Source organism: Seriola aureovittata, chromosome 21, assembly GCF_021018895.1.
Source record: "Seriola aureovittata isolate HTS-2021-v1 ecotype China chromosome 21, ASM2101889v1, whole genome shotgun sequence".
NCBI classification, from domain to species: domain Eukaryota; kingdom Metazoa; phylum Chordata; class Actinopteri; order Carangiformes; family Carangidae; genus Seriola; species Seriola aureovittata.
Genome location: NC_079384.1, coordinates 4386341 through 4522910, shown reverse-complemented (window position 1 = coordinate 4522910; position 136570 = coordinate 4386341). Strand labels below are relative to the sequence as shown.

At 41.4% G+C, this 136570-nt stretch overlaps 9 protein-coding genes across 15 annotated transcripts in view; 6 read left to right on the top strand and 3 right to left on the bottom strand.

Moving 5' to 3' along the window:
* Positions 1 to 23837: 23837 nt before the first annotated feature.
* shisa8b (shisa family member 8b) lies at positions 23838 to 54988 on the top strand. The gene is made up of 4 exons (XM_056366299.1): positions 23838 to 26048; positions 38018 to 38142; positions 47344 to 47457; positions 51457 to 54988. Exons 1-4 carry the CDS (start codon positions 25231 to 25233, stop codon positions 52080 to 52082), a joined length of 1683 nt encoding a protein of 560 aa, XP_056222274.1. The 5' UTR covers positions 23838 to 25230; the 3' UTR covers positions 52083 to 54988.
* A 3447-nt stretch (positions 54989 to 58435) lies between these two features.
* Positions 58436 to 62894, bottom strand: desi1b (desumoylating isopeptidase 1b). The gene is made up of 6 exons (XM_056366298.1): positions 62503 to 62894; positions 62286 to 62307; positions 62100 to 62169; positions 61904 to 62013; positions 61249 to 61371; positions 58436 to 60686 (listed from the first exon to the last, which is right to left on the bottom strand). Exons 1-6 carry the CDS (start codon positions 62588 to 62590, stop codon positions 60605 to 60607), a joined length of 495 nt encoding a protein of 164 aa, XP_056222273.1. The 5' UTR covers positions 62591 to 62894; the 3' UTR covers positions 58436 to 60604.
* Positions 62895 to 63043: 149 nt separating this feature from the next.
* On the top strand, positions 63044 to 69137 carry xrcc6 (X-ray repair complementing defective repair in Chinese hamster cells 6). Its single transcript, XM_056365199.1, has 13 exons — positions 63044 to 63119; positions 63849 to 63938; positions 64243 to 64355; positions 64789 to 64930; positions 65098 to 65349; positions 65509 to 65695; positions 65906 to 66092; positions 66201 to 66369; positions 67424 to 67585; positions 67736 to 67865; positions 68085 to 68185; positions 68300 to 68416; positions 68507 to 69137. Exons 2-13 carry the CDS (start codon positions 63866 to 63868, stop codon positions 68704 to 68706), a joined length of 1833 nt encoding a protein of 610 aa, XP_056221174.1. The 5' UTR covers positions 63044 to 63119; positions 63849 to 63865; the 3' UTR covers positions 68707 to 69137.
* Positions 69138 to 69334: 197 nt separating this feature from the next.
* On the top strand, positions 69335 to 73551 carry LOC130162685 (GTPase IMAP family member 4-like). 3 transcript variants are annotated; one of them, XM_056366465.1, is made up of 8 exons: positions 69335 to 69484; positions 69791 to 69901; positions 70547 to 70624; positions 71245 to 71295; positions 71447 to 71497; positions 71599 to 71649; positions 71870 to 71899; positions 72338 to 73551. In XM_056366465.1, exons 2-8 carry the CDS (start codon positions 69856 to 69858, stop codon positions 73108 to 73110), a joined length of 1080 nt encoding a protein of 359 aa, XP_056222440.1. In that variant the 5' UTR covers positions 69335 to 69484; positions 69791 to 69855; the 3' UTR covers positions 73111 to 73551. The 3 variants fall into 3 exon arrangements, with proteins under 3 accessions (XP_056222440.1, XP_056222442.1, XP_056222441.1); XM_056366467.1 differs by having other exon boundaries at positions 69340 to 69484; positions 70547 to 70593; positions 71447 to 71649; XM_056366466.1 differs by having other exon boundaries at positions 69340 to 69484; positions 70547 to 70736; positions 71447 to 71649.
* Positions 73552 to 74796: 1245 nt separating this feature from the next.
* On the top strand, positions 74797 to 83423 carry josd1 (Josephin domain containing 1). Its single transcript, XM_056366468.1, has 5 exons — positions 74797 to 75192; positions 75744 to 76714; positions 76800 to 76928; positions 78599 to 78793; positions 80532 to 83423. Exons 2-5 carry the CDS (start codon positions 76329 to 76331, stop codon positions 80629 to 80631), a joined length of 810 nt encoding a protein of 269 aa, XP_056222443.1. The 5' UTR covers positions 74797 to 75192; positions 75744 to 76328; the 3' UTR covers positions 80632 to 83423.
* Positions 83424 to 84247: 824 nt separating this feature from the next.
* cbx7b (chromobox homolog 7b) lies at positions 84248 to 93843 on the top strand. Its single transcript, XM_056366725.1, has 6 exons — positions 84248 to 84625; positions 86756 to 86799; positions 87000 to 87065; positions 88176 to 88242; positions 88440 to 88899; positions 89511 to 93843. The coding sequence occupies exons 1-6, from the start codon at positions 84557 to 84559 to the stop codon at positions 89711 to 89713; spliced, it is 909 nt and encodes a 302-aa protein (XP_056222700.1). The 5' UTR covers positions 84248 to 84556; the 3' UTR covers positions 89714 to 93843.
* A 673-nt stretch (positions 93844 to 94516) lies between these two features.
* Positions 94517 to 119626, bottom strand: ep300a (E1A binding protein p300 a). Of its 2 annotated transcripts, none has more exons than XM_056365802.1 (31): positions 119071 to 119626; positions 115919 to 116613; positions 114582 to 114761; positions 113968 to 114298; positions 113215 to 113334; positions 112560 to 112799; positions 112091 to 112196; positions 111822 to 111947; positions 111075 to 111192; positions 110432 to 110573; positions 109657 to 109731; positions 109342 to 109427; positions 109081 to 109233; positions 108042 to 108533; positions 107305 to 107713; positions 106981 to 107099; positions 106799 to 106862; positions 106281 to 106456; positions 105075 to 105163; positions 103940 to 104020; positions 103295 to 103351; positions 103094 to 103171; positions 102924 to 102991; positions 102360 to 102510; positions 101865 to 102011; positions 101657 to 101770; positions 101357 to 101522; positions 101045 to 101212; positions 100771 to 100932; positions 100303 to 100584; positions 94517 to 100152 (listed from the first exon to the last, which is right to left on the bottom strand). In XM_056365802.1, exons 1-31 carry the CDS (start codon positions 119162 to 119164, stop codon positions 96916 to 96918), a joined length of 8526 nt encoding a protein of 2841 aa, XP_056221777.1. In that variant the 5' UTR covers positions 119165 to 119626; the 3' UTR covers positions 94517 to 96915. The 2 variants fall into 2 exon arrangements, with proteins under 2 accessions (XP_056221777.1, XP_056221778.1); XM_056365803.1 differs by having other exon boundaries at positions 113221 to 113334.
* A 3956-nt stretch (positions 119627 to 123582) lies between these two features.
* l3mbtl2 (L3MBTL histone methyl-lysine binding protein 2) lies at positions 123583 to 132273 on the top strand. Of its 4 annotated transcripts, none has more exons than XM_056366136.1 (18): positions 123583 to 123752; positions 124293 to 124738; positions 124862 to 124976; positions 125184 to 125317; positions 127357 to 127432; positions 127596 to 127663; positions 127944 to 128061; positions 128193 to 128327; positions 128432 to 128520; positions 128652 to 128898; positions 129125 to 129189; positions 129534 to 129638; positions 129734 to 129881; positions 129992 to 130074; positions 130211 to 130445; positions 130704 to 130766; positions 130886 to 131050; positions 131146 to 132273. In XM_056366136.1, the coding sequence occupies exons 2-18, from the start codon at positions 124388 to 124390 to the stop codon at positions 131568 to 131570; spliced, it is 2622 nt and encodes an 873-aa protein (XP_056222111.1). In that variant the 5' UTR covers positions 123583 to 123752; positions 124293 to 124387; the 3' UTR covers positions 131571 to 132273. The 4 variants fall into 4 exon arrangements, with proteins under 4 accessions (XP_056222111.1, XP_056222110.1, XP_056222112.1 ...); XM_056366135.1 differs by having other exon boundaries at positions 130701 to 130766; XM_056366137.1 differs by lacking the exon at positions 130704 to 130766.
* A 136-nt stretch (positions 132274 to 132409) lies between these two features.
* chadlb (chondroadherin-like b) overlaps positions 132410 to 136570 on the bottom strand; it is a 7172-nt gene continuing 3011 nt past the window's right edge. Inside the window, exons 4-11 of the mRNA XM_056366139.1 lie at positions 136338 to 136493; positions 136092 to 136237; positions 135102 to 135383; positions 134804 to 135023; positions 134321 to 134594; positions 133821 to 134233; positions 133559 to 133725; positions 132410 to 133140 (exon numbers count right to left, since the gene is read on the bottom strand). Coding sequence (XP_056222114.1) covers positions 132843 to 133140; positions 133559 to 133725; positions 133821 to 134233; positions 134321 to 134594; positions 134804 to 135023; positions 135102 to 135383; positions 136092 to 136237; positions 136338 to 136493 — 1956 coding nt within the window. The 3' untranslated portion in view covers positions 132410 to 132842. The remainder of the gene's footprint in view (positions 133141 to 133558; positions 133726 to 133820; positions 134234 to 134320; positions 134595 to 134803; positions 135024 to 135101; positions 135384 to 136091; positions 136238 to 136337; positions 136494 to 136570) is intronic.

The following is a 136570-nucleotide window of genomic DNA, read 5'->3' as shown; positions in this document are numbered from 1 at the left end:
ATGCCTTACTATACTATGACGTTTTTATGACTTTTTATGACTTACTATAATATGACGTTTTTTATGCCTTACTATACTATGATGTTTTTATGTATTACGATACTATGATGTTTTTATCGTTTTTTATGCCTTACTATACTATGATGTTTTTATGAATTTGTATGCCTTACTATACTATGACGTTTTTATGTATTACTATACAATGATGTTTTAATGCCTAACTATACTATGACGTTTTTTATGACTTTTTATGCCTCACTATACTATGATGTTTTTGTGACTTTTTATGCCTTACTATACTATTACATTGTATGACTTTTCATGCCTTACTATACTATGATGTTTTTATGCCTTACTATACTATGATGTTTTTATCACTTTTTATGCCTTACTATACTATGATGTTTTTATGACTTTTTATGCCTTACTATACTATGACGTTTTTATGCCTCACTATACTATGATGTTTTTATGCCTTATTATACTGTGACGTTTTTGTCTCTTTATGCCTTACGATACTATGAAGTTTTTATGATTCTTTATGCCTTACTATACAATGATGTTTTTATGCCTCACTATACTATGATGTTTTTATCACTTTTTATGCCTTACTATACTATGATGTTTTTAGCACTTTTTATGCCTTACTATACTATGGTGTTTTATGACTTTTTATGCCTTACTATACTATGACATTTTTATGACTTTTCATGCCTTACTATACTATGATGTTTTTATGTATTACTATACTATGACGTTTTTATGTATTACTATACTATGACGTTTTTATGTATTACTATACTATGTTTTTATGCCTTACTATACTATGACGTTTTTATGACTTTTTATGACTTACTATAATATGACGTTTTTATGCCTTACTATACTATGATGTTTTTATGTATTACGATACTATGATGTTTTTATCGTTTTTTATGCCTTACTATACTATGATGTTTTTATGTATTACGATACTATGATGTTTTTATGTATTACTATACAATGATGTTTTAATGCCTAACTATACTATGACGTTTTTTATGACTTTTTATGCCTCACTATACTATGATGTTTTTGTGACTTTTTATGCCTTACTATACTATTACATTGTATGACTTTTCATGCCTTACTATACTATGACGTTTTTATGTATTACTATACTATGATGTTTTTATGCCTTATTATACTGTGACGTTTTTGTCTCTTTATGCCTTACGATACTATGAAGTTTTTATGATTTTTTATGCCTTACTATACAATGATGTTTTAATGCCTCACTATACTATGACGTTTTTTATGACTTTTTATGCCTTACTATACTATGATGTTTTTAGCACTTTTTATGCCTCACTATGCTATGATGTTTTTATCACTTTTTATGCCTTACTATACTATGATGTTTTTAGCACTTTTTATGCCTTACTATACTATGATGTTTTTATGTATTACGATACTATGATGTTTTTATCGTTTTTTATGCCTTACTATACTATGATGTTTTTATGTATTACGATACTATGATGTTTTTATGTATTACTATACAATGATGTTTTAATGCCTAACTATACTATGACGTTTTTTATGACTTTTTATGCCTCACTATACTATGATGTTTTTGTGACTTTTTATGCCTTACTATACTATTACATTGTATGACTTTTCATGCCTTACTATACTATGACGTTTTTATGTATTACTATACTATGATGTTTTTATGCCTTATTATACTGTGACGTTTTTGTCTCTTTATGCCTTACGATACTATGAAGTTTTTATGATTTTTTATGCCTTACTATACAATGATGTTTTAATGCCTCACTATACTATGACGTTTTTATGACTTTTTATGCCTTACTATACTATGATGTTTTTAGCACTTTTTATGCCTCACTATGCTATGATGTTTTTATCACTTTTTATGCCTTACTATACTATGATGTTTTTAGCACTTTTTATGCCTTACTATACTATGATGTTTTTATGTATTACGATACTATGATGTTTTTATCGTTTTTTATGCCTTACTATACTATGATGTTTTTATGTATTACGATACTATGATGTTTTTATGTATTACTATACAATGATGTTTTAATGCCTAACTATACTATGACGTTTTTTATGACTTTTTATGCCTCACTATACTATGATGTTTTTGTGACTTTTTATGCCTTACTATACTATTACATTGTATGACTTTTCATGCCTTTCTATACTATGACGTTTTTATGTATTACTATACTATGATGTTTTTATGCCTTATTATACTGTGACGTTTTTGTCTCTTTATGCCTTACGATACTATGAAGTTTTTATGATTTTTTATGCCTTACTATACAATGATGTTTTAATGTATTACGATACTATGATGTTTTTATCGTTTTTTATGCCTTACTATACTATGATGTTTTTAGCACTTTTTATGCCTCACTATACTATGATGTTTTTATCACTTTTTATGCCTTACTATACTATGATGTTTTTAGCACTTTTTATGCCTTACTATACTATGGTGTTTTATGACTTTTTATCCCTCACTATACTATGACGTTTTTATCGTTTTTTATGCCTTACTATACTATGACATTTTTATGACTTTTCATGCCTTACTATACTATGATGTTTTTATGTATTACTATACTATGACGTTTTTATGTATTACTATACTATGTTTTTATGCCTTACTATACTATGACGTTTTTATGACTTTTTATGACTTACTATAATATGACGTTTTTATGCCTTACTATACTATGATGTTTTTATGTATTACGATACTATGATGTTTTTATCGTTTTTTATGCCTTACTATACTATGATGTTTTTATGAATTTGTATGCCTTACTATACTATGACGTTTTTATGTATTACTATACAATGATGTTTTAATGCCTAACTATACTATGACGTTTTTATGACTTTTTATGCCTCACTATACTATGATGTTTTTGTGACTTTTTATGCCTTACTATACTATTACATTGTATGACTTTTCATGCCTTACTATACTATGATGTTTTTATGCCTTACTATACTATGATGTTTTTATCACTTTTTATGCCTTACTATACTATGATGTTTTTATGACTTTTTATGCCTTACTATACTATGACGTTTTTATGTATTACTATACTATGATGTTTTTATGCCTTATTATACTGTGACGTTTTTGTCTCTTTATGCCTTACGATACTATGAAGTTTTTATGATTTTTTATGCCTTACTATACAATGATGTTTTTATGCCTCACTATACTATGATGTTTTTATCACTTTTTATGCCTTACTATACTATGATGTTTTTAGCACTTTTTATGCCTTACTATACTATGGTGTTTTATGACTTTTTATGCCTTACTATACTATGACATTTTTATGACTTTTCATGCCTTACTATACTATGATGTTTTTATGTATTACTATACTATGACGTTTTTATGTATTACTATACTATGTTTTTATGCCTTACTATACTATGACGTTTTTATGACTTTTTATGACTTACTATAATATGACGTTTTTATGCCTTACTATACTATGATGTTTTTATGTATTACGATACTATGATGTTTTTATCTTTTCTTATGCCTTACTATACTATGATGTTTTTTCTTAGTTTTAATGCCTTACTATACTATGATGTTTTTAGCACTTTTTATGCCTTACAATACTATGACGTTTTTATGCCTAAATATATTATGATGCTTTAATGCCTTACTATAATATGGCTTTTTATCACTGTTTATGTTTTACTATACTATGTCATTCTTATGCCTTAGTATGATGTTCTTGTGGTTTAAATTCAATAAAGTTGGTTGAGACCAAGTTGTCTTCCGTGGGTTTTATTAAAAGCCATTGCAAAGGGGTCAATCACCCAGCAGATTTCTAAGCGGTAAGACACTGAGCAGGACAGAAAGACAAGATCCAAACAGTCACATGAGGTTTATAAGGAGTTGGCTACCCCCCCTGTGAGAAAGAGGGAGGGCACCTCTTCAACCAGACAGCAACAGTTCAGCTATGCAAGGTCTTCTCTGTGCAGAATCTTCTCATCGTCTATACAAGGTTGACCCTTTGCGGAATCTTCTTGTTCAGCATTGCAAGGTTGTCTCTGCTCCCACGGCGTTGTACAAGGAAGACATTAACATCCTGAAGAATGTGCCACACAATAAATCACAAAATCAAAAGTACACGTTCAAGTTAACATTTTTACTATGACATTTTTTACAATTTTTTATGCCTTACTATAGTATGACATTTTAAAAAGTTTTTATGCCTCACTATGATGTTTTTATGATGTTCTATGCCTTACTATACTATGATGTTTTTATGACTTTTGATGACTAAATGTACTGACATTTTTATTAGTTTTTATGCCTTACTATACTATGACGTTTTTATGACTTTTTATGCCTTACTGTACTATGATGTTTTTATGCCTTACTATACTATGACATTTTTATCGTTTTTTATGCCTTACTATACTATGACGTTTTTATGCCTTACTATACTATGACATTTTTATGACTTTTTATGCCTTACTATACTATGACGTTTTTATCGTTTTTTATGCCTTACTATACTATGACATTTTTATGACTTTTTATGCCTTACTATACTATGACGTTTTTATGTATTTCTATACTATGATGTTTTTATGACTTTTTATGCCTTACTATACTATGACATTTTTATCGTTTTTTATGCCTTACTATACTATGACATTTTTATGACTTTTTATGCCTTACTATACTATGATGTTTTTATGTATTTCTATACTATGATGTTTTTATGACTGTTTATGCCTTACTATACTATGACGTTTTTATCGTTTTTTATGCCTTACTATACTATGACGTTTTTATGACTTTTTATGACTTACTATAATATGACGTTTTTATGCCTTACTATACTATGATGTTTTTATGTATTACGATACTATGATGTTTTTATCGTTTTTTATGCCTTACTATACTATGACGTTTTTATGACTTTTTATGCCTTACTATACTATGACGTTTTTATCGTTTTTTATGCCTTACTATGCTATGACATTTTTATGACTTTTTATGCCTTACTATACTATGACGTTTTTATGTATTTCTATACTATGATGTTTTTATGACTTTTTATGCCTTACTATACTATGACATTTTTATCGTTTTTTATGCCTTACTATACTATGACATTTTTATGACTTTTTATGCCTTACTATACTATGATGTTTTTATGTATTTCTATACTATGATGTTTTTATGACTGTTTATGCCTTACTATACTATGACGTTTTTATCGTTTTTTATGCCTTACTATACTATGACGTTTTTATGACTTTTTATGACTTACTATAATATGACGTTTTTATGCCTTACTATACTATGATGTTTTTATGTATTACGATACTATGATGTTTTTATCGTTTTTTATGCCTTACTATACTATGACGTTTTTATGACTTTTTATGCCTTACTATACTATGACGTTTTTATCGTTTTTTATGCCTTACTATACTATGACATTTTTATGACTTTTTATGCCTTACTTTACTATGACGTTTTTATGTATTTCTATACTATGATGTTTTTATGACTTTTTATGCCTTACTATACTATGACGTTTTTATGACTTTTTATGCCTCACTATACTATGACGTTTTTATGCCTTACTATAATATGACGTTTTTATGACTTTTTATGCCTCACTATACTATGACGTTTTTATGCCTTACTATAATATGACGTTTTTATGTATTACGATACTATGTTTTTATGCTTCACTATACTATGACGTTTTTATGACCTTTTATGCCTCACTATACTATGACGTTTTTATGCCTTACTATACTATGATGTTTTTATGTATTACGATAATATGATGTTTTTATCTTTTCTTATGCCTTACTATACTATGATGTTTTTATGTCTTTTTATGCCTTACTATACTATGATGTTTTTTCTTAGTTTTAATGCCTTACTATACTATGATGTTTTTAGCACTTTTTATGCCTTACAATACTATGACGTTTTTATGCCTAAATATATTATGATGCTTTAATGCCTTACTATAATATGGCTTTTTATCACTGTTTATGTTTTACTATACTATGTCATTTTTATGCCTTAGTATGATGTTCTTGTGGTTTAAATTCAATAAAGTTGGTTGAGACCAAGTTGTCTTCCGTGGGTTTTATTAAAAGCCATTGCAAAGGGGTCAATCACCCAGCAGATTTCTAAGCGGTAAGACACTGAGCAGGACAGAAAGACAAGCTCCAAACAGTCACATGAGGTTTATAAGGAGTTGGCTACCCCCCTTGTGAGAAACAGGGAGGGCACCTCTTCAACCAGACAGCAACAGTTCAGCTATGCAAGGTCTTCTCTGTGCAGAATCTTCTCATCGTCTATACAAGGTTGACCCTTTGCGGAATCTTCTTGTTTAGCATTGCAAGGTTGTCTCTGCTCCCACGGCGTTGTACAAGGAAGACATTAACATCCTGAAGAATGTGCCACACAATAAATCACAAAATCAAAAGTACACGTTCAAGTTAACACTTTTACTATGACATTTTTTACAATTTTTTATGCCTTACTATAGTATGACATTTTTAAAAGTTTTTATACCTCACTATGATGTTTTTATGATGTTCTATGCCTTACTATACTATGATGTTTTTATGACTTTTGATGACTAAATGTACTGACATTTTTATTAGTTTTTATGCCTTACTATACTATGACGTTTTTATGACTTTTTATGCCTTACTGTACTATGATGTTTTTATGCCTTACTATACTATGACATTTTTATCGTTTTTTATGCCTTACTATACTATGACATTTTTATGACTTTTTATGCCTTACTATACTATGACGTTTTTATCGTTTTTTATGCCTTACTATACTATGACATTTTTATGACTTTTTATGCCTTACTATACTATGACGTTTTTATCGTTTTTTATGCCTTACTATACTATGACATTTTTATGACTTTTTATGCCTTACTATACTATGACGTTTTTATCGTTTTTTATGCCTTACTATACTATGACGTTTTTATGCCTTACTATACTATGATGTTTTTATGTATTACGATACTATGATGTTTTTATCGTTTTTTATGCCTTACTATACTATGACGTTTTTATGACTTTTTATGCCTTACTATACTATGACGTTTTTATCGTTTTTTATGCCTTACTATACTATGACGTTTTTATGTATTTCTATACTATGATGTTTTTATGACTTTTTATGCCTTACTATACTATGACATTTTTATCGTTTTTTATGCCTTACTATACTATGACGTTTTTATGACTTTTTATGACTTACTATAATATGACGTTTTTATGCCTTACTATACTATGATGTTTTTATGTATTACGATACTATGACATTTTTATGACTTTTTATGCCTTACTATACTATGACGTTTTTATGTATTTCTATACTATGATGTTTTTATGACTTTTTATGCCTTACTATACTATGACATTTTTATCGTTTTTTATGCCTTACTATACTATGACATTTTTATGACTTTTTATGCCTTACTATACTATGACGTTTTTATCGTTTTTTATGCCTTACTATACTATGATGTTTTTATGTATTACTAAACTATGACGTTTTTATGACTTTTTATGACTTACTATAATATGACGTTTTTATGCCTTACTATACTATGATGTTTTTATGTGTTACGATACTATGATGTTTTTATCGTTTTTTATGCCTTACTATACTATGACGTTTTTATGACTTTTTATGCCTTACTATACTATGACGTTTTTATCGTTTTTTATGCCTTACTATACTATGACGTTTTTATGTATTTCTATACTATGATGTTTTTATGACTTTTTATGCCTTACTATACTATGACGTTTTTATCGTTTTTTATGCCTTACTATACTATGACGTTTTTATGACTTTTTATGACTTACTATAATATGACGTTTTTATGCCTTACTATACTATGATGTTTTTATGTATTACGATACTATGACATTTTTATGACTTTTTATGCCTTACTATACTATGACGTTTTTATGTATTTCTATACTATGATGTTTTTATGACTTTTTATGCCTTACTATACTATGACATTTTTATCGTTTTTTATGCCTTACTATACTATGACATTTTTATGACTTTTTATGCCTTACTATACTATGACGTTTTTATCGTTTTTTATGCCTTACTATACTATGATGTTTTTATGTATTACTAAACTATGACGTTTTTATGACTTTTTATGACTTACTATAATATGACGTTTTTATGCCTTACTATACTATGATGTTTTTATGTGTTACGATACTATGATGTTTTTATCGTTTTTTATGCCTTACTATACTATGACGTTTTTATGACTTTTTATGCCTTACTATACTATGACGTTTTTATCGTTTTTTATGCCTTACTATACTATGACGTTTTTATGACTTTTTATGACTTACTATAATATGACGTTTTTATGCCTTACTATACTATGATGTTTTTATGTATTACGATACTATGATGTTTTTATCGTTTTTTATGCCTTACTATACTATGACGTTTTTATGACTTTTTATGCCTTACTATACTATGACGTTTTTATCGTTTTTTATGCCTTACTATACTATGACATTTTTATGACTTTTTATGCCTTACTATACTATGACGTTTTTATGTATTTCTATACTATGATGTTTTTTGACTTTTTATGCCTTACTATACTATGACATTTTTATCATTTTTTATGCCTTACTATACTGTGACATTTTTCTGACTTTTTATGCCTTACTATACTATGACGTTTTTATGTATTTCTATACTATGACGTTTTTATGACTTTTTATGCCTTACTATACTATGACATTTTTATCGTTTTTTATGCCTTACTATACTATGACATTTTTATGACTTTTTATGCTTTACTATACTATGACGTTTTTATCGTTTTTTATGCCTTACTATACTATGACGTTTTTATGACTTTTTATGACTTACTATAATATGACGTTTTTATGCCTTACTATACTATGATGTTTTTATGTATTACTAAACTATGACGTTTTTATGACTTTTTATGACTTACTATAATGTGACGTTTTTATGCCTTACTATACTATGATGTTTTTATGTGTTACGATACTATGATGCTTTTATCGTTTTTTATGCCTTACTATACTATGACATTTTTATGACTTTTTATGCCTTACTATACTATGACGTTTTTATGCCTTACTATACTATGATGTTTTTATGTATTACGATACTATGATGTTTTTATCGTTTTTTATGCCTTACTATACTATGATGTTTTTATTTATTACTAAACTATGACGTTTTTATGACTTTTTATGACTTACTATAATATGACGTTTTTATGCCTTACTATACTATGATGTTTTTATGTGTTACGATACTATGATGTTTTTATCGTTTTTTATGCCTTACTATACTATGACATTTTTATGACTTTTTATGCCTTACTATACTATGACGTTTTTATCGTTTTTTATGCCTTACTATACTATGACATTTTTAGGACTTTTTATGCCTTACTACACTATGATGTTTTTATGTATTTCTATACTATGATGTTTTTATGACTTTTTATGCCTTACTATACTATGACGTTTTTATCGTTTTTTATGCCTTACTATACTATGACGTTTTTATGACTTTTTATGACTTACTATAATATGACGTTTTTATGCCTTACTATACTATGATGTTTTTATGTATTACGATACTATGATGTTTTTATCGTTTTTTATGCCTTACTATACTATGATGTTTTTATGTCTTTTTATGCCTTACTATACTATGACGTTTTTATGACTTTTTATGCCTTACTATACAATGACGTTTTTATGACTTTTTATGCCTCACTATACTATGACGTTTTTATGCCTTACTATACTATGATGTTTTTATGTATTACGATACTATGATGTTTTTATCTTTTCTTATGCCTTACTATACTATGATGTATTTATGTCTTTTTATGCCTTAATATACTATGATGTTTTTTCTTAGTTTTTATGCCTTACTATATTACGATGGTTTTAGCACTTTTTATGCCTTACAATACTATGACGTTTTTATGCCTAAATATATTATGATGTTTTAATGCCTTACTATTATATGGCTTTTTCATCACTGTTTATGTTTTACTATACTATGTAATTTTAATGCCTTAGTATGATGTTCTTGTGGTTTAAATTCAATAAAGTTGGTTGAGACCAAGTTGTCTTCCGTGGGTTCTATTAAAAGCCATTGCAAAGGGGTCAATCACCCAGCAGATCTCTGAGCGGTAAGACACTGAGCAGGACAGAAAGACAAGATCCAAACAGTCACATGAGGTTTATAAGGAGTTGGCTACCCCCCTTACTATGATGTTTTTATGACTTTTTATGCCATACTATACTATGACGTTTTTATCGTTTTTTATGCCTTACTATACTATGACATTTTTATGACTTTTTATGTATTTCTATACTATGACGTTTTTATGTATTTCTATACTATGACGTTTTTATGCCTTTTTATGCCTTACTATACTATGATGTTTTTATGACTTTTTATGCCTTACTATACTATGATGTTTTTATGACTTTTTATGCCATACTATACTATGATGGTTTTATGCCATACTATACTATGACATTTTTATGACTTTTTATGCCATACTATACTATGACGTTTTTATGTATTTCTATACTATGACGTTTTTATGCCTTTTTATTCCATACTATACTATGACGTTTTTATTACTTTTTATGTATTTCTATACTATGACGTTTTTATGTATTTCTGTACTATGAAGTTTTTATGACTTTTTATGCCTTACTATACTATGATGTTTTTATGACATTTTATGCCATACTATACTATGACGTTTTTATGTATTTCTATATTATGACGTTTGTATGACTTTTTATGCCTTACTATACTATGACGTTTTTATCACTTTTTATGCCTTACTATACTATGACGTTTTTATGCCTTACTATACTATGACGTTTTTATGTCTTTTTATGCCTTACTATACTATGATGTTTTTATGACTTTTTATGCCATACTATACTATGATGGTTTTATGTATTTCTATACTATGACGTTTTTATGCCTTTTTATGCCATACTATACTATGATGTCTTTATTACTTTTTATGCCATACTATACTATGACTTTTTTATGTATTTCTATACTATGACGTTTTTATGCCTTTTTATGCCATACTATACTATGATGTTTTTATGACTTTTTATGCCATACTATACTATGACGTTTTTATGTATTTCTATACTATGATGTTTTTATGCCTTTTTATGCCATACTATACTATGACGTTTTTATGACTTTTTATGTATTTCTATACTATGACGTTTTTATGTATTTCTATACTATGAAGTTTTTATGACTTTTTATGCCTTACTATACTATGATGTTTTTATGACTTTTTATGCCATACTATACTATAAGGTTTTTATGTATTTCTATATTATGATGTTTTTATGACTTTTTATGCCATACTATACTATGACGTTTTTTGTATTTCTATATTATGATGTTTGTATGACTTTTTATGCCATACTATATTATGACGTTTTTCTGTATTTCTATACTATGACGATTTTATGACTTTTCATGCCCTACTATACTATGATGTTTTTATCACTTTTTATGCCTTACTATACCATGACATTTTTATGACTTTTTATGCCTCACTGTACTACGATGTTTTTATGATTTTTTATGCCTTACTATACTATGATGGTTTTGTGACGTTTTAATGCCTCACTATACTATGATGTTTTTATGCCTTACTATACTATGACATTTTTATGATTTTTATGCCTTATTATATGATGACATTTTTTATGTGTTTTTAAGCTTTATTATACTATGATATTTTTTATGGTTTTTATGCCTTACTATACTATGATGTTTTTATGACTTTTTATGCCTCACTATACATATGTTTTTTGACATTTTATGGCATTTTATGGCTGTGACGTTGTTATGACTCTTTATGGCTTATTATACTATGATGTTTTCATGATGTTTTTAAGCCTTATTATACTATGAAGTTTTTGTGCCTTTTTTTTTTTTTTACATCATTTTTCATTCTTCGTCACACTGTGCTCTGTCACAGGTATCAAAGCTTTGCACTCATCTATTGAGACATCCCTCATTCCTCTGCTCTGTTTTATTCCCTTTCACTGATTCTCTCACCTTCCTCCCATAAATCTCTCTAAGTCTCTCCTGTGTGTTTGCCCTCCATTTACTTCTATTCTTGTGACAACTTCATTTAAGACCGTCCAGAGCAGTGTGGTTTGGATGAGGCAGGTAGTGATGAACATTAACCACTGATATGTCTCTTCAATTTCCCCCATTCAATCACCTTTCCACTCTGAACAGCAGTTTCATACACAACCTGTTTAAGTTCGAATCACATCAGGTGGAAAACTGCAACATCTCTGACAGATTAACACACACTGCCCTGTTTGTCTTGTCTGGGTGCAAAACAACATTTTTCTGCTCTGACAAAAAGCAACTCTGTGATTGGCTGACGTAATACGAAACGTTGACACCTTGACCTTTTACAGCTACAGGTTAGAAAAGACTCTGGCTGAGTATAAATCAATGGCTTGACTTCCTCAATGGATTTTATGTCTCGTGTTGTAAGGTTGAGTTGTTCAACTTTTTCCCCCTGACATTCAAAATTAAACTTTTGTTGATCCACGTGGGGAAACTCTGCTGTTTATACAGCCTCTAACAGAGGGGGAAAAAAATAAGAAAGATGGAAAACAAACATAAAAAACAGAACAGGAAACAAGGAATACCTATATAAAGTAATAGATATTGAGAAGAAATAACCTGGGGCACATCTTCATAGAACTGTGAGTATTGTCATATGAAAATACTGTAACCAAATTTACATTTGGTGATTTTTAGCTTGAGCAAATGAATTATGGTTCCTGTGTAAGCTGAGAAAAAGTAGAAGAAAACAAATGCAAACTCTGTTATGTAAGTCAGTCACTTTGCTCATATGTCCATCCATCAATCAATAATGTGGTGGTGTACAGCTCTGTTCATCTATATATCCATTTATCTATCTGGCCCATCACCATCACCCATCTTCTATGAGATCAGCACAGCCCAACATTGATCTAGTAACTGTTTGTGTCTCACACACTCACACACACACACACACACACACACACACACACACACACACACACACACATACACACACATACAAACCAAACCAATGCACTCCCAGTTTAAAAAAGCAGCAGGGAGCATCGACACAGAAGCTGAGTGATCTGCTGCTGTGGGCGGAGCCATGAGAGGGGTAATGAAAATGAAAATAGTCAAAATGAAGCGTGAACTTTTTTATGAAGGCATTTTTTTTTTTTTTTTAAAGTGGTTAAAAAACATTTTTGTGGAGGGCCCCATTCACAGCAGCACAGGGCTCAACAATAACCCGAACTATCGCTTTAAGCTCAGACACTTTCAACTTGGACACCGTGTTGTGTTTATGCAAACCCACAATGACATAAGGTGGTAATATTCAAATTTATGGTGATCTGGTGAGTTGTTATGAAAATGTATGGTGATGTAGTTTTATACATGAAGTGCTCTGCACAGGTCATTGTGATGGCATCCTTGTAGGTCACTTACCAAACTCATTATACTTCATTATATTTTCCACCAAAATTAATTTTTACCTCTACTTGTTAGGTTGGTTCGAATCCTGGTTATAATGTATTATCAGACTAAGTCAGCAAAATAAAAAATGGCTAATATATTAAAAATATAAAAAAAAAATATAATTAAAAATCATAACAAAAAACAGGATAAGGGTGAGAGAGCAGTGTGAAAGGAGCTGGGTGAGGAGACACTAAGACTGTGGGGAAATGAGATTCATTACAATTCTCCCAAGAAATGATGCCAGTAATGGACGAGGCAGCGTCAGAGCTGATTTGTATCTGTTGAGGAGAGTCGGGGGCCGAGGGCCGAGGCCCTTCAAATTGCTAATCAAAGCCGGCCGAGAAGACTGACAGCTATTCTCTCTGGGTGTCTGCACAGAGCTCATTCACTTCTATAAGTCGCTGTGTGTGGAGTTGTAATAAGCCCAAATGAAGCTGGATATTTGCATCTCCTTTGATTTGGTAAAGGTCACTGCTGACAGGGAGGTCCGGGGGGACTGTGTGCACAAAGACACACACACACACACACATGCACACACATACACATGCACACACATGCACACGCACACACACGGCAACCTGATTGGAGACGATACTGTTACACTCTTTGCCTTGTGTCTAAATCATCCAAACTGAGACACTTAACTTCTTTCTTTTGTCCCCTTTGTACTTTCCAGTTTTGAAATAGCATACAGTCTCTTTGGATGGCCTACATTTATTCATGTATTATTCCTTATCTAGTCTTTATTTACCCTTGAGTCTCATGTGTTTTTTTTTTTTTCTTTTGTGAATCTTCTGCTCCATTGTGGCAATTCTTCTCAGTTTGACGACTGCTCGTCTTAAAAAGTCCTTCACATGTCACTTTCTTTACATATTCCTCAAAACACAACCGAGCAAACAACCAAATCTGTTCTTAATTTAGAAAAAGTCGCGAAACTTTAAACTTAAAACTTTATAATACTGCTGCTGAAGTTCTGTTATTTAAAACATATAGTTACTCTGACTTGAGGAGGCACAGAGAAGATTTACAATGCCTGAGTGAAATAAATAGTATTCGTGTGTGTGTGTGTGTTTGTGGGTGTGTGTGTGTTTGTGGGTGGGCTCATTTTACTATCCTCATGGGGTCCAGAAACTGAGAGCCCACTACAGTTGTCAATGACTGGTCCGTCTGAATATAGTAAATCAAGGAAGTGTGTATGTGTGTGTGTGTGTGTGTGTGTGTGTCGGGGGATGTTGTGGGCGGTAGTCCTGTGCTCTGATTCAGGCCCTCTGGGCTCTGCTGCCCTCTTTGTCTTTTTTTTTCTAATTGGCAACTGAGTGCAACCAAACAGTCAGAGGGACATCACTAATCATTCACCTAACCCACTCTAATAACTCTGCTGTCCATCTCTGTCTCTGTCCCTCATCCAGCAGCTTTTCCTGCCTCTCCTGGTCCGTCTTTCAGGTCATGCAGGGGACACAGTGATGGACAGGTAGGAAAACCAGACTTGCAGCTCATCTAGTTTTTTTTAGTTTTAGTTTGATTTATTTTTGCACAACTTAAAAATACACAGAAAATGACAAAGACAACAAATAGCATAGAGTGCAGGGAGAGCAGCGTCTACACGGCCTTGAAGCCCATGTAGAGTTTGTAGAAATATATAGAATCTAGACTAAATATTGAGCTTGAGTTTGTCTGAGGTGGAACAGACAAGAGATCTGATCTATGTGGGATTAACTCATGGGCAGTAAAGATTTAACTTCCTCTCAGCAGAACTGCACAGAAACTTTCAAAATAAATGTCACCACAGTTTTTAATCTGCAGGGAACTGTTGCCATACACACACCCAGTAATATTATTTAATTAGCATTTTTATATGATGTGCTAACGGTTTCATATATTAATACTATTATATATTATATAATACTGGATTGGAGACAGCCCATTATGATGTGTATGTATCTCTACATTATTAATTGATTTCAGACGTTTTTTTTTAATGAAACATGTATTTTAACATCAAAACACTAAATTAACCATGTTTACCTTTATTTGTGTTTTATTATATTTTCATTTAGCCGCTTCAGTTTCAGGTTCCTGGTGTTGTTCATGCTGTTCCACGCTGTCGTGGCTCACTGGGACACTAAAATATAAAATGTTTAGTTGTTTGGTGTTTCATGAATTTCCCCTAGGGGACAAATAAAGTATTTATCTATCTATCTAGTGTTTAATTTATTGTTAACATGAGGAAAACCATAATTGACATTTATATTGGGTGTTAACAAAGCATCCACTCCTCCCCGCTCTCCTATACATGTTTCTAAAAATACAGATGTAAGCTTACACCCCAGTCATTGTAAACAGGATGCAGTTTAAATGCATCAAGCTTTATTTCAATACCAGGGTAAATGCACTCAGCAAAAACCATCAATGTCACAGTTGTTTTATGGATGGGGTGCAGTCATTCTGCTCGTTCTGCCCGGTATTAACCAACAGCTGGTCAGCTGGGTAAGTGACAGACATAAAGGCAGTCACAGATCGATATGGAGCTGGGTGATCCTCAACGTAAAGGTCATTCTGGACCAAGTAATGATTCAAGTCTGATAATCGTTAAAGTAAAACTCTGCACATAATATATTTATACTGATGATGAAGCCAAATATTGTGTAAGTGACGACTGAATTACTGCCGCAGTTTGGGTCCAGGTTTGAACATGAACACTTTGTGACATCACAGCTTTAATATGCGACTTACAGCAGCGTGATGTGGGAAAGTTGAAACCTCCGGCGCACATACGCTGCCAGCTGACATTGAGATGCAAAGTCTGTGTGTAAATAAAAAAAGGTCAAGCTCCAGAGGAATCCCTTTTGCTTGTCCTTTTTGCGGATAATCCCAACTTCAACAGGCAGAAATCACACGGCGTGACGTCAGTAAACTGTACACTGGATGCTCATGTTTGCCGAGCACACTGGTCTGTGATGTTTCATTACAAAGAAGATGGTATTTTATATTTTTCTAAACCTTTAAACAAGCACATGTAGGCAAAGCTGACGAATTCTTAATGAGTATGAATGTCTTTTATTTTTTGTTGCTCTTTTTTATTTAGACTAGTGTGATTTTACATTATAAAATCTGAATACACAGAATTTCCCTCAGCTCCAAAAAATGATGATAGACGCACAGTGAAGACAAGAACAGGGACTCCGCGATGCCCACCTTTCGTCTTTCGGTGCATAACGACCAAAACGTGCAGCGATGTTTCACCTAAAGTTCCCTTATTAAAGCAGCGGCCGACATATGACCTTATATGTTCTCCGCTGCATTAATGCATGAGGGAACAGACAGCGACAGAGGGAGAGATTTCAATTATTCTCCAGGCAAACAAAATGGAGTCGGAGCAAACATTTTCCAACGTCACATCTCATATCAACAAATCAAAGCTCACCACCCCAAGGAGAGCTGGGAAGTCAGTAACATTTACCGTGGTCAAAACATGCGGAGCGCTAAATGTCTTTGACTGGAGACACTGTGTCTGCCTGACAGACCCCGCGCCGTGTTGTTGTGTGCATGTGGCGCCGAACGGGTTCAGTCCTGCAGCGTCGGAAACATCAGACTCACTCATTAGCTTTGTGCTGTGAACTCCCGGCGTGGGCTGTCGGGGTGAAAACACACACATACTTAAAACCTACACACACACACACACACACACACACACACACACACACACACACACACACACACACACACACACACAGACTGTGTGTGAGTGGATAAGAAAGGAAGGACTGACGGGTGACTCAAACAGGCTCATTTATTCCAGGGCAAGAGAGATAAGAAGATAAACCTCACACACACAAACAACGCAGCATCACCACAACACTGGAAGTCATATACTCAAATTTCATCACCCAATAAGATTGTTCATGTATGTATGTGAGCATACGAATTCAGGAACACACACACGCACACACACGCACACACACACCCACCCTGTTATTACCCTTTCCAGCTCCCTGGAGGATAAACTCTTTATATCAGAATGTGGACCTGAACAAATGAGAGAAAACTCATGCACACACACACACACACACACACACACACACACACACACACACACACACACACACACACACACACACACACACACACACACACACACACAGCACCCTACGAAAACATGGACTCCCGTGTGCGCTCGTGACCACATAAATGCAGATAAAGCATTGGCTGAATTAACATAAGTAATTGGTATTCATTAAAAGGCCTTTGCGTGAGCGAAAGCTTCATCAAACAGGAGTCGGTCAGAATACTAACACCGGGACTGTAGTTTTACTCAGCAGTGAACTCGGCCCTCGTTCGTCTGGCTGCAGCTCTTTTTGATTGTTACACAAAGTACTGACTGAAATATTACAAAAAATTCATGAGTACAATGTTCATTTTTTTAAAGCATCAATGTGAGACCGATGGTTTAACATTTGAACACTTGAGTTGGTGGCAGATGGAGGGAAATAAACATCCGGCAGGGTTCATGGGAAATGCGGTTCTAATGAACGCCAGCGATGTAGAAAGCTACATATCACCTCCAATGTGGTCTCATTTGTTTACAGTCATTTGCATCAGTTTGATATGTTGTACAAACACACAGTGTAAACGTGTTCACACGGGTCCTGGTGCCAGCTGCTGACTGCATTAGTCCACACACACGTACAGTCATGTGTGTAGAGCTCCTCTCATGATGTGGTTGCATGACATTACGCTCTATAGGCAGAGATCAATGGGCTTATGTTTGTGATCAATCAGCTTCCTGTTTGTAGTGTGCAGTCTGTCCGTTTGTCCCGGAGGAGCTGACCTTATAATCGCCTGATCCACAGCCCTGCACCCTGTCAGACGAGCGGAGACACATCTGTGAGGAGACACTAATACAACCATGTGTTATTGTTAGTGTGTGTGTGTGTGTGTGTGTGTGTGTTTTACCTACAGTGTGTTTCTTTTCGCCAGATTAGTCAGTTCAGTTTGAGGTTGCTAAATATTTTCTGTACATTAAATAGATCTAGCGTTAATAGCTGCTCATTTCCCTGTTTTATGGAATTAAGTTCAATGTTTCTTCCTGAACTTTTTTCATTTCTATTTTGAATAAATGTAAAAAATTTTCATAAAAAAACAAAACAAAGGTAGTACAGATGCAGCTAAAGGTCTTTTACGATAACTGCATTTATAATGGCGCATAAAGCTGAATTTACTGGCCCTAACACATCAGCTAATGGCGCTCGATGCTCGCTAACTCTCAGAATAACCTCTGATCTTTATGCTGTGCACACACAATGAAACAAGGTCGTGTTAGTCACCTGAAAACTGTTGAGATGCACAATTATCACTCATGCGGTGAAAAAGAAATGCCAGGAACAACAGCTGCCTGCGATGGTCACACACTTTGACTTCAGGCTGATCTGTAACTTGTAAAATAAATATGAAAGGTTTGTGCTTGTGTTCAGCAGCAACATTCACACATTTAACCAGTTTTTTTTTAATCCAGTGATATCATTTTGATTAGCCTTTTTATATGATGCGCTAACTGTTTCATATATTAATGCTATAATATATTAAATAATCCTGGATCGGAAACATCAAAGTTATTCAAATTCATCTTGAGGGGGACGAGAGTGTCTGCACCTGCACATATTTCAGTCTGGACCAAAATGCTAAACCTCGAGCCACGCTGCATAAAGGGAGAGATTGAATTCAAACTAAAATCTTTAAACATATAAACATTAAAAAAAAAAAATCATCACATAAATACAATAGCTCCATCATTTTTCAAGAAGCTCCACAAACGAATTTTGCAGCACAATGTGGTCACTTTCTGAAATCCTGCATGATGAATTGTCTTGACTCTTTGTAATGCAGAGTTTATCTCCCGACTGTAAAAGTTTAAAGGTCATTTTGGAATCCCAGCTCCCGCTTTTTTTATTTTATTTCCCAGGATCCCCTGGGCAGATCAGCATCAAAGCTTCGCCTGGATCAACTCATTAAGGGGCTTCCCTCTGATCACAGCCCTGCACGGCTCTTCAACTTCAAGTGGTGTACTCGCCCTCTTTCATGCACGCACACACACACACACACACACACACACACACACACACACACACACAACACACACACACACACACACACACACACACACACACACACACACACACGCACACACACAGATCACAGGGAAAAACTAGCATTCAACAGCGCCAGTTCAGAACTGACAGATTTTATCAAAAGTAAGACACATCATCTCAAAATGCTTTTTCATAGACGTAAGAAGTCGTCCTCTCTCCGTCTCCCACACCTCAGTTTTCAAGCTGCACCTGCTCACCTCTCTGCTGAGGAGTTATCTGCATCGTCTCTCCTGGATGAGCAAAACTTCTCCAGACTGACGAGACAAATGTTTTGGAGTAGTTCTGCTCCCGACAGATCGACCTGTGTCTGAGGAAGGGTGTGAGAGAGTCGTGTGGAAGAAGACCTCATGTATCTCAGTTGATACCTGATTTATTTTCTTACCTTGGAAACAGTATCAATATTGAGTTCTTTCCTTTTTTTCTACAGTATTTCATTTCCTTGTGCTTTTCTCTCTGCAAAGGCCTCGTCTAATTCTGCTTCACTTACTCTACTTCACTGTTTAGCTGCGGCTCCCATGACGCCCACGGCAATCGACACTCTTGATGGCAGTGAGATCGGTGCTAATAGGAGAGATGAGATAGTGATGAACACGATAAAAGCAAAAGAAAAGAAGAAGCTTTTCTATGAGCAACAAGATGCTCAAGTCGATTGTGATTCCTCACTGTAACGTACTGTTTTGGCTGCATTGCATCCAGGTCTGTTCTCTGCAGGTGTATAAATTGTTCTTCGTGTGTTTTCTGCAGTGGATTTCTTCTCTGTGTGAATCCTGCAGGATGGCAGCTGTAGAAAGAAACCCCTTTGATTTTCAGACAGCGACACCAAAAACCTGACATTTTACCGCTGATGGTTCGGATCACCTAAACTTTCTCTGCTGTCAAACGTCTTTGTGTCTGTTGTGGAAAATCAAGACTTGTCTCTTGTTTTTGTTTGTTCATGAATTAAAGAAGTTGACCAGAATGGATCCCCGAAACTGCAAAGTACGCCACTAGTAGCCGATGTGAGCTTGTGTTTTGGGATGAAGACTTTTCCATCTAGCTTTATCAGAGGAAGCACACAAAGACAAAATATGAATATTCATAGATGCTGTGAAGTCATCAAAATGAAATATTCAACACATTCGGGATACTCAAAGTGTCTCCTAATGAAGGGGGCAACAGTGCTTGAGTAAATCAGAGACCTGCAGGCACTTTATGAATCTAGTTCAAGATGAGCATTAATTCAGCAGGATTATTTAGAATTCATGTGGCGACAACAGCCCCTGTGCGCTTTAAACCGTACCCGTACACCCACACACACAAACATCATCTTCATTTTCCTGTTTCCATTAAATGCTAGAGACAAACAAACCTAGCTTATTTTACTTAAGACACCTTGACCCCTATTTTCCTGAAGGTGCCAAGCCAGCGAAAAAACAGAAATGCAAAAGAGACAGTTTCACCGGAAGCGAGTTACGTTCAGGGTGAGGAGGCAATTTGTGCACGTTAACTGTGAAAATTTTCCAGAGCCATTGTGCACACGCCACGAATCGAGAAGGTGAAAAGTGTTAGAGTAAATTAAAAGAGGTCAAAGCATCCGCACACTCATCCCTGTCGCAGGCACCTGAATTATTTTGGGTCCCTCAGACTTTCGTCAGAGCGCGAGAAATGCCAAACACACACATGAAGGGAGGAGAAGTCATCAATTATCTATCGGCACACCTCACAAAAGACAACACACACACACACACACACACTTCTTAATGTGCAACAATCAAGAATACCACAGAGCATTAAATAAAAAATACGCTCACTTTCAAATGTCTCTATGACAAAGCAACAATCCAAACATCTGGAGAGGCAGAACACGGAGGGGTAAAACTGGCAGCTCGCCTGGTAGAGCGCCATGTGCCAAGGTCGAGTCCTTACCGCAGCGGCAATGGGACCCTTCGCTGCATGTCACTCCCTCTCTCGCCCCTGACCTTCCTGTCCGTCTCTACTGTTGTTATAAAATAAAGCAGAAACGCCATAAAAACAATCTTCTCTAAAGCTGCGTTTCCGCCGCAGGAACCAGGGTCTAAATTTAGATCCGGGGTAATTGATCAACCCCCCAAAAAAGTACCTAGTCTGGACCTAGCCTGTTTCCACACCGCGAAACAGGTCCGGGAGAAGGTAAAGAATCTGAAACAGGACTTCAAAAACTCAAGGACCACAACAACCGGAGTGGCTGAGGTCGCCACCCGTCACGTATAACATGGGATTGACCTGTGTGAGAACCATCAAGTAGTTGTTGAGATATTTTCAGCCTGGAAGGAGAAGGAGAAGGAGAAGGAGGAGGAATCTTGGTGCAAGGAATGAGTGAGTTTTTTTTCTTCGGTCGGCTGCTGGTCACCAAAACACACAAGACGACTTTCATATCTCACATGTGACAACCTCAGTGACTGTGACGACGGCTTTATTTCTTAAGTCACCAGTTAAGATTCAAGAAAGTGACAGCTTCTACATCTGTTCGTAATTATTCACACATACGCTTCATACTGTGCGATTCCTCTTTTCACACAATTATATTTATTCTATAGACGATGGAAATTCTCGAATACACAAAGGACCTGAATAACTTCATGGGAGCTTCCCTCAGCTGCAGTTATCATTAATAATTAATCATTCAATAAAAAAAAACCCTATTTATAAGGCGTGAAATCCCGCTCGCCTCGTCCTCATGTGGTTTGCCGTTGGCTTGGTGGTGACCCTCTCTGCACATCACGTTCCAATCAATACTCAAGTCTTACATAACAAACATCTGTGTGCCTCTGCCGCATGTGCACACACATCACGTAAAGAGTCTGAATCCATCACTCCCACCCACACATCACCCCCCCCACCCTCCCCTTCTGATCTTCAACCCTCCATCCCGTATACCTGTCGCCTCTCTGCGCTCCCTCCATCCTCATCCCCCAACTCTCTCTCTCCCTCCTACTTCTGCCTCTAAACCCATCCCTCTCTCTCTTTCTCTCTTTCTTTCTTTCTTTCTCTCCCCCTCTCATCTTTGGTCCTCAGCCAATCATCTCCACCCCCCCCCCCTTCCTCTCTCTCTTTCTTCCTTTCTTTTCTGTCGGCCTCCTCCCCACTGCCCTACATTCACTCTGTTCTTTTCACTCTCTCTGTTACTCACTCTCTCTCTTTCTCTCTCTCTTTGATATCCAGCAAGCAATAGAGTGAAAATCAGAGGGAAGAGGAGGAAGCGTTGAGTTTGCTCCGGAATGACAAGACATAAAGGAGGGGATTTTGGGAGAGGCGATTAGCGGAAAAGCAAAACAAAAAGTCCCTTGTCAATCTGGCTTATAATTCCATTAAAAATTGTACATGTGGTCGTTTACTTTGAGAAAAGCTCCTATAATTGGCCTCAATGGTGGCATCTGTGTGTGTGTGTGTGTGTGTGTGTGTGTGTGTGTATGTGTATGTGTGTGTTTATCAACACTTTTTCCATGTGCATGTGTATTTGTCTGAGTGGGTCTGATTGTGTGGCATGCATAAGTGTGCACAAGTGCGTGAGAGTGTGTGTGTGTGTGTGTGTGTGTGTGTGTGTGTATCCATGTGGCTGGCTGCCAGGCTCAGCTCCTGGTTTTGGCATCTCCAGCGCAGGTTGGGATTTAAACAAATGAAGAGGCGAAGCTGGAGTTGGACCCCTCTGACTCGAGAATCTTTCTGATGCAAGCAGACGCTCACAACAGACAAACACATGGCAACACACACACACACACACACACACACACACATATATATACACTCATACAAGCACATACCCGACACAGAAATTTGCAAACAAGTGTGTTATCTATGCCCAAGGCGCGAGGGGAGGGCGGGGAAGAGATGCTAAGAGACGGGAGAAGAAAGGATGGCGAAGGGGGAGATGAGGGGCTCGGGGGTTGGGGGAGGAGGGGGGGTAATACTCGTGCATGTGTTTGTGCGCGTGTTGAGGGGGGAATGCAGAAAAAGCGGGCAGGGAGGGGGGGGGGTGGGGGGGATAAGTAGATGATGAGCAGGAGTGACCGCAGCAGATGTTGACTGTCCTCCGTCAGCCAAGCAAACATGTTTGACATACAGCAACACACACACACACACACACACAGATGGAAACAGAGAAAGAGAAAAGAAAAGAAAAAAATTATAAAAATGATAAAAAAAAAAGAAAAGTGATTGAAGTCAGTTACAGTCCCTCCTCTTTTCACTTTTCATTTTTTCCCGTCTCTCGTCTCCTTCCAGGCTTTTTTCCTCTGGGGATGATGGGAGATGCAGCTGGATAACCCCCCCCCCCCCCACACACACACACACACACACTCTCTCTCTCTCTCTCACTCACTCACACTCTCTCTCTCTCCCCCTCTCTCTGTCTATCTGGCACTGACGAGAGGTAAACAAAGGAGATCTCATTTGGTTCCTGAACTGTTGCAGCGCTGAGTGCAGCCACACACACACACACACACACACACACACACTCTCTCACTTCATTTCTCTCATACACACACACACACACACACGTACACGCACACAGCTCACAGTGGTATTGGCAGGCGAAGATCCTAGCAGTCCTGGACCGGTCTGCACTCACACCTGCCAGCACTGACAGGGCAGTGCTCACAGAAGAAGAGAAGAGGAAAAAGAAGAGGAAGAAGAAGAAGAAGAAGTCGAGGTGATACGAGAGGAGGAGGGAAAAAGAGGGTGAAAGAGGAGCGTGTCGTTCTGTGTTTTTGTTGAATCCCCTGGATCGAGCCCACGGCTGATGATGGAGAACACATGAGGAGGAGAGGAAGCTGCGGGGACACGCGGGGGAAAAGATGCTGCTGAGTAAAGTTTGTGGATATTTCTAGAGGGGATTTTTAGCCCTTGAACTTTTGGGGAAGAATCGGTGCGGAGGGTCGACTGTGTGCAGACTGCAGAGAGAGAAAAGGTGAGTTCAGTGATTTTTTTCAGCAGAAAAGTCTCAATGAGTTTCTGTTTTATTGGTGCTCCCTCAAAACTAAAAGGAATATATATATAAGCTCTTATTTTGAAGGTAAGAGCATTTTCATGAATCTCACTTCGAAGGCAAAAAAATCAACTACCAGTAATTTCTCTGTAGCTGATACTAAACATTTAATTTGCCTGAAGCTTCTGGTTTCAACAGTGATGCTCACGGTCTCCAATAGCGATTCTGAGTGACCTGTTTAAAACGTCCTCTGCCCTCTTTCCATCATTGATTCTATAAGTACGTAAAGATCAATAGAAACATCATCTGTTTAACATTCAGGATAAAATCTATTTTTTTTTCCTGAGTCTTTATAGGAACCTGCTGCGAATCGCTTTGTCTGCGAGTTATTGTTGTCGCTGGTTTCGCTGTCTCTGCAAAAAGGCAACTTCATGAACACTGAGAGCCCGATGACGGATTCCCCGTTTGTTCTGGTGTTGATAAGTTTGTGGTGCGTAACGGGATCTAACGCGCTCGTCTCCTTCCTGTTCAAAGCCTGCAGGTGGGACATTGGACAGAAGGGCTTTCCCAGCAGCATGGCAGCCACCAACCCTTCCTCCTGCCGCCTTTTCCTCTTCGTCTGCTTCTCCTTCCTCGTCAGTCAGCCCGCCCTCACCCAGGACCCATCTGTCACCACGATGACAGTAACCAAAGGCGACCAGTTCATCGTCCCCACCACGCTGGGCAACCAGACGACCCCCAACTACGTGGAGACGACCCAAAACACCCCCCTAGAGACGGGATTGTCCACTCCCACAAGTGGTGGAGACGCAGACGACGAGGATGTCCCTCCATCTGGCGGGACCCGTTGCCAGGGTTACTATGACGTGATGGGTCAGTGGGACCCGCCGTTCAACTGCAACGCCGGCGTCTTTCTGTACTGCTGCGGCACCTGCTTCTACCGCTTCTGCTGCCAGTTCCGCCAGCAGCGGCTGGACCAGAGCATCTGCTCCAACTACGACACGCCCATCTGGGCCAACACCGGCAAGCCCGTGGCCACCATCACAGAGGGGCAGGAGGACCAGGAGCGGGACCGCACGCACCTCATCGTCTACATCATCTGTGGAGTGGTGGCCATCATGGTGCTGGTCGGCATCTTCACCAAACTGGGCCTGGAGAAGAGCCGCGGAGGAAGCGGAGGAGGGGGAGGAGGAGGAGGAGGAGGAGGAGGAGGAGCAGCAGGGTCGGCGCACTCTGACCTCAACTCTAGGTGAGAAGCATGAGGACATGTGTGTGTGTGTGTGTGTGTGTGTGTGTGTGTGTGTGTGTGTGTGTGTGAGGAGGCAGTCTGTTTGTTGACGACACTGTAGATTTAAGCAAAGCGGTGGATAAAAGTTTGTGTGAGTGTGTGTGTCGTGTGTGTATTCATGTCTGTGTGTGTTTGTGAATGCACGTATGTGTGTGTTTGTGTGTGTGTGTGTGCGTGTGTTTTTGCATGCACGTGGTTTTCTGATGCATTGCAGGGATGTTGGAAAGTTGAAAATTCTGACTTCACCCTGGAAGAAAAGAGAAAAAAAAGAAAAAAGGAAAAGAGAGAAAGAATTATTTCAAGATGCAGTTTAGTTTTTCATCAGCATGTTAACACACAACCTTCCAGCCTCAAATTTACAACTTCCAACTACGAATGTGTATTTGTGCACCTACTAACACGTGTGTGCATGAATATGTATATATGTGTGTGTGTGTGTGTGTGTGTTTGCTTGCACGTGTACAATTAGTCTCTAATCCTGCTCCAGCAGCACCAGGTGAATGCAACCTGTTCAGGTGTGTTTTTAGGAAAGAGGCTGATCACTTCATCACATGTGTCCACAACTACACACACACACACACACATGAATCATGCCCTTATTTTGTTTTTGCTGTTTTTTTCTCATTAGTTTCTAATTTTTTTCTCTTTGTGCTTGTTTCTTTGTTTCTGCTTTTTCTTCTTCCATTTTCTTTTCTTCTTCTTCTTCTATTATTTTGTATTCCACCCTCCTTCTGTACCATTTGCTTTGCTTGTAAGCATGACTTATATTTGAAATAAACAAAACGATTTGAAACATTTTTTTTTTTTTTGCTGCAGTAGGAGTTAAGTGTCGAGTAGGTGTTCAAAGAACTTTTGAAGAAGGAGAGTCTTTGTGCTTCTGTGCAAGAATTCCCTCTTTCATGTTTGTCTCACGTGTGCGAGGTTTCACACCGAGCGCAAGTCAAATCACTCCTCACACTTTTGGACCGAACAACAGATGATTAACGAGCTGGGCAGCTTGTCTCCATTAGCTGAGAAACTTTAATAATGATATTAAGCATTTACAGTTCAGTACTTCGTCTCTCTCTCTCTCTCTCTCTCTCTCCCGACACACATTCAAGCATGCACACACACACACACACACGTAAACACACAGTCCTGCTGCAGCGAGGTCAAATACGTGGTCCGGGGTTCAATCTGTTTCGCCTCAGGAAATCATTACAGCAAACAGCGCACAGCATGGGCTCAAATCTCCCCCGCTTTCATCCCCAAACTGTCCGACTCCTCGCTGGCTGCCTCTCCTCACTCCTCCTCTCTATCCGGAGCTCATTCTTCTCATCTCGCTCCTTATCTTCTCGTTTTTCATCTCGTCTCCTTCCACGAATCACAGTTTCATCACGTGCCGTTCGTTCATCTCTCATCCTGAGTTTTCTTGTCGCAAACCCCTCACGGTTGATGTTACTCAAAGTCTTCTTCTTCCTCAGCCTTCCTCCACATCTCCTCCTTCAGCCTTTTCTTTCCCCTCTAGGGCCCAAAGAGCAGAGAGGCCGATTTCAACCAGACATCTTTATTCAATCCTTTTTCTTCTCCATCTCTGTCTCCATTTCACCTCACCTCGCTCACACCATCTCATCCTTTCTGTCAGTGTCGCACCTCACTCGCCTCGTCCTCTCCTCCCTTTGCCTTCACTCATTTATTTATTTATTTATTGTTTTTTTTTTGTGGTTTCTCTTTGCATTTTAATTGAGAGAGTGGACACATGGGGCAGCAGCACTCTCCATCAACCGGCTGCTCTGCTTGTGCGTCTCCCCATTAACCTGAGCTGCAAAACTCATTCGGCGGATATAACACACAGCCAGGATTAATATTTCCTGCAGGGTAGCACCTCACTGAAATAGAAACACTCCCCGCTGCATAAACACCCCCCCACCCCTCCTTCTCTGTGAGCCCATCTCGACAAGATTACCGCTCCTCCTTGAGATTAAAGAAATTTCACCAAGATTACAGCTTTACCGTTTCTGGACTGCTCTGCCTGCACGCTCGTTTAGTTATTAGCCTGCTGACATAAATCCCTGGTCCAAAAGTGTACGTGCAACTAAGACCTCATGTACTGCGCACACTTCACGAGGTGAAATACATAAATATGTGCATACACCCACCCACTTTAGAGCTGGATCTTAAAGTGGCACAGCACAAGAGGCAACTTCTGCACTCTGCTCTCAAACTCTTGCATGCACCTGTTCTTTTCTTTCTTTTTTTTTTATTATTATTTCTCAGTCTTTCTTTCTCAACGTCTTTTTCTCCATCTCAACATCCTGCAAGCAGAGGGTGATTAACACTCTGAAAATCCCACCAGTTCTCCCAAATCAGCTTTGAAACCTAAAATCTAAGGTGATCCTCCTCTTAGATTACCCCCCTCCCACACACACACACACACACACACACACACACATATCTTCTAATACTTCCAGCCACGCCAGGTTCGGTGTGTTTGCAGGCTGCGCTAATCCTCAGCCAACAAAAGGGGAACGGAGAGCGCCGCCTCAGGTCATACATGTCACGTCTAATGAGAGGCCTCAGCTGGAGAGGAGCTGGCTTTACACCGAGAGAGTAAACAAACACTGATGACCTTCACGATTCTACACACACACACACACGCGCACACACATGTAGACACACATGCACACATGTAGACACACATGCACATACTCTGAGTGATTTATAGTTCAATTAACAACAAGAATGATAGTGGTGGCATTTAGGCTCCGGTCAGGATAGCCAGGAGGCGAGATGCACCGCGGTGCAGCGTCCTCCTCACACAAGTGTGAGAGGCCAAGGACCAACATGGTGGCAGCAGAGGTCCCATGGTTCACACACAGAGAGAGAGAGTGTGTGTGTGTGTGTGTGTGTTGTGTGTGTGTGCAAATGTGGGCAAGTGCAAGTGAGTGCATTCATGCGTGAGTGAGCGTGTGTGTGTTTGTGTGTCTGGCCATTTGTGTAGCCCAGCAGTCCAGCTGCTGCTGTCAACGTGGGAAAACTTGCATCTCCAATTATAAGAAAACTACAGACAAAAATAGTCGGATGTCAGATAAAAAATTTACATTAAACTTTTATATATAACGATCAGAATTATTCTTCTTTAAAGATAACAAGAACCGCGTTTTTTGACTTTGTGGAGATACAAGGTTTTCACATGGCATCAACATGCTGATGGTTCTATATGTTCGACTGTGTTTGTATGCTGCCTATAGATATATATATGCCTGTGTGTGTGTGTGTGTGTGTGTGTGTGTGTGTGTGTGTGTGTGTGCTACAGTGGGCTGTTGAGCTATCATGTTATGTAATGAAGGGCACTGTCATTTAAAGGCTTTGACTGCTCTGCCCTGATTGAAGGCGGACAGATAAGCAATACTCGATACCGTGTGGATACATATGGAGCATCACTGCACGCAACAAAAGGGTCTCACTTCTCCGTTTCACTCCCTCTCTCTCTTTGTTTTTCACACACACGTCCTAGTGACACCTGGTTCTGGACAGTTTGAACCTTTTTGAGCAACTGGTGCAATTTCATTGAGCCGTGAAATCGCACACTGCTCTGGATGTAGCATCACTTAAACAGAGTTAGGTGATATAAAAGATCTTTAGGCTGTATAACTTTAGGTAGACAAGTTGTGAGAAATCACTTCGGCTTTTTAAACTATCCTCATGACTTCTTAGAAAGTGAGAAACTCATGACCCTTTATAATGCCCAGTGACTAAAACCCTTCATCAGGTTAAAATATAGTTAAAAACAACAAAGATGTGAAACATGTACCATAAAAAATGTGGCTTGAAACTGGACAAACTGGACTTTGATAGATGCTTCCTCCATTACAACGATCTGCAGTTCTGTGTGATAAATAACAATTAAAACAGTAATTTGAATAAAACAATGACAGTCTGTGTTAATAAGTTGTTAATACATGGAGTTTGTGGATGTTCAGCTGGATAATGAATTAAAGAAACAAATGAAATGACAAAGCAACTTATGCTTGGAGAGGATGTATGCTACCGTAGGAGAGTTCACACAACCTGCTAAAATCTGCCTCATGAACAACTTACTGATGTATATGAAGTATCAACAAACCCACACTACTTCCAACTTAACGCAGCGCTCTCCCACTAATAACACACGACGCTGAAAACAGTCAAATCGACATGCAAACGTTCCCCAGTGAAGTGAAATCCATAAAAGAGTTTTATTTTACTAAATTCAACAGCACTGTGGCTGAAACAGCTTGACATACCGTATGTGTACATCAACATACATGATAATGGAAACACACACTATCCTGTGTTTCTCTGACGAGCTCCCCCTCCCTGTTGTCGCTATAGTTTCTCTGTGACTTCCTCTGGTCTTCAGAGAGGAAGACAGACACAGCGGGCATGAAGCAAGTCACACCGGTGTTAACCCCCTTTAGTAAACGTGATGAAGTGTGCAGGCGTACTGTACGTTCCTGCGTCACCGCTTGCCGCAGTTATTCTCAAAGAGAGAGGACATATAAGTCGACAGCTTCCTGGCTGTATCAGATGTGACAATTTTCAGCCTCCAGCTTCCATACCTTCCTCTCTCCGCCTCAGTCCTGCCACGCAGGCGTCACTGGGCCCCACACACACTTAAATGTGGGTCAGCACCCACTGACTCAAGGGTTGACATCTAAAAAGTTGAAAGATTGACAGCTTTTTTTATTAGTCACACACCTTGAAGGTGGCATTTCATATTTAAAGGCTGTTGAAAATCGCTTGTTGCAAGATGAAAATTTCGTCCGTCAAACTCATATCAGTCAAAAGTGAAGTTCTTAAGACCAGCAGACTCACAGTGAGTTTAGCCCCTGTGGCTCCTTTTCATCCTTCTCCCAAACGTCTAATGGGCCATCTGTCTCCAGCTTCAAACAGGCCGGAGCAGCAGCTACAATCAGCTGAGATAAAACTGCATTTCTTCCATTTTCAAGGCGGCTGAATAAAGAAAATAGTTGCAAGCCCGTGTGCCAGAGGGAGTTAGCTTGTTAGCACAGAAACAAAAAAAAAACACTCAGATGCTCGCTATACCTGCACCTATTAGCGGAATGATAACCCAGAAAACCACAGTGTGTGGGCTTCTTCATGGCTAATACACTTATTTTCAATATGGCTGGGGAAAAAAAACAAAACGAAAAGGAAAAAGGACACGTGGCAACCGCTGTGCTCGAGGGAACGGCTACGTGTTTAGCATAAAACCACCAACACTCCTGTTACCAGCTGAACAACATCCCACTTATAGCTGCGCGGGCCACATGAAATCTGAAAAATCACCACATGCGTCATCATTAATCCTTTTCGTCACGCTCACGATAATCACAGCTTCTCCACCAGGAAATGAGCAGTCAGATGTAAATGTGGGTGTGAATTCCCCACCTCCATATTTTATATGACAAAAAAAGGCACATAAGCAGGTTTAATTTCATTAATCTGGCGTACAAGTTTCCATCAACACGACTGTCTAACCCAGACTGATTTGATGCAGCAGCAGCTCATTTAACAGCTCTTCTGGAGCTTTCACCTGAACCGCATTGTCTTCATCAGCGGATTGAGGTTGTAAACTGTAAACGTTTTAAACTTTCCACTTTTTCAGCCCCCCGTGGGAAGTCGACTTAAAAGTAGAGCTCATTCAAGAGAGATCATTCAAATGCCTGAAATGATAATAATAATAATAAAAATGCACATGAAATTTTCAGAGAGAAGAATCAACCGCAGAAACACGAAACTGCTTCGTGGTTTGTTCATGTGCCTCGCCATCTTCTCCGTCTTTATCAGTAATTGTCAGAGACAGTAAAGCTGGTTTTAACTGTAGCGTTGAAGAAAGGAGGGAGCGATGAGTGACGACAGAGGGGTGATACAGAGATTGTGACGGGGGAGATATCCGCAGCAGATGCTTTTCTTTTTCAGTGGATTATCTGAAAGTTTTTCTTTTTTTAAGAGATGAATCGCATGAAGAGGGGATGTTTAGAAACCGGAAAGTGTTTTTTTGGTGAGAAGACAGATGGTGACAGTGTGTGTTTATGAGTGCATTTGTGTGTGTGTGTGTGTGTGTGTGTGTGTGTGTGTGTGTGTGGGACAGATAGAGGTGAACCGCCATCCTCAGGAGAAGGTCAGACACATGAAACACACTTTCAACACAGCTCATCAGCAGCTAATCTGGCTGCTGTACTGACTCTCATCTGTTTGTACGTGTTTATTATTCAAGCTCCACGAGCCTCTTTGGCACACAATGGCTGTGTGAGACACAACAATGGTGCAACACTGCTGCAAATCGTGAAAGCTGTGGATCAAATTACCAGAATAATAATATCAGATCTGATAATATCAGAAAATTAAAAAAGAAAGCAACATACGAATTTTTGAATTCACTTGAAGCCCAGAGATAAAACAACACCATGTTGTGCAGCCACATGTGCAGTTACAGGGTCAATAACATGTGCATTAACGCGTTAACAGAACATGAAGCATGTACTGTACTCTATGTCCTGAATGTATATGCATGCTTCACCGTATCCAGGACATTTCACATCGGAGGGACAGAGGAAGGATTTCTGTGTTTGGACACTTGCTGTAATATTAGTTGTAGCTAATCACCGAGTGTGTGCCGAGGTCTGGGTGATTGTTACAGGACATTAGCGAAGTCTCATCTCACTGTGGCTGTAACGTGATGGGAAAGAGTTACGCAACATGCTACGGAGTAATAAAGAGCCATAAGAGAAGTAAACCTGTAGGTAACTCATGGAATTTATATATATATATGTATGTATATATGAATCAGACTGTGTATATCCCATATGGGTTTTTGCAACCATATTTTGTCTGTCGCATAAAAATAGCTATGATTTCCTATTCCTGCTGCAGCTCAATTATCCAAACCTTTCCACATTAGTCAGTCTCAGAGTGGACGCTGCCTGAGGAGCTCAGATCAGTGCAACAAGGTCCAGTGGAAGTGGAAGTCTGTCTGCTGAGCTTCGACTTGACCTGGGTTCCTGGCATTATTAGATAGATAATGTTAAGAAGGGGAACATTTCCATCCCGTCCGGCAGAGTGGGAACCTGCGTTAATTCTTGCAATTACAAGTCCATAAAGTCCTGCAGGACCAAACACACATTCATGCAAATCTAAGGGCTCCATATCAAAGACATCCCTCGTTTGTTGTGTCTAAATTTGGCAACAGCTGCACATTGATGGGATAATAATTTCTTTTTGGGCGCGGGGGTAAGATGTGACGTCAGGAACAAGATTATTTTTTTTCTGATGTGCTATAATCGTCTCCTTTGTTGTATTTGGGGGAGACATGCCAGAACCTTTCGCAGCATTTTCAACTGCTGCTGTTGGATTGTGCTCACTGAAGTGAGCAAGTGTGGTGACCCGTATGGAGCAGAGGTTTTAACCTAAGATAAGATGACGAAGCATGTTTTTTAAATCATTTTGGTGACGTAACTGTGCCAATAAAGTGTACTGACATTTTAATTGGTTCAGTTTTACACCTGATTGAGTTCTTCGAATCAACTAATGGTTTAAACTAAGTCTCAGCTCCACACTCACCTCCCCTCTTTGACGATTTGTGGATTGTGGATTAGCCGGGAGTTAGGGGCGGAGTCAGGCACTGCCAAGGTATCGACGGCGGAGCAGGTTCAAAACCGCTCTTCAGAAACCTGTGGGTAACGTCACCGAGGCTTCGTTCATCTTTATTTACAGTCTGTGGTTTAAACCTGGACTCAGTGATGCCAGTTTCGCAGAACTGGAAGAGCGGGGACCGACTCGTGTGGGTGTTTTTGCCTGTTAGTGAAACTTGATGAAATGTGGAACTAAAAATGCAGCAAAACAAGAACAGGAAGACAAAGATTAGGCACTAGCAGTATATGAACTGATTCAGGCAGCATTTTTATGAACAAATCTGCACCTGTTCATTCCTAATACCACTGATTTGGATTTAATTATTTCCACCCAACACAGTCTATTTCTGTCAATCTACCCCACCCTGCAAGTCTTAATCTTTTAACCAGCCGCACGGCCATCTTCACTCTTTCAAAAGGCATCCGCAGAAACTCTCACGGAGCTCAGCCAACGCTCCATAAACACTACATAGCCCGGAGACAGGTGCAGTTTTTGTTGCAGATTAAAAGTCCAAATCAGCAAGTTGTTTGAGCGGCGAGCCAAGAGAAGAGTGCGTGGAGGCCCGAGGCGCTGCACGGCAATGAGTCAGAGAGGGGATGAGGAGAGAGAGAGAGAGAGAGAGACTGTAGGAGAGGAAGACAAACGGTATGGTTTAAAGAGGAGGGCGAAGAGAAAGAGACAGATTTAGGGCTGCGTTTAGGTGAGGAGGGGGCAGAGAGAGAAAGAATGAGAAGACTGAACAGAAAGAGAATTGACAACTGAGGGAAGAGGAAAGGAGAAAGTGATTTAAGTCTTTACAGAAGAAGAAGAAGAAGAAGAAAGATCAGGACGCGTTGAAAGTCTTTTTGTTGTGTGATGCAAATGTTTAGATGGGGGACAAATTTCACGTCATAATCTAATACACAATTTCACAAAGACACACACCATGCACAGTGTACATAAAAGGATTCTCAATAAGATGATTAAGATCTGAATTGATTTGAATGAATGAATATTATTTTCTGTTACAAAATCAGATCCTATAAATAGAGAGAAACTCAAGCAGTTTCAAGGTTTCAAGGGGGAAATTCAGCACTGCAGGAAAAACTCATTAACGTACGAATTTTTCTTAGGTTTTATCTTTGTTTTAATTCATCTTTGTGTTGTTGACCTTCCTTTGACATACATTCCTACATTTCCCAGGATGCTTTTTTTTTTTTTTTTAGCATCCCCAAAATAGGATCCGGGATGCACAGTCTGCAGCTCGCAGACTCATAATGTTATAAGGGAGGATTGTTCTTTCCAGGTAATACGTCTTAGGAGTCGAAAACACAAAAGGTCATGCATGTAAAAACGTGCACAAACTGTACACGCGTGTACCATCTGTCTACATGCGACACGTGTGGATGATAAAACAAACAGGTTAATCACATCCGGCACCAAAACAGCATCAACGCCATCAACAAAGTCCCTGCAGGAGCCACTTCTTGGCATCTGTGACCCTGTTATTCACACACATTATCACACCTACGGATAGTTTATAGATCATCAGAGAAGTAGCCAAAGGGACTCGCTTTTCTATTTGGCAGGTTGAGTGTGAACAAGTTGCCCCCGGCTGTTGCTGTCAGGTCGGTCATATCCTCGTGTGTGTTTTGTGCACCTGTGCATATGTGTGTGTGTGTGTGTGTGTGTGTGTGTGTGTGTGTGAGGCAACGGGGGCTAAACACATGAGCTTCGTTAGCGGGAACACAGGCACCAGTGTTTGAATTATTGATCAAGGGAGTGAATACCATCGACACTGTAAATTCAGCAGATGCAAAGGGAGAGGGAAAAGTGTTTATTCAAAGTGATGAGTATGCCTGTGTGTGTGTGTGTGTGTGTGTGTGTGAGAGAGAGAGAGACAGGGAAGCCACATAGGGGTGGTCGTTTAGTGTTTATCTTCAGTTGGTAGTAAAGCTCCTAGTAGAAGGAGGGGACAGGAATGTGTGAGCGTGTGCAGTATCTTGACATTCCTTTGCATTTCTTTGCAACCACAACACAACAAGCCCGGAGTCCAAACACGAGCATATTGCAGGAAATCTTGCCCATACATCGTTCAGCCAAAAAGGCCCCCGGTCACATACAGCTGACTTGAATTCATCCTGAAACACACACTGTCACACAAAACCAGTGTGAACACACAAGCTGTGTCCCAATTCAGCGGCCGCCGCATCCTTCGGAGGATGAAGGGCACGTCTTTGTAGCCGCCACCAAGGCTGAACCGAAATGAGACAGTCTGTCCGCCTTTTAGCAATTGCCGTTTTTACAAAAACCTGAGGTTTTGAATCAAATTCGAAGGAGCCGTCTGAATGGAACAGCCCATAGTTTTTCTTCATGCAGCCTCTACGGTGGCCCTGAGAGCTCAACGCACGGCAGCTTAAGAAAACACATGCAAATACACAAACACGCTGCAAATTCAGTCCCGTAACACAACGGAAGTGTTTCCAGGGGACACTGAGAGGTGATGAACCTGGCTGGCACTCGTTGTTCAATTCTGACTTTTGAGGTTAAAAGCATTGAATAACAAGTGCGTCCCAGCCCGGTTCTTCACTTCTTTCGTTTTAAGTATTTTTTTGCCTTTATTCTGATAGAGAGAGACAGGAAAGTCGGAGAGAGAGAGAAAGAGAGAGAGAGGATGACTTGGCACAAAGGGCCACGGGTTGGACTCAAACCTGCTGCTGTTAGGATTACGCCTTCACGGTAACACCCCCCAGACCTGAGTTGCACATTCTTCTTCTTCTTCTAGGTTTTCAGTCAGATGATCTTTTATCATGGACAGAAAAAATCAGTAGCGCTGCGTGAATGATTCAACATTTAGTCAGTCGTTTGCATATGGAAGAGTTAACCCGAGCCTTAATTGGCAGTCAGGTCGGCTCCTGCTCAGCCGTTCGGGGCGATGCGGCGATCAGTGAGACAGGACGGCTCCAAAAGGCACGGAATAAGGCAACTAGTTTATAACATGCGTCATCAGAATTGTATATCGGGTGGGTTTTCTTTTTAGATGCAGGATTTTTATTGTTGTGCTTGATGTAATTTTTCTGCTGCACAATGCTCGGGGTTAAGTTTTTAGCGTTCGTGTACATTCAGTGTTCGTTTCTGTTTGCATCAATCGATGTGATGTTTTTCTGTTTGAGGTCTCTCAGAAGAACAGTCCACTGGTCTAATCCTGGAATCTACATTACCCACAATGCAACAGGACCGCTGACAGTTCAGGCTTTGGGAGTGTTATACTAGTAGCTAATAGAGACTCATGGTTCCTGCCCTAAGCAAAGATAAAGACTAAACTCCACGTTTGGTCCGACCCATGAGTACTGAGCAGTCATGTAATAACATAGTAATAACTACTGGATAGGCAGGGGGTCTGAAGATCAATATGTTGACAGGCGTTGTGGCTGGTGTAACCCAAGACAAAAATATAATATCACACATCAATATAAAACAAATAAATATTAAATTATATATATATATACACTGTATAACTCATAATGTATAGCCCATAACAGTTTCCGCACATCTGCACAATAATGTCCAGCGAATGGCCAGATGTAGAATTATACAACACACACACACAGAAAAATGTAAATAGATTCACAAACAACTTCAACACATTGAACAGTCCCTCCTGCGTGTGTGTGTGTGTGTGTGTGTGTGTGTGTGTGTTTGCGAGCAGGGCTTCCAGCTGTTGGGGAAAGCCCTCTCAGGGGAGAATCAAACCACATCTGTGAGGATAACAGATGGTGTTTGTCTCGTTCACTGACCGACTGTAAGAATCTGGCTGTGCAGCTACTCTAATGAGAACAGTTTATCTCATCACTTTTTATTCTTTTCCAAGTTGCAGGATGGGAAACATTATGTTTTTCTTTGGTGGCTTCCTGTTCGTCTTTTCAGAAATTGTCAGGCCTAATTTTTCTTACTTTTTTTTTGTTTTCTGTTAATCATCATTTTAAACATTAAGCTCTTATTTGGCTTGAGTTTCCGTTTGAACTTCAGTTTTGTCATTATCACGTCAGATCTCAGCTCTCTGATTGGTTGAATGAGGACAGACAATATGAAACTGTATAAACAAAATGTTTTTTTATCCCTTTACATTTCGCTTCAAGTCGAGCACCTGTCGTTAACAGTGTTGCTTTCCCCTCTTTCTCTCTTTTTTTTTTAAAGAAAATAAATATATAAATGTGTAACTTTAACCTGTTTATCGCTGGAGATCTAATTACAAGCTGAGAACTTATTTACAGCCAGTGTGTGTTCGTCCCCAGGACACTGACGGACCTGCTGAAGCAGCAGGGTGGTGAGGTGAGCTCGGTGGAGAACACCACGGCCAGTTCACCCAGCAGAGGGAGAGCCAACGGCATCTCCGCCAGGATGCTGCGCAGCAGGAGTGGTGAGTACTGAGAGAGACGTGCTGAGACATGCATGCACACACACACACACACACACACACACACACACACACACACACACACACACACACACGATACACAGATACAGATAAATTCAGAACAGCATGCAGTATACTGACAGTGCTACTACCTGCTGCAGAAAATCTTCTTTATGTGCTGATGTAAGAGAGAAAAATACAGTGAAACTCTGTGTGTGTGTGTGTGTGTGTGTGTGTGTGTGTGTGTGTGTGGGTAGTTTGTATTCTGCCCAGTTTACATCTGTTTTTATTCAAACAGAAGAGGAGTCGTACATTAACACTTATTTATCTTTAGTCCAAACCTGCTTATCTGCTGCAGAGTCATGGGGCTGTAGAACAAGTAGCTAATAGTCTAATACAGGACTCGCACATAAAGTCAAAGTATGTTTGAAACATTCACAAATTAAATCTCTAACATTTTTGGGTGGCTGGCTACCTAATGCTGTAATTCCCAGAGATTCCCAATAAATTAGAGACGAGTGAATTGGCGCCATGTTTCCTTACGTCGTCACATGAAGCCAAACAGGCACAAACAATCCATAGCTTTGATTCTCTCCTCAGTACAGGTGCACCACACCTGTACAGGTGCACCACACCTGAATCACACACACTTTAAACACGGAGCAAAAGGCAGATGGCAGAAGAGACAAAAACCTCCTCCCTTTCCTTTTCTTTCCTTCCCTTTGGAAAACAAGAAACAGCCAGAGCTCTTCCAGTCTCGTCACTCACAGACCTCCCTCCTGCTTCACCTCTAACCCACACACACTCACTTACACTTCATCTCAGATGATGATCTCTCGTTTGAGGTTCCTCTTATGTGTCTGTTTTTTGTTTTTCTTGTTTCTCTGCTTAGATATTTCAGCTCTCAGTCACAGTCGATCGGTTTGGTTCAAGTCGTCTTTTTTATTAACCTGAACACCGTCGGCAGATGTTGGTGCTTGTACTGCAGTGTGTTATTTTTAAAATTAAATGATCACATGACACCCTAACGGAGAGAGGAAGACACACACAAAAAAAAAAGTGTCAAGTCAGAGTTTTTAATCTGCTTCCGCGGACACAAACTTTTATTTAGTGTCACTAATCTCATGAAATCAGACGCTCTGCAGTGAGATTAAAATCAGGAAAACACCCACTGAAAATCAGCTGGTGACAAATGCAGTGAAAAGAGTCGGACTCAATGCAGAACGAAGTGCTGTGTAAATGTTATGTCTGTTACATGTAAGAGAGTGAACACTAGATAATCTTCATCTGTAAATGGAACACACGCTTGTTGCATGTGCACAACGCTGGCGTGTAATTAGTATGTTAATGTAGGCAGGCTGCAACCCAACACGCGGCATGTGCCGTTTTCCATACGTTTCCTATACATCCAGATACGGCAGCCTGGATGACGCAGTTTTAGACCAAGTACGTGACAGTAGCACAAAAGAGCAACTGACTGTACATACATGTCTACGTGTGCATGGATTAGTATGCGTCGGTGTGTGCCTGCATGCAAGTGTGTGTGTGTGTGTGTGTGTGGGAGAGAGAGAGAGAGAGATGCGTGGAGTGTTTGATATTTGAGGCCGCCTGCAGCGTCCATCTCTCATACCTCTCTATGTAGAATTTCACACCCTGCTAATGACTTGATAGGACGTACTGTACGTGGTGGACGCTTTAATCTGGAGCGCTGCATTGATCATATACAATCGACAACAGATTTATCAGCTGGAACTAACATTAAAACAGATGTTCGGTAGCAGCCAGTTTATTTTGTCTTGAGCTCGTGGCCAAAGAGCCTGAAGTACAGGGAGAAAAAGTGCACAAGAAATCCATCTAGCTACGATGGAGAGATGAAAAGACGGGAGTTAAAGCAAGTCACTTCACAGGGTAACACAAGTAGTTGGTGGGTAATGTACAGATACGACAGAACCTCAAATCATACATATTAATGGACAGGTTTCAGTCGATCCCAGTAGCTAACATGATCTCTGCTGGATGATTGTGTGTTTAAATTAACTGCTTGTTATGCCTGGAGAAAAAAAGAAAAATGGGTTACCACTCCTACTTTTCAGTAGTTCAGTCAAGTTACTTAGGAAATTATTTACAAGTTACTAAACAGCAAAAAAATTTAGTTAAATTAGTGAATAATTTATTTTTGTTCATTTCAGTGTCTCCAAAAAGCCTCGACACCTACATGTCATATGTTCTGAGTAGAAACAGAGAAAGAAACAAGCAAGCAGCCATTATTTTAACGTTAGCTTAGCCCTGTCGAGGCTTACCAGTGATTAACATGAACAAGCCAGCTAATAAACTTTTGAGTAAAAAACCATAAGAACACACAACATGTAATTACAACAACTTTGTAGTCACAGGGAAGAGGTCACGTTCAGCTGAGGTGTCGCCTAGCAGAGAGCTAACGGCTAGACACCGAGCAGCTAGGTGACTGTGACGCCGCCCACCTGTCACTCAAAGAGACCACGCCCTCAATTATGCATAACTCTAAGAAATCTGTTGATCGAATAAAAAAAAAAACTATAAGTAAATGTTGGGGTGGGACGTGAGAGTCCGCTTCTTAATGTGAAGTGACAGCAGTGAAAATCAGGGGATTTGGCAGAGTTGATGATGATGATACCTATTGATGGTAATGTGTTTCATATTTATGCACATTACATCTGCTTCTTCCCAGAGTTGGAAAGTGTCCACTGGCTTTTTGTTGGCAATAAACAGAGACAGCAAAATAAATAAATGAACATTGTCCGGCGGGCAGCTTTGAGCCGATGAAACAAAACAAAAATCTTCATCATTTCACATCAGTACAATATGACAGGTGTTATTTAAGAAGGAAAAAGTAAAGTTTCAAATGAGAACTTTGCCCGAAGGCTCTCTGGTGACACGTCAGCTAAAGGCTGTCTGCAAATGCATCCTCTTTGGTCATAACATGGTTTTAAGCAAACTCAGAGGTTGACATTTGAGGGTCGACACATCAGTGCTTCAAAATCATGAGTCACCTCCGTCTGTCCTAGATCCTCATCCTCTGTTCACCCTACGAAACTCCCCTGAGATCTCACAAGGAGTTGCAGGAATCTGTTTGCTCTATTTGTATTTTCTAGGCCTTTTTTCTTTTTTAAAGGACTGTGAATTTAACACTAGGCAAATACAAAATGCAATGTTCCCTCACTGAGTCACAGGACAAAGTGGAACAATAAATAGATTGCCTAGTGAGGAAAACAGATGAACAGTATTGGTTTTTCCATTATAGACAAGATGGCAGACAGTGGCCTCTGGAAAAAAGTAATACCTACAGAGTAACTGAACACATCTGAACTGAGGGCCTGTTGCCGTTTTCTCTACGGCTCACATCCAGTTTAAAGCGAGATAATGTAACCTTTGAAAGAAGAGAACAACAAAGATCTTCCTCTTACAAAGGCAAAGTTGAATTCATTACAACAAAAACACAAGAGTTGATTTATTGAATACAGTCAGTTTTGCTGCAATAGCCTTGGTTGATTTGATATGACCCATCGCTCATGGTGAGCTAATGTCAGCTAATGTGAGCTAATGTTAGCATCCTGTTGTTACAGTGGAACAAAGTGGTGTAAACTTTCCTTAAAGACACATTTCCACGTTCTAATCCTGTGGTCAAGTGTTGAATATTTATTCATCTCTTGTTACGTGCTGAATATGTGTTAGAGACAAAATCCTTCTCTTTGCTTTTTCTGTAAAACTTTTTATTATTATTTATATTTTTGGCTCATGTTGAAGCCGGTAGCGGAAACATGAATGTATCCAATCAAATGTGATTTGGGTTGACGACCCTGCCCATCATGTGAAATCGCTCCGGACAGTCAGGTAGTGAGTAAACTGCAGCGCCGTATCACAGTAAAACGTTTCATGAGAGCGGAGATGATCTAACTTCTGTTTCACTGCGACTTTAAAAGCTACAAATGTCAAAAAAAAGTCACAAATCATTAAAGTCAAAGACCTTTTTTTTTTTTTTAGGATTTACACGAGCCATCAGCAGCTGATGTCAGATGAGGGCAGGAGGCAAATATTTGGTCTAAAAGTCTCCAACACACATGACTCATTGCAGAGCGAGAGCTTGAAGCAAAAAGTCTGACCTATTTATCGACTGCAGAAGTAGCACGACCCAGTAACAAATCACTCTTCCTAACACACATTTTACCTTTTCTTCTTCCACATCTCTCCCTGTCTGTTTTAACCGAGAGTTTCCTTTTGAGCGCTCGTCTCCTCCAAAATGTCTTCCTGCACTCTCGGCTCTTGAGACGCAAACGACTTATTCTTGTAAATTAATGATCTCGGTGTGAATGTGCGCCGCCCTGCTCGTGTCATCTTGATCACTCTGACAAAAGGCCTGTGTGTGACCAATTCAGCAGATCGCAAAAACAGCGTGAGGATTATGATTTTGTGTTTGCGTCTGCTCCGACTCCAAACGGTGATGCACAGAGACTTTTAACATATGATCTCACTGATGACTGACGTGGTGCGTGCTCTGCTCGCTCGCTTTATTCTCAGCTCTTACAGTCCTGGTTAAAATTTATTGGCAGCCCTGAATTTCAAGTACACGATTCAGAATATCTTAAGAAGTAAATGCAAATGAACCAATTTTGTGTAAAGAGAATATATTAATAAAATATCCAAGGTCCAATAAACAAAACTTGCATAATAGTCCGATAATACAAATAAGAAAATGTGCCACGGACACTGTTATTGGCATCCTTCATTAATATCTGGTTGCAGAACCTTTAGCAACAATAACAGCCTCTGAACTGAACATCTAGAAGCTTCTTGCACCCGTTTGCTGGTGGTTCCTCTTCCACCGCTACACGTCCTCCAAAGGTTTTTAAATGGGATTTAGGTCAGGACTCATTGCTGGCCGGTTTAAAACAGTCATTGTTTCGTGCTTCTGGATGTGAGCTTCCTGCCGTTGTCCCGCTGAAAGACCGAAGACCTTGTTTTCTGACACATTTTGCTCCAAAATGCCTCGTTAATCTTCAGATTTCATCATTCCTTTGAAACATTCAGTGCCTCCGGTCCCAGACGGAGCAAAGCACACAGCACGATAGAACCGCCACCGTGTTTTACTGTCGCTCGGTTGTTCTTTTTTCTTATGGGCTTCATTTGGCCGCTTTAAACGAACCGATGCGCTGCCAGGACTGTGGCTTATCTATGGAAGTTGTCTTTTGTGGCGTCCTCCTTGGCCTTCGCCCATGGAGCCCTGCTCGGGTTTGGATGTGGCGTAAGGTGCGGGCTGAAAGCTCCATATTGCTTGAGGTCGGCCTGAAGCTCTTCAGATGTCTTGCATGGTGTTTTTTCTCCACAAGCCGCACCAACGTTTTTTCATTTGAGTTTCTTCTTAATAGTTTCATAACTGTGAAACGTCTCGATAACATTACGAACTGCTGAAATGGGGCTTTCAAGATCTTTCATAGCCTTGAGATTCATCAAAACGGCCGCCAATGATTGTGTCCATCGTACATTTTGTGTATTATTTCACTATTATTACATTTTTGTTTTTTTCTTTTGTTCAGTAAACATTTTTTGAAAATACTCTGGTAATATGAAATTGGTTCATTTGCATTTATTTCTGAAGTTATTCTGAATTCAGCAGAACTAATAAGTTTGACCAGTTTGTATCATCGCTCTCTCTCTCTCTCTCACATGGACACACAGTGACCTTCATCTTTCATCTTGGCGATGACCGACGTCATGCAATGCACTCCCGCTTCTTTACCGCTTTCCCGGAGGCACTTAAGGCTCCTTTTATCTATCATCTCACACACACACACATACACACACACACACACTCGGAGGTGCACATTTATACACAAAACATACACCATATATAGAAACATGCGCCGCTCCTGCTTTTCTAAGTGTTTCACGGTCATGAGCACTCACAATAGCACGCCGGTGGAAACAGGAGGAAGACGGTATAGGCGACAGAGAGAGAGAGAGAGGGAGGGAGGGAGGAATCCCATCACATCAAAAACTCCTTTAATTCCTCCTAAAAACTCCTCTTAAGTTGCTGACCTGAAAATGAATCTTTAGTCTAAATGTCTTGCCTCCTTCCTCTGCGTCATTAGCGCTTCTGCTAAAACTCAACTGCTTCTAGACAAACTGGGAAGTCAAAAATATCTGGCACACACACTGTGAGCCTGTGCTTGTTATTTAATTGCTAACTCAGTATTTCACATGATGAGAGAGAGAAAAAATATATATATCCTGCTTCTTTTCATCTCGAAATCTGCTAATCAGAGAATGTTTCATGTCTGCATGGCATTGCTTTGTTATTAATAATTTATGTCTTAATTCTTAATAGCAGACCAGACACCATCTGGGCTTTTTTTTTTTTTTTTATAAAGCAATATTTAAAATTGTGGCCAGTCTTCAGTGCCACTTCTTTTAGCCTCCTAATTAATGTGTAATTGTCCTCAGGTGGCTTCTAACCTGGAAACAGTTCACTGAAGCTGGCAAAATAAACCCGAAACCTCGTTAGCATTAGCACAGCCGCTAACACTGTGTCAGTCACTGCCAGTTACAAGCTAACAAACAACATCAACAAATAGAAGATGCTAACTACGCTAACAGTTCTGTTCCGTCTGCTAGTTGCCAATTTTAGTCACAACAGACTCTTCATCTGAGTCTGAGTCTGACTGAAGCTCAGACAGTCTCTCTGTTGTTTCCTGCGCTAACCACATGAGGAAAAAAGACGATGATGATGATGAGAAGAAGGTAGTAGACGACGATGATGATGATAATGACAGTATGAAAAGGATTTTTTCCTCATAATCTTCTAATCTGGCACATGCTGAGAGGTGAACACCACTGGATTACACTGGATGATTTTCCTGTGCACGTGTAGCCACACACACACACACACACACACACACACACAATTATCAATGTGCTGTGCGTTGTAGTTTAAGCTGATTAGGTGGTGAGATGTTTCACATGTTGTAATATGCATCGTGTGTGTGTGTGTGTGTGTGAACAGTGATTAAGGTAGAGGCTCAGAGCTGTAAGTGTAAATGTTGTTACTGTAAAGACTAACTCACGACATTTCTCCACCCCTCTGGCTTCATCATAATTTTCTAATTTATTCCACCAGAACATCCTGCCATCCTCCATTCCTCTCTCTCTCTCTATCCCTTTCTGTGTGTTCGTCATCTAAACCACACGACTCTCACTCTGTGTGTGCGTGTGTGTGTGTGTGTGTGTGTGTGTGTGTGTGTGTGTGGTGATTAGCATTCAGAAGTTGCGCTGCGTACACCTCTTTGTTCGCACTGGTAGTCACAGATGTGATGAAATCCTCTGTCTTTCACGCTGTGTGTGCTTCACACACACACACACACACACACACACACACACATTTACGCACAGATGGACTTGACTTGGTCCATGGCAAATCACATTGGCGAGCGTATCAATATGCTTTACTGTTCCATTCAGTTACAGGAAGTGCCGATTTAACACACAAACAAATAAACACAGTTGATTTTATTTCTCTTTTCCAATTGACCTTATAAAGCATGTTGTTGTTCGAGTGTGTGTCCGTTTGCACATTCGTGAGCACTGCATGTGTGTCCTTCCATCCCCGGGGCTGACATCAAGCGCCCTGGCTGCATCACTGGACTTCATTAAGGCTAATAGCCAGGGCTTCACTCTCTCGGCTAGTTTGTTCCATTGTTCATTAACCATCAGTTCATTTGGCGTGAGACTGGCTGGCTGTCAGCGTTGGGGCCGCTGTCTCACCCAAAGTCACCATCCGCGGGGTGAAAGAGAGACGCTTCTTTAACCCCGACTGTTAATCCAGCGTTTATGCGAACACTTCCACGGCACACACTCCCACCTGAGGGATTCTCGGTGCAGCCACACGAAGCAGACCTGCTAAAGCTTAGCTGACCTCTAACACGCATGTGCATGTGTGTGGCAGAAATAACTAGTGAGTGTTTTGTATTATAATCCAAAAATTCATCCTGGAAAATACAAACAAAACAAATGAACATAATCTGTTTTAATTGTTTCTTGAGGTGAAACCGGCTCTGTAAAGTTTAGCTTGTGCTTCGTGTTGAAAGTAAGCAGAGGAAACAAACTCACAGCCAGATGTGAGGAGGTGAGAAAGCACTTTTTGTTTTTAATTGCAGTGCGACATCGTGAGTGACTTTGTGGAGAGATTGTGTGAGGTTGTGAGTTTCCTGATTTATTTGTTGATTCGTCTCAAGCCGCGTTTCCATTCCAGTTTTTTTTTTTTTGTTTGTTTGTTTGTTTGTTTTTAGAAAAGTGAACGGTCTGTGTTTCCGTTCAGCGATGTTATGTGAATAAAGCTTTTCTCCTCCAGCATCTGCCAACTATTATTATTAGCATGTGCTAATTGTTGGGAGGATTGCATTCACCACTGGATAGCTTGTTGTAGTATTCAATCGAAGGCGACGAGGGGCAACTGGTGCTCGTAACGACTTAATGATCTTTGGGAGATAACAGTCCAGCTTTTGGATGTCATGTGACTTAAACACAGAAAAACAGTTTCCATTTCACTTTTGCAAAATACTGCCTCGTTGAATAGTCTGAAAAACCACCTCATGCGAGCGTATACATTTCGCTAGTTTCCATCACTGGTTTTTTGGTTTGCAATTTTGAATAGTGCATGACGGCAGGTTTTTCTCACTCACTTCTACTCTGACCTTTAACGTCTTGTGGAGGGGCCCTTGTGTTTTTACTTTATACATAATATAATCAATTTACCACGTATCAAATGGCACACAGCAAACTTTGAGAGTGTAGCACTCCAACATACACTCTGAGTACCTGCGGGATCTGGGGCTGGAAGGAAATTATAACGAAGCCGCCACATGCGCTCTGCTGACACACTGAACGCGGTGCGTACTTGAAGGTGTCAGGGTGTTTTACAGACTGCACAGAGCGAAGGGAAATGCTGCAGCTCATTTCTGCCCCAGGGCACGCCAAGAGGTTAATCCAGCCATGGTTTACTACATTTACTACAGTGCGGTTATGTCATCTTTAAAACACTGAGGAAGGTCGTGTTTGAAAAAGGGTTTTATATGAAAACAAGTTGTGCACTCTGGACTGGATTGTTTTTGGATGATGATGTATTGCCACTGACTGACTGTGTCTCTCTCTCTCTCTCTCTCCGTCTCCCACCAGAAAATTATCATCTGAATAACTCCGCTTACGGGCCGTTTGGACAAGGGCTTCCACACCCGCACAGCAACCACAGCACAGTGGGACTGAACAAGTACACCTCCCTGAAAGCTGTGGGTAAGTCGGACACACACACACACACACACACACACGCACAAAATGACACTGACTCCAACTGACACAGTGACCTTTAAAGTACAGTAGGTTGGCAGTACAGGAGCTGTCAACGGATGAGGGTTTCTGTGCCTCTTAGCGAACAGGAAGTTGATCCTAAAGAGGAGCCCGCGCTGCTCCTGTCTGACACTAACTGCCACGAGATGAGCCCGTTTTTTTCAGCAAAGTAATTAGTCAAGTTAGTTTGTTGTTTTATTCATCAACCAGACTGCGATTTCGTTAGAGCCGTCTAACTGTCTAACCAGACAGCACAGGTCATTGCCAAGGACGGCGCTCTGTAATACATGTATTTCATGTAACACGGCCTCAGGCAGCTCTCGGGCAGGACGTTATGAAAGCTAAACCTACCATCCTCCTATGTCTTCATTTTAAGTTTAATTACACCAAACTAAAAACTTCAAGGACAAACATTTTTAACCAACCTTGGTTTTATTTGTATATTGTTTTTGTCATTATTTCTAACATAAGAACTCGCAAACTACCCATAAGCCACCATGGGTAGATACATCCTGATCTTAATGAGTGTTCAGGATTGGAAAACTGAAATCACCCCCTATTTGCCACACATATGTAAATTAATTTGTTTACTTTCCAACATTTTATATCTAAAAGTGTAAAATATTCACATTATAGTTCCCTTAAAAAAATAATGAGAGCTGGAGTCTCCATTACATTTACACAGCTTTTTTGCTAAAGAATTTCACAGTGCTAAGCTTCGCATTTAATAAATGTGTGAATTACCATTATGTGGCATCAAACCAGTGATGTCACAGTCAGTAATTGCACACAGTGACAATTATTCATAACTGTCTGGTATCCCAGTTTATTCCTCACTTTTGAGGAAGTGTCTGAGTGTGAACTGGACACAAATCTATCCTATCATATCATTTTCTTTATCATCAATCTTCCTGAATGTAATAACTCTCACCTTCGTTGACTCCAGACAGTAGTTTTGTAAGAGGTTTGTGATGCAACAGCAAAGTAACTTCCGCCTGGAGAAGAGGCTGCCGGGCGTTTTTTAACCAGGTGACTGTACAGACTACAGTCTCGTGTCAGCAAAGGTCACACACACGTGGTTGTCCTTGCATAGTAGCGAGTGTAATAGTGCACACAACTGCATCCAAACCCCTGGCGTCCCATTAGAACAAAGTAATCCTCTACCAGTGTGCCGAAGGCAAATCACTGCTTGTCAAGGTGGATTTATTTAACCTTTATTATCCATGGAACGTCGATGGAGCACGAGCGCCCTTTTGCAGGAGCAACTCTTTTCACACACTGGTTATACTCCGGACTTGGGATCTGCCCAAAGGCCTCTACAGATCGATGCTATTTAGCTTCAGGGTTGAGTTGACCTGCTGAAGGGCACTAAAACAGTAACTGACCATTAGGTCCCTTTAGTTACTGTTGCTACACGTGTCAAGCTTTCCAATGTTGCATGGCACAACACTTACAATAACATTGGCAGTTTTATCACTCGAAAACTCATGGGAATTTTTTCGGGCAATGGCTTGATTTTCTACATATATGTTTAAAAAAACCTGAGGCTGACTCTACATGTCGCAGACAAATGTCAATATCCTCACCAGTTAATAATCCATGCAGCAGACATGGGAAAAAATACATTTTTATTTTTATTTTAAAAAGAAAATAAAATATAAAATAATGTAGTTTTATAATGATACGCTCCTTAGCCTCTGAAGTAACGATCAGCAGCAGCTACTGCAGTTTACCTGACACGCTAACATTTGACGTTTAAGTTAGAGCAGAGAGGCGAATGAAACTTCTGGCCCAACATATGCCCGGGTTCTCGGCCCGAGTCCGGCCCATATACGTACCTCCACATCTGGGCAGAGTCCGGAAGATTTTCTGTGTTGTACATGGGCCGGATTCGGGCCGCGGAACCGGGGCGTATGTTGGGCCAGAAAAAAAACGAGCATGTGGCCGAATTATGGGCCGGATCTATTTGGTTATCTGGGGATAAAGTGTTGAATTAATTGCCCTCACTCTTTTTGTTATGTTTTTTTTTTTTTATTTTGGAAAAGGCAATTAAAAACATTAGATGAAAACAAGCAGCTGTCATTGGTGGACTCAGACTTTTGGGTTACTGTTCATGTAGCCATGAAGCTAACAGCAATGACCTCAGTGTTTCGTTTATTAAAATAATCCTCTGTGACATTCATGCTCACCCAACACACACACACACACACACACACACACACACACACACACACTGCGGACTCAGGGCGAGGGTATTTATAACCCCTCACTGCTATGTCTCCACATCCTGACACACAGAGTTACCTCCATCATCTCCATTGCACTCCTCAGCATCTTCTTCCCCCCTCTCTGCGCTCCCTGCCTTCTGCCCTCTCCCAGCACAAGAGGAACGCCACTACAGTCCGCCTTGAGGGCATACACCAATTTTAAATACTTAACTCACCAGCTTTCTTCTTTGATCTTCTTCAAACTCTCCCTCTCCTCCCGACAGTCCTATGCCTTCTTCTGACTCTCTCCATGTCCTCTGACCCCTCAGTTAATGTTATTTATTTCCAAAATCTCACACTTCCTAGACAAGATATTCCGATTTATTTGTAATGAGAGAAAAATATAATTAGTTTTCTGAGCTTCTGATGGTTTAAACTGTCCCTTCACACAAGGCGTTGGTTTTATACTTTTTGTTATTTTGAACTCTTGAATCCATCCCGTCACTGTTTCCCCACCTTGTCCTTTGAGGTGTGTTCTTTCAAATTTTCACCTTTTACCTCTCAATTTTCACTTAGTATCTTTGCTATTTTTTCACCTTTCTGTACCCAGCTGTGACAGTGTGTGGCTGGTCTTGTATCCACTGACTGTAGCGGGAACTATAACACAGAGGTGGTTTTGTCACCACAATAGCGTCGCAACAGTTCGAGATACGGCCACGAATCTTCACAAGTCTGTAGGTCAGATCAAAATGAAGGCCAAGTTCGATGATGGGTGAGGTCTGACCCATGCATACAGAGTATTCATGTCATGATGCAGTAATGAGTACTTGTGTGTCAGAACATCCCCATTGCAAAATGGTCTCTAGTTATCATTCAGTGTTTAAAGTGAGATCATGTAACTTTTGCTGAATAAAAGCAAAAGTGTAATCATAGCATAAATAGAAAAAAGTCAGGGAAGTGACTTAGTAATATCTAAATAATGACAGCTAACATTAGCTAACCGCTACTGGTCCTACCAGACCAAGATAGACTAAATTTAGTTTATTAAAATAGAACAAGGGGGAGATTTTAGCTCTAATGACAAGTTTTCATTTGTAATTTCCTCCTTTGAAAGTTTCATGGCCTCCATTTAAAACTTCTAAAATACTTTGAGAGGCAAATGAAGCTGACATTGCTGACAGGTTGGAGCCTGGAGGTCCCAACATAAATGCATCGTGGATTAAGTGTGATTCAGTCGTCAGTGTTCCTACAATGACAGACTCTGTGTTTGCACATTGACAGTTCATTTTAGGCTGCTTCTGCATGTGACTCAGAACTGCATCAGACTGTGACAAATTGAAAATGACTCTAAAGTATAAACAAGTTTAAAGACTCCAAATATAGCTTGTGTTTACTTTGCTGGATTAATTGTTAAAGAATACAAACAGAGCAAACGTTTACATTAAAAGGAAAATCCATCAGTGATGATGACGACATTGTCAACCACCGACCCTCTGATTAGTGGACGACCTGCTCTACCTCCTGAGCCACAGCCGGATTTAACCAAATATTATCAAAAGCATTTTTATTCAGAGGCAAAACTAAAAGTTAGCATACCCAAAGTTTCCCTCACTGCAAAGGGGAAATTGTGTGCACACCACTCCAACAGTAAACCGTAATGAATGTTTGCCATGAATGTCCTGATGAATGCCTGGCACTAGATTTTTAAACCGTCTCCACCCCTCTCTCTTCCTCACAGCCGACAGTGCATCTAGTAGCTACTACAAGAGCTTCCCGCTCATGGACTTCTCCCAGTACCAGCCTGTGGCACCTCCTGCTTTCCAGTCTGTACCAGTGCAGCCCAAAGAGAAGTCCTACATCCACCAGCCCCTGCCAGCACACCACGACCTCCACGCCCCCCTCTCCATCTCCATCCCTTCCAGCCATCTGGAGCACCAGCGCCTCCCCAAGACCACCACCCACCCGCTCCTCTCCAGCTCGGCCTTCAAGGCGTGGGAGCCAACTGGCCGCCACGTGCACAGGCAGATCTCCGCCCCGGGGCACAGCTCCTCCTCTATGCACGGCTCCTCCTCTATGCACGGCTCCTCTTCTATGCATGGCTCCTCCTCTATGCACGGCTCCTCCTCTATGCACGGCTCCTCCCGAAGACACGGCTACTCGACCCGGAGGCAGCAGAGCATAGAGAACATGCCGGATCTCTTTAGCCAGCCCTACGGAGCGATGTATGGAGCTGGAGCTGGAGCTGGAGGGGGGGCCGGGCAGGGGCAGCACGTCCATGTGCAACACCCACCTCAACCCCCCTACTACCACCACACCAGGCAGAAGAGCTACTCCACCCACAGTACGACTGAGGTGACCGTCTGAGTGCCAGTGCCTCAGAGAGCGGCCCGCTGCAATGTTACACACACTAACGAGAAGCTCTGGTGTTGGTTAAACGCCAGAATTTGGGACAGTTGGCCCAACACGCGAGGAATATTAAAACAGGGAGACATTCAGATCGAGGAGATGAAAAGAGGTGTTTTAATAAGTGGAATTAAGGAGAGCAGAGAACAGTGTAGCAGAACCACCACTCTTACAGATTAATGGACTCAGGTAGTAAAGGTGATTATAGGCCCCAGCAAAGGGTCTCGTACATTGATCATACAAAGTATATAGATTCTACCAGAAAGGAAATCTATCAAGGTTGCTTAAAAACCACTCTCAGGCTCCTACAGGTCACACAGCCTTCACAGATTCCCAGCCACCACAGTTTTGTTGTACAGGCCTTAAAAGGAACACGGATAGGAGAACAAAACAACAACAACAAAAAATCTTACTAGCACCAGCTCTTAAAGCAGGGAGCAAGCTGGTTTTTACCTGTGATGATTTTACATGTTGGTTTCAGGTCAGATTTGGCCGTTTGTGTTAGCCAAGAAACTCTGGTTGAGCTTAGGGACAGTAGGTGATTCGGTACATGGGGCTGAAAAAATAACAAAGAGATATTCGGCGTATAAACACGCAGCTGTTGTCACTCACTGCATCTGATGTAAATGTGGTTCATAACCTTTAAGTTCTACTTCTGTGGTTCACATACAGGCTGAAGACTTAGACCTCAGGAACTATTCACTCAAATTTGAAGGTACACTGAATTTATTTATTTGTTTATTTTAACTTTTATTTCACCTTTGTAGGCACTGCAATGAGGAAAAAACATGTCCGTCCGCACCCACCCACGGCCCCCTACACATAAAGGAATATTTTTGGTTAATACACTTGCAGGCTTTCTTAAGGGAGTTAGACGAAAAGGTCGATTTAGCAGCCAATTAGCTTAGCATTATGTATTGTATTGTATGCTACTTTTAGACAGAGCTAGGCTGGCTTCTCCTTATGCTAGCTAGGTCGCTCGCTGGCTATAGCTTCATATTTAGCATACGGTCTGATTTAGGTACTTCTTTAAGAAAGTGAGTAAGCATTTTTTATTTTATTTTTTTTCCGGAAAATGTCAAACTGTTCCTTGAAGCCACGCTGATTAAATCACAACTGTAAGTAACAACAGGCACATTAGCAAGTTAATTAGAGCAGAAATTCAATAGAAAAATGAAGTTTAAAGGTCATATACTGTATCTCCATGGAGAACCCTGAATTAATAATGCAGCTTTTTCATTTTGCACTAAAATTCTCTGCAGTGGTGGTTGTCCTTCGCAGCTTCAGTTGGTTGGGTGTTTTATTTTTTCTGCATAAAATTGGATTTGGAAGCAAAAAAAATTCAGCACCAAGACTTTTGATTAATTGGAGATTGCTGATTCCAAAATTGTTCCTTCTGTAATAACTGGATCAGAGAAAATTCATCAAAGCACCAAAATTTAGATTAAATTTCAAAGATTTAGTAATTAAGTCAGATAAGCTCCATGCAATCTATGTCACATACTAACATTGTAATCATAAACCATCTAAAAAGGCATTTCCAGGCCTTTTTGAGACGTTCTTCGATAAGTTTCCACCTGTTCTTCTTGTAAAAACACCTCTACTCTGTTGCATCTCTCAGTCTACCTCCATGTACAGCTGCTCGCTCCCTCGTTTCCTTTCTGTCCCCTCTCGGCCTCTCTCATCCTCATTCCACGATGGAAGCGCTTTGCATTCTGTGCCATGAGGCCAAGCATACAGGGACAGCATCCCCGCGGTTACATTAACTCAACGGTGAGGACAATGCCACCATCACGTCAGCTCCCATCAGCCTCCATCCCAACCGGAGAGATGGAGAGGAGGAAAGAGAGGGACAGCAGAGGCGCCAGAGGCTGGGACTCTTTAGAAAAAGAAGAGAAAGGGAGGAGAGAGAAGAGAAAAATAGAAAAACAAACGTACATGGACGCGTGCTTTCCTTCCTCGGGGGAAGGAAAGGGTAGGAGTCACTGTGGATCTGGGTCTCTCACTACTGAACTGTCTGGGTCATAACTCAGAGTGTGTGGACGCCTGTGTGTAATTTTCTACCCTCAGGCACCATTACAGGGGAATTCGCCGAGGCATTTCCAGACCTGGAGCATTAGACACTTCTCGTTTCGTCTCTGGAGGCTGGACAGCAAAGGACACTGTGCAGAGCCGCGGCTGCTGCTACGAACGAGGAACAGTTAATGCAACGTTTCCGCCGTACGTGGCAGTGAAGGTTCAAGTCTGCAACAACCTCAGGAACTGCACGATGAAGTGAACTGTTGACGACGATTGCGCGTGTCCAGAAAGACTTCCAATAGGTTCTGTAATAATATTTGTGCTGAGAGGATTTTTATGACGCCATACTTTTTATTTGGTTAAAGTGTGAAGTGGTTCTGTAGCATACAATATTAACAGCGCTGCTATACGAGCTCTAACCAAGACCACCTCCTCTTTGCAGCTAATATAACCAGCATCAAACACATTCAGGCTTCAGCAAAGTAGCAAGTCTCTCTTTCACTGACATCACATAAAAAGACCATATTTTTTAGCAAATCAAATTCTGGTAACAGCTTTGGAGACTTCTCCGCCCACATCAGAAGATGAATCAGACCCTAAGAGCGATTGATATGCAAAAGGTTTTTTTTTCCCCAACCAGCAGAAAGTGAGTAATTTTCACAGAAAAACACTGGACTCAACCTTAAGTTAAAAAAGTACAGTTGTTCTGAGAAACAAGAGCTGCAGGGTGAAACTCCCTGACTTTATGTTGCATGTTAAAAAACGCACAAAATCTGGAGGCATCATCCACGACCTTCATGGCAACAAGTGAGAACACTGTAACATTAAAATCTTCCTTTTCAAGCCTGCATTTATGGACTTTTTGTTAAAAATATAATAGCAAACACTTGCCTAATTACACATGCAGCAGATACAAAACAACATTATCATTCATTTGGAGACACCTGTTTGGTCAGCTGATGAATTAACAGTCCAAAAAAAAAAACCCACTCTCCTTCTGGTTTTGGTTCGGTCTCTTGTTACCTGTCTGTCCTTTGGTACCGGGCAGGAAGTGTACTTTGAGCTTTTTACAGCTGCATCTGAAAAACGACGCAGAAGAGAACGGAGAGACTGAACCAAAACCAAAACAACGAGCTGAAAGATGCTCAAACATTCTGTAGAGCCGAGGGACACGGCAGAGACAAGAGAAAAGCCTCTGTGGGTTCATGACAGAGACTTTATCCTAGTCATTTGATCTATTGTTACTATGAAAAATACTGATTATTGAAGAATTAAAAACTTAAACAAAGAGTATATAATTTTAAAAGAACTTCTGATTCCATCCTGGTGAAATCACTGAAGATTCTTTGGGGATGTCTCTGTGATGGATTTATATAATAGATTAAAACATCCAAGTAAGATTAATACTCTGATTTAAAACTTCAGGCACTAATGTGGTTGGTGTCTAAGAAGTAAAGCTTCATTAAGGATATAAGTTCTTTTCACGACCCTAGCTGCAGCACGTAAAGACTTAAAACTATTCTTAACTTCGTACCTGCTAAACCGCCGCTGCTGCTCTTTGAGTCCACGGGATGAATCCCATTTTGTTCTGTTTTTAATTGGCAGAATTGGACATACACCTGAAGTGGTATTACCACTGTCGGTTGCGAGCATCTATTACTTTTACTTAGACTTGTCCGTTTTGAGAGTTGTCATAAACTCCATGGACATATTCACGTCAAGTATTTTGAATTATTTATATGAACGCCATCAGGTAGCACCAAATAACTGCACAGAGATTAGAAAATATGAGTTTTGACAATAAGAGAAAGTAGAGTAAGATAACTTTGCAGGAGGATGTGATTCTACGACTAGGCATCTGCCAGTTCATGAGATTTTTGTTCATGAGCCCTATTTCCCCTTTGTAATGGAGCGACTTGAATATAAACAAACAGAATAGAACAAATGCAATAGAATCAAAATCAGCTTTGATCCGAACCAAGCGATGGTGAAGGTGTGATCACACCCGAAGACACACACCATCCACAGAGATAAGCTCATCACCCAGATACCCAACAGTGACATATTTTGTCTCCTGCCCCCCGAGCCACGAATTGTACGCCGCAAACTGTCTAGCGAAAACCAGATCTTGATAGCTGATGTCTCCTGGGAGTCTTGCTGCAGGCTGAGGCCCTTATCCTTATCCCTCCATTCACTGACACACACAAACAAACATACTTTAATTATCTATACAGCGTGTTACGACCAGTTCTGCTAGACGGCGTGTTAATAAACTGTGACTGACGCTGTGATAAAGACACCGAACACATCTCTTCTCCTCTTTTCATTCTTACATAATTTGATGCAAAAGTTCACCACGTCTGTAATCGCTCACTTATTCTCATTACCGACGCAGCAAAGGATCATGGGCCGGTATCGTTTCCTCTTAATGCTTGATGTTGTGAGTTTAAAATGTTACGATCTGCTGGTTTAGGGGGCACAGAATTTTTTTTTTTTTTTATAAGCAATAGAGGGTTTTAGTTCTTTGCCATGAACAAGTGCTTCCAATGTTTTTCTTGGTATGAAATCATGTATTTTCTCCACCTGAAACAATCGTGTCCCTCTGTTCTTTGTAGCAAAAACAAGCAACTTTTTTCATCTATTTAAGATAAATGTTTGACATCTTGTGTGCATTTTTCATTCAATCTTTTTTGGAACATGTGATTTTTAAGTTTTATGCAGCGCAAACATCATCTGAAAATCATGTGTTCTGCTTTATTTATGAATATTGTGTAAATATGCTTATTTAATGGACTTTCCTATATATTTTGTTTAAATAAGGGCTGTATGAACCAAGTCATTTTAAGAGTATTTATTATAATTGCAGTTGATGTCAGAGTTTAACAGAAGCTATTATTTCATATTGATGATTTTAGTAACATGAAAACACGACACTTAGAGAAATCTATATTAGCTGAGTTGTGCAATTTTTCTAATGTGCAATAGCGGAGGTTAAAGTAGGCCTACTGTACGGGATGTCAAATCTTTGCAGCGAGTTCTCTCATTTGTGGAAAAACGCAGTGACACAAATTAACTGCAAGTGTAGGACAAAGCAAACGTAGAGCAGACAGGTTGTCTAAACCGGTGATAACGTCTCTATCGTCAACTTACACAGTAGTGACTGATAAATGGGACGTTGTGCGAGTATGCATTTGATTTCCAGTCAAACGTCTGTGAGCATGCTGCAGCTCGTTTGCGCATGCAGAGAGGAGATTGTGATATTTAGCGCTGTGTAAGGATTTTGGGCTGTCACTGTTTAACTGCATTAAAATTATTTCTTTGCACCGAGTGAAAGGAGGGAATTCGTCCCACTTCTGCCCTGTGAAGGTGGTTGTCTCTGAGTACTTCGCAGTATCTGTTAAGCGACAGACTATATAAAAGAAAGGAACTATAATAAATGTACAAATACAAATATGATAGCCAAGAAAATCCAAAGTGTTTTGGTGTGATATACAGTATGTAGCAAAAATGTGTATATACTGTATGTACCTGTACTTATTATTACAACTAATTTATACCCAAAATGTTCTCAATATGTTCTTTACAGAGGATTGTTTAGTAACTGATGCCACTTTTGAAGATGAAATATTAAAGATTGTAAAATTAATATAAGGTTTTGGTTTGACTCGTGTTTGTATCTAAAAGGATCTTTGCTTCTTTTGGGGGTCGACTAAATACTCAACAAAACTCCCTGCAGCCAAAAACTATATAACAAGTTGACAGCAGTCAGTTGTTCCTTGTTGGATCAAGTTACTTTCACAAACAAATCATGAGTCAACGTGGCTCAAAGATAATCAATCTTTGTTAAACATAAATACAGTGTATACTATTGAAAGGAAGCCCAAAATACAACAGCTATAATCAACAGTGATCTACTAAGAGGAGATTCATTGAGCACATATATTAAAATAAGTGAATGTAAATGCCTTAACACTCAGCTACAGAACAAGATTTTATCAGCTGGGATCTGGCGCAGTGACAATAACTAACACGCCCCAGTAACCACTAACTCACTAGAAATGTACAAAACATACAAGATGTATGTGACGGCTTGATGTATTCTGACATCAGACGAGCTGCCACTGCTGTAATGAACCTGTAGTGTCACCTTGTGGCTGTTTTTGATACTACATTAACTCAAAGGATACTCGGGATAGTTGCCATCCTGAAATCTGTATCTACCTTTTCCAAAAGCAGATCGCTCATAAAACAAAAACTCATGTCATTTCCAACAAAGAACATAAAACAACAAAGCGTTCATTTGCAAATATCATACTGTTGAACAAGAAACAGTATAGGGATATTTTAATATCACAACTTGAGTCAAGTTTCAAAAGGTCACACATTTAACAAGTGCAGGGTCACAGCAAATTTAGTCCTTTTAATACTTTTACCTTTAAATTACAAAAAGACCAATGTTTGTGTAAATAACGTTAAAGTTTCTATTAATTTCTCCCCACAGGTTCGTATGACAGGTTATTAAAAGGGAGTTTAGTTTATCTAGAACAATCCTTTTCCCAACAGGTTCACTCAAGTGCATAAATAAAAATTAAATTAAATCTAATTATATATTTTAATTAAAATTAAGATCTTACACGATGAAATTCAAGAGAATTATAAGTCACTATAGAGGCCTTGTGCATGTATTTGCAAAATTAAATTAAATACTTGTTAATGACCTGCAGACACCCTTTAAGCATGTTCAAGTAGGTATAATAGCAATAAGTATATTCAAAATGAAAATAATTCAAAGGAAACTAGTCAGGAATGTAACTCACAAAAGGTTTTGTCCTGAAACCTAAAATATACTGAGAAAGAAACTGGATGGCATCATGTTTTTCCTTGAGGAGGGACGAAGGGCCACACGATGATGGAGTCAAGTGGCTGTTGGCAAAACGTAACTACAAATTCTTCGATATTATCAGACAGAATTGTTGGATATTTAACAGTCTACCTTTATAAACTTTACAAATTCCCAAAGGTAAAGCAGCTGAAAGAACTACTTTACCGAGACACTTGTTTCCTTCCTTTTAACTTACTGTGTGGCCTTGCCCTTTGGAGTGCAGTAATAATATCCACAGGAAAAAAAATAAAAACGGGAAATGAGCAATATTAACCATACCAATACCAGCAGTGAACTAGACTGCTTTTCATTATAAAAGAAAAGCATGCACGCACACACACACACACACACACTAAATTTACATTCAAAAGACCCTCAGCTCATCACTCATGTATTACATTTTTGGTCTTGTATGTCTGTATGAAAAACAATTTGGCTATAACAAATAAAGAGAGACTAGTTTTTGGTAGCAAGGTGCAGATTCAACATTGTGACACTGTGGAATATTTTTGCTAATTTGTCTTGAACTACTATTAAACCCAATCTGGCACCTTCTTTACCATTATGGTCTTGTTTTCAGTTATTAAAGTAACAAATTTTGAGGATTACAAAACCTTGGAGACATCACAAGACCCATTAACAGCCATTAAAATACAGCTTGGAGCATAACTGTGCCCAAACATCAGGAGAATTGTGAATCTGCAATTAACAGCATCCGCCGTTGATGAAGCGAGGCTCGCAACTTTTAACCCGAGATGTGCACAGCGAACCAAAAATTATGTAGCCGGAAAGAATTTTCACAAGGAGGTGTTGCAATGGGAAGATGTGGCATCTTATCAGAGGGATTAAACTCCACTCTCCTTCCCAAAGAGTCAGCTGTCATCGATATATTGCGACAGGAAGGGCGAAAGACAAGGTTTGGTAAGATTACTTACCAAAGATAAGATGTTTGGTAAGAGCATGATAAGGCTAAGTTATGACAGGATTAGTCAGGCTAGTGAGGTAAGAACTGGTTATATAGAAGTCCTGTATATATCAAGGAAATTACATTTTAACAAGTAACTGTTGCAGTCCTTTTTAACATGTTAACATTTTAAGCATATTGATATCTATACATATCAATCACTTTTTGAACTAGCTAGCTAATTGTAACACGCTTCCTAATAGACTGCCATAATGAAGCACCTTAGTGAAGAATGAGGGTGTGTATTTAAAAACGGTACCAGTGCGGCAAAGGACGAGTTCAGCTTAAAATAACAAAAAACTGTAGGATATATAATGATTTGGTTGAACCACAGGAAGTGCATCCGATTTAGAGCAAACACATAGTAGCAGTCTATTCATTTTAGTCTCCTGATCCCCATCACTGACCCACTTTAAAAGTTCAGATATGTAGAGTGTGCAGAAACAGGCTTGAAAGTGAACCGAGAAGAGCATCCGAGGAATAGTTGGTGAGATGGAAATGTGACTGGCAGCACAGATCAATGTGTCAGTCACAGGCACAGATGAGGTCTGACTGGTGGCCGGCGGTGAACGTCCCACTCTCACCCAAACCGTCAAATGAAAATATACCGAGCCCTGTCTATCGCTGTCCGGTTATGTTGCTGCCTCCAGGATTTATGACGACGGAATCCAGTAAGGGACGGAGAGCCTGGCCAAATGGCCTACAGAGGAAACACAGCAGACCGTATGGTTACACTGAAATCAAAAGGCTTGAAGAAAGTCTGTACAAATTACAGTATGTGAGATAGGAAACGGAAAGAGGAAAATAATAAAAAGATTGAGCAAAAACAAGACCTCAATCCAACTGATACAGAGACGCACAGGAAGAGAGGGTAGTTATGGGCGGTTATGAGGTCATCTATTCACAAGAAAAGTACCAAACATCAAAATAAGCACACAATGTGTGATCAAAAATTGTTTTTCTTGTGTTTTCATGTACATGGGATAAGAGATGACTGTATTAGCAATGCATTTGGACGACTATGACAAAACTACTTATCTTACATAACATGTAAAGATGAACACCAAAAATGTAAATGTGCTTGTTGGACTTGCTTTGGTTATGTGTCATAACATAAGGATAATCATTTTTATGCACTAATCATACATTAGGAATTCAAGATTTCAAGTTTTGTGAAAAGCATCAACATAAGAAAAGGAGAAAAATAAGAAGAGCTCTGGTGATGTAAGTGCAGCTTTATGGCGCTTATTAAATTGACTCACGTGGATAGTACTTCCGATGGAAGGTCTGTAATGTACGATGGGATCTTTTTGCCTGTTAAGAACTGAGCCACCTCGTTGCTGAAAGAGTTACAGTTGTGCTCGAACAAGTTGTACGTGTCACCTCTGTGCACCAAGAGAAGGAAGAAGAGATAAAACAAGCAGTCAGAGACATTAATTTAGAGAAAAGACAGAGAGGCCACAGAGGGTGGAGGAGGGCGGGTGACGAGCAGGAGAAGACAAGATAGAGACACTTTGACTGAGAGATAACACGGAGAACCGAGGAATGTGAGGCTCAAGATGCATTTCATTTCTTTTTTGTTGCCTTACTTCCATCGCTTGCATGAAAATATGCTGGAGTACTGTAGGGTATATTGTATTTTTGAAGAGTTAGTGGAGCAGCAAAGTATTTGCCCTGCAATTATTTGCATTTGAATTTTTTCACTTTCTAAGTCCTAATTTGATGATACAAGGTATGATGATAATGTCTGACACTGTTTTTAAAGAGTTTTCAAAAAAAGAAAATTATTGCCTATATCACATCTTTGGTGTAATACATACTAAAATAATGTTTGTTTTGACCCTCTACCCACCCACCACATCACCACACTGGGATTTAAATTTGTGTTGAGAGTATCAGGTGAGCCTGAGCTTTTACCTGTATGTGGATTCTGCCAGTGAAGTCAGATACTCAGTGAAGATCTCTGCAGGAACCTCAGTGAAGCCAAGGTCCACGATGGAGTCAGGCTCACCCAAGGGAGTACCACCCTAGCACACAACACACACACACCTCGGTGAAAGGGTAATGCTTAATGTGTTTTATGGTCGAGAAAAAGGACAGTGCTGATACTTACAGGTGAACAACTGTTGATGCCCTCCCCAACAAAGAAGTACTCCTGTCCATGGACCACAATAGCAGTGTGCCTGTAACACACAAACACGTTTTTCTATAAGACCAAGCCTACGAAAAGGAGCCGACTACAGTTCACAGGACCTTCAGTGAGAAGAAAAAAAATATCCTTATGAAAAGCTGCACTCACCATATCCCATCAAGATGTTTCCCTGAGAAGACAAAAATAAACATATTCAAATTAGAAGCTTTATTTATGTATCAGGCTCCTTATAAAGTGAGCAGAAAACAGTCGTAACTCAGGCCTGAGTATCAGCCCCGCTCTCTCCTGGTTTCTCTCACGGACCCGGGCGCACTAACCACGGCTTTAATGAAGTGAACTAACAGGTAGCTCACCAGAAACTCACCTAGCATGACAGAACTCAGCTGGCGGGCCATTCCTCTGGACAGGTCGTAAATGTACAGTTTCACTGGGAAAGAGGCAGTTTGCTCCATGGTAAAGGAATGTCTTCAAAATGACAACTGCTGCTAACTTAATGTAAAGTTAGCTGACTCACATCCACCAACAGCCGGCCGGCTAGCTAGCTTACCGGTAGCTAGCACATAAAACTTTAATTAAAAAAAAGCGAAGAGTTGAACTGTTACGGATATAAATATAAGCTACAGACTAATTAAAGTGAAATAAATAATAATGAATATAATAGTAAAATAAATCTCCCAGCAATAGCCCGAGGTGTCCGGGTTGTGGCAGGTCCTGCTGTGTCACTATCAGACTGTAAACAATAATATAACTGACGAAACTTACTGTCGCGTGGAGCGGACCTCTTGTTCCGGAGACGAGCCTCTTTGCTCACACATATCCCGCCTACTTCGCCAGGATTGGTCAGCGTCGTTGATTGACAGACAAGTGTCGAATAGACGACGAGTCCTTTTCCTTACGATTTGTCAGTGTGCTTGTTCACCCACCTGAACGCGCCAGTCATTGAAACTAGTCTGGACTTGTGTACAGTTTGATCCGAGGACGGTAAGTTACTGCATGCCGCTGCGATGGCTCAGTACCTATCTATCTATGTTGTTTTGTAATGTGTTTAGGCTTTATAGTTTGTGTGCACCATTAGAAAGATACAGATCTGAACTAAGTGACCTCGAAATCCTATAAAATGTACAGTGGCTAATTACAAGCTAAGCTAGCTAACATTACGTTGCCTGTTGAAACCCCAGTTCATCCAACATTATTAATAATAATTCAATATCGGTAATGTTTTCGATTGGCTCTATCATTAATATAATTACTTATGTCTTATTAAAGTAACTAAATTTATTTGGTTAAAATAAAGTTTTGAAGGAGCACAGCAAGTCACTCAACGTCAGGGCAATACTGACGATATCACAAACATTTTGACTCTGTACCTTAATACTGCCACTGTACCTGTGGTATAACTGCTCATGAAGTAGGACTACTAAAAACAAAAACTTGATGCAGCTTGGAATCAGTGCTAGGTCCTAATACAGCTTCTGTTTATATGTTTGAATGAACTGTCCCTTCAGACTTTCTGTAAACACATCAGGAGACTACAGAGCTGCAGCAGCTTTAAGTGACCTCCTGTAAAATTGAGTTCTGCAAAACATATTTTACTTGAACGTTATTTGTAAACTTCACCGCTTTTAAGAGAGTTACTAAATCCTGGTTGAGCAGCAACAAACCTCTGGGTTTTATGGGATCTTTATGGGAATCTGCTGAATCCTTTGACAGAACCAAAAGCTGTCCTAATGGCAGAGTGGAACGCTTACTACCGAAATGAGGATGAGGAGGAAGAGCAGGAGGAAGGAGAGCAATCTGGAGGTGAGATGAAAGCCGCCTTAATACCTAATCTGCAGTGCAAATGATGCAGGATCAGCTGCCATCAATCCCTCTGTTTTCGCCATTATTCTTCTCTGCCAGATTTTCTTCATTTCACTCTGCATTTCACTAATTAGAGAACTGCATGTGCCAATTTTGACTTGATGCCATGTAGTGGCATTACAATGTAATTTAACAAGTGATGGGAGTTTAAATATGTAATCAGATAGCATGTGATATCAAGAAATAAGACTGTCTGAACCCTTAAAGTAACCCCAAAACAAACCAGGCTCACTGTCTTTGTTAGGAGATTACAAAATCACAGGGAGAGACAGTTTGGTGTTCTTGGTTGACGCCTCCAAGGAAATGTTCATCAAAGGAGAAGATGGACAACCCTCCAACTTTGACATGACTATGCAGGTAAGATGGTCAATTATCTTTGTCTCTCTTGCTTTGTTTTTGATGTGTATCATCACTTTTGGTGCAACAGTCATCCTCGTACTGTGACTCAATTTTCAAACATGTGGAAATGTTTGGAAATTGAGTTAGGTAATTATCTAAATCCTAACATGTTCAAGAACTGCATGGAATGTGCTGAAACTTGCTAAAATATTATGTATGAGTTGAAAGAGTGTTGTTGGGGAAAGGCTCTTTTAAGTGTAAATCATCGTGATCACAAAATTCTCAGTCATTTGTAGGAAAACAGAATCTTTTGGCCTGAAATTGTTTTAAAAACTGCAAACCCCTCAAGCCTATCTGCTGCATATGAGTATAATAGAATCAGATCATTACAAATTTTTCTTATTTTTCTTCTCAGATATTGATAATAATTGTCTGTGTTCTGTCCACGTAGGTTGTGCGCAGTGTGTACACCAGTAAGATCATCAGCAGTCACAGGGACCTGATGGCTCTTGTTTTCTTCGGCACGGAACAGAGCAAAAACCCCAGGAACTCATTCAAGCACGTCTACGTTTACCATGACCTGGACGAACCTGGTAAGACACTACATTTGTCAAACTAACACATGGCAACTAACAACTTTTTCTTTCCTTCTAATTAATGTTTTAACTTTCTAAACATATCTTTCTTACACCCCTGTACATTCTGTTTTTTGGCATCTGTCTCCTCGTGTACATCTTGTCTGTTTCCTTATTTTCCACAGGGGCGAAGAGAGTGCAGGATGTGGAAGCTTTGCGGGGGGGCAAAGGTGCCCAGCTTGCTGCAGAGACCATGGGCAGCGGAGAGACATCATTAGGTGACGCCCTGTGGTGCTGTGCCAACCTGTACAACGACATCAAGCTTCGCCTCTCACACAAGAGGCTCATGATCTTCACCTGCAGGGATGAACCACACGGAGGCAACAGTACAAAGGACCGACAGGCTCGCACCAAGGCCGGCGACCTCAAAGAGACAGGTGGGTCTGAAAAGCAAAGGCTGCTGGTCTTTTATGCAAACCTGTAACACTGTTTTGGATTAAAGCTTCCCTTGGAAAAATCGCTGTTTGTCTAATCATATGACAGCACAAGTAGAGACTCAGCCTGTATTTGACCTGACCCTTTCCCCTCTCTCTTAGGTGTTGTCATTGATTTGATGCACCTGATGAAACCAGGCGGCTTCGATGTCTCACTCTTCTTTTGTGACATTGTAAGTCCACCAGAGGATGAGAGTGAGCTGGGCTTGCAGCTGGAGCCTTGTAACAAACTGGAGGACCTCCAGAAGAGGGTGAGGGCCAAGGAGCAGAAGAAGAGAGCCATGGCGAGGTACAGATAATTGACTAGTTTACATTTCAGAAAGACAAAACTTATATCTTCCCTCCTGCTTTTTGTCACATTTTTTCTCCTTTTTTTTTTTTAAACTTATTGATCTGTGTTTTCTTCCTCCTGTCTGGTCAATATTTGTGTCTTTTTAATCACTTAACTCTTCCTCCCTCCTGTTCGCTCACATCATCCCTCCCTCCCTGCCATCTTTAGGTTAAAGCTGTGTCTGGGTGAAGGCATAAATTTAGCTGTGGGAATTTATGCAACCGCTGTGGCGGCCCGAAAACCTGGAGCCATCAGACTTTACAGGGAAACCAACGAGCCGGTCCGCAGCAAAACCCGCACCTTCCACACCCAGACTGGCAGCCTGCTGCTGCCCAGTGAGATAAAGAAAGCTCAGGTAAGACCGGATTAAATATAATTCTAATTTAGTTGACCATCAGTACACATTTCAGTGATTTCATTGGTGCTCTTTTCTCTCTTTGTGCGTGGTGTGTGTCTGCTGTAGGTGTATGGCAGAAAGAAGATAGTGATGGAGAAGGACGAGGTGGACGCCATCAAGAAGTTTTATGACCCTGGACTGTTACTCATTGGATTCAAACCTATGGAGAAGCTCAAAGTGCAACACCATATCCGTCCTGCTGTCTTCCTCTATCCTGAGGAGGATGAGGTTAAAGGTACTGAGTGTCTGTCTGTATCTGATTTCAAATCTGATAGGAAGAAATATGAAAACAACAGTTCTGATTATGATGATATTTCCAAATAGTATGACGTTTACATTTTTGCTAATGGAAAGATGTTTGAGAGTCACTGTATTCATTTGTTTTTGTAGTTTTGGAGTGAGAAGTTTTAGTGATGTGGCTTTTGTAATGTCAAAAGATTTTCTTGATCTGGTGGAGATCAATAAAGATTCACATAATCGTGGGGCACTAGAACCTTTTACTGCACCTATATAACCGTAGAAAATGGCACACTGTGATATTACATAACCTCTTTTTTTTATTTCTTATATTGCTGTAGTCAGGGAGGAACCACATTACCAGTAGACAACATGAAAGACTGATATGTAGTAATAACTCAGAGACCAGTACTGACTATTTTCTACATGAAGCCCAATTCATGTAGGAAATTGTCAAGTGTCCAAATTCGCTTTTGCCAGTTTAATGGCAGAGAAAATAGAAAATGGTTGGAAATTTGTTCAAGATGGCCGCACTTCTTTGTACTTTCTACATTTTGGATGAAACATGCAATAAACCATTCGGAGAGTGCCATCTCCTATTCCCTTTTAAAAGCCAGGTGTGTGTGTAGTGAGAGAGAACACTTCCCTGCAGAGGAAACAGATCTCTGTCAGAGCAGTGGAGTCATGCAGAACCAGCTGCTTATGACCCTGAGCACGCCTCATTTTAAGACAGACACGACAGTGGATCTGTGTATCTGCTGGTTGAACAACGTGGGCACAGGAAAATGACAACTGCATCAGTCTGAAACTAGCAGAGACACATACATTGCGTTTGGAGCCACTTTGCTCCGAGTGCGAGATAAGGCCCAAAGAATCAGATTTATTTTTCCCCAGTGGTGCAGCTGTATTGTTTATGTGTTCAAACATATGTGCTAATATTTTTATATGTGTTGATAAAATGGTGATTTCTCAATATATGCGTTTTACTGGACCTAGTAATCAGAAGCACCTTACAGTGTTCACTGAGCTGTAAACGGTTTTTCCCTCCTCAGGCAGCGCGTGTCTGTTCTCTGCATTGTTGACCAAGTGCAGCGAGAGGAACGTGTTCGCTCTGTGCCGTTACATCTCCCGCCGAAACTACCCACCTCGATTTGTTGCCCTGGTGCCTCAGAAAGAAGAGGTCGATGAGGGGAAAGTACAGATTACGCCACCAGGTGAAACGCCGCTGCGACTAAACTGACTAATGAACTTCAGCTCATTCTGCAGTCATCACCGCTGTATTTGGTTGATCTCACTTCTGACTAGTCTAGGTCACTGTAGCTACTGTAGCTTCATGACAACTTGTCTTCTCTCGCCCGTATCAGGATTCAACGTCATCTTCCTGCCGTACGCTGACGACATACGGACTCTGGATGCTCCCCAGGCCCCGGTCGCCTCACAAACATCGGTGGACAAGATGAAGGAGATAGTCTACAAACTCCGCTTCAAATACAGGTAGCCGCATGTGTTCAGTGCTTCACACAGATTTTAGTTTATAGATGCTCAAGAAGTTGTTTTGTGAAAAAACGGGGGTGCTGCACTTATTTATAACATCACATTTATAGAGACTGTGATAGTAAAATTACAAATAACAAGTATTATCTCTGTTCATAACAAGGTAATTTAATTGATTTCTTTCTCTTAAGTGTTTTGGTTCTTTGTAACGCAATGCAGGAGCGATGCTTTTGAGAACCCAGTCATCCAGCAGCATTACAGGAACCTGGAGGCCTTGGCTCTGGATATGGTGGCTCCAGAAGAGATAGACGACCTCATCAGTAAGATGCAGACAAAAACAGAGATCCTGGTTTCCTCTTGTGGCTCAACCTCAACCACTGCTTGTTTCTTCGTCTCACACTTTCTCTGCCTGTCTCTCTCCTTCTCTCCCTCAGTGCCAAAGGTGGACCAGATTGACAATCGTTTGGGTCCTTTGGTCCAGGATTTTAAAGATCTGGTCTACCCCGCCGACTACAACCCCGAGACCAAACCAGCCGCCAAACGCAAAACAGGTCAGAGCTCAAAGTCAACACTGACATGAAGCAAGCTTTAATCTGATTATTCTTTTTGACTGAATGTTTCGTCCATGATTGAATTTGTAGCACCCACCGGAGGCGGAGCTGAGAAGAAGCCCAAAGTGGAGGTGTCAGAGGACGAGCTGAAGGCCCATGTGCAGAACGGTACCATGGCTAAGCTGACTGTGGCGGCGCTGAAGGAGGCCTGTAAACACTTTGGGATTCGGACCACTGGGACCAAGAAGCAGGAACTGATAGATGCTCTGATTGGCCACCTGGGCTCCTGAGGAGTTAAGATATCTGACTCTCTGTGCCTTCACGAGCAGGCTAACTGTGTCTGCTCCTCGTTCTTGTAAATTTTGTTTTTTTATTTCACAGGCAAGTAATGGGTTTTATATTTACTGTGTGGCCTGTGAATTTTGGGACAGATAAGATTAAACCTGCTGCTGCTTTATCCCTTTTCGAAAGGCAACGTTGTTCCGTGCTTCCCAGCGCTTCATGTGTCCGTCTCACATTACATAACTTTTTTGTTTGAGTGTTTAAAATAAAAAAAGAAGTAATTTCTAATGATCAAGAAGTTTCAGTCTGATTGTTGTGGGTTGCAACATTATGTGCATTGGAATAAACTGTAATACAAACATGGTCATGAAGCTGTCATAACTAGTGAGAACATTTGTAGATAATCTTCTATTTGCATAAATAAAACAAATCTTTTATATCCCTCCATAGAACTTGTTTCATTTCAGTAACTGCACGAGTCGCTGTTCTTTATATCTTAAGTGGTATTTCCAGTTCTTCTTGAAGCATGGAAAAAGGTGTGTCCTTTCAAAATAAGGCCGTAGCATTATCAGCATACCTGGACCTCTTCAGTGCATTGTGTTGTCACACAGCACAATAAAACAGAAGCAGAGTTCCTCTTGAGGGCAGGCCTGCGCAGGCAAATGCTGCTGCACAACACCAGGAAGAAGGGATCACATACAACTTTGACCACGTGAGCTACGTCAAGTTTTGACACACTGAAAGTAGATGGCACTCCTGGGGACGCTCTGTCGGAACACACACCAGGTAATGGAGCTTTAGGAACATTTTGTCACTGATGTTAAAACAGACCTTTAAACTACATTGTTCTGTATATACAGTATAGAGCTATCTAGCCTTTCTTTTTTAGTTCACCCTTTTCTTGAAACTTTGCTGTATTTTGAAAATGTACATCTGGCTGATTATGGAAGGTCTGATTTGACTGTGGGACAAAAAGATATCTAGCCACTTCTTGTATACTGTAATAAACAGATTTTATCTTGATATCAGTGTTTTTTCAATCACATAAACGTTGCAAAACAATGTTTTTACTTTGAACTTTTATATTGGAAGGTGTGAGCAGAAGTGCTGTCGCTCATTCTCGCTACCTTGAAACTGGCTGAAAGTCTGGTAGCTGCATGGAAATGGAGTGTCAGTGTGAAAAGGACAACTACGAGGACTCGGGTGAGGTGGAACTTTAAAGATTCCTCAAAAGTACCATTAAAGACATTAAAGATGTCGGCAGTATTTCATGGAGAATATGCAGAGGGTTACCTGTGTGTCAGCTTCCGTTCTGTGATAATGCTAAATGCTAAATGGGGACTTATTGTATTTATTTCATATTATAATATTGTGTCTTTATGTTTTCCAAAATGTTAGATTTGGATAGTTTTATGCTTAAGACTGTGCAGTCTAAAACATCAATTGTGCAGCAAAATCTTTCTGACTTCCGGGTTAGCTTTTCAAAATAAATACAAGAAAATAAACATAAGCAATGAAGCTTGTTATTTTCAGTTCTGACACTTTGAGAAAATTAACAGAAATGCATTTTTAACACTATTCCACAATGCTTTGTCACAGAGATGATGATGATGTCAGCCTTTATATTTCAACGCTGAGCATTTACCGTGAATATAATCCAGGATATACATGCACACATACACACATACACACACACACACAAAGCCTTGCATTCAACAATAGGGTTGTCCTGGGATTTAGAGCATTTCTGCGTTTCACAATTGGGGGAAAGGTAAATCCCATGATAAGCTGTGTATAACACTGCGATACTAATGTCATGCTTTACTCCCTCCGCCTCTCTCTGTTTAGGCTGGTGGCTGAGCAGCAACAGCGTCCAGATGGGAGCGTTTTCTGTGGTGGGGTATCTCCTCTACAGATTCTCACAGAGTCAGTCACTCAGCGGCAGGAAAACTCTCATGGATTTGTAAAGATAGAAAGATCCCGTGACGTATTAGTCATACTGTTTCTCTTATTGATTGACCTGTCCTCCACAGAGATAGTGAGTGTGGAAACTAGAGCAAAAAAACACAAACTTTGTTTATCTGTTAGAAATGGAGAAACTGAATTAGATCAGCATTGTCTTTTAAATCAATAGGAGTCATGTGCTTGTTTTTCTCAGTGTGGGAAAAAAACAAAACACAGTTGTGAAATTAATATGTGAATTATTTATAGATACACTAGAGAACCACAAAAGGTCCAAAATGCAGCTTTCCAGTCTTTTAATGTTGGGCAGCTTCACAGAGAAAGCTTCCATGTAATAGGAATTGAAATATTTCCATCTTTATGTGTATGCTGTATATGATCTAAATGTGAAATTCAAATTATTTTTAAGTGTAAGGTTGTTGTGAAAGGTTAAATTATAGTTTGCAACTCATGAAATTAGGGAACTGTAATAATTTGAATAATTTGATGTTTATTATAATACCCTTATTAAAAAACAGTATTTGTCATCAGTTCTGTATCCTGACCCCTGCTGTGATACTGATGGCACTCTGCTTTCCCTGCAGCGCTCCCGGCTCTGATCCGATGGCCGATTCGTTTCCTCTGCTCTATAACTGGTGAGTTCGGTTAGGATCGTATGTCACCGACGTCAGTGAGACGGCTGACATAAGAACAACAGTCTTAATATGATTGTCATGTCTGTGAGTGACATGACACAAAATCACGTTAATCAAAAAACGTTAATGCGTGCTGTTGTCTCTGCCTCAGGTCTGTCAGCTCTATGGAGCTGGGTGAGCCGCCTCGTGGGAACACTGCGTGGTACAAAGCAAGAAAAAAAACAAACAAAACATATATATCACCCGTGAAGCTGAAAAGACACACTTTATGCTGACCTCTCTGTTTTATGTTTCGTGTCTCAGGAATCCAGAGCCTGTTTAAATGGCTGTCTCGAGTGTGGCGGTTTATCGAAGGTGAGTGTCGCATGCATGTTGTTTACTCTTCACTGTGTGCTGCAAACTGACTTTTATAGTGGAGGTAAACAGGTCAGGAGAGGTTTACAGTTAGAGTGGGTGTGTTTGGGTGGTCAGAAGAAGGGAGTGATATATAGAAGGGACCGGGGCTAAATTAAAGACAGATCTGCGTGATAATTAAAAGTTAAGCCTACTGACTCCTCATCTGTTCCTCCAACAGCATTTCTCTCCAAGGTCAAAGCCATCACAGGTCAGTTCACTTTATTTTTTCTTTGCTGTGAGTTTTCTGCAGTTACTCGACTTCTTCTCCTTTTCTCTCACTATGTTTTCTGTCCAGTGGAAGATATTTTAACCAGAGGCTGCAGTTGTTTTTTGATACAGTAATTTGGACCTTAACTGCAGCCAGGAAATCCAACACCAGCTGAAATGATCTCAGTTTTGTCTCAATCCAATCCAAGCTGAAACAGCTAATTAAACAATATTTTAAAATACTGGCTCTGGATTAACAACCGTCTGGTTAATATGTTAAAGACACTCGGCTTGAGTTACTGTAGGTTTGAGAAACAAACTTTATCATGCCACATAGATTCAAACTGTGGATTCATAATTGAAAAAAACAGGTGTTAAACAACAACGCTTTTCTGCAAATCTTCTTGATAATTATCTAAAAACCATATCACCTCCGTAGGCTCATCCAGAGATGGAGCACTGGAGTCAAAGACCAATCCAACCAGCATACTGAACCTGTCCGGTGACCCCTCCGACAGCAGCAGTCCCAGCAAACCAGGCCTGAGGCTGCTCCTCCTTGGGCCCACCGGTGGAGGACGGACCTCCCTGGCAGACACTTTGTTGGGCAACACAGAGACAAGGGCACCCGTGGGTCCTCTGATGGAAAGCACCAAGCGAAGGGCAGTAGTGGACGGCAGAGAGGTTACAGTGATCGACACCCCGGATCTCGTGGGGCTCTCACTGGGAAACAACAAGAGAGCCAGGGAAGCTTTACGGGGCCTTCAGCTTGTCAGTCCTGGACCACATGCCTTTCTGGTGGTGATCCGGGCTCCGGGCTCCAGCATGGGGATCGACCAGGATGCTACCCAGGCAATCCGAGCCACCGTGGAACTGTTCGGAGAAGGGGTCACGGGGTACATCATCCCAGTGCTCACCCATGCAGACCGCCTGGGTCGAAGGGGGACTGTAGACCGGCTGCTGGATGTGGACACAGGGGATCTGAGAAGGGCTGTGTCTCTGTGCGGCCAGAGGCCTGAGCTGGTGGACAACAGGCCAGATTGCCCCCCAGAGGCACAAAGTGCAGTGCGTAGGCAGCTGGCCGGGCGGGTGACGGAGACGAAGGAACTGAGGGGGCATTTCGTCCACGAGCTCCAGAGGAGGGAGGACGGCGTGAGAGAGGAGCTGCTAACTGACATGGCCTCTGCACTGGCTAGAAAACTGGGACACATGTGAATATGAGACGGAGGGAGAATGAGTTAATGTTGTGTTAATGGTGTGTTTCTGTGGCTGGGGCAGTGAAAAAATAAGGAGGCAGGATTCATTCATGTGTTAAACATGCAATTTTGACTTTAAGTGCAAGGATGAATCTCTGCCAGATGTATTTTTGTCAGTCTGCTGGTTTACCACTGTCCAAATGAATTTACTACTGGTGGTGGCCTTTTGGTTTTCAATGTGCTGCAGATGCTTTTGGTTAGATATCATGGTCACACTAACTTAATTTTCCTATTTTGATGTTTTGTAATTCTTCAGTGTCTGTATATTCTTTTGTATGGGACTGTGCCTCATGTTTTCATACTGTGCTCCAGTGCTTAGCCCTCCTCTGTCTTCTATAATTTATCAGAGATATCAAACTTTAAAGATGATCAGGGAAAATAAACCAAAGTCACATTGCGACTAGAGTTCAGCAGTTCTGCTTAATGCACTCTGCGCTTCATCCCGAAGCCTCTGAAATGGCATTTAGACCAAAAATATAATAATTAGTTAAATATGAATGAGCTCAAATTGGTGATGTTACAGACTGTGTTAAGTTGCTGTGCTCAGAGAACAACAGTAACAGGTTGCATTGACATATATAAGACCTGTAAGTACATCTGTCAATGTGGTGCAGTTTAAACACACTTTCATTTACTAACTTTTCACTTGCAGGATTAATGCATTTTGTAGGTGGTCAGATCTTAATGACACAAATGACACCAAGAGAGTGAATCTATGGTTAGAAAGAGCACTTTACAACCAGTGCAGGCCCTCAGCAGACCAGTCAGGTTCCTCATGGGCATGATGGTGATGATGCATAAACTTAGGCAAAGAAAAAAACGTGACATCCACTGGACAACCTGCTGTTCTGTTGCCAAGTCTGACCTATAACCTAAAAAAAAAAGAAAGAGAGAAAATAGTATTTAAGGAACAGTTCACCCTAAAATGGAAATGGAGTCATTATGTTTCAGCTGGCCTGTGAGCACTCAGGGATCCTCCAGGAGAAGCTGTGGGATATGGATGAAGAAAAATTAATATTCCCTTCGTGCACTCTTGCCACCACAAGTCTGAGCCTGGCGGCAAAACAGATGGAAAGGTAGATGGATGGATGGAAGAAACCATTATCATTACACACCGTGAGTTAGCAGCCGTTGTTTTACCATTCAGAAGGGGGAACAAACTGCAAAAGAAGACCGAAATTCAGTATTTACCTCACACTACATACCTGTTTGTTTTCGGCCACTTGGGGTTAATGGAAACAAATTGCAAATACAACATTGACATATTGTTTTCCCTCCTGAGGGAAACACGGTCTTGGGGTGCTAAATGCTAGTTGCTAACTGCTTTTTAGTGGCTGACAGTGGATTTTTAACCTTACCTTTCTGAAAACACCTGCCTGCTACATCTAAAAAGAAAAAAATTGATGAGAGCGGTGAGGGTGAAACAAAACATTAAAGTTAAGGGCGTAAAAAAACCAAAGAGACTTAAATGGTTCAGAGCTGATGAGAACTGCAGAGGTGACTTTATAATTATCTGTAGCTTGTCACTACAAGTTGACACCCTTAACACACAAGTTGTGATGTTATCTATTGTTAAGATAAATAAAAGTAGCTGATTAAAGCATTGAAATCACGTTAACACCTCAAATCATCAAACTTATTTTTATGACTCGTACGTCACTGCTGTGTTATTTATGTATTAATTAATCTAAATGCGCCCTATCACAGGTGAGAATAAAGTGGAAAATGTAGGCTTTCGCAGTCCCAAGGGAGGAACTGCTCCACTGCCTCCTGACGCAGGCGGTGACAGCAATATGGAGCCAGGCGGACTCTACTGCGCATGTGCGCGTCTGCACGGACGGAGAGAGAGACAGAGACAGAGAGAGACAGAGAGAGAGAGAGAGAGAAAGCGAGAGAGAAAGAGAGTGAGAGCTACACCAGGAAAAAAGTGTCAAAGACAAAGGACTGAACAGGCTTTGGGAAAAAAAAGAGGAGAGTTTATTCAGCTTTCACACCGGTTTATGGGAGTCCAGCTGTATTACCGCCGTCAGGAAACGGCCGGGTAAGTGGTGTGTGACAGAAAACGAAGTTATAAGGCGTAAAGGAGCCGTTATGGTTGTGTTAGGTGTAGACACGGGAGTCACGTAGAGCAGCCACAAGTCTAACGCCAGATATCTGTTACTATCGCGGATTAATCGCATCTGTACATGTATGGTTTTAGGGTACAACGGCGGTTATTCCTCCTTAAAGGACTGTAAGCTCTGTAATGTGTGTGTCCTGTTGTGTACGGGGCTGTTGTCATATGTTGCTAGCTTACTGAGCAGCCTGCTTCCTCTATCCAGTCCAAGCTGCTGGAAATGTTTACCTTCTTCTCATTTTGGGGGTCTGCTGACCAGGAGGTGATTGTGGCAGCTTTTATTGTTATCTCAGCTATCTGTCAACACCAGCGACAACAAGTGTTGTTTAAGGTGTTTGGCTGCTGTTCAGGTTAAGTAAGCAGTTTTCAAGATGTCACTCTGGGCTCTGCTGACTTGTTTGTATTGCAACAACAACAACAAAACAACAAAAGTAGATAATAGGATCACTGCTTTTTCTTTCTGTCTTGTCTTTCAGGTGTTTATCAGGCGCCTTCCTCTGCTCAACTCTAACTCCTGTTGCATGTGTTCAAGTGGAAGTGACGCTTCTTGGTCAGCAGTTTGGTGATGGAAAGAACTGCAAAGCTATAGGCTTGGTGACTGGATGGAAAGAACTGTCAACGCACACAAACACAGTGAGGATGGAGGAAGTGGAAACACACAGAGACCAACCAATGGCTATTTGACAGACGACACCACTGTGGTGTTGTTGGAGGAGTAATTTTCATTTGGGAGCAGCTGGAGTATCTTTGTTTGGATTTTTTTTTTTTTCTTGAGTTTCAGTTTTCGCACCCTCCCCCCCTGGTTACCGTTCTTCACATCTATCCGTTAGAAAGAGCAGGTGTTGCTGTGTTAAACAGCCACAGGTCTCATTTACCTTGCAACCCCCCACCTCCCTCTCGACCATACGCAGAGACACACAAGCTCCTCTCTTCCGAGCGGCTGAGAGGTTGCTATGGCAATGGTTGTCATGATGCCAATGTAGCGTCCTGAAGGTAGTAGTTGTGGAGGTAGTGGTGGAACTGGAGGAGGTGGCGGCAGCGCCGGTGGTGAACGTCCAGGGATGGGAAGTGCTCCGTATCCAGCCGGGGAGTGGAAGGGGAAAGGGCGAGGCGGCCTGCAGGAGCTGGGCTGCATGCCCTGGAAGGTCAGCAAGCAGAAAGGAGGAGGAGGAGGAGGAGGCGGAGGAGGAGGAGGAGGCGGAGGGGAGGTGGTGGTTGGAGCGGAGGAGAAGAGGTGCAGGGATCCCAGGGACTCTCAGCAGCAGCAGGATCTTTCATCTTCCTGTTCCTCCCTCACCCCTCCAGCGCCTCCCCAGTCCTCTCTGACACCTCCGGCCATTTATCATGAGAAGCAGCGGAGGGAGCTGTGCGCCCTGCATGCGCTCAATAACGTCTTCCAGGACAGGACGGCCTTCAGTCGGGACACCCTGCAGGAGATATACCAGAGGTGAGCTGGTCCAACAAGCTATACCAAAATGTGTACATATGTACATGAGAAGTTGTGGATAATCTCTCTTGTCAACTTGTTGCAGGCTTTCTCCCAGCACTCTGGTGACGCCTCATAAGAAGAGCATGCTGGGAAATGGGAACTACGATGTAAATGTCATTATGGCAGCCCTGCAGACCCGAGGTTTTGAGGCAGTTTGGTGGGATAAAAGAAGGTATGTAGAGCTAGCAATGAAACCGCCTGTTTTCTCATGTTTTAAGAGTTACAGTGGAGTTTTTATCAGTGATCGCTTATGTTGTAGCTGCTGTGTATGTTTTCACTGTTGTCCTAGGTGTTTCCTTAAATGCCCTAAAGGCTCCCTGTGTTCCTCCTCTGCAGCTCAGCAACCTCATCAGATGGGTCTCAAATGAGCTCTTTGATTAGTCAGCAGTTCCATCAATTGACAAAGTCCAAGAGACACTTTTATCAGCATTCCTGTTTCCCTCATTATCAGTCTTACTTTTCTGTTGACAACAACAGCAGCCACAGACTTGCTTTTATCAGTCTAATGTTAATGTTATCATAAAAGCCAAATTCCTGTTTGTCTGTCTTGACTAAAACAGGAACAAAATCAGAGCTACTCTTAATCTAGGGACAAAAACAACAATGCCACTGTATTCAACTGATAGTTTGTAAATAAAAACCTTTTACATGTTCGCTGTTGTTCAGTGGTGATATGTTGCAAGACTCCAACCTCCAACAACTGAAAGATCACCACTTAAACTTTACAGTACAAATAACAAGCCACTTCCATTCAGTTCTGTACATTTTTCTCAAAGAGGTGTGAGGAGTAAAGATGACATTTGTGTTTTGGTCAAAGTTGTGTTTGTAATGGAGCTGCAAACTGAGACTAGACTGTTTTTCTTATAACTCTTCCTAGTGTGTCCATTTAAAGTGCAGGAAACTCTGACGGCCAAGATTTTACAATCAGCTTCCGAATAGCATCCTTGATAATGCAACAAACTACAAAATTTGTGTGTGTGAATTTGAATTTCCAGCAACAGTTTTCATTACAGAGTAATGTTCAAAATCACAGCTGAAATATCACACAATTACGGAGGGGACAAATAATTGATAAATTGATAATTGTTCTGTTATTGATGCACTGGGAGCAGTTTTGTGACATGTCTGATGCTGTAGCTTCAGTGTTTCAGTCTCACAGCAGACGATTTGATACTGAAACTTGGAACACTGAAAGTTCAGCCTTTTGCTGCTTAACGGCTGTTTGACTTTCGATAGATGGAAAGTTTGTACGTGTTGCTGCACAAACTTTCCATCCAATCCATCAAATTAAAGAAAGCTCCACGCAGCATAGTACGTGCTGTTTCATCACAGTCGTCAATAGAAACTGGCAAAATGAAAAGCACTTCATAGTGCAGTAAATACATATGATGTATGACCAATCCCTGCTTTTTGAAAATAAATCTGCCACTTTAGTTGGTTTTCATTTCTAGCTACTGGAATATTATGATACTCTAAAGAATTTCTTTTAACATATTGTGAATTGCAAAACAATGTGATTGTTATTGCAGGTAATGATCCTGTGAATCCTGCCGTGTATGAGAGTTTATTTTCATGTCCTACAGAAATTAAAGGCTGGCTGAAGTGTATATAATGATCTTTAAACATATTCTGTTATAGTAAAAATGGTCACTAGTAATGTACAGATTATGCAATTTCCTACAAATTTACCACTTAAAAATTGCAATATGATGCACCGATTTCCCCATAAAGTTTTCCGAAATATACAAACACATTTTAACTTGCTGCTCATCCTTTATCTGCCTTTAGCGATACAAAAGGGAAGTTTACAAAATAGTAAATGTTGCCTTTTTTTTCCTCCAGGGATGTTGGCAGCATCGAGCTGTCCAACGTGACAGGCTTCATTCTGAATGTGCCGTCCAACCTGCGCTGGGGGCCACTCCGGCTGCCGCTCAAACGCCAGCACTGGATAGGAGTCAGAGAGGTGGGAGGAGTCTACTACAATTTGGACTCCAAACTGCGTAGCCCTCAACCAATCGGCAATCCGGATGAGCTCAGGTGAGAGCGATGGGACATGTGTGTTTATGTTGGGGCATGTGTGCTCACCGTGACAGCTACGATATTAATTGTTTTACTGTTCTGTGGCTATAAAGCTTAGAATAATGAGGCCATAGATGTATCCATGTAGAGGATGTATCCGAGAAATACACTAGGTTTGTGCCTAATTTGAAACTAGTCTTAGGATGGCCATGTGGTCTGTCCATTTAACAATTTGATTTATTTACAACTATTGATCCGGTTGAATGTTTGAGTCTGTTAGAGACCTCTAAGCTTTCTCGAAGTAAAAGCATTGAATCCCTTCATTGCTGAAATGTTTCTTTTTACTATGAAGCAGCTGCAGGAAGTCGTTAATAATGTGGAAGTGCTAATTGTCAATGCTGAAGAAGAAAAACAGTTCGGTTGTAGTGGTTCCAAACCTTTTCCAACTCATGGCCCACTCGGGAATCACCTAAATGTTGGCAACCCACATCCGACCCCGTCACAATACAGATGTCAAATAAAGCATTCTCAGAGCACTTTTTGTTTTAATGATAACGATCAATCATTCAGGACTGAGCTGAAAGCAGGGGAAACTCAATATTTCTTTTTGTTTGACAGAGGAGAGATCACTTGTTGATTCACCGTCTGTCTCTTGACTGTTAATTTAATTCTTCCTGTTGCTAACCAGCTATTCATTTTGAAACTCCTGTTTTTGCCATGGTTGTGATCTTTTACCGTGCACTCAGACTGAGATACCAAACAAGTATACAACGTGGTCCGGCAGCAACAACATAAAAGTTCACGCCTTATCACAGTGATAGGCGTTAATATGAGAAAAAAACAATGAAGATTATTTCATTTTAAAATATTTAAAAACACTATATGTATATATTTCTAATTACATCATCTCACCAAAATTGTACTGTTTTGTAAAAGATTTGTCAGCCCACTTGCAATACCTTCCCAGTCCACCAGTGGGCCCCGGCCCACAGTGAAACAAGGGGAAACAAGGGAAACAAAACTGAAAAGACTGGGACTGCTGTGTTATGTAGAACTGAACTTAAAAGTGCATCTTAAAAATGTCTGTAGTTGTCAGACACTGTTGGGTTCAGGCCAGGAACCGAAGACAAAAAGGACAGTTTATGGTAGAGTTGGTATGAAGCATCAGAGTTCTTTAGATACATGTATGAATGCTTGCTTCCCTGTAAGGCTTTGTTGCTTTAAAGCTGCACTAATGAATATTTTCATATCAACAATAGTTCAAGTGAGTGTGTAATGTGTGTTTTGTTTTGTTTTTTCGTTTTAGCAAAACGCTCTGATAACTGATAACTTTATACTACCTGGCCAACACTAAGCAGCAGACATACAATGATAGTAATAAGCTGATGAATATAGAGGAGCATTCAGCAGCCGGCCCTCAGGACTTGGTGGACACCAAAACAGAGCTAAAAGGAGAGTGAATATTGAACTTGTATTTGTCAGGTGGACAGAAACATACAAATCCAAATGAATGCTAATGTTGCTACGTATCTGCTTGGATATTTAATTAGGCTTTTGTTTGCTAACACTTTAATAATAATTTTTCATTGTTTGCTCCACGGCCCTAAAGTGGCCAAAAAAAATCAATGAATGCAGCTTTAAAGCAGGTCTGCTCATTTTTAATTGTGGCCCTTTGAATTATGTTGTTAAGCTTTTTAATTCACTTGGATTTTTTCTGTGGCTTTCCTCTTTGCTTTTTCATTTTACCACAACCTAGGAAGTTTCTCCGCCAGCAGCTGCGAGGGAAGAATTGTGAACTCCTATTGGTTGTCTCAGAAGAAGTGGAGGCACGCCAAACATGGAGGTCTGATGGCTAATGGTTTAACCAGCCAATCACAGCTCCTTCTGGGCCAATGGGCCAATCACAGAATGAACAGGAGAGGAGGTAGCGTCGTGCACAGCCAAACACATGGATGCACACTTACAGACGTATTTTTTCCCCCCTTTTTTGGGTTTTGTTTACACGGCCATTGCTGGACTCTTGTCGGATAAGATGCAGAGCAATGAAGGAAGCAAACACTTTACAGGGAGAATAAAGAATCACAGTCCTTTACTCGCAACACAGTTAAGACTTATGAAAAGTTATTATTCTGTTTCTGCTATTTCTGTGTTTTATATATATTGACTATTTTCCAAATGTCAGTTTTGATCCGTTGATTTTTTTTTTGTTTTTTGTTTTTTCCTTTTTACTGTTCAAGTTTCCAAAGTCATGGGAGTTCAGGCTTTATGAAAAATGCTGTGTTTATCTGCCGGTCTCCCTCAGCGACCCTCCCAGCTTTAGCCATGATGTTCACTGATGTGTCTTCGTGTTTCTGGACGTCGTGAATCCCTTTCTCTCTCTCTCTCTGTCTGTATCCTCCGTCCTTCACTTTCACCAAAGCGTGTCCTTCCTTGCCTCAGTGTGACTCCATCTCACTCTTCCTCTCTTCTCCCTTTCACATATCACAGGTCTAAATCAGTGATTTCTTGCCAACTTTGTATTTCATCCACTTTCCAAACACTTCTGGTACAGACTGAGCCTACACTGTGCAGAGGCTGTGCTGACACAACAGTTTTATATGGCAACAAAGCAATGCAACACCCTGGCCAAGCGCTCCCTCTAGTGGAGGTTTTGCCTAAGTTTCCTTCCATTCCTTCCTTTTTTTGTTTAATTTTTCACGTTCAAATGGTTACTGTAAAGTAATGAAGTCTGCTTGTTATCAAAGAAATAATGCAATACTAACGATTACTGTCCTTTAAGTAGAATTATACTGTATCATGATATAACAATCATTAAGCTGGAAAGAAAGAGAGAAAATTAAACTTATCAAAATGTTCCCCTAAATATAAAGTGACAGAAATTGGCCTGCATCAATCTTACAGCATCACAGCACAGTTTTTACTTTGGAAAAAGCAATCGACAAAACGATCTCAACTCAAAGTCCCCTAACTTGCTTGTTCTGGAGCTTTTGATCAAATTACACAGTGCTCGTCAGTGGAATGAGTTGACTCAGCTGTCATGGAAATGTAGATGCTCAAACTTTCCAGCAGCACTTAAATGATTGTTGATTAATCCTTTAGTCGATCGGCAGTAGATTACTCAACAAATTTTTTGTATAACCTGTTAATCATTCAAAAAATTAAGTATCTAGTTCCAGCTTACTTTTTATTGACTGTGCAGTTAATCGAGAAAATAACTGGCAGATTAATCAATAATGAAAATCACCATTAGTTGCAGCCTTTCTTTACAGGATATAGTTCCATGGTAACTGAGTAAAGTTAATCTGCTGATGAGGACTGTAAGATTTGGTCAAAAGCTCCGGGACAATCAAGGCAAATGGACTTTCAGCACGTTATTGTCACAAAAATGTCATATCAGTGTAAAAAGAATATTATTTTGTTCGTCCATATCACCTACTCTTGCTTAATGAGAGCCACAGTAATTTCTTGCACAGTGGTAAAATGTCTCCAGACAGACAGATCACACCACAAGGGTTAAACTTGATTCTTTTGATTTTAAATAATTATTCTTTTGGCTCCACAGTGGTCCAAAGGATCTCCACCACAGCAGCCCTCTGTAGCACAGGAGCTCAGCTGATGCAGGGCTCCTCCTCCTCTTAAACATCTCTCGTCAAACCTGCCAAACACAGTCAAAGTCTTATATAGTCAGCAGTGATGTATAATGTGTAAGGTTTCAGTCTGAGGACGGGTTTCGGCAGGTTGTTTTTGCGTGAAGGGAAGTTGTCAGTTTAAGAAACGGTGGATGGAGTGTAGTGTGCCTGGGTAGTGATCCTAGAGAAAAAAGAAAATGTGGGAAGAAAAGTGAAATTTGATGGGCCAGCGAGTGAGCACATGTACAACCAGATGTGTGTTTCGGTTGATTATTGTGAAATAGGCCTTATGAAAGAGTCTGCTGTCGTAGCTTTCAGATCTATCAGTTTAAGAGAAACTGTTTATACTGTACAAGTATTGTCTGTTAATGACAATATTGGCCTTAACTTGTTTACATTTAAAAAATATATGTGTTGCTCTGAAAGATTAAGAGGGTTTGTGCAGTTTGATGCCATTTCAGGAGATTTATTCCAAAGCACCAGTTTATCATAAATTTAGAGGAGAATCAGCCGATGCTCCACCAGTGTACAGACTAACTAACCTGTAATGATGTTTTCACTTTTGCAGCCAAGGACTTTATGTTATTTTCAATTGTTTGAAATAGTATGATTTTTATAAAGATAATATCACTTGATTTTCAACGGTGCATGTGTTATTTTGGAATGAAACTCTTCAGTTCCATCCCAGTCTGTAGACCTTCAATGTCCTGTTATATCCAAGTGAACCTCCAGGGAAACATCAGAGAGGTTGTCACTTTATTTGCTGGGATTTTTTTGAACCCAGTCACATCATAACTAATGTCTCACAATTGCATTCAATATTTGCTTTTTTTAGCCATGACAATCTATTCAGCCCTTCCCATTAAGGAATCCTGATTGTCACTGGGTTGATTTGGTTTTTTTGTTTTTGTTTTTGTTTTTTGTTTTTTTGCATAGAAATAAAATGCTTATAATGGCACTTTATGTATAAGCTACTGTGTGGGTGATTAAATGGGTCATTATTTGCCCTGAAAGAGTCATTGTTGAGTTATAAAGTAGATCCTTCTTCTCAGCATGGTTCGGGTGGTTGTTTTGGTCGGTGGTGGGAAGTAACTACTGTACTTGGATTCAGTTTTGAAGTACTTGTATTTGACTTGTACTTGACATTTCTGAAGAAAACATGGCACTTTTAACTCAACTGCATTTATAGAGAATTTACATAAAAACATGAAAATCTTAGTTACCTAGTAGAGGATTGAACCAGTGGTTTCCAAAATCTTTGGCTTGTGAACCTTTACAAAAAAGCAATGTCTGGTTGGGGCTCCGAGTCAGATTTCAGTTGTTATATAACTAATATTTCACAAAAAAAGCAAAGTGTCAGGGAAAAAAATACAAATTCAAATTTGTGAAGCAGAACTTTGTTGCCCCACTTTCTTTTGACCCCTGAGATTTATCTTGTGCCCTTGGTAGGAAACCACTGGACTTATGGTATCAAACATAAAATTGTTAAAACGAGTGAAACCTCAACTACAACAGTAAAATGCTACTTTTTCATTTATGCATCAGTATTACCAATGTAATAATGTCAGTTAATAATGTCAGTCAGAGGTGCATTTTCTGCATATGGTATACTTACTTTTCATACTTTTAAGTACATTTGCCGCCGATTCTTTCCACTGTTTCTCATTGAGATTTTGAATTTCAAAGCTTTAACCTACAGAGTGTATTTACATCGTAGTGTTTCTGGATGTGAGCACGTCTTCACGACCGTTTTCCTCATCTATTCATACCATTTTTTACACGCAGTCTATGATCCATACACCGAATGAATGATGGGGGGGGGGATGAGGCAGCTAGTGGCGCGCGCCGACTCATCGTCAGGGAGCGCGCTCTCGGGAGACGGGCGCGCGCGAAGCGGTGTGCAGATGTGTCGCAGATTTTGTAAAGTCACTGGACGCACAGAAAGATCCAGCACAAGGAAGTCGCTCCGGATAAATGGGCCCTTAAAAAAAAAAACTGTCAGGAAAAGAAGACAGCTGAGGGAGAAGCGGGAAAGGAGAGGACTGCACCGAGGGAGCGCTGTGATAACCCGTTAAACGTTAGCTTAGTTTGTGGAGAAGAAGGACGTTACTTTGACAGTTAAAGCCCAACGGCCGGCCGCGTGCACACAGAGATGGAGCTGTCAGCGATTGGAGAGCAAGTGTTTGCCGTGGAATCAATCGTCAAGAAAAGAGTTAGAAAGGTAACGGGTCAACACCTTCACTGAATGTATCCGCGGGACGTTGTCAGCATTTGAAAAAGGAAAACACATTTTCGGGAGGAGAGGATGCTACTTGAGGATGCCAATGGAAGCTTGAGAGATTAAAATGAACAGAATCGCGCGACTAATCTGGTTATCTAATTGCGGGCTGTGTATAAAAAAGGGGGGCGGGTAAGAGGAGGATGTCCCTTTAATGTAACGTGAGAGTGTTGTCATTGCACTACAGCTTAACATGTCAGGTGTTTGCACAGGCTGTGGAGGAGGACACGTTGTTAACCTAACACCTCCGTTTGGGCCTGTTTGCTTGCTAATTGGGTTTGAATCTAAGTTACCCTGTTAGTGTTGACGGAAGAGAGTGCGTAGCTACAAATTATGGCGCCTATTTACTAGCAGCCCCCCCCCCCGGCATGAATGTGCAGGGGTAGATAAAAAATGATTTAAGCACTTTATAGTAAAATTAACTAAGCACAGATACAAAGATAGGACACGTGAGCCATTGTGCATTTTCTGCCAATTAGCATTTTAACATCTGATTTTTATTTTATTTTTTACAAGTAGCAATACACAATTAAAAACTTTTACCCATTCCCCAATCCCAGTTTTACGAACATGTAAGAGGCTGGAATTAATTCAGCACTAATATAGAGAATATAGACATGAAGTGCAATAACGCTGACATACTGCTGTATGTCAGGTGTGTGCAACCAACAGCAATTTGGCAAAATATACTGTAAAAAGGAGTTCAGAGATAACTGGTGATCGACTTACTTTGAATTTATACTTTGTAAGTGTTTGCAATGCAGATTTAGTCAATAGCAACTATGTTTAAGTGGTTTGTTAGTTAAGCTTGAAGTTAGGATTCACTTAGAATAAAGTGAAAGTTCAGTACTACACATAAGTTGATGTCAAAACCACATGTAGTACTCAATAATCTGCCAACCCACAACTCAAACATGTCTACTCATGGATAGTTAGTGCACGGAGGCATCTTGAGTTTAACTGATCTTTCCAGCGATGCTATAAAAAGCATTTTCTAATATATAAAAGGCCTGTAACTATACCATGAGTGCATAATATTTACATGCACCGAGTGTTAAATTAGTTATATTGCATGTTATATTTATTTATTATAGCAGCCACAGTTAAGGGAGCAAGCAATGCTGTTAATTTAGACTGTAAGTCTCACCCAGTATACATCGCATGCATGTCCTTTTTACTGTATATGGGGAACTGGGTGAGTAACATGAAGTCGGGAAAAGTGGTGACCTCACCCACTGAGAATACCTTCGAGAGCTTGGAAGTTATTACTGAATGATGTCACCGAGGATGACTAACTCTGAAAGGCTTGCCTGGTATCTGGAAAACATACAGTACATTTTACATTATCTGTTAATTATAGATGTTGTCTGATGGTACGACAGCATCTTCCTACTGATCAAGAACGTATTGGAATAAAGATATTAAGTAGATGAAAGACGTTGGTCAGTGTCGCCCTTGTTTTTTTCCTTTCCCTATTGTCGTATAATGCACTGTATATTAGTTAGTGTAACTCTATTTTGACAATGATTGCACTGCAAATTGTTTAAAAAGGGCATGCACACACACACACACTTACTTGAAAGCTTAACGGAAACTTTTGTAGAGATGAGAGCTTTAACCTTCTCTGGTCTGAGTGTAATGAAGGCTAAAGAGGAAATATCCCACAAATGATACAGGCACCATTGGGCCAATTATTATCATTAATCCTGCAAGTTTTGATGAAATCTGAATCAGGGTTGCAGCTGTTTCAGGCTTTTAAAGTTTGACTTTTTGACTTTAACTGACTTTAACTTCATGTTAAAGTTCACGGTGTGCAACCTTTAGTTTCACAGATGTGACTCTTTGATCGTAGCACCTCCAGTATCGACATACACCTTTTACTATGGAACACAGCGACAGTAAACTCATCGCTTCAAGCTTTATCAAAACAGACATCCCAGGGGAAGCACCACATTTAACAGATTTAAATGGTTTAAATTTAGTGTGTGTTGGACAAGCCACTGTACACTCTATGATTTAATTGAAATAACTTCTTCTTGGCTGATGCTGCTCTAAAACTTTACGTCTCCACAGGGGAATGTGGAGTATCTGCTGAAGTGGAAAGGATGGCCTCCAAAGTAAGTATGTAAACTTAATTTGGAGATATGAATTGATTATATTAAACCTGCAAGGGTGCGTCATATTCACATCGACATGCACAGTAGATTATATGTATGCACAGTAAAGTACTATGGCCTTTGTAAAAAAATAAATCAATGAAAGAAGAATATAAGTAGAAACATTTTCTACTTGTGTATTCTATTTTTATGTCTTGCAGATACAGCACATGGGAACCTGAGGAACACATTCTGGACCAGCGCTTGGTGCAGGCCTACGAAGAGAAGTAAGGTTCCACTCAACATGTTGTATGTGCCTGAGTTCAGGAAAGGCCAGAAGCTTTGACACATAGCGGAGCAGGAATAAATCAGTTTTCTTCTAACATTATATTGATCATAAAGGGATCATGACTCAGCAGACCAAGACCCAGATCCATGATCCCTCTCCAGCTGGAGCATGTGTCCTTGGTTGTTGGATTGGAATTGGATATAGAAAAACACATAAAATCCACATCTAAATGCACCAGTTGTGCAAGGAGGATCTTCCAAATCATCTCCAAATGTGATCAGATACACATTTGGCTACAATTATGAGAGCAGTAGAGAAGAGTACAGTGTTGTTGAGTGCTGGGCATATCTATTTCACAATAGATCCATGTAAGCAGAAAGCAGGTAAAAGTTCTTATTATTCTGGTGGATTAATAATAAGTGATGTGTTCTGAATTTGAAAGAGAATATAAAGCTGCAATAACTTTACTGTTTTTCGTTTTGGTTGTAAGTTGATGTGCAAAAACATGTTAAGAAACAGTTTCCTATTTACACAAAGAAAAGACAACAGAACATTAGCCTTCATTCAGAGTCGTGTTTCTATTTGCCTGATGAATGTAAGTCTAATTTTCATACTCCATGATGTTCACCAGCCAGGTTCTGACTGTGTCTGTCTGCTTTGGTGCTGAGCAGTGGGTTTTTAGAGCTTTTTCACTGAAAACACCTCCAAAAAAGACACTGTAAGAGCAAGAGTAAAGAGTGAAGCTGTGGGCTGTAAAACCAAAACAACGAGCTGAAAGACACTAAAACGCTCCATAGAGCTGAGGGGAGCTGCAGAGAAAGGTGATGACTCTACATGGGTTTGTCTCTACGAGCGACCTCTTTCACATTACACATTTGGTCATGTGGTCCATTGTCATTGTAAACATATTAATTACAGCTATATGAAATATATACGAGATGCAGTTTTTATACCATGTGGAAAATGAACTCAATGAAAACACATTTAGACAAAAGAAACATGTTACATGTTAGGTTCAAAATGGGCTTGAAATTATTCCATAAAATAGTCAGTGAATACATTTCAAGGACATTTTCATGTGTTTATTAATGTGCTCGTTTTTTCCTAGAGAGCAGAGAGACAGAGCTCTGGGTCACAGGAGGAAAGGATCAAAAGCCAAAAGACTCCTTCTGCAGGTAAAGTTTGGACGAGAGTTTTTTCTTATCAACACAACTTCACAGTGGTTCATACTTGAGTGTACAGTTGTCTTTCTATTTTCCTTTTCCTGTATTGGAAACTGTCCAGGTATTTTCCTCACAGGCCACCACCTTGCTCACACAATTATTCGAATGACGACTGTTATGCATTTTCTTTCTTTCTGATCTCGATCCAGAACACGGTCTACACCATGGATCTCCGCAGCGCTCACAAGACTCCAGAGAAGCCTTCACCCCGCTTGCATCTCTCCCTAACGCGCTCACTGGTCCCAGAGGACGAGGACGAGGACGAGGACGAGGATGAGGATGAAGATGAGGATGAGGATGAGGACGAGGACGAGGACGAGGATGAGGACGAGGACGAGTCGTACACTGCCTGCAGGCAAGGCCCACGACCGCAAGTGGCACATCACAAAGTCAAACCCAGCAGGTCACAGTTCAGGTGCCTTGACTCAAACCCTGCGAGTCCAACACAAGAGGACTGGGAAGGCCTGGAAGACGAAGAAGAAGAAGAAGGAGAAGAAGAGGAGGAGGAGGAAGAGGAGGACAATGTAGAAGATGAGGAAGATAGGGAAGAGGAGGAGACAGAGGTGGCTCAGAAGGACACAACAGAGAAGAGTGGAGGCATTCATAATGGTAAGTGTGTCACTTGGTCAGCCAGTCGGCTCTAATCACCATCACGACCCAGTTTACCTGACTCTTTGTGGACCTCCTAATAGGCACGGCCACGCACAGGCTTTTTTCACTGGGCATGCAACCAGAAACACCCTCTATCCTGAGCTGATTAAAGAGCAAATCAGGCAGGGATCAAAATACAGACTAATGAAAGAGTATTTCAAGTCTCCGTGTGCGTGTAAAGGTACGACAACGGCTGCTCTAGAGCCTCTACTTTAAAAATACAGGTGTATCTTTGTGACAGTGAAATGGCAATTTGTGGCAACCAGCTGTCAGTCAACCGTTTAAAGTTAAGACATCTCAAAGTTTCCCCAAAATAATCAATGTGGGGTTCAGAACGGGGGATTTCTGTCCTCCCTCTCACCTCAGAAGCACTTAGAGTCGTCTTTTTCTGCAGCCAATTGCATCCTATCTGCCTTTGTCAATTTATGCCATGAATCAAAGCAGAGATAATACACCCAGGTCAGAGCAGGGAGGTTAACTCAATAACAGTACACATGTGATAGGCTTGATGGAATCACTGACTGCAACTCTACCCTGTCTTTTTCTCTCCATGTTCCTGCATCATTCAGGACAAGAGAAGACAGACGAGTGGCGCTCTGCCATCGTACCGGACGGGGTCACTGCATCGGAGAAGTCGGACGACGTCTGGAGACCCGTCATTAGTGCGGGAGAGGTGACAGTCACAGACATCACCCTCAACTCCCTCACGGTGACTTTCCGAGAGTCGAGAGTGGCCAAGGGCTTTTTCAGAGACTGGGGCCTGGAGGTCTGAAGCGATGAAGTGGGAGTAGGTTGGCAGGGTGGGCACTGCAGGAAGGAGCTGGAGGCACTGGCTTAATAGCAGCGTGTAAATGGTGATTGCGGACCAAGAGCGGTGTTTTCACATCCTCTCTGCAACCTCTCGCTCTGCTCTTCCCCTCGAAAGCTACTTCCAGTCTGGTCAGTGGTACGTTTACATGCACAGAGTCACCTGGATAAAAGCCGGACTCCAGTTAATGTTACATTTAGGGCGAGCTGTTCACCTTTAACACGTGGGGACTGAGTTTGCCTTGAATTAAAGGGGCATTAGATACCTATAACTGTTTGTGGCTTCTATTGGTGACCAAGGAAATGCAAAACCGTGGACAGATAACTCAGTTAGCAGCTAAAACAGTCTCTAACTAGCCCGAACATTTTCTCTACAGAGAGGAGTAAGTTAGCTGATTAGAGCAGAGATCCAACAGAAACATCTGGTGAAGGCAATACTCTTATTTCACCATACTAAAGGATGGAATAATATTTCCTTTTTGGCTGTTTATTGCCTGTAGAACAAAATGTGCGAACACAGGTTGCCAGGCTCATTGCGGCTGATATGCACTCACCGCCACTGGAGGACCAAATGTGAGCCGGCTCTGGCCCATATATGGCTGCCAGATTTAAGTAGATATTGGAGGCGCAGACTTGGGCTTAGGTCAGCGTCAGCCCCTTGAATCTTCCATTGTCAAACAGATGAGAAGGGGACTAGGTAGGTGAGATGGTGGAGTGACTTAGTCCCTTAAAAAGGGTTGTGAAGTGAGTTTTTGAAGCCAGATATCTAACACCTCCCTAAGGAATCTCTGAGTTGTCGCTAGTGGTTAAATTGTTCTGGTACATAAAGGGTCTTAAAGGTACACAATAGAGTTTTCTTTCCCTAGACAGTTACATTTACATTCACTGTTACTCACCAAAAAGTTTTGTGTTTCCTCAAGACAGTCGTGTTGAGCTCATTTCCTTTTTCAAAAAAACATTTGCATTGCATTGAGTTTTTTGATTAATTTGAACCCTGTATCGTTTTACATCCATGTGCGGAGTCTGCAATCTTCTTCCCTGGATTTCGCCAGTGCATCGCTACTTTCCCTGGTGCAGGAAACACAAACCCACTCACCGACGTTGCACCATGGCACAGTGGTCAAAATCTCCACAGGGTGCCTTTAAAACGGTTAACAGCCTTGTACGTGACATTTTCATGTTCTTATCTCCTCTCATACCTGAGGGATTCAGTGAATATCATGAATGAATATAATAAGTTCCATGCAGTTGCACTGAAGTTCAGTATATGGACCAATGTACTGTGCAGCTCTGATTGTGAGTCCAGACAGTTACAACATTTTCATTCGGGGAAGTAAAGCTAGGTAACACCAGGAATCACGTGAGAGGAAGAAGAAGAAGAAGAAGAAGAAGAGGAAGAGGAAGAGTCCTCTGTGCATGTAAACATGGCCGCTGTTTCTGTCTTTCTTCCACACTAAGCTAACCGTTCAGTACTGGACTCAAACATATTGTACATACTCTAAACTACAGTGAGGTGGGCGTAGCCGTCAGTCCCACGCTAACATGCAGTGCTGTACCTGTAACCTGTAAACACAGACTGTTACCACTGTACAACATGTGGCTTAGTCTTGTACGCGTTTCAAAACCCTCTGAGAGATGATTTGATCCGCCTGCATGCATCTTCCCTCCAGTACAGTTCTATCAATGCAAAGACAGACAGTGTAGTTTCCTCTGTCCACCCAGCTCTTCATCTGAAAACACACAACACACCGTACAAGTGACGACTGAGTCTAGACGAGACTTGATTACAGAACACATTATGGAATTGCACTGAATTTACATCCTAAGAGCCTCTTTGTAAAGTTTGACCGGCGGGTTTAAAGGCGAATATATATCAGTTCTGATTTTTAATTATGGTTTTTGCGAACACCTGATAATTTGTGAAGATATTCAGAGATATAGATATTCAATGAGATCATTTCCCAAAAAATTCAGTGTTTACCCCTAAATTTGATGATTCTGAAGATGAATACTAAAAAATCTCTCTACTAAAAGCCAAACTAGTACATTTAGTAGAGTTAGCTGTTTAGCCCTTTAACTACCAATTACAATGGTTTACATTAAAAACTTTTTTTTTTTTATTAAACACACTGAAGTTTTATTAATTTGTTATTTTTGGGAAAGCTCTGTTTCCACTTAAATGACCAATGACATGCAGACTTAAGCCTTGCTTTAATACATAATCCATCACATTTTAGCAATTAACAATTAGCTGCCTTCATTTTCTAAGTAAACTGTGGTGATCTTATGTAGTAATGAAATGCAAACGAGTTCTGTTTGGAAAACTCCCCTCGGCTGAAAGACATTCAGAAGATCGAACAAAAATCGAATCATTCAGCGAGAGAAATGTGATCGAAGTCGGTGGTTCCCCTGCAGCGGTTTGAGATGAGTCTAGGAGGTAGCAAGACGTTTGCCAGGCAGGAAATAAGAAAACTCAAAATTCAGATCATGTTCCAGACTTTTCTCTAACCTTTCTCCGTCATGGGAGAGTTTCCAAACAAACCCTCTTTGCTTTGCATTATCATTTGATTATGTAACATGAGCTCAAAAAGAAGCAGGAAGTGATTGTTGACTGGGATGGATTGCACATCTCAAGGTATGTCAAGTCATTATAGCATGAAAATCAAGGACAGGTTCATTCTTGATCACAGTCTCAAGTAGCTGTTTCTGGAGCTTTTGATCGTATCACATGATCTTCATCGATAGATGCCGAGTTGTCGTGGCATTGTAGATGCTAACATTTCACATCTTTTCTGATTTCCAAGTTTCAAACTTCAGTCTTTACAGATCATAATGACAGAAATCCAAATAGATTTAGATATCACGGATTAATGATACAATAATTATTCAACGGCAATAACTTTGTTTTCTAACTCTAAACTCTTAAGTCAGAAACAAATGGAAACTTCAAAATCTACAATTCAATGAAAACTGAGCAAACTCCACCTGAAATAAACTGAATCCTGTGGCAGCTTATCTAAAAACCTGCAGTATGCTTAAGTGCTTAAGTGCATTAGTAGTTAACGGGCTAAAACATGAGAAACTGAGCAGTATGGTCATTAACACGGGGTGACACACCCCCCCCCCCCAAAAAAAAAATCACAGAGTTCAATAAAAAAGTAAATAATCATTAAAATAATTATATAAAAAATGTAGTAAAATATTGACAAGTACTAAGAATAATTAACTGAAAGTGAAACTTTTCCCCACAAACAGACTGATTTCAGGGATAAACACTGAAAAGACTAATGTCACAAATTAAAAATAAAAAAAAAAGCCCAACTCCGAGGTCAGTGGTGTAAGCCTGCTGGCTTCCTGCCCAGTGGACACAGGAGCTGATGTGATGTGTCATGTCTGTGGAATCCACCACAGTGGCGTCCCATTGGTCCATAAGTTGTTTATCCCACACTGAGGATGATGGGTCAGCGTTTCGTGATCCCAAAACTGTCTCTGTGGGATAATGAAGCTGCAGGGAATGGAAGTGCCTGATGTTGCATAATTTTGTTGTTGTTTTGTCTGTGGAGCTTTTAGGGCTAATGTCTCTCTCTCTCTCTCCTTTACACACACACACACACACACACAAAGACACACACACACACACTTATATGGTTTTTGTATGTCTGAATGCACGATCCTCAAATGATGTTATTAAGACTTGAAACACAAGAAGACATTAAAAAGAAGGAAGGTGGAGCGGGCAGAGGGGAGAAACGTATTTTTTAGTCGTTATTTTTCTACATTGACCTGAATGTATATTTATTCTTTAAAGATACCTGTGTATTTGTCACGCAGACGACTGAATAGTTTTTATACAGTTTGTGATAACCACTGAGCTGATGCCATATGTAAATGTACTGACATGACAAAACAAGCACCGTGGATTTGACGTCGCCTAATGTGGTCGCTTGTGCTGCTTTCATCCACCACCGAGCGAAGAACCTTGCACTTTATTGTGATGTAAACCTGCACATTACCTGCTCCAGTCTACAAAGTGTCATTGTGTATAGAATATTTATATGGTAATACTGAAATAAATGTTGCTCATGTTTAATATCATTTTTTGTCTACCTCGTCCTGCTTACTCACAGTGCTGACGTTTTTATGACTTTTTATACCTTACTATAATATGAGTTTTTATACCTTACTATACTATGACTTTTTATACCTTACTATACTATGACTTTTCATACCTTACTATAATATGACTTTTTAGGCCTTACTTCTTGCCTTAGCACATAAACATACTGAAACATAAACAATCTTGATCTGGATCACTTAGATTTGTTTTGTTTTTTCCGAGGATTGTGCCCAAGATACATAATGAGCTAAAATCAACCCGTCAGCGCTCTCTGGTGGACAAACTACGCAAAAAGGCCACTGTTTCTAAATGAAGTCACTCTTCCATCAGGAATACCACACTTACACTGGGTGGTTCCTCCCTTCGCTCTGAAACAGCCTCAGTTCTACAACATGTTAGAAACATGATTGCATCACATAATTTCTGCAGATATTTTTTTACTTATTTGACAGCATATTCACCAATATCAGTATAACTGCCTTAATGCAATACCCAGCACAGTTCAGCCTGTTCATCTCTGAAGACTTTTCCTGAATATACAGATACCATGACTTTTCCATTAAATTACAATCAAATATGTATTAAATGGTCATCCATTCACCTAAAGTAAATATTATGTAAATCTGAAAAAAGAGGCAACAATCAAGTATATTTCCAATGGTACAAACATACTTTATTGTACAATTAATTTATTGGCAAAAAACAATCAGACCACCAAAATAACTTAAAAAAAAGAAACTAATGAAAATGGAGCAACAGTTATTTTTGCTTTCTCTCAGCAAGCACCAAAATTGTTAACAAGAGGAACGAAAAAGTGGTCAAAGATTCCATTTGAATACTAAACAAATATTTAAATAGTCTTATTTCCAGTCTCTTTTTAGGAGAAGAAATGATAAAAACAAAAAACTATTTGTTCAGTTGCCATCAGTTTGTACAGTGATTCAGTATGTTTACAACTATATTCATGTACATGAAACATTTCTTCAAAAGGATGGTATAATTATACTCCATGGCCTCCCCAGAGCAAACTGAATGACTGTCTGCAGTGTCTTTTTGCATCACCATAACATCTTTAATACAAAACAAAACATGTTTTATCTAATAATTCCTGTAGCTTCAAGTTTTATTTCCAAAAAATAAAATTAAATAATATATCTATATATAAAAGACAGTTTTTCCTTGTTTTTTCTTATAAAATAAGTCTCAAGATATATTGCCACCTGGTTCTGATACGTTCCCTCCCCATACCCAGCAAGCCCAAACTTTTGAGAAAAATAGTGAGCATGTGAATATTGTGTCTTCAGTCCCCTCCGTAAAAAGCTAATTGACCAAATTTAAACTTGTTCAGATCACACCTCTAATCAACCCCCCCCCCCCCCCCCGACTCTTCTGGCTCTTCTTCGCGTCCTAAGTTTTGAGATTGCTCAGGTGTGTGACTTGTTGCAATAACCCCGCCCCTCCCTAAACCTTGTCAAAAATACACAGAAAAAGGCGCATTGGTGCTTGTGACCTACTACACCCCATACTGTACCTTTTAGAAAAAATCTCAATACTGTACAGTAGCTCAGGAGTACTTTTGTAGATTTTTTTGTTTTGTTTTTTCTCTCTTTTTTTTTGTGTGTTTTTTTTCTTCTTTTTTACAGATACAGCAAATATCCAATCAAACAAGAGGGGGAACAAAGCAGCAGAAAATAACTTCTCTGCTCATAAGGTTTTAAAGTATGTACAGTTTTTCTTTTTTTTTTTTCGTTTCTTTATTTTTCTTTTTTTAGACCTTTCACTTTCATTACAAAAACAGTATCTAAGTCCACCATTTCTTACTTTGTACAGTACTAACATTGAATTAAACCTTGTGGCTGAGAGGCAGTCATGAGGAAAAGGAACAAAAGGGGAGAAGATCACTGAAAGGGAAATCGTCAGGGTTCAGGATACAGGCAGGATTTTCTCAAACGTCTGCAGCCCAGAAAACAACTTTATCGACCTCTTCTCCACGTCACAGTTCATAAACAAGCTTTTAATATATGTACACGCACAACCTGTTTAACATTGGCCAGCTACAAACAGAGGTACAATATGCCTCCAGCTAGACAATCAGGCATCAACAGTTCATCCCTCCAATTTTTTGGGGGGTGGGGGGTCAGGGTAAGGAAGGTGTGCACATTCAAAGGAGAACGGAAGGTGGAGGGTGGAGAGGTGGCCCGTGGGTAAAAGCATCTATCTGCTCAGCAGATCTGGCCACTCTTTGCAGAAAAATATGACCAAACCAAGTGTCAGCGTCACCCACTCTCCAAAACACTGTTAAGGTTCAATTCAAACCTACAGACCCTGACAAAAAAAAAAATAAAATAAAAAAAAAGAAGAAGAAGAGGAAATCAAACTGCATTTAACACACCCTTCCACCCACCCATCAAATAAAATTCATTCTTGGTATGTGAATTGTTGCAGTCGTTTTAAAATGTACATTGCTGCGAGAGAAGACTGTAACGGAAGATATGTCGATGCTTGTTTTATGATCCACTGAGGGAAAAAAATAATAATAATTCAGAAATAAAATATACTTACTCTCTGCAAAATAGATACAATCATGACTGGGTATTTGAGGAGGAAAACAAAACAATAAAAAAGGTACATCGTGTCAACTCACTTTAATTTTTAGCCACATTTAAAATCTTAAAAATATTCATAAAAAGGCAAAATTCTCAGTCCCCAAAAATATTGTGTCATAGACTTAAGGAAGAAATATCTTCAACCTGAAACACTGCCCTTCCACCTTTTTGTACACAATTGGCAAAAATATATAGATATATATTAACAGCAATAACTTACCATTGTTATAATTTATTCATTTATTGACTTCTAAGATTTATGTTGCATCTCCCATAGGAAGGAAGCTTGAGTTCTTATTTGTACATCACAAAAATATTTAAATAAAAAATAAAAACTTCTAAAACCCCAAAGCCGTAGTCCCGCCTCGCTCTCCTCTCATGGCAGTTTGTGATTTGGGGCAACTCATCAGAGCATCGAGACAGAAAGACAATATGGAGTCATGGCTACATAAGGTCTAAACTGTTGTGGTTAATGTTCGTTCCCAGCTCCTGGTTGTTGTTGCCGCTGTTGTTATTATTCCCACCCAACATGTCCGACTGTCCCCCCTGTCCACTGTGCATCCCTGCCATCCCACTTAACTGGGACATGATGGAGTTCTGGTCCGAGGTGAACTGACCAGGATCTACAGAACCACCTGGCTGCTGCTGAGATAACACTTGCTGCTGGGGTTGTGGAGGTTGGGGCGGTGCCATGCTGGGGTGATGTTGGCCTAGGTGGCCCGGGTGGGGTGAGCCAGTCTGGGTCTGCGGAGAGATGCGATGAGGTGAGGGCTGGGGTTGAGGTTGGGAGGAGGGCTGCATGCGCGGGGACGGGCTGGAGTGCGGGGGCTGCGACTGCGGTCTTGGCGAGGGCTGAGGTGACCTGACCTGACTGCTGAGTGACCCTGCTGGACCAAGTCCTCCTTGTCCTTGGAGATGGTGAGGGGACTGAGCCATCTGCTGTTGGGGGCTCATGGGACTGCTGTGCTGGGCTGGAGAGCCCCCACCAAGGTGCTGCTGTTGCAGGAGCCTCTGATGGATGTTCTGGGGAAGCATGCCTTGGGTCGTCTGCGGCAGTGGGGGCCCACCGCCGCCTCCGCCAACTCCACCTTGTTGTTGTTGTCCTTGCCCTGGTCCGACTTGTCCAGCCTGAAGCGGAGGTCCTCCTGGTCCTCCAGCACCTCCACCAGGCCCTCCGTCTTGTCCTTGAAGCCCACTGATTGAATTTTGCTGCTGTTGCTGCATCTGCATCTGGAGCCTTTGCTGAAGCGCTGCAGCTACTTGTGACATGGCGTTGGGGTAACCTTGCTGTTGGCCTGGCTGTCCTGGCCCACCCTGTGGTCCTCCTTGCTGCTGCTGGGGACCCCCTACACCTCCACCCCCTGGCTGGGGTTGGGAAGAGGGGGGTATCCCTGGCTGTCCCTGACCAGGCTGCATGAAGCTTTGCTGGCCTTGCTGCTGTTGGAGTCCCTGAGGCTGCTGGAACTGCCCGTGGTTTCCCATCTGCTGCTGCTGCTGCTGTTGCTGTTGTTGTTGTTGTTGTTGTTGTTGCTGCTGCTGCTGCAGGTGTCTTCTCATCAGCATCTCTCTGAACTGCGATGGCATGTTGGTCATGTTGCCTTGTTGCCCTGCTTGCATTGCTCCCTGTTGTTGTTGTTGTTGTTGTTGTTGCTGCTGCTGCTGCTGCAACGCAGCCATTTGCTGTTGCTGTAGATTCCCAGGCAACATTGGGCGCTGTTGTTGCTGCTGTTGTTGTAACTGCTGCAGCTGAGCCATGGTTGGCATATTACCTCCCCCTGCTCCACCCTGAACCATGTTCATCCCTGGCTGGCCTGCCTGGTTCACATTAACCTGCTGTTGTCCATCCATGTTAGCAAGCTGGTTAGGCCCAGGCCCTCCTACACCGGGCAGCCCTCCAGCAGCCCCTTGGAACCTCACACCTCCAGGGCCCCCTTGTGGGGGTCCTCCTGGTCCTCCAGGACCACCCTGACCACCTTGATACCTGGCTGCTCTTTGCCTGATAAAAGCAGCCATAAGGGTCGGGTTGGAACGGAGGATGTTGAGGACTTGCTGCTGCTGAAGGGGTGAGCTTGGGGAACGCAGAGTTCGCAGTAGGTCTTGTAATGCTGCCTGGGGAAGGTTTCCTGATCCAGGTGGACCTACTATCTGAGTAGGTGCTCCGGCTGCCCCTCCTGATACACCCATTACCTGCATCATCCGGTTTCCTGTTTGAGGTTGCTGCTGACTCATTGGCTGCTGCTGTTGCTGAGCAGCTGCTGGCTGCTGCTGAGGCGCCATGTGACCCATCATGCCTGGCCGTTGTTGAGGGTTCATGGGTGGTCCCCCAGCCCCCCACTGCTGGTTTGTTGGCTGAAGTTGTCCACCACCTGCCTGCTGGACTTGCTGGAGCTGCTGCTGAACTTGAGGTGGCAACTGCGACTGAGGGCCACCTTGCTGCATCCCTGCTAGCATTCCCTGTTGCTGTGGGTCTAACATAGTCCTGCCAACAACTCCCTGAGCCTGGGGGGGCATGCCCTGGGCCCCAATGTGGGGCATGCCCATCTGGGCTTGGGTGTTCTGGTGGTGAGGATGTGGGGGTATCATGCCCCCCTGTCCCAAGCCACGGATCTGGACTTGGGCCTGGGCCATCTGTCTCTGGGTCTCTGCTAGACGCTGGATCTTTAGGGCCGTCTCTACAGCAGCCAGAGGGGGGCCTTGCTGTTGGCCTTGTACAGGCATGGCCCCCTGGCCCTGGTTGGGTTGTTGCTGCTGCTGCTGGGGTGGGGTGGCTGGACCCAGTCCAGGTTTGCCCAGGGACTGGTGGAGAGGAGAGGCTCCAGGTGGTCTGGGGTTGTATGGAGGCAAACCACCAGGGTGCGACTGCTGCTGGAGCTGCTGGACATTGGGAGGCTGCTGCTGGAGCTGAGGCACCATCTGTTGCTGAGGAGAGTTCATCATCCCCCCTCCACCTCCTCCAACCACTGGCTGAAACTGATGGAGATGGTGTTGAGGGGGCAAGGCACCACCTTGCTGCTGAACCTGCTGTTGCTGGCCTGGTGTTCCCATTCCCCCCATACCAACTCCCTGCTGCTGTGGAAGTGTGTTTGGCATATTCCCCTGGGTGGGTGTCTGTGGGGTAGGAGGCTGTGTGCCAACAGATGTGGGGGTACCAGGACCAGTTGCTCCATTGTTGGCTCCTGGAGAGGGCAGACCATTGCCCCCAGGAGCTCCTCCAGGAGCAGGCTGACCTACTCTCTGCATGCTGGCCATCCTCCTCCTTAGCATCTGGGCCTGCTGGAGCCTGTGCTGCAGCTGCTGCTGGCGGAGCTTGTGCTTGATGTTCAGGCAGAACGGGACTGGGCACTTGTTCTCCTGACAGTGCTTGGCGTGGTAGCAACATAGCGCAATAAGCTGCTTGCAGATGGGGCAGCCACCGTTGGTTTTTCTTTTGCAGCCTTTTGTGTGCTGAACAACGCGTTTCATCTTCTGGCAGGACGGCAGAGAGCAATTTGCGTTTCGACACTGGCAGGCGTGGACGAGGGACTGGATGCAGCGCTGGATGCTGAGGCGACGAGAGTCTCCGGGGCTCTGAGTGGTGGCGGCAGCCTGGTTGCTGCTTTCATCATCCAAACCGAGGCCTAACTTCTCCATCTTGTGCTCGTGGCCCTTAGTGTTGTAACATGTGATGCAGAGGTCGTAATCCTGTGAGGAGGCGACATGGATGACGGTTAAAAATGTTTACAAGTGATACACAGCAGGTTTTACAGCAACATTATAAATCACACAACCTACATATTTTTTGGGGTCATTACCACAAATGAGACCCACTAAAACAATCCTTCCCCGACTCACCTCACATACAGTACAGTGGAAACGAGTCTCCACGTGGTGCTTGCACTCATTACACGTGTAGACAAAGCGGTCCTGGCTTTGGTTATGCAACTCCACCAACATGCACATGGAGCTCCACTTGGACCTCCTCAGCGAGCTAAACTCCAGGTGTTTGTCTCGGGCCAATGTCAAGAAAGCATCACGGCCGTCCATGAGGTCACAGGCCATCAGGGGATCCGGGTCTGAAATAGGGGGCAAGGCATTTGCCATGTGGCCTGCGATCAACCGGATCACAAAGAACACCTGGGACAGGAAAAAGAGGGGAGAACAAATGAGCAACAGGGGAAATATGGTCTTTTTTAAAACAAATTCAACTAGATTAAAATCTGGAAAATATGGTTGGTAAGGGCTGAGCCAGCTCATTTTCCAGTTTATTCTTACAGTAAGTTGCTTGGTAAAATACAGGCATTTCCAAGTATTTTCTCATACCTCTTTGTGTTTTTCCATAGTGGCGTAGAGTTTCTGTGAAAGGTCATTGGAGACGTTGGGCATCCCTGGCTTCTTCTTATTGGCTCGACTCAGGCTGCTCTTGTTCTTACTTGTCTTCTTGTTGTTCTTCTTCTTTGCATTTTTACTGTCGCCTTTTGTGTCCTGCACAAGAGAAGAGAGGGGCATTCGGTGACCATCTAATTGACAAGCTCATATACAAAATATATATATACAGGCTCCTCAGGGCAATATTGATAGATCAACGCATTCTTACGTCTATACTCTCATTGGAGGTGCTGTTCTCCTCCCTTTTCCTCTCCTCCTCCTCCTGCTCCAGCTCTTTGATGCTCTCCTCCAGCACATTGGGCCAAAAGTCACCCTCAAAATAAGGCAACTCTTTGGCACTGGTCAAACGATCCTCTGTTGCCTGTTTGAAGATGTCCTTCAGGGGTACATTGAAAACAAAGTTAGTGTTTTGCATGGACACGGTCCAAATCACTTGATAGCAGCAGCAACGCCATTGTTTGTACACTGAAGATTAAGGATAACAAACACACGAGTGTAAAGCTGAATGCTGCCTCTTTACCTTGTAGTCGTGCACTATCCGCTCGGCCACAGCTTTGTCTAACATCTTCTTGTACCATTCCTGAAGGCGTTTGGGCTTTGGGATCTTCTGATCTGCAGGGTGACAGTGGAAGATGTAGTCGTCCCCTTCACTAGGTGGGCAGGCCCAGATGTGGCCAGTGGTGTAGCTGAGGAGGACACATGACAGACCATAAACAGTGAGGGTGATACATTTATAGACTAGCATAAATAAGCTTTGTGACTGATGAAAATTGGCAACTCAAGACCAAAATAAAAGTTTTCTTTGAGCAGGAGCACTCACCCCAACTTCTTGACATATTCCAAATACCCGATGAGGATTTCATGGTAAACCGCTGTTCTTAGAGAGCGAGGCCGGAAGAAGTGTACACTGTCCAGGTAGGAGATGTATACTCGCCTGAGTGGGTGAAAGAGGAAATATAAACATACCACAACTGCTAAAACTGAATTTCAGGTTTACCTCAGTGTCTCAAATATAGTGATGTCCTTACCTCTGGTTGGGCTGAGGGCAGTCAGATCCATACTCTTGAACATGCATACCAAAGAAGCAGACATCTGCTCCATCAATGTCCTCAAAGGCAAAAAGGGCTTTTGTCCTGTAAGGGAAAGACTCCGACATCTCTCCGCTGTCCACAAATCTGAAGACAAAAACAAGGATGTTTAAACTTAGTAGCTGTAAAATAGAGAAACAGGAAACTTAACAGTATTATCATTATTATTTTAGCCAATAACTTGTTACTTTTTACCTCAACAACTTCTTTTCTACTTAAGAGAACTCTACTATGTAAACTGGAACAGGAAATATTCAAGTGTGTGTCACTTTGCTTGTTTCCTGAAACCCTGGCATTCACAATTTTTGCAGAATTTCTACAAACCACAGGCTAAAAGAAATTTGTCTGATGATCAAATCACTCCGTTCTGGCCGCTTCTGTACAGGAAAAGAAAGATGTTTATGTTTAAGTCAGACTGTTTTCTACTTCCTGTACCTGGATTTCATGCCTGGTTTAACCTCCACCACTTTATCAGAGACATGGACGACACGAATGCAGACTTCTCCAGACTCCGGGTGGCTCTGGCGCTTCAAGAAGTCATTCACCCTCGACTCCAGGTAACAGCCCAACTTCGTCTGGGGTAACCCTGTGTGGGAGAAAGCCGGACAAGACATATCCTAATTTAGTTTAGCTCGTATAGTAACTGTAACAGCAGGGAGAAATATGACTTAGCTATGAGAAACTTGATTCAGAATTCATTTTCCTCCATATCTGTATGTAGCTCTTCACGTGACATACTGCACAAAGCCATTAAAAAAAGAAAACAGGAAGTAACTAAGCTAGCTTTTCACAGGAAAACTATATTTATTTAGTATAATTTCTTTGGCTAAGCACATACATATGGAACTACAGTTTCAGACTGGAGTCTCCAGTCAGTAAACAGTGACAACCTGAGATTAATATGTGGACTGAACACACATTGAGTACACCTGTTTCCTGTACGAAAGGGGTATAAAGCAGGACAACATGATCGACCGGGATAGAAGCATTGCCTCTTACTTTTGGCAGAATACTTGTTCTCCTTCCTCGTCTTATTTGTCTTCTTTAAGCAGCCATCACACACGAAACTGAGGTACAGCAAATAGAAATCGGTCAAGTCAGTTGAATTCCATAAAAGAAATAAAGATATTGAACCTTGAGAATGAATGAAATTAGAAAAAGCTATTCACCCCGATGGCCAGATTGTGTCGTTGTGCAGGACACAAATCTGGTGCATCCTGCGCCCACAGTCCATACATTCAACAAGCCTGGAAAAAAAAAAAAAAAAGAGACGGATTAAAATATGCAACACACATTTAAGTCCTTGAAGAAATTTGGTTTATTCTTCTTCCCCAGTGCTAACATATGGCATCAGCAGGACGTTAACTTACAGTTCAGGGTCCAGTGTGTCGTTCTTCTTCTTCTCAAACTGTTCCTTATTTATCGATCTGAAATTAAAAAAGGGAGGACGTCAATCACAGGATCCAGAAGAAATTGCCAAGACACTAAGTTTCGAGTTCATCAGGCTTTAACCCAAAGTTTTTTTTTTCTCCACAATTTCCCGACTTCAGCATCTTGACTGAATCTAAAGACATTTATTGCAGTAATACTTAGGCTATACCATAACACAGCACATCCTCAAGGTATGATTGTTCTAAATCACTGACACAGAGCAGATTTCCTATACAACGCTTTCCATATCCGTACAGGAACGCTAGATATCAGTTTGCCCCTCATTAAATAAAGCATATTATCATCACATGCTTGTGAAATTATTAGAAACTCTTTAGGGGAACATGATGAGAATCAAATGAATTTAGTAAAATAAGTGATAAAGCCGCAATTTATATCTTCTGAAGAGAAATATACAGATTAATATCTTTTATGGGTAATTTATATAGTCCAGTAACCTGAATTAAATCTTCCTGTGGGCGTCTATAAATGCAAGATTGATGTCCTGACAAGACATAGTAATAGCTATTTAATTTTTATTTTTATGTGGAGTTAGCTTCCCCGTAAAACACAGTAATACTTACGTCTGTGGCTGGGTGGGGTCGTCGCCCAGGGAAACCGTCTCTCCCTGGATCTCGTTGAAACACTTCTCGCAGAAGTGGTACCTGTTAGCAAGAAGCCCAAATTTTGGTGAACTACACCGTTCCCCACAGCACAGCCAATCACAGACAGCGCATGGGAGGGCAGTCACCAAACGGTACAGGACATGGGCAAGGCAGGGTGCCACAAGCGGAGCAAGCAGGAAGTAGGAGCGCAGGACAGCAGGAAGTCGTCATCACAACAGCCAGTCATGATTTTTGAGGGGGTGAGGGTGAGGGGATGGGGGATGGGTTTGGAGGTGCATGGTTGGTCAAGGCAAAAGCAAGCCAATGTTGATATCACAGCCATTGGAAGGGAGGACAGACAAGTCATATGGACCAGGAACAAGACGAGACGAACATCCAAGACAACACACAGCAGAGAGCCGAGGCAAAGCACAGATTAGCAATTTGGACATGACAGGATGAGCAACAACAACAACCACCATCACAGCTAACGGAGCAGGAGCAGAATAAACAGGAGCTAAACGGGAGAAGGGATCTGGAGCAGGAAGTTGTGGCACGGGACATAATACAGACACTGAACAAGTATGAACAAATAAGCACAGACAACTGCTCAGCTGTCCGTTCAAGCAGTTCATTTTAAAGTCTGTCCTTTCACATTCCAGTGAGGTTATTATGGGTGTGTTATTATTATTATTGCTGCTTCTTCTTCTTCAAAGAAAATGCCCATTTACTTTGCCTTAATGGGATGTTCAAAAGATCAATCAAATAGCACCAAAGAAACGGGATATTTTCTTTGCTTTGTCTGCGCAGCTTTATCTTTACCCACTGACAAATATTTTTCTGTGTTGAGCTGCTATTTAAAGATTTGTTTCATGAAACAATAAGAAGCTTAAAGAATGTGAGGAGAGGACAGACTGTTAAAATGCCAGTGCATTAGGAATCACATGAAGGTATAAAAAACGGGGAACATGAAGTGAAGGGGAGTATTTAGGGTATTCAGTTTAAATAATTTCCAATTAACCTCTATGATAATCCTTTTGTCTTTGACTGACCCTTCCATCCATCTATTTGTCCCTTCACCCTTTAATACATGGGTGTTTCCCTCCCTCCATACCTGTTCTGGTAGCTGAAGTAAGCAGCGTCTCGAGGGATAGTGCATAGCTGCTTTCCATAGCAGCACAGTGTCTGAGGAGAGAACTCCAACTGAAGGACAGAGATAAAAAAATAAAAATGGTGTCAGAACATATTTATCTGTTGACGATCAACATGCGTAACTTCAGTGACACCCAGCTCGGCTACTCCAGAGTAAACACACACTGAATAAGAAAAAGGCCGTCACTGTACAGTAACTAGTCGTGGAAAGTGAATTTAAAGTGAAACAAACATGGCTTCCCCCAAAAAGACTTAGTACAGGAACTTTCTGTTTAATCATAGTGTAACAGTTTGATTATATCATGTTATAATCTCGTCCAATTAAATGATATCAAGAAAAAATGTTAACACTTAATGGTTGTTTATTAAGAACATTGAAGTCCTACTGTGAGGGACGGATCTATATCCACATTACAGCTGGAAAAACTCCCCCAGAGTTGAACTGAGCCAATTTCTGTTTAGCTTAGTTTTGTTAAAAAAAAAAAAAAAGTAATTACAGCGCCCATCAAGCACTACTTTGTTTTGTCTCATTGTCAGAAGTCAACCTTTCAGCCAGCCTCTCATAATAAGGGCCAATCAGTTTTGTTATTTGTCAGCAAAACCAAAAATAGCAGAGTCTAATGAGAGCTGAAATGCGATATGGCGGTGGTATGCCCACAGCCAAATTTAGCTATGAGCCCACTTCACTGCTTCCATTTTCAGATGTGAATGAGGGGAGTTAATATCTGCATCTGAAACATACTGAAAACATTCACACACACCACCTTATCCTGGCATATTTTCAGTATAGACGCATTTTCAGCGTATATGTCAATGATGGGTGTAATTACACACACCATTACACGCGAAGAAAGGATGTGTTCACCTGTTGGTAAGTTTAACGGGCCTAGCGGTACCGACAAGAACGACAATTTTCAAATATATTTTAAACCAGGAAAACAAAAGATATTTCTCTCACTGCAGAAAGCGACATGTTGTATAGAGGCATGTCAGCCTACGACAAATACTAACAACAACAACAACAACAAAAAGTCATCCAACATTTCTTCTTACCCTTTCACATCTTAATGTTAACACGCTGACTTTGATGTTTATAATAACATCACCCCTCACCAACATACATTTCCATTTCCACCCATTTAGCCAATTATGCAGCACTTTGTCTCACCTTCCTGCCGCAGCAGTAGCCGAGGCTCTGCATGACCGGGTCAATTTCCTGCTCAAAAACCTCGGCCAGCTTGGAGCAGTACTTGTACACTCGGGATGTTTTGCGATTGTACAGCCATGCGTTGTTGAACATCAGCCAAATGTCATCCACGTACTGCCAGGGATCCTGGTACTGACCTGCAAACAAAAACACAAAGCATGGGATGATGGAGAGAGAAGACTCTTGAAACTGATGATAGTTGCCTCACTAAAGAATCTTCCTATAAAAACGTGCAAGAAAAATAGGATCAGCTCAGATGAACCGTTTCCAAACATATAAAAAGCAAAAGAATTCATTTTAAATCTGCACATCATGTCAAAAAGAAAATCTGAACTTTTTATTTTTAGTCCTGACTTCGACAAAAATTCACGTCAGCAAAATCTATAATTTGATTAACGTTGAAAAGTAACAGGGGAAAGTTAATTGTGGTGTTTCCTAGGAATGACCAAACCTTGTAAGATTTAGCAACAAGTACTAACCAGTGTCCAGCTTTCGCTTGATAGTTGATAAGTCCATGGGATTCTTCACAATGTCAAAGTAGTCCTGCAAGATCACAATGTGTATGTGTCAAGGCTGAGCAATTAAAACTAAACTCCCAAACGCTGACGAGGAGAGAGCAGTAAAAATGCAGAGGAACAAAGACTTCAGCAGAGGTACGTACAGGTATGCACAGCAGTTGTGGGTCAACAGGCATTCTGAAGGGCAGAGACTCTGGATCTTGTCTGTAGAGAGACTCGAGTGTAGGCATCAGGGCCTGACGAAGCTCCTCTGGCTTGAAGACTGGGAAGAAAGGTTTAAAGTTATTTTAAAAAGTTGTTTTTTTTTTTTTAAATCAATTTTAGACTGCTTCAATTAACCCTTTGGATTCCATGACAAGAAAATGAAAAACAACCCAATTTAGATGAGCAACAATATAATAAAATGGATTGTATAATAATAAAAAAATAAAATTGCATCAATGATTCAGAAGTTTAGTCCTCCTTACTCTTCTTTTTCACTGGGGCCTGTGGTGTAGTTGACTCTGACGTGTCCTCTTCCTCTTTCACCTCCTTCTTTACCTCCGGTTTCCTGTCTTCTGTTTTTACAACGGACGTCGGTACTGTTGTTGATGTATCCATGGGAACACCTTTACCTCCTTCTCCAGAACACTCCTCCTTTTTCAGTTCTGATTTCACAGGCTTTTCCTCCGTTTTCAGGTTGCTGAGCTTCCCTCCTTTGGAACAGCTACCGGTATCACTCTCGTCCTCGTCATCCTGCTGCTTGACCTCCATCTTGGGGTCGAGGTTGGCAGTTGAGGTGTTCGACTGTGGCTGTTGGGAGGAAGTGTCCAGGCTGCTGACAGAGGCGGGAGTCAGGGCCTGACTGTCTGCTGGGAATGAACCCTTTTGGGACAACTAGGGAGAGAGACAGAAGCAAACTCAGATGCATTGACATATTGATGCATGACATTAACAAACAAATGACAGGATACACTAAAGACATAAAGGTCATGCATAGCTCAACAGGTAAAGCATTGCATTAAATTAAAGCCAGGATGACCAGTTTAGGAAATGGAGAAGGTAAAAATGTTTGATCTCATAATGATGACCAAACAATATATAAGAAAGCAGGAGTTAACAATAATCCTGAAAGACGTGAGTTACTGCTACAGGATCAATGGAATCTGTGGAAGACGGTGAAGTGTTTTTAATGTTAAACTTTATGACATTAGATCTCACTGACCGGAGTGCGAGGCAGCTGAGCACCATGCGGTGTTGAGCTGGAGGCCAGTCCAGGGTGAGACGGAGTGGTCGAACCAGCTGGCCCTATATGCTGCTGCTGGAGGGACTTGTTAGAGCCTGGGCCCTGGCCAAGCTGGTTTTGCTGGGGGGCTGGAGGTGGAGCTAGCTGTGGTGCATTAGGGGTGTGTGGCTGTGGGGTCTGGGACCCAGCTAGTCTGGGGGGTGTTTGGTGAGGGGTAGGGGATCGGCTGTGAGCAGGGGAGGGCGAGCTTCCACGCATGGGTCCCAAATGGGGGATGGAGTTTGGTTGCTGGTTCGTGTTAGATGGAGTCATCGAGGAAGGAGGGGCTCCAACAGCTGAGTTGGGACCTGCGCTACCCACGCTCTGGGGACCCATCGGCCCTACTGTCGAGACGCTGCTGGGACCACCGGCTGAACCTGGCTGCGCTAGAGGACTAGCAACTGGAAGAGAAGGAGGGGTGCCCATCTGCGTCTGTGGACAGATGAGGATGAGGGGAAAGAGATGGGTGACAGATGGAAAGGGTACACGGAAGCAGGGTCAATATAATTCCAGGGGAACATTAAGCATGCATGATATGAAATCATTCTGAGGTGTTTCTGGACAAATTCATGATTTGCACTTTGCAAATTGGAATACTACAACCTCATAACATTAATTATTTTATTATTATATTATTTATAAATTTATTAGGCACCTTTGACTGCAGGAACCTGTCAGTGAACCCAGCAACATTTTTAGGAAATCTATATTTCTAAATGTAAAATTTTAGCTCCTAAAAAGTCCCTGCTAGTTATCTGACAGCCAAAACTTATCAGTGTGCAATACAGTATCACTGACTGGTCAAACACTGGCATTTTACACTGCTTTGTACCATACTACAATGTACCTGTATCACTAGAATAATTTCCTCTACTATTGTAATACTATTACACAATTTCAGCTTCACAATCAAGTTCTAACCTTAGTAAACACATAAGTGTAACACATCTACAGATAACATAACTCCAAGCCATCTTACCTGTGGCATGCCTGTCTGTGCTCCAGGCTGGGCCATCCCAGGCTGCGCTGTACCAACACCTGGTGCTGAGCCAGGAAACTGTACCTGGGACAGATACTGGTTCTGTATCTGGTTGACACTGGGCTGTCCTATCCTGGATCCAACCATTCCCATCTACAGGAGTAAAAGGGCAGAGTTCTTAAAAACACTTGTTCAACCTTTCCTGTTGAGCAGTTTGAATGGTTTAAATTTTCTGTGATAGATTGGGTGTTCAGTGCTGACCTGGTTGCCAGATGGTCCTATGGGTAGAGGAGGCGTGGACCTCTGGCCCATAGACTGCATCCCCATCTGATTGAACTGATTCATACCTGACACAAACACAAAGACTGTTATGATACAACACAATGCAAAAAATAAATAAAAAAATCACAAACCTACAGTCGACTACTAGAGAACTATTCCTATGAAAAAGTTTTCTGTCTCTCTTTGACTTAAATTAACATTTAGGCTTATACAACAAATGATATTTGTCAAATTTCGGGTTCTGCTAAAACTGATGAATTAACATTATGTGTCCTGGTCCAATGCAATCTTTACCTGGGCCTTGCATCCTATTGACCATCTGATTTGGACCAGCCGGTCGCACCATTGACGGGTCAGGGAGGGGACCGTCTGTAAAAACAGTACCAGGAGATAAAGAAAATCAGGCTATAAATCTGTGCACAGTACAGGAGGAGAGGTGGAACTGTCCTAACCAAGCATGTGGAGAGATTTGCACAAACTCTGGAATGTATAATATTTTTTTCTGCCTGTTTTGTCAGGAAAGATCATTGCCATTTGGTCTCAGTACTTGGTACCAAGTGACTGAGCAGAGACACCTGGAAATGCACCTTTAGCCTCTATTAAAATGTCTGTGGAACATTTCAACGACGTGTGAATAATCTGAACCAACTGAAGAAACAAACAGTATCCCGTGTGTGTGAGGAAATCGACAGAAGCTGACAAAATTAACTGAAAAACACTGGGCAAGGTATAATGCATGCAAACCTAACAGGAAACAAAGGGAATTGAGAATGGGCTTCACATGACCTCTCCTTATCAATTATTAAATTTACAACAGGTTAACAAAACTGTCAATAAACGAGCTGCATGCAAATCTGACAAATGCAGTTAAAGGAGGACAATATGATATAAATAATAAACACTGTCAAACACTATAACATTGTACACAACATTGCACTATTTAATTATCATTGTTTATTAACTGTTTTTCTTATTATCATCAGCTAATGACGAGCTAATGGACACATGAATTTCCCCTAGGGGATAAATAATAATCATCCAAATCTACATATGCTGCATGTCAACTCACTTGGAGGCAGACCAGTAGGGGGCTGACCCATGCCGGCAGGCCCAAGGCCCAGACCCTGCTTCTGGAGCCGTGTCCTCCTCTTCTCCTCCAGCTCCTTCTGGATCTTATAGATCTTCTCTGCTAAGAGGTGATAGTACTCGGCCTGTCAAAAATAGGGTAAAAGGGGAGAATGGGACCAAAGGGGTTAAACAATATGATGGTAAGAAATCTAAACATGGAGGAGCTGTAGAAAAAAAAAATAGTACTGCTGGAATATCTAGTGCTGCAAACTAATTGGGTTTTTTAAGAACTCTAAGAAATAATGTAAAAAGACAAGTTAGCAACGGGATTATGTGTAAAATCAGTCATAATTCATGCCTCCCCCAGGATTAGAACCCAGGTCCTTTGGTGTGACAAACCTTTGCTTTACCACCTGCAGTAAATTTAGTACTTGACCTGGTAATTCACCAGTCAGGCTCGTATGCTCTAGGTTTACAGCCACATCCCATGATGTTGTATAAACTGTGAAATATTTAGCTTTTGAAACCAAGTTAGGACTGATAGAGTGACATAGCAGCTGGCTACAGCCGCCAAATGACATGCTTCCAAAAACAGTTCCCCCCTTTTTGAGGAACGCACTGAGCTGAAAAAGAGAGCAACTTACTCTACTGTTGGCTGACTCATACATGTCTCCCTCAACTTTTCTGGCATAGGCCACCAGGTTCTCCATTCGACGGTCCTTGAGAGCAGCTGGATCTGGAGTCGGAAAAATGGCCTGAACTCTGTGGATGGGAGAACAAACAGAGAGGGAAAAGAAAAGGAGGAGAAAGAGGGGGGAAGGAGTTGAAAAATGATGGAATTGTAAACTCCTGTCTCAGTCAAAGAATTGCTTAAACACAGCATGTTGTTTGTTATGATAACGCATCTAAACCCCAATCGTAGACCCTTGGAGGACTTGCTGCGTGGGTATCTGTGTTGTAACCGAGGTAGTGGCTCCACTACAAGAGGTTCTACCAGGCGTGTGCGTAAAGCATCTTTAGGAAGTGCGAGTACATAGTCATAGCACTAGTGTTTATCGTGGTTAATGATACTGTTTGTCAGCACTTAATATCTTGTTAAGCTCTGAATACAGCACAGTAATCAGAAGGGCTATGTGCTGTGTTTATTGCCACAGAAGAGGAATAAATCTCTTGTTGGCTTACGACATATAAACAGGCAGCAAAAGGGGCAAGAGGCCAAAACTGGGGTTCAGATTTGCTTTTTGCTTTTTTTGAAAACATGCATCATTCAAAAAAACAAAAAAACAAAACAACAACAACAACAATTACATTGTCATAATACACCAGCAAGAATGTGATTGTGTGTACAGTGAAAAAAATTTTTAAGCATAGAGTTCTTCTTTAGTACTTACAGTTTGTGTACCAAGTGGTTTCGTAGGTCCTGTGTGATGTCCTCATGCCAGCTTTTCCTCATGCCTGTGGCAGAGGGAGGGGCTGCCGTGGGCAAGGAGCCAACCCCACCAGCATCATTCATCAGACTGGGAGAGACGACGGGTATAATTTTAATCATTAACTTAAAAAACACAGATGTGTGTCTGGTCTAAAACACTGGAAATTAGTGTTTCTTCTAATCAAGCCATCCACCAAATGGTAATGTTATGCTGCTTGTGTTCCTTCTCACCCTTGGCTGTTCACATTCAGGTGCATCATGGTATCCTGTAGCAGACTGGATTGTTGGCTCTGAGGTGGAGCTCCCACACCTCCATTGACTCCCATAGGATTTGCACCTACATATATAAAAAGGACAGAACATCATAAGTTTGCATTCCTTGTTCCTCTGCAAATAATAACAGTCATGTACCTTGCTCTCTATATATTAATTCTTAATGTCTTCAAGCTACGTGGAATTAAAGGCGTATTGATTTATCCTTGATTTTTTACTGCAATTTCATAGTTGACAATAAGCAACTACTGAAAGAATCTTATTCTTCGAGTAATTCTCTAATTTTGAAAGCTGAAAGTCTTTTTAAGACCTTCTGGATTCTGAAAAAAAATGCTAAGCTCTCAGCGCTATCGGGAACAGTGAACAGTGTGTCCTTCTACTGAAAATACCTGGAGACAGGAGCAAGTCAAAACGCAAGCTAACTTACCCATTGGATTCAGAGGCCTCATGCCAGCCTGACCTTGCAGGCCTTGGTTAGGCATATTGGGTTGGGCAGTCTGAGCTTGGATCTGGTTGCCCTGGTAAGTGAGACCTAGGGCTGCGTAGGCTCTTTCTATGGAGCTGGGGTCAATCTGGCTCGGCGGGTTGAGGTTGGGAGCACTTGGTTGGCCACCGGGTACGGCCCCAAGAGAGCTGCCCAGACCTGCACCGGCCCCACCAAGTAGAGCTGTGAGAACATACCAAGAAGAGAGAAGAGGGTAAATAATACATCTGGTCTTTTTGACAGAATAGAGAAAAACTTAATCTTAAGAAAACCAAGTGGCTGAGTATTTATTCAAAACTCAGCCAAATAGCATGCTGCAAATCATACCATCATTTGGTACAGTACAGCTTATGATTAGCTTACTAGTACTTAGTAAGTACTAAGTTGTGGGTTCCAATCCAGCACAATGTAATACAAGGCAATACTGACATCACAATATTACAGGCTGTATGTTTTCATATCAATATATTGTCAAAGTCACATAAAATAAGTTGTTGATAATAAAATAATGACAAAATGATCGAATCATTAGGATGTACACTGCAGAGTTGAAAATAAGAATATATACAAGTATAGCATTGTTTGGTCAGATACAGACACTCACACTGCGGGTTCCTCTTGTCCCCAGCGTTCTTCAGTGGCAGGCAGACAGGACAGTCATGTCGCGTGCAGTTCTTCCAATGAGAGATGATCTGCCTTGATGATGCACAGTGAGCAACTGAGGATGAAAAGGACAGAAAGACAGGAAGAGATGGGAAACGCAGAGGTATATGATGGGAGGGGAAGAAGAGGAGGCAGAAGAAGAAAGAATGAAATAAAGTGAGGTCAAGAAAAAAGAAAAAAAAAGGTTCAATGAAATTAGAGATGCTCAGCTGAAAACTGTTAGGAAGCCGACTTTAAAAAATAAAGTTGGTGTTGTTTCATGGATTTTATTAATGCACCAGAAACCCAAGCTATAAGTGCTGTCTGTGTAGCCAAAACATGATGCAGCATATGCCTCCTGTGCACCTGCTATACGATTGCATTGGGTGACACAGCTCATCAGGTAAGTGTCAGTGTAAACACTAAACCTCATCCCTGAGCATGCTGGGTGACATCTGCCCAACACAGAGCTACTCTGCAGAAAGTAAAAATGAAATCTGTGGTGTTTCAGAATATACTATGCTGGCCATGTCCACTGCAGTGAAAGAAAGTATCAACCAATATATAATGATACCGCTTCTTCATGTCTGACAACAATGGAGTTCTAAAGCAACAAGATACAAACAATATCAAAGCCTGCTTGTCAAACACAGGGACACGTCTCAACTATAAACTCAGTGCAAGAGCATGTAGGATCCCTTCTACTCACCCTGACAGGACTTGCCAGCCTGGCAGTGAGTCATGTGGTTGAGAACGTTCTTCATAGTGCGGCAGTGGGGCAGATTGCACTGCCGGACTTCACCGTTGGCCTGTTCCCTCCGCTGGCACTTGTGTGCATGAAGCAGGAGTACCAGTTGCTGCTGGATTAGCTTGCGCTTCTCAGGGTCAGCAGTGGGTGGTGCACCAGCTGCAGCAGATGCTGCAGAAACTTGTGTACCCGGACCCACTAGACCTGCCTGAGCGTTGGGCACCATCCCTGGGGCCCCTCCCACAGGTGCACCAGAGGGACCGCCCACACCTGTCTGTGACTGCTGGGAGCCCTGGTAAGTAAAGTGGGAGGGAATAAGAAGATGTGAAACAGATGAGACAAGAAGTAAACAAACAGGAAATAGGGAAAGGTGAGTAAGAAGCAATGACAGAGTAAGAAAGAAAGAAGAGGAAGATAATAAGAAGAGAGAAGGGGGTGGTGGATTAACAATAAGAGAAGAGTTTAAAAAAAGAAGATTGGGTCAAGTAAGCTGAAGATGGAGGGAAGAGAAATGAGGTGATACTTATTCTTGTATCTTTCAAACATTTTGCAGTCAGTTTGAATTTGCTCCCTACCATAGCAGCCATTCCTTGCATGGGCTGATTCTTCTTGTCCACATTGAACTGCGCCAGGCTGTTGGCCATGGGACCCTTGTTCTGGAGCTGAGGGCCCAGCCCTGCGCCTCCCAGACCTTGATTCCCCTGCCCTGCATATGGACCTCCAAAAGGGCCTCCTGGGTTGCCCATCATCCCCATCTAAGAGCAAAAAATAAAAACAATAAAAATAGAAAAGTTAGTATGAATGATGAAGAGATATGAAAAGTAAAAGAGTGACATCAGACAAAGTATGAAGACAATTAATTATGTAGTTGCAACCACATTTCAGTGACATAGTGACAGCACTGAACTGCACATATATTACTTTGTCTTCTTCCCTTGTCTCCCAAAGATCTTAAATCTTAGAGCAATTAAGTCATCAACAACTGAAAAGAATTAATGTACTTCTAAATGAGTTAACCAGGTTAAAGCATCAAGTCATATCTTATTAAATCATTAGAAAATCATCTAAAACATATGCAAATCAAGATTGAACATGCACAGAAGTAACAGAGTGTGTGACAGCAATATGACATGAACAGTTCCCCTTTTCTTCTGCTCACTGAAGGGGTTATTTGAACTTTTTTTTAAATTGCTGATTAACTCCTCATCAGTATCCCTGTCTCTTTCCTCTTCACCTCACTCATTCCATCACCTCAAGAAGATCCAGTGCATTGTTTCACTGCTCCCTATGCCTAACCTGAGCACTGTCGCTGCTTTTGATCTCTACTGGTAAATCAAACATCAGTGTCTTCACCACATTCATTGAGCAGCGGCAGCCTGCCACTGCAACATTTTTATTGTCACTCCCGTGGGACTGTCAAACACTCCAGCAGAGCAGTTTTATGCCACAAGCATAAGCGTGCTGTGCCATGCCGTTTGGTGCTAAAACACATACATATGGTTATAAAGCGCTAATTTGTTAGACCAAAGTGTTGCCATTGCACAAGTGCAATGGTCTTGACCTGCAATTAACCATCAATCATGCAAAAATTTGCTTCCGTGAATTGTGCTTACTAAATGATGAAATTTAAGTAACGATGCCTTCAATAATCATATGTGTTATCATATGTTTCAAAAGTTAAAGTTGGATAGTAATGAAGATTCTTGAGCATTAACTGGAAGATAATTTGAGGAGAACAACATTAAACATGTACTTGAAGAGGTTACAGGTACAGGATTTTATTTTCACCAAATACAGCTTTTACAACCCTTTTGTTCCATATGAATTCCAATAAATTTTCTAAAATGAAATGGTTAATATTGAACGTTAGGGTAAGAAAAGGAAAAAAAGAACAACATATGTATAACCCTACCTTGTTCATTGCTCCAGGCTGCTGGCCTCTCATCCCGGCCTGGCCCCCAGCTCCCTGCTGTTGTAGGGTCTCAGCCAACAGGTTGCTGTTGCCACCCATCCCCTGATTCCCAAAGCCCATCCTGGGCGAGCCATTCATCACCTGGTTCCCAATCATTCCTGGCTGCTGCTGTCCATTATTGCCTTTCTGCTGTGCTCCCATCATGGCCCTGTTCATGCCACCTATCATTCCAGCTGCAGCATTCTGTTGCTGCTGCATCATGCTGGCCTGCTGTTGAGGGGAGAGGTGCTGCTGCTGCCCCTGGCCCATCATTTGCTGAGGTCCCTGGCCAGGGGATGCTTTCATGTTTGCCAAGTGTTGCCCCATGGCAGTGGGGCCTCCTGGGCTGCCCATGGCTCCTTGGTGCCCTTGTTGGGTTGAGGTGGGTGCCCCTGAACGCAAAAGCTCTGACAGCTGTTTGTGCTTGGCCACCGCATCCTGGCCTCCGCCAACACCCCCAGGGCCCCCTCCAGGGCCAAGCCCAAGACCCATTCCTCCTGCTCCTCCATTGCCTCCTCCAGGACCCAGCCCTGTAGGTCCTCCTCCCAGCGTGGTGTGCAGCTGGTTGAGGTCCCCACCGTTGACCAGGCCTGATTCATTAGAGCTGATGAGCTCGTCTGGGAGATCGTGCTCCAAGTCAAACAGTGAGCCGAAATCTGAAATGATGAAGAAATGCAAAGTTTAGGAGGGGGGAGACAATGAGATAGGAGACAAAACAGGGAGAGGGTGAGAGAAGGACAATAAGGGCCACAGCCATGTTAAGCTGCTATAATCCTTCATTTTTCAGCATGACTGAGTGAAAATGCAATTGCACGCTTGACATTAAAAACTGATAAAAGCTGTTTAGAAGTGTATGACTAATTTTCTCCCATCAGAAATTAATAACATGTCAGAAATCTATAAGTATTTCTGTGTGATGCCATGTGCACAAACATTTATGCAAACATACATGTCCACCTGGCCTTCCCACACACATATCTCTGACAGTAAAGTGATTCAACATGTTGTTAAGACAGATTTGTACCGACAAGGTGATGAACAGACCATTTAAAAAAAAAAAAAAAAAGTTACACCACAAAATGGGGACAACTTGGAGACACACATTTGAATTTACCAGTCTGTATTTACTGAGTTCAACAGCACACCGCTTAGGCAAAGATACATGATGAGCATCATGTATCTTTTACGACAGAAATCAAGACCAAAAATCACACACACCCAAACTACAGCATCTTATATAGTTCTGATTTCTTTTCTTCCATCAATCCATGGTTTTTGTAACACAGTAAGGTACAAATGGGTGACAAATTAAAGGAAAAACCTGAGTAAATAAGTGTAATTATAACTAATTCAGATATATTCATACTGGCAACAAGGGTTCACTAAATGAAGGTTTAAGTAGTATGAAGATTAGTGATATGTTAGCTTTGTGTTGAAACGAGGCCTGTCCAGTATGAAAATATTTCAATTTGTAATGTTGACGGCTGAGTTATAGAGGAGCTTTTGTAAACAGTGTGTATAGTGACCTTCACAATCTCCAGATCTCAATCCAACTGAACACCTGTGGGAAATTTTGGAATAATGTTTTAGAAAACAACTTACTATGACACTTTATGTTGGTTTTTCCATTAATTTGTCACCCATCTGTACCACATGTTACCTAACTCACTCAGCCATCATTCATACATCGATTAGTTATTCATAATATTTTGCAAGTTACCTGACATGTACTCCTTACAAATGACAAAATGTGTGTTTCCACCACCCACCCCGTTTCCATTATTACAAACTGAATATTTTGTATATTTGGTCAGCTTCAATTAGCTATGAAGCTATCACAGCTCAGGTCACTCTTGATGGTCATTTGCCATTCTCTTTACATTTCAATGAATGTTAAATTATTGATTACAATGAAAATAATCTGCAGGTTGCATCCCTCAGCTTTAATTAACTAAATCTGAAAATTAACAAATGAGAGTGATCAGCAGCATATCATTTACAAACTGAAACAAATAATAGTGTACAAAGATATATATGCTTTTATTTCTCAAATTAAGTATAAACACCCCGTATGGCAGTGTCACAAATAATCTCAAAAGACAATCAATTTGAGTGCAATATATTGCATCCTCATATACAGACCCTCTTCTTGACAGCTGCTGCACTGATCCCCAAAATATATCATGCAAGATAACGTAAATGTGTGCATGGTCTGGGTGATTTCATCGTCGTAAAAAGTCCCTTTCCACTGATCCTGACTGCCACTGACAACCTAATGCTGAGTATATAGCCTAAGATGTAGCTGTTCAGTGTAAAATGATTGAGTGAATGGTTAAGTGATGAAATCTGAGTGATTATTTCGTGCTTGGAGCAGCATTTGCTTGCTAACTTTACTCGCTGCTTAACATCGCAGTGGCTGGACATGGCGCTGTCCATGCTCCACAGTTTTGTTCACAGGCCACTATTCCAGCTGCTGCCACACGCCATCCACAAAAAAACACACATACCAACAATGGCAATTTGAGCTTAACAATCAGTAGACCCGTGGGCCTAAATTTAGCTCTCCAACAAGGCTAGCACAATCGGTAACCTCTGCTTTCGCTAACACTATTAACGGTAGCTAACGTTTGTTGGGAATGGGTCCGAGTTATGATGGGGCAAAACAGATTGTTTTAGACGTTAGAAGCCTTAAAAACTCGAATAACAGAATGGGTGTAGCTGTAGCTGACTGTCAATTTGGCACAACTGTAAGACACCAAAAACTTTATCATAAGTTGAGCTGAGCTGAGCTTATTATCAGCCCGGCTAAAGTAGCCATTAGACACGGGACCGTCAGTTGAAGACCCGCATTCAGTTAGCTTGCCTAGCGTTAGCCGAAGGGCTAACAGGGCTACCTCCGGCTAAAATGGCTGTTAGCATGCGAGCTAGCTGGGGGAGCCCTCTTCACGTCCGACACACACACTCACTACTAGCACGCTAACATTAGCAAGCTACGACAAAAACAGAAGAGTAATCCCGCGTCTTCTTCCTCTATCAAGTAAACCGAAGACGCCGAAAAATAATAAACTTAACGAATAACACCGTAACAAATGATATCATTAAACAATACTTACCATTTCCATCGCTGGCGGAGGCGGAAAGTGCCGGAGAGGAGAGTTTAGGCCTCTTGGCTGAAGGCGGGCCAGAGTCCAGAACGTTCTCGGCCATATTTTTTCGAAATAAAAATATATAAAGTATCCACAATTGCAGACGTTTTCACGCCCTTAGAAGCTCATTCCTTTTCGTTTCCAATATTGCGACTTTTCCCCCTCCTTTGGGGGGACTAAGAGGGGGAAAGTCCCGTGTACAAATTACTCCTCTTTCCCTGGGTTCGCCTCTCGATTTCAGCCTCGGCGTATATCAACCCCCCTCCCTCCCTCGTCGGATTTTTTGTTCTTTATAAATTTCTGCCAGCGGAGGAGGAGGGGGTCGGTGAAAGTAAAGGGGGAGACACACGCAGCGGCTTCCCTCTAAACTTACACAGCCTCTTCGGATGTAAATAAACCGTCCCCGGGTCTCTCTCCCATGGTTGCATCCGTCATTTCAGCCTCCAATCCAGCGGAGTCTGGATGAAGATAATGTCGGGCAGAAAAGGCTTGTTTGCCTGCGAAGTGATGGTGGTGCTGCTGGTGGCAGCGGGTGAGGATGAGGGGATGCAAATAATAAAATAAAGCTGTGCAGCTGCAACGGTAGATAAAGTACAATGCTTATTCACTATGCTATGCATGTAAAAGAAGAAAAAAAGTTATTTATTTATGAAATTCGTCTGCGCAGGTAAACTTGCATCTGCTTTTTGTAGAGGGTTTGGCTGCAAATCTTAAAGTTGGATTATGTTCAACAGTTATTTTTAAATGCAAGCATTCAAATTGTTAATCATTTTTGCAGTCAGTGCGTTTAAATACAGCTAATTAAACACGTGCACCAACTTTGCTTTTCAAGTGCAGCAACAGAGATGGATTCACAAACACCCAAAACTATGTGTGTATGTTTCTCAGGAAAGACTTGGTTTAAGTTTATTCATCAGTCACCGTTTTCTAAATTAAAGACCCATTCCTGTCACCCTTCTTTTGCTCTGTTTGCTTCCTCATAGGGAAAATGGTGGCCTCATGCACACATTTCTTAACAGACAAATACAGTTCCCTTGGCCTGTCCATGTGTAAACTCAATTTAGCTCCCTGACAAGTCTCATTCTTTCACTTTTCAATTAAAAAATCATCCTCCTGTTTTGTTCTTGCACTTTAACACTCAACAGCCTTACCTTCTTCTGTTTTTGTTGAGTGCATATCAAGTAATTGTGCTGCTCAACTATCAACTCTCAAGTTTTCTCTTGTGAGGCAGTGCAGGGGAAATGCACAAAATCATCCCACAGTTTTGCATGTGTCTTATTGCAGAGCAGTTGCCTGTTTGATTAGTCATTTTGTATGACACTTATTGGCAGAACAGGAGCCGTTGTGTACTCTGCTCGATATTGATATAACTGCCATTCATTCACAGTCTTATTCACACATGTTAATCTTTGCCTATCAAACTTCAGTGTTCTCACAGTTCTCCAAAAAAAAAATATTTAAATTAAATAAAATTGATATTGTATATGACAGTGTCACGTGTATTATCTGCTTGGTCCACTTTTTGAAGAAGTATGTTTATATGATCAAATGGAAATGTGTTCTCTGTAGTGACTTGCAAGAGGAGCATAAGCAGTTTGTGAAAGAGGGAAACAAATCTGTTTACTGTGAGCAGTAGGAAAGAGTGCATTTTCTAGCTAGAGTTGCTCAATGAAGAGTAAATGACCCCACACACTGTGTTTACTGTTTGACCTTGCTTAAAAATGTTTGATTCAGGCCTTTGTTGGGTACATAGTCGACTATATGGATAAGTTATTAAATGGGTATAAAAAATATACACTGCATGGGGTCATTATTTCAGAAAACACGGGCCTCTATCATCGTCGGTTTTTCAAAGTTTTGCTTACCACACTAAATCTATCATTTTTAATAGAGGTGATGACATTTTTTGAAAAGGTGCTCAACGGGCACATTCAACAGCAAGACTACAGATCCTTATAACTGAGAAATTCTCCTTTAATTGAACAGGTTACAGGTTTTGTCAGAAAATAACAACTTGTTCAATCTATAGATTCTCTACAACACATGGCCTCAAGGCCTCAAAGGTGCTCTGCTCATACATTTCAATCATTAAGTAGATCTGGGTGAAGAAATAACTTTGGTAGCCAAAGAGTACGATTAGAAGTCTACCCACATTTCATTAAAAAACCCTTGAAGCATCTTCCAGACAGTTTTATTCTTACTTTGCTGCAGACAGTGTGTGTAGTTTTAATATTTTGACGTAATTAACTGTTATCAGAAACTATACAGCTTTATCAAACCTGTGTTGCTGCTTAATAACCGCATCAGTGAACCGTGACACTTGTTGACAGGACCAAAAGAGCATATGATTGTACCGGAAATCAAACCTGAGCAGTCTTTGTATGCTGCCTAAAGGACCACGACCATGGCTGGATTAACCCACTAGGGGGCCCCAGGCATAAACCTACTCAGCCCCCAACTTTGCCAGTGATCAGCACCTTTCACTAGTGTGCATAGATGTAAGTAAAGTTGTCAGACCTTGTTTGTACAGCATCGGAAAATGACATGATAGTCAGTCCTGTCTCTCTCATGGGCCAGTGACTTTGCCTAAACTTTACATGCTATGGCCATAGTCATGTATGGCATTTATCAAAGCCCCGACCAATGCAGTTGATGTTGAGCCTATGTTGGAAATAGCAGTTCTGCACTTTTACTTTGAATACCAACCACTTAGAAAGGGGAGTGGACAGAGGAATGTCAGATTTCTTTGAATGTATGTGAAGGATCCATCCACCTCTGGCCTTTTGTAATATCACTGTCATGTAGTCTGAGTGGTACTACCAGGCTATAATAATCAAGTAGCACATGCATACTGAGGTTAGCCAACAATGTATGAGATAGACATACATTCTCATTATCCAATAACAAAAATGAAAGATATTTCATTTTACCATTTTCCAGTGACTCAGAAGTAATCTTTCCATATATGCTAGACCCTCCATTCACACACTCCCAGTGTGCTGTGTTGCACCTTTTAGGCAGAGACATTACTGGTAGTTTAGCAGTCAGCAAATACTCTTTCAAATCAAAGTAAATCTCATTACATGCATTTGCAGTGTATTACCTCGGCATGTATTGTGTATACACATGTGCATGTGTGTATGTCTGCATGTAGTTTTCTGCTTAATGTGTGTTTTATGTTTATGAATAATGACCTGTTCTGATGTCTGTGAAATGTGTCATGTTGTATTGGTGATAATGTAAAATAAATTAAATTTGGTGGTATGATTTTTAATGATTTGACTTGGAAATGCTGATAAATCGCTACAGAAGTAGAGTTTTTGGTGTGGTGGCATGTATTCCCCTCTAAATACTTATGCCCAATCTGTCTTTTAATTCCTTGCATGATCAGATAAAATTGGCACTGCATATTTGGAAATACTATGTGATCTAAAGGAACAGTTTTCAGCCATGCTAGCGGCGTGGCTCTAGGGATGGCAGTGACGGTCTGTCAGTCAGTTCACCACTCTGGTCCAGATTTCAATAGCTCAACAATAAGCAATTTCCTATTGTGCCACCAGACAGCTGATTGTGATTTCAAGGGGAAATTTCTTGATGAAGTTTTGGATGGACTGTGATAAAAATTCAATTAGCCTAGAAGGAGCTCCTAGGACAAATTCATTCAAGCATGATCCCTGTAAGTGGCAAAAAAGACACTTTCAAAGGTGCAAAGGGAGAGCTGCAGATTGGTGCACGTTTTTACAGATGTATTATAATTATCCATTATAATACTTGTCATTATAATTTTAATATTATTGAAATTTGGAAATTGAAAGTAACACTTGACAACAGTATTTACTGTTTAATAATAATATTTATATTTTAGGCCTTTACCTTACCCAGACTTTCATTATATAGGCCTACATGAGATGATGAACCCAAACGCTTCATGAACATGTGAATACCCTCAGTTCCTGTTGGGCTCACACCACCTTGCAGACTTTTCTCTCAGGACCTTTTTTCCTTTTCATGTCCATGGTCAGGTTGATCTTTCTTGAAGTTATACTGGAATAGATCACTGTGTGTCTCGCCGTGGCTGTTGCATCATCATCAACCAGATAATCTGTTCTCTTACTAGTAAAAGGTTTTCTCCATATTTCTGACCTTACCATCTTGGGAGCAGCCAAGATAATAAGAAAATGATGCAAAAAAACTTATGCACCTATTGCATGTTTTAACTAATTGCAAGTGGAAGCACACAATCAATTAAAACAGTGAAAAAAACCCCAAAAAATGAAATAAACTACTACTTCTACAACTATTAGTAACTTCTACTGTCATTATTGTTAAATTACACCAACACTTTATCACTCATATGCCTGCACATTCATTTATTTGCGACTCTCCTGCAATTCTGCTAAAATAGCCCTTTTTCCCCCCTAAAACATCATCTCCCATAATTCTTTGGCCAACTATGATGACGTCAAAGGTAGGCGACCACATTACAGTACAGTGCCGGGGGGCTACGAAGATTTAGCTCAACAACTTTTATCCAAATAGTTTGGTAGCTATAGGAAAAAATTAAATTAACGCCTATATATTATTATATCTTCTATAAGTAGCAATTTAAAGTGATAACAAGTGAATTGCTGCTTCATAACTGAACAAACGTACGGTTAGCACTATTAGCTAATAGCTTGCATGAACAGTAGCATGTGTGGTAGTCACTTTTGTTTATGTTTTTGAGCTGCTTGTCTTTAACCTGTTAGCTATAGCAATTAGTTCTTTTTTTTAACAGTGACTTAAACATCAAGACTCATTTTAAAGTGTTCGTTATTGCGCATGTTAGGCCTGGTTATTGTGTGTTATATTATTTACCATTTATACTGTATCAGTCCTGAGTTGTAGAAGTTTGTCTTGCCTGGAAATGAAATGTACACGTTGTGTTTGTTAGAGTCTGTGTTTAGGGTTTGATATTATTGATAAAATCAAAAATGAAGATTCATGCCATCTTTTTTTATGCAAATACAGTGGTCAAGTAGGTAGAGGCATTTCTCACTGTTACTTTCTCTCAACTAGAAATGACTACATCACTAAATTAAACCAAGAATTAGGATAGATATTAGATTAAATATCATTTAGCTCTACCTGCCATGGTTGACCAGCTATTTGTGCTACCTAAAAATTAATGTTATCACTTTCCTCTGCAGAGCTCAACTCAAGAGAAGAAAGGATGCATCAGCTGTTTGTCCTAGTTTGGATCCTTTGGTTTAATTGACAGTCCCTGTGCTGAGCACAAGACAGGATGCCCTACCACTGTGTGGCCTTTGGATGTGGCAAAACCGCAGAAGATGGTGTGACACTGTTTAAATTCCCCAAGGACCCTGAGGAGTTTCGCAAATGGGAGAAGCAGGTCCAGCGCACCCGCACCCAGTGGGTCGCCACACCCAACTCCCACCTCTGCAGCGAGCATTTTGGCAAGGAGTACTTTGAGCCAAGACCACCCGCAGGGGCTCTGAAGCTGAAGCCAGGAGCTGCTCCTACAGTGTTCGTCCGTCCTCTGTGTTCCTCCTGCAGTGGCGTTGGCTGCAGTAACTGCCTGCCCGCTATCCAACGCCGGGGCATTACAGCTGAGCCAAGGGAGCGCAACATTAGTGTGAGTGGCCATTATCATGGGTCGGTAAAGGTCACCGAAGAGAAAGGCAGAGATCCTTCCACAGTTTTAAACAAGCCTCTCGGTTGCTCTCTTTTTACCACTTTGTTTTTTGTCTCTTCACAGGCCGAACACAATGAACTGGCACCCGCTCAGTTTGATGATACTGATGGAGGAGGTGACAAAGAACATCTGACAGGAAGAGTGGGAAGAGGGGAAAAAAACAGAGACGAAAGACCAGGTGAGGTGCAGAAAAAGAAGAAGGTTGAGAGCAATGTGTTATTATTTAATTATTTAAATGCCGTTTTTATACCATCATGTTAGTCAAAAGGGTTGATGGCACCTCTCTTACAAATCACTTGGACCGATAAAAATCACTTCTGTATAAGCTCTAGGAATGTTAATGAAGTTAGGTAATGTTTCATACAATATTTATTTACTTTTACAGTGGTGTGTGAGATGTGCGGCACCACCGGCAACATTAGCACCTTCTTTTCAAAGACCAAGCGTTTCTGCAGTATTTCCTGCTCACGCTCCTATTCATCAAACTCCAAGAAGTCCTCCATACTGGCACGTCTGCAGGTGAGGAAAAGATGTTAATGCACTGTATTTTGGAAATACATCACCAAATGACAGGTTTGTGTGTGGTGTTCAAGGAACCAAAAAACTGCGCTCTTGAAATTCTTAACCCCTAAAAGTCCTGTTTGCACCTTTTGTTAACCAGCTTCATTGTTGGTCATCGTTATTTCACAGGATCATATATTCACTCTGGGCCCTATGGGCTGCAACTAACAATTTCATTATTAATTAGCTTCTTTATTAATCAATTCACCTTGAATGTCAGGAAAATGTTAAAGATAATTTCCTAAAATTATGATGTCTCCAATTTGCTTGACTTAACAAAATGCAAAGACGCAAAGAGTGTTGATTATCACAAAAGACCAAAAAGCAGCAAATGTTAATCTGAGAAGCTGGAACCAGCACTTGTGTTTGTGCTTAAAAATAACTCTCATCTGTCAACAATCAACAAAATTGTATATATTTTAATTTACACAATGTGTAATTGCAAACACGTGGTGGCGGTATTTAGCAAAAAGCTGTTAAGAGGTCGCTGCTGCAAAAGAAAGTGGGAGGAGAAGAAGAAGAAGAAGACGACCGCGCTGGACTTGAAATCTTATCACCGACCTGTGGGTCTGTCCGCGGGCGTGTCTGACTCGCCTCAGTCTATAATTTACCGGAGACCTCCGCGTGCTCCGACCCGCTGAAAATGGTTCACACGTGCTGCGTTGATACCTGCTGGAACACGAAACGGCCCGACCTCGTCTTCCATCGGTTTCCCCTCGGAGACTCGGAGAGACTGAGGCGCTGGCTGTTCGCCCTCAACATGGATGTAAACACTCCGCTGCACGTCCTCAACAAGCTGCACGTCTGCCAGAAACACTTCCAGTCCGAGGACTACTACAACACCCTGGATCAGAAGAGCCGCCGGGCCCGGCTGCTCAAGACCACCGCCGTCCCCACCCAGTTCAGACACACGCACACCTCAGAGACAGGTGACCCCGCTGCATGTGATGTGTATCTGGACGACCTGGTAAGTTAGTGACAGGCGGTTTAATGAGGGGGTCGACTTCTTCATTGAAAACCATTAATTGATTCAGTAACTTTATCAATAAAGTTTGATTAAATAAAAGATGGGTATATTACACTAAACCTAAATAAAAAATGTATGAATTTGTTCTAAGCCTGTTGAAGCTGAATATTAGATCAGAGCAACAATATGGGGTTTAGATTTTTTCATTTGTAGGTTTAATGGAACTGGGTTAATTATGTAAAAATACATGTAGAAAAAATGATTTTATGGGTCATTTTGTTGTGCAAAAACTATGAACAAGAGCTGAAAGGGTTAATCAATTAGTAGGTTTGATTGAAAATTTAATTGGCAGCCCTTTTTTAGAATCAATGAATCATTTAAGTCATGTCTTGCAAAAGTGACAACTCGCTGGTTTCGGCTTCTCAGATGTGAGTATTTGCTGGTTTCAGGTAAATATGTCTGAGGTTTGAACGTCAGGACAAAACAAGCTGGCAAAGCTTGACGGATGTTTTGTCTGACATTATACAGACCAAACAATAAGCCAATCGATCAATAATGAAAACTGTTAATTACAGCTTGAGTCCCGGGGCTTTTCATGGGACTGGTTGTAATTGTGTGTGAGTGTTTTGTCTCTTGCCGGTAAGACTGTAAATATAGGATTGTATATATTGTTCCCATTCTTGTGAAAACTGCAGTAAAAGAAAAAGAATTTAATTAATCTCATGAAATATTTTGACAAATGTGGAAGTGAAAGTATTTGTGTGCACAGGTGAAGTCGGTTCCTTTCTTCTCTTTGCATATCAGGAGATCTGAGGCGAATCTGTCGGACTCCCCAGAGAGATTTCACCTTGGACTGCTGTTTTTGTATCATGACTTATTTACTGTAGTTTCACACAGTATAAATTCAGTTTAAAAAAAGAATAATCCAATGGCCGTTTGTGCCGGTCGCTTCAGTTGTTAGGTGGACACAACGATTAGAAAGTGGCGTGACGACTTGGTGCAATCCTTCTTTGTGCTCTCCTCTCCGCAGGGAAGGCCCCCCACAAAAAAAGCTACAGTGCTGAACAAGGTGAACAAAGCCCCTCCAACCACGACAGGACTAGACGGTAAGGGCGCCGATCACTCTCTCACTCACACACACACACACACACACACACACACACACACACACACACACACACACACACACACACACACACATATGCGCAAACACTGAACAAGATCTTCAGCTGTGTGATTCCTCCGCTCTTTCCACCCCCGGTGCTTCAGGTTTCGAGTGGGGCGCTTACTTGGAGAGGGAGACGTCACTGGCTGCGTCCGTCTCCTGCTTCAGACACGTGAGTCCTGTGCGATTACAAACTGTTTTTCCTCACTCACCGATGGCGAAAGTTCAGCTCTGCAATGTTGGTGCAGCATTCAGCATCTTAAAACTGAACTAGTAGGATGAGAGAGAAGGTGAAAGAGCTGTGGTCGGGAGGAGAACATCCATCATATTGGAGGTGACGCCTCAAGAAATAAGACCTTTTTAATGTCGCTGAGAATAACTTTGAACGTGGAGAACATGAAACACGTCACACCGACGATCTGTAAAGAAATGTCTGACCCTCCGTTCTGCAGGCTCCTCTGTGTGCACAGTGGGACGACATCGCTGTAGGGATGAAGGTGGAAGTCCTGAACACTAACGCCGTCCTGCCCAGTAAAGTCTACTGGATCGCTACCGTCATCCAGGTCGCAGGTGTGCACGTCTGTCCGTCAGTTCATTACACCGTTGAGGTTATGACTTTGACCGTTTTATTTTCCGATTCTCTGTAACAGAAACGGTAACTTTACTCCTCCTCTTCCTCCCCTGCCCTCCGTTGTCTCTAGGATACAAAGCTCTGTTGCGATACGAAGGCTTCGAGCACGACAGCAGCCACGATTTCTGGTGCAGCCTCGTTTCAGGAGAGCTGAAGCCGATTGGATGGTGTGCCATGACGAGCAAGCTGCTGGTGCCGCCACAAGGTGAGGATTCGCCGTGCGGACGCAGAATTTCCTGTGCTGTTTGATATATTAACAATAGGGTATTTTCTCATTTGGAAAAATTGCGTGTGTGTGTGTGTTCATAGATGTGAAGCAGAACATACCAGATTGGAAAGAGTATCTGATGAAAAAGCTGGTGGGCGCCAACACTTTACCCGTCGATTTCTACTTGAAGGTAAAACCGACGCTGCTCCGACACGGTGACACGTCTCTGCTGTTATTATATTTCAATTCTTACTGGTTTAATTAAACGCATAACCAGCATCTCTGTGTGGCGTTGCCAACCTCCTCGTGTCCCTTTGCCAGCTGGCAGAGAACATGAGGACCTCTTTCCGAATCGGCATGCGTGTGGAGGTGGTGGACCCCAGGCATGTGAGCCGGACCCGCGTGGCCATGATAGACACGATTATCGGCGGCCGTCTGCGGCTGGTGTACGCGGACCAAAGCGACGCCCCCGAGAACGCCACTTCTGATTTCTGGTGCCACATGTGGAGCCCCCTCCTGCACCCGTTAGGCTGGTCCGTGAAAGTGGGCCATGCCATTAAGACGCCTGGTAAGTCGAGGATTTAGTTTATCACGGAAAAACACACAGAAGACGAGACGGGTGGCAGAACAGAAACAGAAACAGAAATCTGTGCTATTAGTTCCTTCCCCCAGGCAGAGGAAGGAATATTTTTCAACTGAAAGAAATTATGTCACACTCAAACTAAAGCTTAAAACTTTTAGATTTTCTTATCTTACAATAAATACAAAGGATTTCCTTCTTTTCTTTTCTCTAGCAAACTCTGTGGAAAGTAGTGGTTTGAGGGGGAACTCTGACAGTTCATTCCTTCTCTTTAAAAAGGTAAGAAAAATGTTATTGCTTAAGAAATAGTTCAAAAAAGCAACAACTGCTTTTCATTATAACTTTTTTTTTTTATGTGATAATTTTTTGTTGTTTTAGATTCACGACTCAGTTTCTACTGTCTCCTGTTGTAACGTTCACGTCGTTATAGTTTGTGTGTCACTCCAGACAACAACAACAACAACAACAAGTAGCGCAATAAGTTTTAAAAAGATGGAAGGGAAAGGTTAAAGGAATAATATGAACACTTATTATTATCAATTATGAACTCTGTGTTTTGGTCACAGCTCAATATTCAATGACAGTAGAAATGAGTGATGGTAAATTCACTGTGTGATCCGCAGCCCAGGGTCGTTTACATGGAGGGAAGTTTCTTTGAAGAAGGAATGAAGCTGGAGGCCATTGACCCTCTCAACCTGGGAAGTATCTGTGTGGCCACTGTACACAAGGTATGATTTTGGGTCTGATCTGTTTAAACAGTCGGGTGGTTATGAGTTAAATTACATCTTACATTTTTATCCCCCCCCCCCTTTCACCTCTCCAGGTGCTGCTAGATGGCTACCTGATGGTCGGCATCGACGGCACGATATCTAACAACGGCTCCGACTGGTTTTGTTACCACGCGTCCTCTCACGCCGTCCTTCCTGTGGACTTCTGTAAAAAGAACAACATCCCTCTCACTGTACCTCAAGGTGATTACAAACACACCTACGTGTTGCATTTCTACACACACTGCTCCTTTCAGTCAGTGATGCAGCTCGCACTTAGTCACGCTTAATGAATGTCTCTGCTTTCCCGGCAGGTTATGACTCTCAGACCTTCACTTGGGACAAATACCTGAAGGAGACCAAAGCTAAAGCTGCACCGGCACGACTGTTCAACACTGTAAGACAGGAAGTCCAAACCTAGTGTGGCATTTTTTATTATTATTGTCGTTCTAATCGCACCCACAGTTCTCCTTAGCCACAACTTCAGCATGTGAACCCATCTGTAACCCAACCTGCAACTTGTCTTTCCTCAGGACTACCAGGGTCACGGCCTCTCCACCAACATGAAGCTGGAGGCGGTGGACCTGATGGAGCCACGGCTGGTCTGCGTGGCCACCGTGAAGCGCTGCGTGGGTCGCCTGCTGCTCATCCACTTCGACGGCTGGGAGGATGAGTTCGACCAGTGGGTCGACCACCGGTCCCCGGACATCTACCCCGTTGGCTGGTGTGAGCTGATGGGCTACCAGCTCCAGCCGCCTCCTGGTCTCGGTAATCTTCTTATTTTAATAGAAAAACTCTTGTGCTACAAGATGTAGAGTGAGTGTCAGTGCAGAGGGTTAATCCACCTAAGACATTTTAGTTTTGTTTGACTTTTAATTCAGATTGAACTCCCATTTAAATGCAGAAAATAAGCTAACCTCCAGCATACCACTATCACAGATAGGAGCAGCTGATGGTGCTTTACACTAGAGATATTTTTGATGATATATTTAAAAGTGACAGATGTTTTATTCTGTTTTCCAGTAGATTTAATCACAAACCAGGTGGCACGGAACAAGAAGTGCAAGCCCTTTGTATACGGGAAAAAGAGTACGTTTTGTCTCAGAAATGTACATCTGTGATCTCGTGTTTTTTGTTTTGTTTTTTTTCTCTCTCATTTCAGGGTTATGAAAAATGATTCCTTCAACCTCTCGTTTTGCTTTCTACAGGAAAGAGGAGTGCAAAGAAGAGGCTCTCCGATGAGCAAGCTAAAGATGATGCGGGTCAGCAGCTTGAGGTCGTTGGCACTACGAGTCCCACAGAGGTTGTAGATCTCAGTCTCCCTCCAAAGGTGCCACTCCTCCAGCCCAAGACTGAGCCGGAGGAGCAGGAGAGTAAGTGGACAAACTCATACAACATGCTCTTCACTTTCTTCTCATTTTAGCGAGACGATGTTAGGTACATGTCTGACTTTATTCTGTCTTCGTAGTCTTTGCGGTGCAGGTGAAAGTGGAGGAGGTGGAAATGGAGACTCCCATTGATCCTCCGGGAAGCCCTCGACAAACCTGCGTGGGTGTAATCAAACAGGAGGAGGGAGGGGAGCAGAGTAAGTCAGGACGACACGAGGTGCCGGAGCAGACCGGCGCGGAGAACGCAGCGCATGAAAAGACAGAAAAAGATAAAGCCGCAACAAAAGACGGACTTGAACAGTGGGGGTCTCTGGAGGAGAGCCTTACTGGCGAAAGCAACGTGGAGCGGAGCGAGAACGAACGACGAACACTGGACCAAGAGGACGGGAGCCAAGGAAATGACTCTGCCATGGATGAAGTGCTGGAGAGTAATACTGAGCAGGAGAGGGCGGAGGAGTCCAGAGATGAGACGAGCGTGGAAAAGGTGGCGGTGCAAGGAGACTGAGATGATGGCATGATGGGAGTAAAATAAAGCCGATGTAGCAGTAAGAGACAGAAACAGGCTGGGGTTGTATTTAGGGCGAATAATAAAGTTATATTATTAAGGAGAGCTGATGCATCTTTGAAACTCTAGTGGTTTGAAGTAATACGCCTTAAGGCTTCGGTCTTTGTTGATGTGATGTGGTTGCCGGTGGTGACCAGGTTGGTTTTAGACGACAGGTGGGAATCGCACACTCCACCGCTTACACTGAAAGACACTGTTTAAAGGGGTAATTCCAGCATGTAAATACTAGACTGACTATTACAGAAAATTACAGACCACAAATGGTATAAAAAGGTCTTATTCTATAAAATCATTAAGGGTCATAACTTCATCACTTTAAATGTTTTATTTACATTAAACTCACGACTGCACATAGTTTGTAAGGAGTTTAGACAGTTTTGAAACTACCTCACTTTTCCCTGTTGGTTCCACTACACACTAATGCTTTGTGTAACTTTGGACTTGTCTCGTTTTAGTTGAGCTGAACTTCACTCATCACGCTGAGTCTTGAAATATGACTCTGAAGTGTTTCATTGTTTTGGGTTGTAATGACACAGCAGACAAGTATTTCTTGTAATGTTTTATTTTTTCCTGTTTTATATCCAAATGTATCCTTTTCTTTTTTGTAAATATGTTATTGCTGATAAAAAATAGTTTTCCTCCATTTACTGATTAGACGTTTTGTCTTAAATTATCTTTACAACTGGGACTTGAGGTTATGATGTAGTGGTTAAAGGATAACTAGCAAGAAGCCAAAGTGTTTATCATTTCTAATCAAGTAACAGCAGGGTTTGCATTTGTTCTAATGACATTCACCTCGTTTACGTCCTTCAAGATGCTAAAACCTCCAGCAGAGCTAAAAGCTTTCGGTCGAACCAGCATGATCTTCACTGCTACGTTTGAAACAAGGCAGTGCTGACACAGAGCATGTGTGCTCGGTCTAGGTTCCCTGAATTTAAAAAAAAAAAAAAAACCAACTGATTTTGACCTTTTACAAAGATAAGACAGGGAAGAGGAAATACTGCAGAAAAGAAAATTCAGTACAGTGTTGAATGAAAACTGACGGCACGGCCTCAGCAGCTACAGCTTTCATAGCTGACAAAGGTTACAGCTTTTGAGTCATTTCAATCCAATGTTTAACCCTCAAATCTAACTGACTATGGCCAGTTACTGCGAGCTGTGGTCTACAACAATCAGCACAGACGCCCAGACAAACCTCCAGAGGCAGCAGGTTCAAGCCATGCTGCGTCTCTTGGTTTTCTTGGCTGCTGCCTGTTTGGTGTTTGGACTCTTGCGAAGTTTGGATTTGGATTGGAGCATTTTGACATGCCTAAGGCCGTTGAGGTGCATTGGTTTGGGTTTGGTGGCCTTGGGTGCCTTAGCGGACTTTGGGGTGACGGTAGGGGCGGAGGGGAGGCTCTCTCCCCCGGGGCAGGCTTTGAAGATGTGGACATCCTTGACCCTGCGACCCCTCAGCTCAGGGGGATTGGCACAGGTGGCTCGTACCTTCAGGTTGACTTTCTCAATCCACCTAGATGAAGAGGAAAGGCAGAATTTATTTAAAAATGCCAAGACATAGGCATCCATGTGGCCTCATAGTTGGGGCCGCAGAGCTCATGGTTTGACTCCCAGCTGGGGGACCGTTGTTGCATGTCCGAACCCTCTGTGCTCTCTCAAAGCTGACTGTTCAATGAAAGATAAAAAGAAAAATTTTAACAATGTCATTGTTGCTAGTTGCTAAAACAAGGCCGCAGGTGCAAGTCTGAGTGAAGTATAATTAAATATTTGTGTCACTGGGTTATTAGAAACTCATTATCAGAGATGTAAAACATGCCCTGTCCTCTAACGAGCTGCAGACACAGCCTAAGGAAAATGTTCAGGCTTTAGAAACTCATGTCGGTCAAACCCCAATCATTTCCACCCGCCTACGTGTGCTGTAATTGTCTTACAAGCGTAGTGGCAGCAGAGGGCAGTCACACATCAGGGGATTGTCAGCCAGGTTGATGACCTCCAAAGAAGTGAGAGGGTGGAGGTCAGGCACCTCCTCCAGCTGGTTACCCTCCAGGAAGAGACTTCTCAGCCCCGGACCCAGGCCTGCCAGGGAGTTCTGCGACATCTGGAGTGCGAGAGTGATTATCAGGAATTTTTATGAAATAAAAAAGGGAAGGGTTTGAAGAGACAGATCTGGGTAAACAGAGAAGTACCACTCACCTTCTCCAGTCCCATGTTATCCAGGTAGAGCTCCTTCAGCGACCTCTCCAGTGGTCGAAAAGCATTTGGCCCCACCCAGCGAACTGAATTCCCGGACAGCCTCAGGTCTCTGAGGTTCCCCACTTTACTCAGCGCGTCCGTGGGCACATCCTTCAGCTTGTTCCCTCCCAGGTGGAGCGTATCGAGGTCACTGGCGTGGTCCAGAGCTCTGGGCGACACGTGATCGATGGCGTTCCCAGTGAGGTAGAGCGCTCTGAGACCCTCGGCCCCGGTCAAGATGCCCGCCTCCAACTTAGTAATAGCGTTGTTCTCCAAGTGGAGCGCGAGCAGGCTGGGCACCAGTTTGAAGGCTCCCTTGGGGAAGCCGGTGAAGCGGTTTTTCTCCAGGTGGAGGTAAGTCAGTTGAGGGAGACCTGCGGAGTCAGACAACAGGAAGTCAGTGTGGATATTGAGCCATAAACGAGTCAAAGTGATGGGACAAAGAGCTGTGCAACAAAGACCTTTAAAGGCATCGGGGCTGAGGGACGTGAGGTCGTTCTCTGACAGGTACAGGTAGATCAGACCCTTCATCCCAGTGAAAGCACCGTCTTCCACCTCCACGATTTTGCAGCGCTGCAAGTGCAAGGATACAACCTGGGGGACACCGGGGAAGCTGTTGCTAGGGATGTAGTGGAACTGGTTGCCACGCAGGTCGAGGAGGCGAGTGTTGGCAGCGAAACCCCGAGGAACTTTGGTGTGACTGCGGTTTTCACACGAAGAATGGTGCGTCTCGGCCTGGAGACAGGGAGGTAATGTGGATGTAGAGGACGGGGGGGACAAAGACACACAGTGCCAACACTGATCATGTATTCTTGTCCACTTTCTTTTAATACAGACACACTCGGTTCTTCTGTTGCTACCAAATTGTAGTTTCTGTAGGTTTCTGTGCCCAATTTTCTATAATCATATTTCTTTTTTCACACACCTGGTAGTAATCACCTCACCTCACAGACACAGTTGGCAGGACACTTGACTTTGTTCTGGGGCTCCTCAGTGGGCGGTGGTGCGAGTCTGGTCGCCTCCTCGAACTCCGCCTTCAGCATGGCCTCCTGGCTCTGGCAGCGCAGCTCTGGAGGGTGTACGGCCTCCAGGTTTTCTCCAGAGAGATGAGCCGGTCCTCCGCACGTCCCCATCAGCTTCACCTTGCTACGGATAGACCACTCCCTGCAGTGCAGTAAAGCAGAAGGGATAAGTCCCCTGTAGCTAACAGAATGGTTCACAGTCTACGAAGGTCAGCTGTACCTGAGCGGACGCAGGTAGCAGTTACAGTAGATGGGGTTCCCAGCCAGGTTGAGGCGTGCCACCTTGGGCGAACCTTCAGAGAGGGGCTGAATGACACGCAGCTGGTTGTAGCTGATGTCAAGGTGGGTGAGGCTGGGGGATTTCAAAACAGCAGTGTTGGCCATGTCCTGCAGGGACATGTGGTCCAGGAAGAGGTGGGTGAGCTTGGCCATGGACACCGCCTCTTCCCCGAGGTAAGTCATGGGGTTATAGCTCAGTTCCAGACGAGTCACCTCCGGCAGTCTGGGTAGCAAGAGGGAGAAGTGTGGAAAAATCATTTCAATTAATTAGTTTATTAGTATTAATTAGTTAATCTTAACTTTTTTTTAGCCACGCCAGCTGCACCTTTATCTTATATCTCATATCTCAACAACTATTGGATGGGCCGCTGTGAAATGTGGTAGAATCAGTCAGAGGAAGAAGCTTCTGCTCACAAGTCACTCCACTACTCATCGACCTACACCGGCTCCCCATGGCCACCCGAATCAACATCAAGCCAGTGATGCAGAGCTTCTGAGTCTGCGCCCATTTACTTGAACTCAATCATAAGAGGCTTAAGCTCCTTCTCGCCCACTGTGTTCCTCCTCCTCCAAGGAATGTCGTCTGGCATTGCCACCGCTGCTAAACAAGGTAATCTCAGTCCAGACTGTTCTGGCACCTCCTCTCCTAAAATCCTTTAACAGCCTAACGTGTCTAACTAGCTCTTACTGTGCACTTCTTCACCTGATTTCCTTGCACTTATTTAATAGATGTAAGCACTGAGTACTTGCAGCAAAAGGTTTCCTACTGCACTGAAGCTTTAGTGATGTCGCTCACTTGCAAGTCAATTTGCACAAATGATAAAATGTAATGTTTCTCTTTAAAACCATTTCTTATCAGATATAGTTTCCTGGTGATTGGCAGCTCTGTGGCAAACTCTATGCAGATGTCAAAGCTTACCAAGTAGCCTACCTGGTCATGGTTTCAGAGGGAAAGAACTGCAGCTCATTGTGGTCCAGACTGAGGCGGGCGAGTGTGAACAGACCGGCGAAGGCCTCGGTGTCCAGGTAGTTCAGAGAGTTGTGACTGAGACGAAGCCATTTGATATTCTGCAGACCCTGGAGAGGGAGAAGAGATCGGCTGTTACATCAATGTTTCCGACAACAACGAGACGTTTAAACTCCGGAGGGTCTCTCGCGGATGTTGTTGTGTTTGCACCTGGAAGGCCAAGTTGGGGATGTAGACCAGCCGATTGTGCGTGATGGAGAGCAGGTTGAGGAAGCCCAGCTGAGAGAAAGCTCCGGGCTGGATCTCCTCCACGCGGTTGCGGTCGATCATAAGCTGCTTCAGGGAGGACAGACCGTCGAACGACTCCTGCACTCACAGAAGACAGAGAGAGAGAGAGAGGAAATGTTTTTATCCTGCTCCAGTCAAAGTTTCTGAGCAAAGAA

Coding starts and splice junctions, on each gene's coding strand:
- shisa8b (XM_056366299.1), top strand. CDS start 25,231: ATGAACACTGAGAGCCCGATGACGGATTCCCCGTTTGTTCTGGTGTTG. Junction 26,049..38,017: donor CACTCTGACCTCAACTCTAG/GTGAGAAGCATG, acceptor GTTCGTCCCCAG/GACACTGACGGACCTGCTGA. Junction 38,143..47,343: donor GATGCTGCGCAGCAGGAGTG/GTGAGTACTGAG, acceptor GTCTCCCACCAG/AAAATTATCATCTGAATAAC.
- desi1b (XM_056366298.1), bottom strand. CDS start 62,590: ATGGAGCAAACTGCCTCTTTCCCAGTGAAACTGTACATTTACGACCTG. Junction 62,170..62,285: donor AAACATCTTGATGGGATATG/GTGAGTGCAGCT, acceptor TGTGTGTTACAG/GCACACTGCTATTGTGGTCC. Junction 60,687..61,248: donor CCATCGGAAGTACTATCCAC/GTGAGTCAATTT, acceptor TTTCCTCTGTAG/GCCATTTGGCCAGGCTCTCC.
- xrcc6 (XM_056365199.1), top strand. CDS start 63,866: ATGGCAGAGTGGAACGCTTACTACCGAAATGAGGATGAGGAGGAAGAG. Junction 65,696..65,905: donor AAGAAGAGAGCCATGGCGAG/GTACAGATAATT, acceptor TGCCATCTTTAG/GTTAAAGCTGTGTCTGGGTG. Junction 68,186..68,299: donor AGAGATAGACGACCTCATCA/GTAAGATGCAGA, acceptor TCTCTCCCTCAG/TGCCAAAGGTGGACCAGATT.
- LOC130162685 (XM_056366465.1), top strand. CDS start 69,856: ATGGAAATGGAGTGTCAGTGTGAAAAGGACAACTACGAGGACTCGG. Junction 71,498..71,598: donor CCTCGTGGGAACACTGCGTG/GTACAAAGCAAG, acceptor TTCGTGTCTCAG/GAATCCAGAGCCTGTTTAAA. Junction 71,650..71,869: donor AGTGTGGCGGTTTATCGAAG/GTGAGTGTCGCA, acceptor TTCCTCCAACAG/CATTTCTCTCCAAGGTCAAA.
- josd1 (XM_056366468.1), top strand. CDS start 76,329: ATGGGAAGTGCTCCGTATCCAGCCGGGGAGTGGAAGGGGAAAGGGCGA. Junction 76,715..76,799: donor CTGCAGGAGATATACCAGAG/GTGAGCTGGTCC, acceptor AACTTGTTGCAG/GCTTTCTCCCAGCACTCTGG. Junction 78,794..80,531: donor GGCAATCCGGATGAGCTCAG/GTGAGAGCGATG, acceptor ACCACAACCTAG/GAAGTTTCTCCGCCAGCAGC.
- cbx7b (XM_056366725.1), top strand. CDS start 84,557: ATGGAGCTGTCAGCGATTGGAGAGCAAGTGTTTGCCGTGGAATCAATC. Junction 84,626..86,755: donor TCAAGAAAAGAGTTAGAAAG/GTAACGGGTCAA, acceptor ACGTCTCCACAG/GGGAATGTGGAGTATCTGCT. Junction 88,243..88,439: donor CCAAAAGACTCCTTCTGCAG/GTAAAGTTTGGA, acceptor ATCTCGATCCAG/AACACGGTCTACACCATGGA.
- ep300a (XM_056365802.1), bottom strand. CDS start 119,164: ATGGCCGAGAACGTTCTGGACTCTGGCCCGCCTTCAGCCAAGAGGCCT. Junction 106,457..106,798: donor CAAGCGAAAGCTGGACACTG/GTTAGTACTTGT, acceptor TTTTGTTTGCAG/GTCAGTACCAGGATCCCTGG. Junction 103,352..103,939: donor GACCCCACCCAGCCACAGAC/GTAAGTATTACT, acceptor TTTTAATTTCAG/ATCGATAAATAAGGAACAGT.
- l3mbtl2 (XM_056366135.1), top strand. CDS start 124,388: ATGCCCTACCACTGTGTGGCCTTTGGATGTGGCAAAACCGCAGAAGAT. Junction 128,062..128,192: donor TACCGTCATCCAGGTCGCAG/GTGTGCACGTCT, acceptor CGTTGTCTCTAG/GATACAAAGCTCTGTTGCGA. Junction 128,328..128,431: donor GCTGCTGGTGCCGCCACAAG/GTGAGGATTCGC, acceptor GTGTGTTCATAG/ATGTGAAGCAGAACATACCA.